Here is a 144,179-nt window from a genome sequence, read left to right on the forward strand (position 1 = left end):
CATTATCGGCTGCATCACAAAAAGAGACAAACATTATATGCCTCTTGGTGGAAAAAAAACATATCTATGAAATATTCTTGCTGAAATATCAAGATTAAATCTGTCCAAATTGGGGCTTAATTGGTAAAGTCTTACCTCTGATGCCGTTGGCCTTTTTCTAACCAATCAGAAGCAGGCAGTATTGCATTATGGTCACAGCAGTGTTTCTCAAACTCTAGTAACACAGACTCCTTTTTTTTTTTTTTTTTGCGGTACGCGGGCCTCTCACTGTTGTGGCCTCTCCTGTTGCGGAGCACAGGCTCCGGACGTGCAGGCTTAGCGGCCATGGCTCATGGGCCCAGCCGCTCCACGGCATGTGGGATCTTCCCAGACCGGGGCACGAACCCGTGTCCCCTGCATCGGCAGGCGGACTCTCAACCACTGCGCCACTAGGGAAGCCCTACACAGACTCCTTTTAAAGGAAAGACTTCTCATAGTGGTGATTGAAATTATTCTTATTATATTTACTTACTGTAGACATACAACTAGATGTGAACGTTTGATGTTCGTAGCTCCTATACAACTGTGAAACCATATACATTTACAAGTCAAATACAGACAAAACTACCAAATGAATAAAATTCAAATGGGCAACACTGATTTAATGTGAGGGAAGATGTTTTGCTGAAATGAAGTTGCTCCTTGCAAAGGAGCGTGGTACTGATGGCTGTTTCCGGTTTCAGCACTGTAAGCAGTTGGTTGACACAATTCTCCCACCATTTTTCTCTAAAAACTCTCCAGGAGGTTCTCCCTCATGCAGCGTGATGTGATTTCACTTGTTCTTTCCTTGTTAATGATGTGGTGCCAAGGTGAGCAGCGTAAACACAGACTGAAATGGTTGTCCTCACGGTTGTGACTAGGATTCGGTTAAAAGGTAATTATCTACATCAGTGGCGATCAATCCAGCCTTCACTTTGGAATGGACATTAAGATATAATTAAAGATTCTCTCCGGGTGGGGCGTTAGTATTTCTTAAAATCTTTCTAGGTGATTCTAATGTGCAGCCCGTACTAAGAACTACTGATTTCAATGATCTAGAAAATGCTTATACAGTTGGCCCTGCCTGATCTGTGAGTTCCATATCTGCGGATTCAAGTAACAGTGGATGGAAAATATTCGGAAAAAAAAAAATTCCAGAATCCCCCTCGGATACTGAGGGACAACTGTACTTATTCTTCTTTAGAGTATAATCCAAAAGAAGCACCTAATTCAGTCATTCTTATGGAGAATATGAGGTCCTCTGAGAAGATGGCAGTGAACCCCCAGGGGTTTGAGAAATTTTGTTTGGAGTTTGATTCCCAGGCCTAGTTGTGTGGCCTTGGGCAACTTAAGGGCTCTGAGGGTTAGTTTCTCATTATAAAAAGAAACAAATAGTAGCATCTAGCTCACACGATGTTTGTGAGAATTAGATGACGTAATAACTATACAAAGTGCTAAACACAATGCCTGGTTCCTGGTGAGTACTTACTAAACGTTAGCTCTCATTAACTATTATGTTGACAACCACCTGGAAGCTACTAAAACATTTGCTGGGCAGATGCAAGCCACAAGAAGGAAAGGTGTTGGGGGAAGAGGGCGCTGGGAGAACTTTGCAAGGAAGGGTATTTGGCGGCCTTTGATAGATGAGGCATAAAAGGCAATGATGGTAGGGGTGGGGGTGGGATGGACTCAATAAGGGTGTGGGCCTGTCAGTCTGGGCTGTGGGTGACAGCTGACTAGCTTGAAGCCCAGACCGGCAGCACAAAGAAAAGGGATGAGAATAAAGCACAGAGTCACCCTGAGATGACAATCCACGTGAAGAAATGATGAAGCAAGGAGACGAAGATGAGGCCGGTCTCGCAAACAGAATCCTGGGAGCGGACGTGGCCACCTGCAGACTCTGAGCAGCCACTCGCCTCAAGGAGCACAGATAAGTGCCATCATTCTAGGCCCTGCTGGGTAAAGCGGGACTGGGTAGAGTGGGTGTTAAGACATTAATAAATCATTAGATTTCTTCTGAATTGTTGCTTGTGCATTTCTGTGAAAAAGACTCTACTTTCTTTCCCTAGAAAGGCTGCCCAGTGGAATCTAAGCAGTTGATGACCTTGGGCTCTGGTTTGGAGCGTGACAGAAGGTGCCTCTACTGTTGACCCTGTAATCAGATTGGTGGCAGGATGTCTTGTAAGCCTATGTGTGGACAAAGCCAGCTACTTCCTGTTTTAATACTATCAAAAATTTTGATTTTATTATTCTTTAAGGGAGCTAATAAACTTAGCAAATAAGTTATTTTTTTTAACTATACAGAGAAAACCCCAAAATATTCTTATGTAATAATTGGCAAGTTCTTAGGCCTGAAAGACTGTTCTTCCCAAATGATTATGTCAGGCATAATATTTTAGTAAAATAGTAATTTCAAAGTTATCTTTACAGAGGTGCTGCTTACCTGGACTCCCCCTGCCCCCCTTTTCCAGGTTTATCATTGTTTATTATTTCCTTTCATATAATTTCCCCGGATTGTGTTTTCTTACTTGCCTGGTGATTTCAAGCTTTATGGATTTGTTTTTATAGTTCAGTTTTTAAAGAGGTGTCTTTGTAACAGCGTTGAACATTCAGTAGGCTGATGCTGTGGTGTTTCAGCTTCTAAATTTTAAACTCAAGGGACTTTTTTAAAGTGGATACAAAAACTTCCTAAAAGCTTTCATGGTGACAACACTGGGCCTTTAGGGCTAAGCTCTAAGTATGAGAAAACAAAGAGTTACATTGTAACTCACTTGGTTAATCTAATTTATTCACATATTTAACCACAGTCAGCATGTAGTTGTTTTCCTCAAGGAGGCCCACTTTCCAAAACACAATTTTCAAAATGTCTTCTTTCCCCACAAAGCTCCTTGTGTTTAGTTAACCCTTTTTATGCTTGCCAGCGTTTCTCTCCTATAGTTACTCGCCAGTCTAGCAGGAGCCTGGTTGAGAACGGACTCTAAGTCTATTTTCATGACATGCTCTCTGAGCTACCAATAAATCCCAAAGCGCTCCTGTTAAACACAGTACAGGATCCTGCTTGTTTATATGGCTGCCTTCTAATTTAGGAAGCCACAAAAGACACTGAAACCAAGGGATGCAGGACAAATCGCCCTTTGAGTGAGGAGTCCCGTGTTTCTTTCCTGGAGAACACAGTAAGAAGACACAGAGTACTGCTTCTCAGTTATCTGATGACTTCTTTTGGAAAACATTAATCTTGGAAATCAGTACAGGGGTTATTAACTACCACTTTCATTACTGTGGGAATTAGTGGGTTTAGGAATTTAGGTCAGTGTCATGAGTAATAAAAGGAGTTCACCTATCTAAAACTGTCTCCTCCTCAGCCCTCTGTGAGTTTCATTTCCAGTCCTGGAGAAAGCTTCTATTTACTTCTCCCCCAACCCCCAGCAGTTTTAAGCCCTCCTATTGTTTCTCCGCTTAGAAACCCATGTGTTAACACAGTTATCAGAAACTTGCTCTCCAAATAGGATGCTAATTACCCTGACTGGTACCTGTGTCCAACTCCAGCCTTTTAGTTTACAAAATTCCTTTAAAAATGTGGAATTTTTGTTCCTGCCTAACTAGCAAAGTGATCTACTTTCCCTTCAGAATAGTATTTGTGTGTGGGATGAGGTTGTTGTGGGCAAGATGTTTTTTCCCCCAATTTCCAGTATTTCAGAACCCATTTCCACCTCTTTTACTGGTGTAACAAATAGGCTTTTTCATTGTGGGCCTTAGTTTCTAAGCTCTTGAAAATTCTGTTGGATTAAGTGTAGTGTCATCAATATAAAGTCATATTTTTATATGTTGCTACATATAAAACTTTGGGATTCAACTGGCTTCTTTCTAGACATTGGGACAACACACAATGTCTAGACAAGCACAACACAGCTTCTGACCATAAGACACTTTAAACTGGGTTAAAAACTCTTTTTAGGGGCTTCCCTGGTGGCGCAGTGGTTGAGAGTCCACCTGCCGATGCAGGGGACATGGGTTCGTGCCCCGGTCCGGGAAGACCCACATGCCGCGGAGCGGCTAGGCCCGTGAGCCATGGCTGCTGAGCCTGCGCGTCCGGAGCCTGTGCTCTGCAACGGGAGAGGCCACAACAGTGAGAGGCCCGTGTACCGCAAAAAACAAAAAACAAACAAACAAAAAAAAACCCCCAAAAAACAAGAAAAAACTTTTTAAAAAACTGTCAAGTTATCATGTTTCTTGGGCATTTTTACTTTGCACTCAACAGCAAGAAAAATGTCTAAGAAATAAAGGATCAGTAAAAATGCTTACACCAAACAATTAAATCAAAGGGTAGTTTATTAAAAAAGAATCAAAACAGAAACTCTAAGTACCAGTGTGTACATTGTACACATTGAAATGACTCACAAGAGTGGAGTTTTTTTCATAGACATTATCATACCACCTTGCTGTTCATTAAAGATGTTCAACAGAAGTCTGACTCCAACGTGCATACAAGGATTGCCATCTTAAACAGACCTTACTTCAAACATGCAACAACGCCACTGGTAATAAAGCTTTGGAATGGGTGCTCATTCTATCATTTCACTACAAATAAGATAGAAAGCAAGGTAAGTTGAGAATTTATTCTAAAATAGAATGGAAGCTGTCATTGTCTACACCAGCACTCCTCACTCCTCTGCTGCCATTTTTAGCAAGTACTCCTTGTCGATCTTGAAGAGTCTCCATCCCTCTTCGCTGGACAGATCAGAAGCACCTCTTCTTTTGTAGAAGTTGATAGATGGTTCATTCCACTCTGCTACCAAGAAGTGCATGCTGCTGCAGCGACACTTCATCGCAACCTGTTACGCAGGAGAGGAAAACACAAACTCAGTGACATTTCACCTGCTTTCCAAGACCCAATTTTGATTCAGGTGTTAAAATAATCCAGTAACCCTTACAAATTTGGAAACCAAACACCAAGACATACCTGGCTTAGATTCTTCAGAATTTCTGATCCTATGCCAAAGCCTAAAAAAGAAAGAGAAGTACCATTTAAAAGGTCATTTTAAGGACTTCAAGCCCTGATTTCTCTTTAGAGCAGCCCCCCTGAACTCAATCATACCTCTATAATCACTCATCACGAAGAAGTCCTCAAGATACAACAGTTTGCCAATCCATGGGTCATAGGTAAAATAGTACATGGCAAAACCAACAATGCTGTGTCCTGTAATAAGAGTATCACATGAGTTATGGATGAAAAACAATCCGTCAAAGTTGTAGCTGCAAAATCAGAAGTCTATCATAAGTTTTTAAATAACATACATGCATGTATTACAGAAATAAGTAGCCAGTGGGCCAGACTGTCTCCTGACTTTTATGCTAGTGCAATCCAGGCCACTGTTGGATGATCTCACTGTTCTTAGAACATGTATTTGCAAAAAGCACACATTAGAGCTAGCTGAAACCAGGCTAAAACTGTGGACTGGCCACTCTGCAATCTGCTGGATCTCACACTCAGGAAGTGAAAATGCTTTCATTACTTGCCAGAACGAAAGTGCTATGGTCTTAAAACTAAACACACACATTATTCACATCCTACTGATATACTGGTATCTTGACTTGGGAATAAGTCAGGTTTACACGGCAGTTCAGAATAGTTAAGTATTTGTAGTTTAGAAACTCTGCTTCCTTAAGATCAGGACATCAGGCCAAAAGAGCAACGTTTAATTTCAGAACTTGCCTTCCAATTCACACATTTTCCATTTGCTCTCCCCAATGTTTAAGCCGGAAGAAGTAGAGGTACCCAGGTGTGATGTAACATCCATATACCTCTGGAAAGTACCTCATCCCTTATGTTTTCTGCTCATTTTTTCTAGTATGAGGAAATGACCTCAGAAAAAACCTTAAGCACCCCCCACCGCCCCTGCCCAACAACTTCCCTCTTTAGCTCCGTCTTCTGCCCAAGGACCAGAAAGGAAAAAACAACGACAAAGAAAAAACAAAGAAAAAAAGGAAAAAAGCATCTGACTCCTTCTTTATGGGTGTCTGTAATTCCAATTGGAGGCAAAGGTTTCAAATTAAACTTTCTAGCCATTTTATAGTCCTTTGCAAACAGGAAGTGAGTACAATGGAGCTTCTGATCTACCGTGTTTTAAGTGTGTGATAATAGGGCCTTACCTCATTTATCATGATCATCTACTTTATTGTGTAAAGGATCTTTTAGTTACCTCCCCGCCCATCCATGTACACGGAAGGGCCATGTACATGGCGAAGCTAGAGACTGTAACCTGAAGATTGGGACAAATTAAAGAAAAAAATGTAATTTAACACAAATACAAAAACGGTTACGTTAGGGTCAAACAAGAACCATTTATGAAACTGAATTACAACAAACGACTTTATACCTAACTTTTCCGGGTCTCCACAGCACTGATACTTAAACAGCTCTTCTAACCCGCCCTATTATTAAGTGCAGCAATCTATTTTTTTTTCTCAGTAGTTTGAACACTGGCTGGCTAGTATTTCTGGCCAACTTCTCAGTAAGTAACTTCAGCCTGTGTTGTCAGTGCTTCTACAGAGCAGCCACTACGTCTTCCAGAACACTCGGTCTCTCCGGCTTCTGGAAGGAGAGGGCGATTACCTTCTGGAGTCATGTGCTCCTTGGGCACTTCTGCGACCAGGCAGTGGTAGAAGGGGTGCTCTCCAAAACCATCTTCTAGCAGATCTGCAAGAAGAGGCAGCAGGGACAGTGTTGGCCTCGATGAAGGTGGCAGGCACGGGACGCTCGTCCCCCGCCCCGCCACTGATGCGTTACCTTTTTCAGTTAATATTACTTGCTCTTCCATGTATTCGTATTTAGCCAATTCCTGGGTTGATGTACACAAGAGAAAAGAAGAGAAGCAGAAAATTAAGTGAGACTCCGGCCCGGCCAGCTCGGGGGAATGGGGTGGGCTGGGCGGGGATTCATACCCTGAGTCTCGCCCGGAGCGGCGCGGCCGGGCCGGGGCTGGGGGAGGCAGGCGGAGAGAGGGGGACCTACCGGGGACCAGGACCCCACCGCCCGCCGCAGGAAGAGCCCATGCCTCCCGCTACCTTGATCAGCCGCAGAATGTCACTGCAGTCGGCGGCGGTGGCCGGGCGGATCACGAATTTAGCCATTTTCTTCTTTTGCTTTTCTTCCCTTTGCGGACCAAGCCCCTGTACTTGAACAGTAAGAGGAGGTGGTTCCTCATTCGTCTCCCGGGAGCGTCCTCTTCCCAGTCAGGATGGCACCATGACCCGACGAAACCTCGGCGAACAAAACACGAACACCAGCTAACTGAGGCAGCAACCACTCATTTCGGCCGCCCGGCTCCGCTTTTTAGCGCGAAGAAGCCCCGCCCCGGGACGTGAGGCGGAGGCACCTTGTCCAATGAGGCGCCTCGTCCAATGAGGCCGCGGTGCCTCGTCCAATGAGGCCGCGACCGCCCCCCCCCTCTTCCGGGCACCGCCCTCTCTTCCGGCCGCCCGTGTGAACCCGGCCCGCGCGGGCGGGGGCGCGGGCGGTGAGGCGCCAGGTGCGGCTCTCTAGCGGCGCCCTCTAGCGGCGCCTGGCGGAGCCTTCCCGAAAGCCCGACCTCGGAGCCTAAGCGTGCCCTAGTAACCTTCGCAAAAAGGAAGAGAGGGGTTCCCCTTTTGGCCCTGGCCCAGTGACTTTGCTGTTTCTTCCTTGGAGAGACCTGGCTTTGGGCGATGGGGGGATAAGGGGATTAGAGCAGTGGCTCTCATAGGGTGGTCTGAGGGGCCCTGTGGGTCCGAAGATCCTTTCAAAACTAGTTTCATAGTAATGGTAGGATTTCGTTTCCCTTTCTTAACTCTCGCTGAAATTTTCCAGAGAACTGATGTGTGATGACGTCATCGCTCTCATGACTAAAGGAATGTGTGCTTGTATTGTGTTTTCTAGAATTTCCTAAGGTAAGCTACTTCAATTTCTCAATGATTTTTTCCCCCCTCTGCTGGTAATTTTTAGAGTTAACAGAATATTTTCTTTCTTAACTTTTCCCCTTATTTTTTCTTAAATTTCTGACCTTCCTTGTGGAAACACTTTCCTTCTGCCTGAGGTACACTCCTTCATACTTCCATTTAGTGAAGGTCTGCTCTTGTAAAATTTTTGTTTTGCTTGTCTAAATATGTCTTTAAATTCATCTTAAAGTTCTTGAAGGATTTATTTCACTGTTAGCGAGTTTGAGTTTGGAAGTTCTTTTTCGTTCAGCATATTGATGATATCTGACTATCTTCTGGCTTGCATTGCTGTTGAAAATTGTTATATTCCCTCCTTGCTCATTCCCTGTGCTTCTCTCCTATCCCCTTTAAAACTTTTTATTTCGAACCAATTACAAGTTTACAGATGTGTGATGACATCATTGCTCTGGTGACTAAAGGAATGTGTGCTTGTGTGTTCTCATGTTTTCTAGAATTTTTGAAGGCAAGCTTTTTGGATTTTTCAATTATTTTTAAATGTCCTGAGAGTAAAATGTTTGAGAACAGTTGGATTAGAGTATAGCTCTTCCTGGATTATACCCAATGGGACAAGTACTCAAGCCTCTTGCAGATAGAGGGTTTTTCTGTTTTTTTTTTTTTTTTTGGCTTTTTACAAACCACCTTTCCAGACAGGTCCTCTGAGGGCCCTGCTTTGGCTGCCCTGCCTGGGTTCTGGAATGAGTCAAAGAGAAAGCATAAAAGGAGCCTGCCGTGTTTTCAGTCTATAGGGTGGATTATCACCAAATGACTCCCCCGACATTCAACAAGTGATTCTCTGCTTTGCTCGCAATATCCTGTATGTAGAAAAGAAAGCAAAAGTAGCTCCTCTGTTACCCTTCCCACCCTCTGGGGATATCATACGTAGTGAGTCATTGGGAGAATTTATGAAATGTGTTTCTCAAAGATCTTTAAAAATAGCATTGATTCTTGTCTGCCTAAAGCCACTTCAGGTAGTGTCTTTCCTGACACCACTGCACACAGATGACCATACATAGGCCCTTCCTGCCTCTGCTTTGTTCTGTTTTGTGGGAGGACTCAGGAGAGCTTGTTACCGAGTTACCGCTAACAGTTAAGTAAGAACTAGGTGACTAAGCACTAATAATAGCTGCCTCCTTGAAGCAAAAACAAGGTCGTTTTCAATGTGGGCTGCTTAGGTTTTTAGAATAATGATTGTTTCATTAAAACACACTATAATTTTTTTCTATTTATTCTGTTTTTCCAGTTTAAGTTTCATGCTCTTATGCTTCACTTTGTCATTATGACAAGGAGAGCCCATTCTGAAAAACAGGCAGCTAAAAAAAGCTCATTGTGATTGCGTTTTTTGCACATGTAAAAGCTTAGAACCCTAAGAAATGTGAATTTTCTTTATGAATCAAGTTAGGTTTTATATTGTCAGGAATAGATAGATGCCATGGAGGACCAACATTACCCCCTGTTGATACTGGAATTTAAATTTAAAACTGCATAAAAAGGGGTTAACTCGCTAGCATTTGGAAAACTTTTATTTGGCTAATGAGTCAACAAAATCAATAACTATTTATTGACTCTTATGCTAGGTACTTGGGGGTTATAAAGGAGGACTAAGTTTTGAAACGAGCCCTCAGGGCATACAGTTTACTTTGCAGATATGTTTGTAGTTTACTACAACAGAATTTAATCTTTGTGAGAAATATAATTCCTATAACTGAAGAGGTCTGAGTAGGGGGAGAGTAGGAGGAAAGGAAACAGACAAGGGACATCGTGGGTGTTTTACATTCATTGACTTGTTTAATATCAACTGTCTTGTGAAATAGCTAATGTTAGCTCAATGTTTGCAACAGAGAAAACCAGAGGCTCAGAGGGCTACAAAATTGCAACAGCCAGGAAGTGGTAGAGCTAGGAAAGAAGGAATTCTGTTGATTTCCCTGCCAAAGTGAAACTGTCCAACTTGCCCTATTAAACTATTATGGAAGGTGTCATAGTTTTTTTTTTTCTGTTTATAAAAATAATGCATATTGATTAAGAAAATATAAGTGCAGAAATACAAAAAGGGGGCTTCCCTGGTGGCGCAGTGGTTAAGAATCCGCCTGCCAATGCAGGGGACACGGGTTCGAGCCCTGGCCCGGGAAGATCCCACATGCTGCAGAGCAACTAAGCCCGTGTGCCACAACTACTGAGCCTGAGCTCTAGAGCCCGTGAGCCACAACTACTGAGCCCACATGCCACAACTACTGAAGCCTGCACGCCTAGAGCCCGTGCTCCGCAGCAAGAGAAGCCACGACAGTGAGAAGCCTGCACACTGCAACGAAGAGTGGCCCCCACTCACTGCAACTACAGAAAGCCCATGTACAGCAACGAAGACCCAACACAGCCAAAAATAAATAAATAGATAAATTTATATATAAAAAAAGAAATACAAAAAGTTAATAAAAATAATCCCTATTAGTAGGTTGAATTCCTTCCAGTCTTTTTTTCTATGTACATATACATAAAGGGCTGATATTCAGTTGGTATATACAGTGTAGTGGATTAAAATAACCACAAATTCATTGCAGCTCCTCCCATCAAGAGGTAGAATCTAGGACTTCGCTGGTGGTGCAGTGGTTAAGAATCTGCCTGCCAGTGCAGGGGACACGGGTTCGAGCCCTGGTCCGGGAAGATCCCACATGCCATGGAGCAACTAAGCCTGTGCAGCACAACTACTGAGCCTGCGCTCTAGAGCCCTTGAGCCACAACTACTGAGCCCGTGTGCCACAACTACTGAAGCTCAGGCACCTGGAGCCTGTGCTCGGCAACAAGAGAAGCCACCACAATGAGAAGCCCGCGCACTGCAATGAAGAGTAGGCCCCGCTTGCCGCAACTAGAGTAAGCCCGCACGCAGCAAGGAAGACCCAACGCAGCCAAAAAACAAATAGATAAATGAATAAATAGATAAATAAATAAATGAATAAACAAACACACAAATAAATAAGAGGTCCCCACTCCTTGAATTTGGACTGGCCTTGTGACTTGCCTTGACCAATAGAATACAGTAAAAGTGGTGATGTACAACTCCTAAGCAAGACCTCAAGAGATCTTAAAGCTTCTGTTCACACCCTCTTGGAACATTGCTGCTGCCATATGAAGAAGCTTGAGCTAGCTTCCTTGAGGATGAAAGACCTCATGAGGAGATGCGTAAGTGAGGCCAGATGCGTAAGCGATGCCACCTTGGACCATTCAGTCCCAATTGAGCTGTCAAATGATTGCAGCCACACAAGTGACCTTAGGCAAGACCAGCAGAAGAACCCCCTCACTGATCCCAGTCCATGTTATCAACCCACAGCATCATGAGTGAATAGAATTGTTGTTTTAAGCCACTAAAAGTTAGGGTTCTTTGTTACACAACAAAGGCTAACGGAAATCAGACGGCCATTTAGGTTGTTTACACCTGGCTTCCATTCTGATTGGTTGTAGTGTCCATTCCGACTGGTCTGTGCTTTGCAATACTCATTTAAAAATATTTTAGGGGCTTCCCTGGTGGCGCAGTGGTTGGGAGTCCGCCTGCCGATGCAGGGGACACGGGTTCGTGCCCCGGTCCGGGAAGATCCCACATGCCGCGGAGCGGCTGGGCCCGTGAGCCATGGCTGCTGAGCCTGCGCGTCCGGAGCCTGTGCTCCACAACGGGAGAGGCCACGACAGTGAGAGGCCCGCGTACCGAGAAAAAAAAAATTTAAAAATCACCTGAGTGCGTTGTGCGTATGTAATAACAAAAACTTGGTATCATGTATCTATAATGTCTATCCTGCAGCATAGTGTAGTGGCTTCTTATCTACTACAGCTTTGGACTTAGATACTCCCCATCTGTGTGATTGTGTCAATACTTAACCTTGTTAAGTCACCATTTCTAAATCTGTAATTAGTAAATAATAATAGTACCCTTCATATGGTTAATTGTTGTGAGTATTAAATGAAGTAATACATATAAAGTACCCAGTGGGAATTCCCTAGTGGTCCAGTGGTTAGGACTCTGCGCTCTCACTGCTGAGGGCCTGGGTTCAATCCCTGGTTGGGGAACTAAGATCCCACAAGCCTCACAGTGTGGCAAAAAAAAATACCCAGCATAGCACCTGGCATAATTGTTAGCATTATTACTATTAATAGTATGGAGTATTTCCCCGTGTCACTGGGTATATTTAAATTAAAAAATATATATAATGGTTCCTTAGAGTTCCATTGTGAAATTTATTTTACTATTCTGTTGTTGAAGATGCAGGGCTTTTTCCCAATGATAAATAATACTTTGTTTTGTTAATAAATTTATTTATTTATTTATTTTTGGCTGTGTTGGGTCTTCGTTGCTGCGTGCGGGCTTTCTCTACTTGTGGCAAGCGGGGGCTACTCTTTGTTGTGGTGCGTGGGCTTCTCATTGCGGTGGCTTCTGTTATTGTGGAGCACAGGCTCTAGGCACACGGGCTTTGGTAGTTATGGCTCGTGGGCTCAGTAGTTGTGGCGCACGGACTTAGTTGCTCCACAGCATGTGGGATCTTCCCAGTCCAGGGATTGAACCCGTGTCCCCTGCATTGACGGGTGGATTCTTAACCACTGCACCACCAGGGAAGTCCCTAATACTTTGACAAACATCTTTTTACCCAAATTTTAGCCCAGGTTTCTGATTGTTTCCTTAGGTAGATTCCTAGAAGTGAAATTACAAGGTGAGGAGAGATGTAATTTTGTTGATCTGGAGCTAGAGAAACACTCTAAAACTTCAGGTTCTCACTACATGAAAGTGTAATTTGAGATGACTCTCTAGATGTGCTTGCTCTAGCTTGAATTATCTAAAGTTTGATAACATCTGGGTTCCACAGTTGTCATAGAAGTTGAGTCTTTCTCAGAGAGTGGTTTTCTTGCTACATATCACAGATGGGTGATAACCTGTGAGAATGATCAATAAATAAATACAACCACCTCCAAGAAAACACCTTGTTTTGGGCCAAGATTTCCTTTTTTTAAAAATTTATTTTTTATTGAAGTATAGTTGAATTATGGGCCAAGATATTCTTTTCTTTTCTTTTCTTTCTTTTTCCTTACCTTACCTTACTTTACCTTACCTTACCTTACATTTCTTTTTGAGAAATTATAATTTAGGACGTGGAAAGCTGTTTCATCTTTGGGGTAGACCATCAAAAGTGTAAGACTTCTATTTATAAATGTAAAGTATTATATGACTTTAGGCCGCAATTAAAAGAGCCGGGTCAGCAATAAGTGAGGTGTTAATCAGGCCTCTTGTTTGCAAGTGATTGCCACATCTTACTCTTCCGCCATCTTGAAGGTCTCCATAGTCTTTATTTTAAGGTCTATTTTGTCTGATATGAGAATTGCTACTCCAGCTTTCTTTTGATTTCCATTTGCATGGAATATGTTTTTCTATCCCCTCACTTTCAGTCTGTATGTGTCCCTGGGTCTGAAGTGGGTCTCTTGTAGACAGCATATATACAGGTCTTGTTTTTGTATCCATTCAGCCAGTCTGTGTCTTTTGGATGGGGCATTTAATCCATTTACATTCAAGGTAATTATCGATATGTATGTTCCTATTCCCATTTTCTTAATTGTTTTAGGTTTGTTATTGTAGGTCTTTTCCTTCTCTTGTATTTCCTGCCTAGAGAAGTTCCTTTAGCAGTTGTTGTAAAGCTGGTTTGGTGGTGCTGAATTCTCTTAGCTTTTGCTTGTCTGTAAAGGTTTTAATTTCTCCATCGAATCTGAATGAGATCCTTGCTGGGTAGAGTAATCTTGGTTGTAGGTTTTTCTCCTTCATCACTTTAACTATGTCCTGCTTGTCCCTTCTGGCTTGCAGAGTTTCTGCTGAAAGATCAGCTGTTAACCTTATGGGGATTCCCTTGTGTGTTATTTGTTGTTTTTCCCTTGCTGCTTTTAATATGTTTTCTTTGTATTTAATTTTTGACAGTTTTGATTAATATGTGTCTTGGCCTGTTTCTCCTTGGATTTATCCTGTATGAGACTCTCTGTGCTTCCTGGACTTGATTAACTGTTTCCTTTCCCATATTAGGGAAGTTTTCAACTATAATCTCTTCAAATATTTTCTCAATCACTTTTTCTCTTCTTCTTCTGGGACCCCTATAATTCGAATGTTGGTGCGTTTAGTGTTGTCCCAGAGGTGTCTGAGACTGTCCTCAGTTCTTCTCATTCTTTTTTCTTTATTCTTCTCTGCAGTAGTTATTTCCACTATTTTATCTTCCAGGTCACTTATCCGTTCTTCTGTCTCAGTTATTCTGCTATTGATCCCTTCTAGAGAATTTTTAATTTCATTTATTGTGTTGTTCATCATTGCTTGTTTGCTCTTTAGTTCTTCTAGGTCCTTGTTAAACTTTTCTTATACTTCCTCCTTTCAACTTCCAAGATTTTGGATCATCTTTACTATCATTATTCTGAATTCTTTTTCAGGTTCACTGCCTATTTCCTCTTCATTTGTTAGGTCTGGTGGGTTTTTATCTTGCTCCTTCATCTGCTGTGTGTTTTTCTGTCTTCTCATTTTGCTTATCTTACTGTGTTTGGGGTCTCCTTTTTGCAGGCTGCAGGCTCATAGTTCCCGTTGTTTTTGGTGTCTGTCCCCAGTGGCTAAAGTTGGTTCAGTGGGTTGTGTAGGCTTCCTGGTGGAGGGGACTAGTGCCTGTGTTCTGGTGGATGAGGCTGGATCTTGACTTTCTGGTGGGCAGGTCCACGTCTGCTGGTGTGTTTTGGTGTGTCTGTGGCCTTATTATGATGTTAGGCAGCCTCTCTGCTCATGGGTGGGCTTGTGTTCCTGTCTTGCTCATTGTTTGGCATGGGATGTCCAGCACTGTAGCTTGATGGCCTTTGAGTGGATCTGGGTCTTAGCATTGAGACAGAGATCTCTGGGAGAGCTCTCGCTGCTTGATATTACGTGGAGCTGGGAGGTCTCTGGTGGACCAATGTCCTGAGCTTGGCTCTCCCACCTCAGAGGCACAGGCCTGGCACCCAGCCGGAGCACCAAGACCCTGTCAGCCACACGGCTGCTAGTGTTGGGGGGTCTCCTGTGTAGGCAGGGGGTGGCTGTGGCTCACCGTGGGGACAAGGTCACTGGCAGCAGAAGTTCTGGGAAGTGCTGCTTGGCGTGAGCCTTCCCAGAGTCTGCCATTAGCCCCACCAAAGAGCGGGGTAGGCTCCAGCTGTGTGATTTTGGACAAGGTTCTTGCATCTCAGTGTGCTTACCTTTCAAATGAAGTTAATAAGAATAATTTCCTCCTCCTGAGGTTGTGAATATTAAATGCTGCTGTAAAGCCCTTTGTAAAGTACTTAGAATACAGCACTTACCCTCTAAATGTTTATTCCTTTCTGTCTACTTGATAAAATAAAGACTGTAACAATTTTTGGATTAGGAAGAATAATTGTGAATGGTCCAATGCAGAGAGAGAAGGATTTGTCCCTAAATCAGTTTTCTTCCTGCCGTTACACAGGGATCATTCTCTTATTCATTGACCTTTGTCATGAAGCTTCACCTTCCTCATGAATAATAAATGTGCAATGATTCTGTTAACATCTGCCAACCAATGAGGGAACATTGCTCTAATGATCATAGAATCAGGAATCATCACAGAGGCTGGGTAATCAGTATTGTAATCCCTATTGTACTCTGCCTGGAGTTTTTCATCTGCCTAGCCAGACATCATGTGGACAAGGTCAAATCCAGAACACATTATGCAGGATAAATTATTTACAATCCTGTCTCTAAAAGTGGACCTCATCTGTGACCTAATTAACACTCCACCTCTAAACCACATGTGGAGATCTTTTTTAAAGAGGTAGGCTTGGTGAAAACAGGAGAAAATATTGAAAAAGCATTAGGCAGAACGTATTGATTCACACAACTTTTTTTTCCCTTCTCCTTTTTACAGATATTTTAAGGTTATACCAAATAGAGGGAAGTTATGCAGTTACAGTGCTTAGAATCTGGGCAAGACAGCAGATAGAACAATGTCCCAAACTTTCTTTCAGTATCTAGTCTCTGAATCCATGGTTTAAAACAAAAAGCTGTTAAAGAGCTGTGAATAGTGGTTAAGTACTCTTCATTTACCTTCAGCATTCTATAACAATGAAGCTCAGTTTACAATTTTATAATTCTCTTACTCAGCTTCCAGAATGTTCCACATTTGTTGAAAACTACAAACAAACATATCCAAGAATCCCAGTGAATGCCAAGCAGCATAAACACAAAGAAAACCACATCAAGGCACTGCGGAATCAAATTTCTCAAAACTAGTGATGCAGAGAAAATCTTAAGTTAAGACTAATCACTGCTTTCTCATCAAAAACTATGCAAACCAGAAGATGGTGGAACAACATCTCTAAAGCATGGGAAGAATGCTTTCAACCCAGAATTTTATATCCAGTGAAAATGTCCTTCAAAGATGAAGGCAAAATGAAGACATTTCAGATAAGCGAAAGCCAAGAGCATTCATCACTAGTGAACTTGTACCACAAGGAATGCTAAAAGAAGTTCTTCAGGTTAAAGGAAAATGATACCAGATGGACACAAGAATCTATGCAAAGGAATGAAGAGTACCAGAAATGGTAAATGTGTGCGTCATATAAAAGACATTTTTCTTGTTCTTAATGTCTTTATTTTATTTTTATTTTTTAAACATCTTTATTGGAGTATAGTTGCTTTACAATGGTGTGTTAGTTTCTGCTTTATAACAAAGTGAATCAGTTATACATATACATATGTTCCCATATCTCTTCCCTCTTGTGTCTCCCTCCCTCCTACCCTCCCTATCCCACCCCTCTAGGTGGTCACAAAGCACCGAGCTGATCTCCCTGTGCTATGCGGCTGCTTCTCACTAGCTAGCTATTTTACGTTTGGTAGTGTATATATGTCCATACCACTCTCTCATTTTGTCACAGCTTACCCTTCCCTCCCATATCCTCAAGTCCATTCTCTAGTAGGTCTGTGTCTTTGTTCCTGTCTTGCCCCTAGGTTCTTCAGGACCTTTTTTGTTTTTTTTAGATTCCGTATATATGTCTTAGGGTACGGTATTTGTTTTTCTCTTTCTGACTTACTTCACTCTGTATGACAGACTCTAGGTCCATCCATCTCACTACAAATAACTCAATTTCGTTTCTTTTTATGGCTGAGTAATATTCCATTGTATATATGTGCCACATCTTCTTTATCCATTCATCTGTCGATGGACAATTAGGTTGCTTCCATGTCCTGGCTATTGTAAATAGAGCTGCAATGAACATTTTGTACATGACTCTTTTTGAACTATGGTTTTCTCAGGGTATATGCCCAGTTGTGGGATTGCTGGGTCATATGGTAGTTCTATTTTTGGTTTTTTAAGGAACCTCCATACTGTTTTCCATAGTGGCTGTATCAATTTACATTCCCACCAACAGTGCAAGAGGGTTCCCTTTTCTCCACACCCTCTCCAGCATTTATTGTTTATAGATTTTTTGATGATGGCCATTCTGCCAGGTGTGATATGATACCTCATTGTAGTTTTGATTTGCATTTCTCTAATGATTAATGATGTCGAGCATCCTTTCATGTGTTTGTTGGCAATCTGTATATCTTCTTTGGAGAAGTGTCTGTTTAGGTCTTCTGCCCATTTTTGGATTGGGTTGTTTGTTTCTTTGATATTGAGCTGCATGAGCTGCTTGTAAATTTTGGAGATTAATCCTTTGTCAGTTGCTTCATTTGCAAATATTTTCTCCCATTCTGAGGGTTGTCTTTTGGTCTTGTTTATAGTTTCCTTTGCTGTGCAAAACTTTTAAGTTTCATTAGGTCCCATTTGTTTATTTTTGTTTTTATTTCCATCTCTCTAGGAGGTGGGTCAGAAAGGATCTTGCTGTGATGTATGTCATAGAGTGTTCTGCCTATGTTTTCCTCTAAGAGTTTGATAGTGTCTGGCCTTACATTTAGGTCTTTAATCCATTTTGAGTTTATTTTTGTGTATGGTGTTAGGGAGTGTTCTAATTTCATACTTTTACATGTAGCTGTCCAGTTTTCCCAGCACCACTTATTGAAGAGGCTGTCTTTTCTCCACTGTATATTCTTGCCTCCTTTATCAAAGATAAGGTGACCATATGTGCGTGGGTTTATCTCTGGGCTTTCTATCCTGTTCCATTGATCTATTTTTCTGTTTTTTTGCCAGTACCATACTGTCTTGATTACTGTAGCTTTGTAGTATAGTCTGAAGTCAGGGAGCCTGATTCCTCCAGCTCCGTTTTTCGTTCTCAAGATTGCTTTGGCTATTCGGGGTCTTTTGTGTTTCCATACAGATTGTGAAATTTTTTGTACTAGTTCTGTGAAAAATGCCAGTGGTAGTTTGATAGGGATTGCATTGAATCTGTAGATTGCTTTGTGTAGTAGAGTCATTTTCACAATGTTGATTCTTCCAATCCAAGAACATGGTATATCTCTCCATCTATTTGTATCATCTTTTAATGTCTTTAAAAGATACTTAACTACTTAAAGTAAGAGAAACAACAGTATATTATGGGATTTATAACATTTGTAGAAGTAGAATGTATGAGCACAAGAGCACAAAGAATGGGAGAGATGGGATGGACGTATATTGTTATATGATTCTTACATTATATGTTAAATGCTATAACCTTTAAAGTAAACTGTGATAAGTTAAAGTTATATATTGTAAAGCTCAGAGCAACGACTAAATTTCTTAAAAAGGAATAACTAATAAGTCAATAGAGGAGATAAAATGGGTTCATAAAAAATAATCCAAGGGAAGAGAGGAAAAGAGGAAAAAAGGAATAAAGAACAGATGGGACAAACAGGAAGTGTGGGACTGCTGTTGTTTCTGATATCTTATACCTATCAGGTAAGAAATCACAAAAGGAGTAGGGAGGGGAAATAAAGCAATTTGTTCAAATTGTATATTTGAACACTAAGGACTGTTTTTTTCTCCTAAAGGTAACTTAAATTTGGAATCCTTTAAAAATATGAACGATAGGTCTTCGCTTGCTTTTAAGGACAAGGAGTATATTTGTTAAGTTGAAGGAGAGTGAAAATGAAAATGGGAAAGAATATTAATAAACCACTTAACTAAGAAATGAAAAAAAAAAGAAATCACCAAAGGAAACACCTAAAACATTTTATATTTACCTCTCAAAAATGGAATGAGGGCTTCCCTGGTGGAGCAGTGGTTGAGAGTCTGCCTGCCGATGCAGGGGACACGGGTTCGTGCCCCGGTCTGGGAGGATCCCGCATGCCGCCGAGTGGCTGGGCCCGTGAGCCATGGCCACTGAGCCTGCGCGTCTGGAGCCTGTGCTCCGTAACAGGAGAGGCCACAGCAGTGAGAGGCCCGCGTACCGCAAAAAAAAAAAAAAAAAAAGGAATGAAATAAAGAATAAATAAGCATGATATCCAGATTCCCACAAATGGAATTCAGTAGCTTTTGTTGATAACATCAACTATATTCTGATTCATTCAGCATTGAAATCAGTTTCTGTTTATCATGATAAAAGAGATTATTTTGGTTCAGAAGTGCCAGCAACCTGGCACAACTTGGATACATTTGAAAGAAGGAACAGATCAGGCAAAGGAGTGTTGGGAAAAGGAGACCTGAGGTGCTCAGTGCTGTCACATTGGGTAGTGGCATTAGAAATCAGTGAGATTAGGATAGGCTCTGAAAGTGAAATTTAAAATCGAGCAGAGATATTCAAATTGTATCCTAGGCCAGTTAATATTTGACTATAAACTGACTGACTGTATTAACATACCTAAAGAGAAAAGGTATATCTTATAACAACCTTAATCATTGTATCAGTTAGGAATGCTTTTGACTACAACTAACAGAATAACCTACTTACAGTAGCTAAAGCCATGAAAACTTAAAAAACTCAATTAGAAGACTGGAGGTAGCCAGTTTCCGGGCTAGTTCAGCAATTAACCATGTTACAGAGGAACTGGGCTTTTGAAACTCTTCCACTCTGCCAATTATTCTCAACTCATCTCTTGAACATAAAAGGGCTGCAGTAGCTCCGAGCATCGTTTCCTCACATCTGCATCCTAAACAGGGAGGAAAGGTCAGGAGCTAATATCTTTCTCTGGCTGAGGCTCTGTCTTTTTATCTGGAAAGGAACATCTTTACTAGAATACTCCAGAAGTCTTCCCTTTATGTCTTATTGGACAGTACTGGGTAATACGGCTACCCATGGCTGCAAGGGAGGCTGGGACAGTGAGTATTTGGCACAGGGGAACAGAGATGCTATGTTTGGCCAAGATGAATTGTGATTCGTTCTTTGAGGTTGAGCACGTTGCTGCCCTGAACAAAATTGGAATGCTGTTAGCAAGGAATTAGAAGGGAATAGCTGTAGTCTAGGCAACTAAATGTATCTACTAGGATCAGTCCTGGAAGCATAGGAAAAGAATCCCAGACGCCAAAATTGGCGCCTCCTGCTCTGGCACTGTAGTGGAATCAGAATACCCTGATGCAAGAACTCCAGTAGCTGAATCTTGAGATCAGTCTTTGCATATTGTGGAGATGGATACTTACGTTTCTCCTTATTCATTCATTTAATAGATTTTTATTGAATCAGGTGTTTTTATAGACGCTGGAATTTTAGCAGTGGAAAAATCAGACAAAAATGTCCTCATGGCGCTTACATTCTAGTGAATGTGTCTTAGCTGAATGCAACTGATTCCTTGCTTATCAGTAAATTTTCTGATTATGACCGGGTTTCTCATGCCCCCCAAGCAGTCTCACATCTAATTATGAATTAAGAAATTGATATTCTTATTTCATGTATCAGTCTCTTGGTTGATGTGAGTCTTCCTAAGGACATAGATTCACCTTTAGTGAAGTGACAACTCAAGTTTCTGACTTGCACATCTCAGGGCTAGTACCTGAACCATGGTAAATTCAACAAGGCATTTCAACCCTGTGAGCCATTGTGGAAGACAGAGAGCTACACAGCTTTCTCCAGTTAATAATCCAATAGTGCATGTTTTCCCTATTTGGAATGTTTAGGCTTATTCATATGTGTGAAAGGGATACAAGAAGGAAATATTAAATTATAAACATTGAAATCTATCAAAAAAAAAAAGTCCTGACCTTGAAACCGTGATTTGTGCAATGTATTATGAATGAATTGGATTCAGATTCATCCTCAGGGGCTTCCCTAGTGGTGCAGTGGTTGAGAATCCGCCTGCCAATGCAGGGGATACCGGTTCACGCCCTGGTCCGGGAAGATCCCACATGCCGCGGAGCAACTAAGCCTGTGCGCCATAACTACTGAGCCTGTGTTCTAGAGCCCACGAGCCACAACTACTGAGCCCACGTGCCATAACCACTGAAGCCTGTGCACTTAAAGCCCATGCTCTGTAACAAGAGAAGCCACTGCAGTGAGAAGCCCATGTGCAGCTACGAAGACCCAACACAGACAAAAAAAAAAAAATCATCCTCAGAGGATTCAAGGTTAAAAAAATTTCCTATTCATGGACATTTAGATTGTTTCCTTTTTTCCCTACCTGCCATTTCAAACAATGCTATTATGAACATTCTTGTATATGTCCTTGAGTACAGGAGCAGTAATTTATAGGGTACTTGCCAAGGACTGGAATGCTGGGTCAAAGCATATAATATTTGGATTCAACTTTATGAAATAGAGCCAAATTGTTCTCCAAAGTGATTCTGCCATTCACAACTTCTACCAGCAGTGAATGAGAGTTCTTAGCGCTCTCCATCCTCACCAATAGTTGGTAATTTCACTTCATGGTTTTTGCTTATCTGATGGGTATAAAATGGTATCTTATTGTGGTTTGAATTTTATTAATGTGATATTGATCTTTTCATATGTTTATTGGCCATATATTTTTTCTTCTATTGAATTGCCAATTCAAGCAAGTTCAGAATTTTTATATTTTCATGGTGAATTTTTTCTATTCTCACGTTTGTGCCTCTTTATTTTTATAGTGGTTTTTTATTTAAAGTACATTTTTATGAAATAAATACAGCTAATACAGCTTTTTTTTGGTAAGTATTTACCAGATATGTCTTTTCTCCCAATCTTGACTTTAACGTTACTGTATTATACCAAGAACAGGCAAGTAGGAATGGTCCACCCCAGTTACAGAAAATAAGGGCCCTGTAGCCCCAGTACCAGGTTGCATCTGGTTTTGAATTTCATGCTTGTTTCTGTCCCCTTATCACTTACTGTTTCCATGGTGGACAGGACCAACGGGTGGATAAGAATGATATGTATGTAAGGATCTAGCCAATAAATGAGACAGACTCAGATCCACCTGAAAGGATCAAATTAAATAGTAATAAGTTCTGAATCTATTTTTGCCAAAACACAGTGGAAAGGAAAGAAGTAGAAATAGAGTTTCCTTATTTACTGGCTTGAGATAGAAAAGAGTCCTAGATTAGGAAAATTAACATTCAGATATAGGATTCTGAAATGACAAATTTCAAAACATTTTGTTTACAGTATGTTGGGGAGCCATTTGAGGATAACACATCCATTAAGTTAGAACCATGTGTCATTACTGTATAATTTAGTAAAGTAAAAATTAGATGTAGAATACATTTGTCCACATGGGGAAACAAACCAGAAAGGGAGAAATATTGGCTGAAGGCTTAGAAAATGCTGAATATGTACATGAGAGGGGAACTTGAGGATTATGATTTGAGGCCTTGTGATCATCTAGTTTTCGAGATGCCTTCTCATTTCCCAGTTCGGTTCCTCTGACTGTGCAGAATCCCCTGATTCCAACAGCGATTGCTGTTATACATGGCTGGGATCATGAGTCTACTTCCCCAGATCTACCCGCATCATCAATTTTTCAGGGCAAGTCTGGGGTATAAGCCTATGCCCTCTGGTGAAGGACACCATTGACTGCACGTCTGGTAATAGCTATTTGGGAAGTTCTTGCTAGCCATTCTGATTTTTGGGAAAGTTACTTAATGCCTGTAAACCCTTATTTTTCCTTATCTGTAAAATGGGAATAATGGGAATACCGATCTCCTATGGTTGTTGTGAGGATTAAACAAGATAATTGAGCAATAAGTTCTCAACAAATAATATTATCCTTACTGCTATTCCCTCTTTGTTCAACAAATATTTATTATAGATTTTCAACGTGTTAGGCACTGAGGTAAGTACTCAATACATGGTCGCTATCATACTGCTATTTAGCCATTTCATCAATCCATATTATTATATAATTACAGGGTATCAGGCACTGTGCCAAGTTTAGGAGCCAGTAAATAAAGACAGAACCTTCAAGACTCTGGATAAGCTTTTCTGGTTCTACCAATGGGAATCCTCTTCTCCCTTATGAATTCTTTGGAATTCTTCAATGATATCTTCTCTGCAGTGAAAGAGATCACTGTCAGATGCCTTCCTACAATGTGCCAGGTTCTGGCTGACTATAGGATGGAAGAGGGGTATAAAGGATGTGAAAAGCCTTTGCTCCACATAGGCAAGTGGCAGATAACCTGCTCCTGATGGGGCTTTTGCTTTTGCTTCTCCTTTCCTTTCCTTTTCCTATCCCTATCCCTATCCCTTTCCCTTTCCTTTCCCAGAACCTAGTGTACTAGGGAAAAAGTTCTGCCGAAGTACCAGGGGAAAAACTCTACTGTAACAGGAGAAAAGAATATAGACACAGAGCAACACAGACCAGAAGAAAGTAGTGGACTTGCCTTTTTACAGCCCACAGGGGAAACGCAGCCCTTCAGACTTCTTCCACTCCATAGCCTTCAGCTGGGTGTCAGTCATCCAGTTCCTTCTGGATGAGACAGGCCAGGGGTTAGAAAAGGATTGAGGATTTCCTTGGGCTTGAATCCTGCAAGTAAGTAGAAGAGGGGAGAAAAGAAAGAGGCCCTTGCCATGGTTACAAAAAATCAGACCTTTCCCACTGCCAACATTCATGTGCTTTCAGGCGTTGTAATGTTACAAAGAGTTGCTGTCTCTTTCCCTACTAAATGCCTACTTCTGTTAATCAAGCTTTCCTAGAAGGTGCCAGACCCCAAGAATAGGGATGAGAGAGGGAGGGGAAAAAACAATCCTTTATGGCAATAAGAAAAAAAGTTATTTTTAATTTAAAAACATCTCAAAGAGTTTAGATGAATGCATGGATAATAGATTGGTTAAATTAAATTTAGGATGCTGGGAGGCTAGCTTTTGAGGTTGACATTTACATGGTTCTCCCATATAATAAATCATCCTTTTTTTGTTTTTACTCTGATGGACTCAATCTTTAATTGGATGGATTGTGAATATGATCTGTAAAGTGGACCCTTTTGTTTTTATGTTATGCTCTTGTGGAAGGTTCTTTAAATGCAATGCAGCTGGTTTTTGAAGGCTGGGTTAGGACTAAACCAGCCTTTGAAGGTGGGAGCATTGCTTACCATTCCTCTCCTTCCATTACTGCTTGAGAGCTGGTTTCCATCATCCAATCAGTTAAATCTTAACTAAATATTGAGAATTAACTTTGTGCTCAGACTCGAAATTTAAATGATGACTCCTGCCTTCAAGAAGCTTACAATATCATTGGAGTTCCGTGATGGACACTTTAAATAATTAAAGAAATAATACAAAGCAAAGTATAATTAAGTGATAAGTTGTCAGATACAGACTTAGTGAAATAGAAATGTAGAGAAAGTAAAAGTTAGTGATTACAGGAGTCAGGAAATCCTCTTAGAAGAAGTTGGACTTCAGTTGGGCTCTGCGAATCCAGGAAGGGAGGAAAGTACTCAATGAAGAGAGTACGACATGAACAGACCAGAGAAAGAAACCAGAAAGTTCAGAGCCTTAGCTTCCTCATCTGGGAAATGAGTCAGGAAGCCAGACATGAGCCCCTCTGTGGCAGAGACTGTCGTTTTCAGTTTCGTGGCTCCAGCATCAAAGCAGAGTTTCTCTCATAGAGTAGGCATTTGATACGTGTGTCTTGACTTGAACAAACATGACGTATGAAGGGGATGGTTTGGAGATTTGTCTACCCAGGGCCAAAGTTCATGTTAGCAAGCAATGAATCTCCCTCAGGAGTCTGGGGCTTGGCTCTGAACCATCCTGAGAGAGTCACATTACTTCTCCCTGGGCGTGGAACTAAGTCCTCTGAGAATACAGCGAAAGGATGTCTTGCTTATGCAACTCATTTCCTCTGAGGACACATAGCCCTGGTTGCCTCCAGCATAAGTTTCACCTGGGTTGGGGATGATGGTGACATTGGTAGGTTACTCAGGGAACTTGCTTGCCAGGAAATGAGCAGTTGGGCCATCGGTACATTGATACCTGGCCACCTTCCATGGATGCCTTTAATTAAAATGACATTTTATTTTTTTTAACGATTTATTTATTAGTATTATTTTATTATTTGATTTTATTTTTGGCTGCGTTGGGTCTTAGTTGTGGCGTGTGGGCTCTTCGTTGTGGCGCGTGGGCTTCTCTCTAGTTGCGGCATGCAGGTTTTCTCTCTCTAGTTGTGGTGCGCGGGCTCCAGGGCGAGTGGGCTCTGTAGTTTGTGGCACACGGGCTCTCTCGTTGAGGTGCACGAGCTCAGTAGTTGTGGCACGTGGGCTTCATTGCCCCGTGGCATGTGGGATCTTAGTTCCCTGACCAGGGATCGGGTCCACGTCCCCTGCATTGGAAGGCGGATTCTTTACCACTGCACCACCAGGAAGTCCCTAAAATGACATATTTTAATTAGCCAGGTATGTGTGATAATGTGAGACAGAAGAACGAACAAACACGTTCCCATTTAATTATTTGGGAAGCGTTCTTAGCCTATTTATAAAAAGTGTATTTATGAAACTGGAAAATTCAATTTAGGTTTTTTAGTCTCTTTTTCTCTAAGGGAAGAACTCTCAAATGTCACCTTCTCTTGTGGCTCTACAGGCCACTATCCTGTCTCCTCACCAAGACTCCTCCAGCACTGCATACCAGCAGAATGCATTATTTATATTGCTTCCTCTGAGATCTTATGGCACATTATTCACTGGAGCAGTTATCACAGTGCGTTTGACCACATTTCTGTTTTTTCCTCTCTGGGTGGTGGATTCCTAGAGGTCAGGAACTCTCTCTGTTTGATCTTTGTAGCCTTAGCACCCAGCAAAGCACCTGGCATATAGTAGGTGCTTAATAAATGGATTAAATTAATATATTGGCTCTATTGATTTTAATAAATTTATTTATTATATTTATTTTTGACTGTGTTGGGTCTTCGTTGATGTGCTCGGGGTTTCTCTAGTTGCGATGAGTGGGGGCTACACTTCGTTGTGGTGCGTGGGCTTCTCATTGCGGTGGCCTCTTGCTGCAGAGCACAGGCTCTAGGCGCGTGGGCTTCAGTAGTTGTGGCACGCGGGCTCAGTAGTTGTGGCGCACGGGCTTAGTTGCTTCGCGGCATATGGGATCTTCCCGGACCAGGGCTAAAACCCGTGTCTCCTGCATTGGCAGGCGGATTCTTAACCACTGCGCCACCAGGGAAGCCCTCTATTGATTATTTTTTAAGAATTTAAGATAGAATTCATCAGAAAAATTCCTCCTATTCATTATCTTGACTTTATCTGAGACTGTAAGAGCCTCTTGGCCAAGTAAAAGCTATCCCCAGAACTGGTTTGCAGGGGATTCTAAAATGATTTCTCTCCAAGAGCCTCCAGGAAAGAAAACAGCCCTGCCAACACACCTTGATTGTAGCCCACTGAGTTGTGTGTTAGACATCTGACATCCAGAACTGTAAGATAATCAATCTGTGTTGTTTTAACCCACTAAGTTTGTGGTAGTTTGTTACAGCAGCAATAGGAAGCTAATATAGTGGGTGAGGAAAATACTGTCCAAATCACATTGTTCAGGAATAATTCACTCTTGCTGTATCAGGAGTATTTTGCATATTCCTCAGTTAACGTCATATTATATTGATTTGTTTCCGTGTTCTCGCTCTCGTAGGCTGTGTGCCTCTCCTGGTGCAAGACTGTGCTTTTTTTCATATCCGTATTCTTAGTCCCTCAAACGTCATTGAATCTCTGTGTGTTTCTATGGTGACGAAGGATGAAGTGGGGAGGCACGTGGGGCGGAGACCTGTTGATGGTGGCGTCAGCATTAGGGAGGGAAAGTGCGAGAACTGGCGGTGACCGGATGGGCTGACGATAGTTCTCAGTGGTGTGGGCTGGCGGGGCTGGAAGGCAGAGAATCTGCAGGTTCACTGCGGGCATGACGAGGAAGCGCTCAAAGCAGCTTGATTTCCATGGGGCTCTCGGTCCGGGAATGATTGAACAGACTTCTGAGTCTCCCGCATACGCCTCATCAGTAGTGAACCCCTCTCTGATTCTGTCCTACCCACTCCCTCACCCAGAGTGTTTCTCAACGCTTATAGTCCCATACAGGAAGGCACAGACTTCAGTTAGAATTGGAGCAGCTCCAATCACTAAATATTCAATTTGGGCTTCCTGCGAGTGACACTGTTTCCGTAGTTTCCCAACACTAGATTTCAGTACGTTGAGGGGCCCTGAATGTGCCCTTTAATAGCAAAACCAAACTCTGGCAGGCTTGGCCTGAGACATTTATTCTAGTACATTAAAGCAGATTGCTCTCAGTGTGTGTGTGTGTGTGTGTGTGTGTGTGTGTGTGGTTAAAATTAAATACAAAATGGAGACTGGACTTGAGAATTCCCTGAGCAGACAAAACCATTTAAGCCAGTAAGCTCAACTAAATCTAGCTTATTTCATGAACATAAATGAAACTTAACCTAGGTTATTTCTTGTAAATACCTCTGACAGTCATAAAAAAGAAACCTTAAGTCATGGTCTTTAAAATGGTATGAGGTAATCACTTTTAACCAATCCCCTGCCATCTAGAACCCCCCATTGTAATAACCAGTCATTGTAAACGTTAATAACTTTCTCATTTTCACTTTTTTTTCCTCTCATTTTCACTTTATAAGCCTTGCTGTAGTTTAATGCCTGTGACCTTCATATCCATCTTTGACTCTGGAAGCTCCCAGTTCCTGTTTTTATATACACAACAAACTCTTACTAAATACTATTTATTGATTTGGTGGTTTTGATTATGTTATTTCTGGATTTTTGACAGTTTTCTGACATCAGAAGTGGTATCCAAAGAAGACCCTCAACAACTCTGAGGCCAGTGAGCAACCACGTGCTGGTACCCACTGGGCCCATTGAGCTCACCACTTTCTTGCCAACCTTGCAGTCAGCCTGAATGTTGCTCTCTTTGCATGTTGAGCTCTCGGAATTTATTGTGCATACCCGTATTCTGTTTGTTGAAGCTTCTTGGTAAGTCACCCTTCTGTCTGAAAGGGGAGAAACTTGTGATTCCCTGGGATTTAGGCAATGGTAGGATTACTGAGCTCCTCACAGATTGTTTCAGGGAATCTAGAGGAAGAGATAGGTTCCACCTCATCTAAATCTCATTCTCCTCCTCCCTTAAAAACTCTTGCTTCTTGTATGTATACCTACTATGGACCAGGATCTTGTGCCTTTCTGGCAAAATGGATGAACTTTACAAAGGATAATTTGGAATTGTAGTGGCCACTTCGGGGAAATTTTAACTTAGATAAGATAGTCCACTTTACGGAGTGCCCTTGAAAAGAGGATTGCAAACCTCTCAGAGACGATGGAAGATACTCTTTGATTGGTATGCAGAAGTTTCTAAGAGACAAAATGACTCTAAAAATAGCTTTTCTAAAAGAATCCTTACAGTGCGCGTGTGCGTGTGCGCGCGCACACACACACACACACACACGCACAAAATCTTCATTAAAAAACTTTGGCCATCTGAGCAGGTAACCTTAAATTAGTCTGTCGGCCAGAAAAACAATTTGGATCCAGATTCTTTTGAGTTTTGTATTATTATACCTGAGATATGGCTAAAATTAAAAACTATAAGACCTTTGTCTCTGTCTACATGTTTATGTATATCCATATATGTATGTATATTATATATACATATATGATATTTTTTTGGCCGCCCCGTGCAGCTTGTGGGATCTTAGTTCCCCAGCCAGGGGTTGGACCCGGGCCCTTGGCAGTAAAAGCCCCGAGTCATAACTACTGGACCGCCAGGGAATTCCCATGTATATATGATATTTTATTTATTTATTTTTTTTTGTGGTACACGGGCCTCTCACTGTTGTGGCCTCTCCTGTTGTGGAGCACAGGCTCCCGACGCGCAGGCTCAGTGGCCATGGCTCACGGGCCCAGCCGCTCCGCGATATGTGGGATCTTCCCAGACCGGTGCACGAACCCGTGTCCTCTGCATCGGCAGGCAGACTCTCAACCACTGTGCCACCAGGGAAGCCCTACATGATATTTTTTTAATAGATCTTTATTGGAGTATAATTACTTCACAATACCGTGTTAGTTTCTGTTGCACAACAAAGCAAATCAGCCATATGCATACACATGTCCCCATATCCCCCCCTCTTGAGCCTCCCTCCCATCCTCCCTCTCCCACCCCTCTAGGTCATGGCGAAGCACCGAGCCGATCTCCCTGTGCTATGCTGCTGCTTCCCACCAGCCAACTATTTTACATTCAGTAGTGTATATACGTTGATGCTACTCTCACTTCGCCCCAGCTTCGCCCTCCCACCCCATGTCGTCAAGTCCATTTTCTATGTCTGTCACTTTATTCCTGCCCTGCAACTAGGTTCATCAGTACCATTTTTGTTTTTAGATTCCATATATATGTGTTAGCATATGGTATTTGTTTTCCTCTTTCTGACTTACTTCACTCTGTATGACAGACTCCAGGTCCATCCCCTCACTACAAATAACTCAATTTCATTTCTTTTTATGGCTGAGTAATATTCCATTGTATATATGTGCCATATCTTCTTTATCCATTCATCTGTTGATGGACATTTAGGTTGGCTCCATGGCCTGGCTATTGTAAATAGTGCTGCAATGAACACTGTGGTACATGTCTCTTTTTGAATTATGGTTTTCTCAGGGTATGTGCCCAGTAGTGGGATTGCTGGGTCATATGGTAGTTCTATTTTTAGTTTTTTAAGGAACCTCCATACTGTTTTCCATAGTGGTTGTATCCTACCAACAGTGCAGGAGGATTCCCTTTACACCACACCCTTTCCAGCATTTATTGTTTCTAGATATTTTGATAATGGCCATTCTGACTGGCGTGAGTTGATGCCTCATTGTAGTTTTGACTTGCATTTCTCTAGTAATTAGTGATGTGGAGCATCTTTTCATGTGCCTCTTGGCCATCTGTATGTCATCCTTGGTGAGATGTCTATTTAGGTCTTCTGACCATTTTTTAAATGAATTGTTTGTTTTTTTGATATTGAGCTAGCTCCATGAGCTGTTTGTATATTTTGGAGATTAATCCTTTGTCTGTTGTTTCATTTGCAAATAGTTTCTCCCATTGTGAGGGTTGTGTTTTTGTCTTGTCTATGGTTTCCTTTGCTATGCAAAAGCTTTTAAGGTTAATTAAGTCCCATTTGTTTATTTTTGTTTTTATTTCCATTACTTTAGGAGGTGGGTCGAAAAAGATCTTGCTGTGGTTTATGTCAAAGAGTGTTTTTCCTATGTTTTCCTCTAAGAGTTTTATAGTGTCTGGTCTTACATTTAAGTCTTTAATCCATTTGGAGCTTATTTTTGTGTATGATGTTAGGTAGTGTTCTAATTTCATTCTTTTATATGTAGCTGTCCAGTTTTCCCAGCACCACTTATTGAAGAGGCTGTCTTTCCTCCATTGTATGTTCTTGCCTCCTTTGTCATAAATTAGGTGACCATAGGTGCGTGGGTTTATCTCTGGGCATTCTATCTTGTACCATTGATCTATATTTCTGTTTTTGTGCCTGTACCATACTGTCTTGATTACTGTAGCTTTGTGGTATAGTTTGAAGTCAGGGAGCCTGATTCCTCCAACTCCGTTTTTCTTTCTCAGGATTGCTTTGGCTATTCGGGGTCTTTTGTGTTTTCATACAAATTGTAAAATTTTTTATTCTAATTCTGTGAAGAATGTCATTGGTAGTTTGGTATGGATTGTGTTGAATCTGTAGATTGCTTTGGGTAGTATAGTCATTTTCACAATATTGATTCTTCCAATCCAAGAACATGGTATATTTCTCCATCTGTTTATGTCATCTTTGACTTCTTTCATCAGTGTTTTATAGTTTTCTTAGTACAAGTCTTTTGCCTCCTTAAGCAGGTTTATTCCTAGGTATTTTATTCTTTTTGTTGTAATGGTTAATGGGAGTGTTTCCTTAATTTCTCTTTCTGATTTTTCGTTGTTGGTGTATAGGAGTGCCTGAGATTTCTGTGCATTAATTTTGTATCCTGCAACCTTACCAAATTCACTGATTAGTTCTAGTAGTTTTCTGGTGGTATCTTTAGGATTTTCTATGTATAGTATCATGTCATTGGCAAACAGTGACAGTTTTACTTCTTCTTTTCCAATTTGCATTCCTTTTATTTCTTTTTCTTCTCTGATTGCTGTGGCTAGGACTTCCAAAACTGTGTTGAAAAGAGTGGTGAGTGTGGACATCCTTGTCTTGTTCCTGATCTTAATGGAAATGCTTTCAGTTTTTCACCATTGAGAATGACGTTTGCTGTGGGTTTGTCATATATTTCCTTTGTTATGTTGAGGTAGGTTCCCTCTATACCCATTTTCTGGAGAGTTTTTTTCATAAATGGGTGTTGGATTTTGTCAAAAGCCTTTTCTGCATCTATTGAGATGATCATATGGTTTTTATTCCTTAATTTGTTAATGTGGTGTATCACATTGATTTGCATATATTGAAGAATGCTTGCATCCCTAGGATAAATCCCACTTGATCATGGTGTGTGATCCTTTTAATGTGCTGTTGGATTCTGTTTGCTAGTATTTTGTTGAGGATTTTTGCATCTATGTTCATCAGTGATATTGGTCTGTAATTTTCTTGTTTTGTGATATCATTTACTGGTTTTGGTATCAGGGTGATGGTGGCTTCATGGAATGAATTGCTCCCTCTGCAATTTTTTGGAAGATTTTGAGAATGATTGGTGTTAGCTCTTCTCTAAATGTTTGATAGAATTTGCCTGTGAAGCCATCTCGTCCTAGACTTTTGTTTGTTGGAAGATTTTAAATTACAGTTTCAATTTCATTACTTGTGATAGGCCTGTTTATATTTTCTAATTCTTCCCGGTTCAGTCTTGGAAAATTGTACCTTTCCAAGAATTTGTCCATTTCTTTGTGGTTGTCCACTTTATTGGCATATAGTTGCTTGTAGTAGTATCTTATAATCCTTTGTATTTCTGCAGTGTCAGTTGTGATTTCTCCTTTTTCATTTCTAATTTTATTGATTTGCGTCCTCTCCCTTTTTTTCTTGATGAGTCTGGCTAAGGGTTTATCAATTTTGTTTATCTGATCAAAGAACCAGCTTTTAGTTTTATTGATCTTTGCTATTGTTTTATTTGTTTCTATTTCATTTATTTCTGCTCTGATCTTTATGATTTCTTTCCTTCTACTGACTTTGGGTTTTCTTTGTTCTTCTTTCTCTAGTTGTTTTAAGTGTAGGGTTAGATTGTTTATTTGAGATTTTTCTTGTTTCTTGAGGTGAGATTGTATTGCTATAAACTTCCCTCTTAGGACTGCTTTTGCTGCATCACATAGGTTTTGGGTCGTTGTGTTTTCATTGTCATTTGTTTCTATGTTTTTTTTATTTCTTCTTTGATTTCTTCAGTGATCTCTTGGTTATTTAGTAGTGCACTGTTTAGCCTCCGTGTATTTGTGTTTTTTACAGTTTTTTCATGTAATTGATTTCCAATCTAATAGCGTTGTGGTCAGAAAAGATGCTTGATATGATTTCAATATTCTTAAATTTTCCAAGACTTGATTTTTGACCCAAAATGTGATCTATCCTGGAGAATGTTCCATGTGCACTTGAGAAGAAAGTGTATTCTGCCACTTTTGGGTGGAATGTTCTATAAATATCAGTTAGATCTATCTGGTCTATTGTATCATTTAAAGCTTGTGCTTCCTTATTTATTTTTCGTTTGGATGATCTGTCCATTGGTGTAAGTGGTGTGTTAAGGTACCCTACTATTACTGTGTTACTGTTGATTTCTCCTTTCCTGGTTGTTAGCATTTGCCTTATGTATTGAGGTGCTCCTATGTTGGGTGCATAAACAATTATAATTGTTATATCTTCTTCTTGGATTGATCCTTTGATCATTATATAGTGTCCCTCCTTGTCTCTTGTAGCAAACTTTATTTTAAAGTCTATTTTATCTGATATGAGTATTGCTACTCCAGGTTTCTTTTGATTTCCATTTGCATGGAATATCTTTTTCCATCCCTTCATGTTCAGTTTGTATGTGTCCCTAGGTCTGAAGTGGGTCTCTTGGAGACAGCATATATATGGGTCTTGTTTTTGTATCCATTCAGCCAGTCTCTGTCTTTTCATTGGGGCATTTAATCCATTTACATTCAAGGTTATTATCGATACGTATGTTCCTATTACCATTTTCTTAGTTGTTTTGGGTTGGTTTTTGTGGGTCTTTCTCTTCTCTTGTGTTTCCCTCTTTGAGAAGTTTCTTTAGCATTTGCGGTAAAGCTGGTTTGGTGGTGCTGAATTCTCTTAGCTTTTGCTTGTCTGAAAAGCTTTTGACTTCTCCGTCAAATCTGAATGAGATCCTTTCTGGCTAGAGTAATCTTGGTTGTAGGTTTTTCTCTTTCATCACTTTAAGTATATCCTGCCACTCCCTTCTGGCCTGTAGAGTTTCCACTGAAAAACCCGCTGATAACTTATGGGGATTCCTTTGTATGTTATTTTTTGTTTTTCCCTTGCTGCTTTTAATATTTTTTCTTTGAGTTTAATTTTTATTAGTTTGATTAATATGTGTCTTGGTGTGTTTTTCCTAGGGTTTATCCTATATGGGACTCTCTGTGCTTCCTGGACCTGAATGACTATTTTCTCTCCCATGTTAGGGAAGTTTTCAGCTATAATCTCTTCAAATATTTTCTCAGGCCCTTTCTTTTTCTCCTCTTCTTTTGGGACCCCTATAATTCGAATGTTGGTACATTTATTGTTGTCCCAGAGGTCTCTGAAATTGTCTTCAATTCTTTTCATTCTTTTTTCTTTAGTCTGCTCCTTGGCAGTTATTTCCACCATTTTGTCTTCCAGCTCACTTATTGTTCTTCTGCCTCAGTTTTTGATTCCTTCTAGTGTATTTTTCATTTCAGTCATTACGTTGTTCATCTCTGTTTGTTTGTTCTTCTAGATCTGTGTTAAACATTTCTTGTATTTTCTCAATCTGTGCCTCCATTCTATTTCTGAGATTCTGGATGATCTTTACTATCATTACTCTGAATTCTTTTTCAGGTAGATTGCCTATTTCCTCTTCATTTATTTGGTCTTGTAGGTTTTTACCTTGCTCCTTCATCTGTGATATTTTTTTTTGCCGTGTCTCTCTCTTTTTTTTTTTATGAGTGGGATTGTGTTCCTGTCTTACTGGTTGTTTGGCCTGAGGTTTCCAACCCTGGGGTTTGTAGGCTATTGGGTAGAGATGGGTCTTGGTGCTGAGATGAGGAACTCTGTGAGACCTCATTCCAATGAATATTCCCTAGGGTCTGAGGTTCTCTGTTAGTCCAGTGGTTTGGACTCGGAGCTCCCACCGCAGGAGCTTAGGCCCAATTCTGGGCTCATGAACCAAGATCCCGCAAGCCATCTGGAGCGGCAGAAAAAGCAAAAAAACAAAAAAAACCCCAATAACAAAGTGAAATATAAAATTAGACTAGGAAACTAACAGATATGTTATGAAGAATATAAAAGTAAAAATATAGATGAATCAACAACCGGAAAGAACTACAGTACCAGTAGTTTTACTAGTAGTACAGAACTACTAGTAAAAAAGAGGAGGAGGGGGGAAAAAAAAGGTGGGGGAAGGCCTTGGCTGTGGAGGGCAGGGCCTAAGCAAGGGTGAGGTTTGGGCGGTGGGCAGGGGCAATGCTCAGGACCCACAGGGCTGGAAAAGGCCTTGGGGGCTGTGGGGATTGGGGCTTAGGATCAAGGAACAGAAGGGGCCCAGGTGTGCCCCCCCAACCCCTGGTCTCAGAAGGCAGGGGACCTCACCTAGGAGCCCAGCAGGCTCCCTGGGCTCGAGTGGGTGGGGTAAACGCCCTCCTGTCCTGCTTCTCTGGTCTGGGAGGGCCCCTACCGCCTGCTTCTCCTGATCTCCCTGGCCTCAGGGGCACTGATTCTGTCTGGCTTCCACTTCTCCTCCCTGCTCAGTACCTCTACGTCCTACTGGTTCACTTTAGGGTTCCTCCTGTCTCCTTGCGGGTCTCCCCACCAGCGGCCGGCAGGCGCCCTAGTTGTGGGGAGACGCTAACTCTACATCTTCCCACACTGCCATCTTGACTCTGCCCCTGATATTTTAAAAAGAATTCTACTTAGTTGGCTTAAAGAGAAATAAGTGCATGTATAAATTAAATATTCCTAAAACTCTCAGAAATGGAAACCCTAATCCAACTGTTTTCAAGTTCACATGATCAGGATAATCTTTGTTAAATAAAAGTTAGTTTAAGTTTGTTGGTTTAATAAAAACAGCCTTGTCTTTGGAATTGTCAATATTAAATGTAATACAAACATATAGCTTTTTCTACCTTGGTTTATTTGTCAAATAGGCTCATGCTATCTCTATGTTACAAAATAACTTAAGGGCTTCCCTGGTGGCGCAGTGGTTGAGAGTCCGCCTGCCGATGCAGGGGACACGGGTTCGTGCCCTGGTTGGGGAAGATCCCACATGCCGGAGCGGCTGGGCCCGTGAGCCATGGCCACTGAGCCTGCACATACGGAGCCTGTGCCCTGCAACGGGAGAGGCCACAACAGTGAGAGACCCGCGTACCGCAAAACAAAAACAAACAAACAAACAAAAAACAAAAAACAATAACTTAAGATGATGGCTAGCTGTTTGATGGCTAATCTAAGCATAATTGTTAAAAACAAGTAAGTTAAATAAATGTAAATAAAATAAAAGTTTATACTAAGCTAAGCTAAATAATGAACATTTATTGTCTAGATCATTTCCAAATAAGATAATTTACTGAGACATTGATCACTAAACATAAATTTAAATTTATTTATTTTTCTTAATTTTTACAGAGACAAAGATATTTGGGTCTATTAATAAATATGTCGGGCTTCCCTGGTGGCGCAGTGGTTGAGAGTCCGCCTGCCGATGCAGGGGACGTGGGTTTGTGCCCCGGTCTGGGAGGATCCCACATGCCGCGGAGCGGCTGGGCCCGTGAGCCATGGCCGCTGAGCCTGCGCGTCTGGAGCCTGTGCTCCACAACGGGAGAGGCCACAGCAGTGAGAGGCCCGCGTACCGCAAAAAAAAAAAAAATAAAAAAAAATAAAAATAAATAAATAAATAAATAAATAAATAAATAAATATGTCTTTTGCCACATTAAAACCACATTAAATATTGTACTATGAAAAACGTGTTTCTAAAAAATATAAGTTTTTATCATTATGTATTTATAAATTTGCTAATTTACCATAGGGTGCTAATATATGATAGATAGTTCACTACTTCCTGCTTTGTAATTTTCATATGTAAAAATAGAGCTACTAGAAACAATAAAGAGTGAAGGAAAACAACTTTGTATACAAAGAAAGGGAAGAAAATTGGATTTAAAAAAATATCAGTACAGATTTATTTCATTTCTTCATAAAAAACAACTCCATAAAATATTTGAATAAAAAAGGAACAAACAGTTTTCAGGAAGTGTTTGCATATTTTTTCTACATACTTTCTTCTCCCTTCAGATTCCAAAAACAGAGTAGAACTGAGACATTCTTAATTTTGTCACAGCTACATAGCCTTTAATTCTGTCAACAGAACTTCTATTCATTCTCCATAAAGCCCCTGAATATCTAGCATTAGGAAATTAATGAACTCATTGATCTAAACCCGAGGATACAAACCCCTAACAAGTGCCAAAGCACTCATTCATTATGAGACTGGCTCTTCTGTTTCCTTGCTAAGGATGTAGAGGTGTGTTCTACATCCTGAAAATAATAGACTGAGTTTACATGGCATGGATACGAGCAATAGTTACTGCACAAGTGAACAGGACACAAAACCACCTGAGCTGGTTGTTTAGTGTATTTTAGGGAGAGGAGCTGATGTCTGGTTTTCTCTTTCCCTCTAACTCTTCTCTTTGACAACCAACAGCACATGAACATTATTTGTTAGACTATTCTGCCCTGCAGTTTTGTACTTTGATTCAAAGAAATGAAAACTGACATTGCTCTCCCTCACATTGATTGGAAGAAATCAATATAATAGTGAAAATATTGCTGATTCTAGGGATATGGAACATCAAAGTGATCCTTATTATGAGGTTTGAACTTGTAATTTAAAAAAATTGTAGTTGATTTACAATAAAATGTATTTTCATATGAGGAGTATGCAAGGAATATAGGATGTGTTTTTGTTAAGGAGAAAGAGAGTAATGTGTAAAATAAAATGACTGTTTTTTTTTTCAGAAGAAGAAAGGAAAAAGAGGAAGGCAAAACCTTAATGAATATAGAAAGATGCAAAAGGTTTGTGGAAGAGAAATTTTATGTTGTGAGGTCACAGCTGGCTAAAATTGAATAGATTTATTTACAAGGATTTTTAAAATGAGCCCAGTAATGTACTGATACAAAACTAGAGTTTAATTTTCTCTCTGTTAAAATCACAAAATTTCTTAGATTATGGGTCTGTTCTTAATAAAATATTATAAAAGGTTTTTCTTTACCTTTAATGTAATCTGCCTAGGAAACAAGGATTCCGTGTCATGGGAAATATTTCCTGTGTTCCACATTGTCTTTATCAGATCTTTAATTAGGAAAACTGAGTTTTTTCAATTTTAAGAGCTAAGGTTTTTTACAACTATATAACTTCCTATATTTGCCTTTGAAATCTTTCAGTTATCACTTTGGTGAACAGATAACTAAGTGTTATGTCATAGTGACTTACACTCCTAATTGATCAAGGGTTTCAAATCTTTTGACATTTTTAACAAACTTCCCCAAATCAAATTCTGAATGAAGTCTTTTTGACCTCAAACTAACTTTGGAATTTTCCAGAGGGCCCCTGGAAGTTCTGAAAAAATTTGCTCTTTCTCCTTATAAAAGAGAAATCTCAGTTTATTTAGGCTTATTTGATATTAAATTGCATGGCAAACATTGTCAAATAAAAAGTAATGTTTGACCTTCTTAGATTATATTTACATATATATATTATATGTATAATAATTATATATATTATATATATGTATATATACATACATGTATATATATGTATATGTATAATAATATGTATATTTACATATACAGTATATATTATTAATATGTGTTCTAGAAATTATATGAAATTCCTAAAATCCTGATATGTCCTTGTATAATGTTATCAGTCAAAATTCCAGTGATTATTTTATAATATTGTATGTCACAAAATAATAATTTGGGCATCATTTTTTGGTGAATTCTCACTAGATCTTTAACCATGGATGTTTTTAAGTCTTTTGTCACAGTTATTGTTTTACTCTTGATTCCTCTCTGAAAGCACTTGTAATCATCTACAGGCAAAATGCTTCATCTTCAAAGAGATTTATGGAAAAGATATTAACAAGTACTCTAGAATACAAGTTTCTGATAACTTTAAGATCATAACACTGAACTGGGTAAGAATTTCTAAGACTCTACTGGAAAAGTGATTGATTCATAAAGCTACTAACCCAAGATGAAGCAAAACAAAAATTAATTACAGGAGACTGAATGAACTGATGAAGATGATTATAACTTTTATGACTTCATTTTAAATATTGCTGGTTGTTTAATGTTTTGTTTTCCAGATTTAAAGGACTCCTTTTGCTCCTCTCTTTTAAGCTATTGATATTTATAACTTGACAGCAATTTGAGAAAGTATACTTTTGTAAACAAAAGTTGAAACATTTATCTTTTTCTCCCTACCTAATCCCTCCAGAATTCAGAAACTCTTAATAAATACTCTTCTTTTCATGACAATATATGTATTTATATAAACTCAATAAGAATTTGTTCTTCTTGTAGCAGGACACAAGTAAACAAGTCCTTAGCTTGGCTTCTTAGCCTAAAGAGACTTTAAAGGTCTAATCTGAAATTCTTTATTACCAGGCAATTTTAAAGAACTAAAGTTGACTTTATGGAGCCAGTAAAGCCCCTTGGATATTACCAAGGCTTTGACCAAAATGTCATGTTTGAGAATCTGCATAGAATTACTATTCTTACTACATTTATGTAAATAATCTATCCAAGTTTAATAAGATGACTTATAAACAAATTAGTTTCACTATAAGTATTTTGATAAAAGTGGGATGACTATGGAAAAAATCGTTTCACTAGAAAACTATGGTTATCATGGTATCTCTCCTACCAGGTAAGTATAGAAAAGTATGGTGTATTCTTTATCAAATTCTAGTCCTGTTAATTGTCTTTGAGGTTTCGTTATCTACTTGTAAACTTCAGAGAAATCACCACAATAGATCATGTATGGACAACCTTCATGCTTGTTGCTGTAAAGGCTGGCTGCTCAAGAAAGTTCAGTAGGATACCTGATGACATCAAAGACAGTTAAGCTGCAAACCAGGAAAATCCACAGATTGAAACTGCCATCCTTATTCCACTCCCTAAAGATGCTTCGAATTCAAATCTAGAAATGTTCTCAATTGGCTGCTCTCCAAACTCAGAAACTGAATTTATAATTTGCTCGAACTGTTAACCCTTGTTTTTCTTTTATTTCCATAGAAATGCGTCTTATTAAATTACCTTATTGCTCACATCATATAGAGGCCTAACTTAGGTGGAGGCACACCTGCAGTACCACCTCCTGAACTAAAATATCCTCATGTTCATCCTGTCCTAGGTAATCATGAGGATATATGATTGCTAATACATCGTGTTGTGAGTATGTTAAAAAATATATATATTTTATATATATAAAATATGTGTATATATAGGTAAAGCCTGAATTTGATTACAGCCCATTCGAGTTATCTAGTTGGTTAGATCTTAGCTTCTGGGATTCTCTGCCCTTGAGAATTTTTAAAATTCTTGGCTACTATTCTGATTATAGTCATCATGTTAACCTTTCTAGTGCATTGTATCCTCCCAAGGGTTTTAAATGCCTTTTGCTAGCCTCTCATACACCAAATGATAGCCATCAGGATTAGACAACCTGAAGAACTCAGTGATCTAACTTCCCATGTCTATGATGATGATGCAGCTGTTGGTAACAGCAACTACATGACCCTCCATCCTGTTGACTCAACTATTGGAAACAATGAACGTGTGATTCTTTAGCCTGGCTGTATCAACAGTGGTTACCAAGAGTAAGGCTAAACTAGTTGGCCACACCCTTAGCTTGCTGAGATAATGACCAGAAAGGGGGGAATTGCTAAACATAACAAAAGGGAGACCAAACCTGAGGCTTCCCTGGGCAGACAAAACCATGCAAGCCACGGAAGCAAAACTAAGTTTAGATTATTTCATGAACATAAGCAAAACTTAGGTTATTTCTTTTTTTTTTTTTGCGGTATGCGGGCCTCTCACCGTTGTGGCTTCTCCCGCTGTGGAGCACAGGCTCCGGACGCGCAGGCTCAGCGGCCATGGCTCATGGGCCCAGCCGCTCCGCAGCATGTGGGATCTTCCCGGACCGGGGCACGAACCCGTGTCCCCTGCATCGGCAGGCGGACTCTCAACCACTGCACCACCAGGGAAGCCCCCTTAGGTTATTTCTTATAAATGCCTCTGACAGTCATAATAAAACTTAAGTCATCTTCCTAAAAATGGTATAAGAGAATCACTTTTAACCAATCTCCTGCCATCTGGAACCCCCATTGTAATAATGAGTCATTGTAAACGTTAATAACTTTCTCATTTTCACTTTATAAACTATCCTTTAATTTCATGCCCATGAGCTTCATATCAATCTTTGAATTTGGAAGCTCCCAGTTTGAGAGCTAAATACTATTTATTGATTTGGTGGTTTTAGTTGTGCTATTTTTGACGGTATCTATATATCTATATCTATGTCTTTATCTATACCTATACCTCCTCAGGGAGATATATATATCTCCTCAGGGAATTTTTACAGTAACTGCTAGGGCCAGGGTGAGGGAGATGCAAGAGCCTGAGCAATACATGGGGAATAACTGTGGGTTATAGTAGGAACTGGAGTCAAGGAAAAAATGGCCACTTTGAAGAGCCTTTTTCTGAGTAAAACAAGAATCTTTCTTCTCTCCAGGCTTGGTTTTTTCATCTCCACAGACGAGGCCAGACAGAAGCCATATGTGGTGTCCTGTGCAGTGTGCTAATGAGTTACCTATATAAACAGAACAAAGCAGTCTAGCAATCCCATAAAGATCACATATAACGATAAACCAGCTAGAATAATGCCACTGTTTCTGAAGATAAAGTCAACTAATACTAATGGCACCATCCTGTCTTTGTGTGGCCCCGTCTCCAAATAGCACAAGATACAAATTTATACCCGAAAACGTGTTATGTAAATTCAAACAACCAGCATGATTTTAATGTCTATAAAATATACAAATCCTCATCGTAAAGTCAGTTTCGAAAGCTTGCGGGCACTCTGAAGCATGTGCTTCTGCAGAGATAGTGAAGTATGTTTATAGCTTTGTTCCCTCTATGGCTATGCATCCTGGTGCAGCTGTAATTGTATCAGAGGTACTTGTTGATTTTCCTTGGGCTGAGGAATGGCAGGGTTGGCTCCTATGCTGGCCCAGCTGAATGGGCTGCCTTGGGGTCTGAGGGGAGGCTCTATTTCCCAGCTAGGATGGTAGCAGTTGGGGTGGTGTGAAAAAAATGATGGAAAGTGGGTGGGCAAGAGAATGGAGAGAAATAGGATGCAGAGGGAGGAACGAATGGAAGAGAACTGAATTTGTTGGAGAAAGTGAATGAAGTGGGAAGGAGGGTGGCCGTGACAAGGTGAAGAATGATCAGAAGATTAGGCGTGGGTAGGAGAGTTGCCCACTGAAATTTTACCTTTTAAGTCCTATTTTATTGAAAGAGACATCTTTATTGAAGAGGACACCCTGAGATGAAGATGTCCTATCCTAAAGAAACCCTCTGATCCCATGTCACTAATAGTATGACATGTTTTACATGTTTGCCATTTTTAAGCAAGAGGAAATTGTTAGAGGAAAAAGAGCATTGCTAAAGATATAAAACCTTTCAACACTTGGATTTGATGAGCAGTCATAAAGGTGGAGCTGAGGAAAGGTAAGGAAAGTGATAAAAAATTACCACTGTTTTGAAATTTCCTAGCCTGGGTTTTACTTCTGTTGGAACAAGTGGATATAATACTAAGCATTTTCATGTAACAGCTCACTAGTCTTTCAGGTTTAGGGGGAAAATCACCTTTCCATTGTTTCCTCCTCCCCCTCACAACTTTATTTTGTATAATCTCTAGCCTGGGAAATAAGCTATTTTTTAAAAAGTGGTTTCTCTATCCTAATGAAATAATAGCATGAATCAATTTGTTTGAAAGTTGATGACAGTTTTCCAACAACATTTTCTACCTGAATTAGATATCCAAAAATATCTATGGTTTAGCAGCCCAAGGATGCTTACTAGATACTTTTCACTCTTAATACTAGGTTGAACTGATAACGTATTGTTAGGTTTTGTTATTTGTTATGATTCTTCTGCTTGTAATAATAATGACATTGATAATGTCTTATGTATCTGTCAGTGTATGATGAGGTGTCTTTGATTTTAATGATACCATTTCTGTTACCCTGAGACCATTTCAGAATAGAACTAACGGAGAATAACAACAAACAGGTGGGGTGGACAATCTGTTATTCAGGACAGTGATTCTTACCACCATACAACTGTTGCATGTTTCCTGGCCTGATTTTGTGACCATTTTCCCTTCTATCCCTGCTGTCCAAAATTTGGTATAGCATATACCACATTTACAACCCCACTACCACCACACACATAGAAATCAGGGTTGCTAAGCTGTTTTAAGAATTTTACTCATGCTGCCAACTGAGATAATTGTAGACATGTGGTTGAATGCTGGGCTGGCTGGGTTTTAGCAGGGGTTCCCTGAGGTTAGAACTAAGGTAAGTGGGCTAAGTGATGAGATCATTTTTTTTTCTCTTTAAATAACATCTGGGAATTCCCTGGTGGTGCAGTGGTTAAGAATAGCCTGCCAATGCAGGGGACACGGGTTCAAGCCCTGGTCTGGGAAGATCCCACGTGCTGCAGAGCAACTAAGCCCGTGCGTCACAACTACTGAACCTGCGCTCTAGAGTCCGCGAGCCACAACTACTGAAGCCCATGCACCTAGAGCCCGTGCTCCGCAACAAGAGAAGCCACCGCAATGAGAAGTCCGCGCACCGCAATGACGAAGAGTAGCCCCTGCTCGCTGCAACTAGAGAAATCCGGCGTGCAGCAACGAAGACCCAACACAGCCAAAAAGAAAATATAAAATAAATAAATAACATCTGCAGTGGGACATCTGTGGGGTTGGTTGCTCTGTACTCCTTTTCTAAGGAGTGCTGCATATTCCCCTCTGAGAGGCTACTTATGGAAATAGCCATACTAGTAGATGGTGACCTGTCCATGGGCCTGGGTAAGGAGGTTCCTGGTAAGTCAAATGGGCCAATCACATCACCTTGCCCTGCTGCCACAGTTGACCAGTCCAGGGGTGTGTACCTGATCCCACCTGGGCCAATGAATCTCTTTTCAGGACTTTTTGTATTTGGGATACAGATTTTCGGTTCAGTCTCCAAGAATGTGGATGTGTCTGCGATTGTAAAATGTGAAGTTCAGGAGATGCTTTGGCCATGTGGAGGAAGCCATTATTCAGAGAAAAAAGAATGAAGGCAGTATGCAAAGTATAGCAAAGATAAATGATGGAGAAGAGGCATCTTCATGGCACTGAGTCCCTGGTTCTAGCTGTTCCAGCCAACATTGACACTGTTTATACCCTGATTATACACTGATGAGAATGTGTCTGGCTGGAAGGTGACTTGATTGCATAAAATTACAAGCTACCCCTACGTATCATTACACCAGCTATGTAACCTAAAAAATTCTCTTGAACTTAATTTTTTTCCCTGAACCTACTATTGCCTCAACCGAAAGTTCAAGTAAAAACCAACCAAAAAGTGTAATTTGATAAAATATTTATTGCACTGTGTTAGGTGTGGTAGAGTATAAGGAAGTATTATTACCAAACCAAACCTGGGTCTGCTCACCTGACTCATGGTAAAGCCAATTTACTGACACTGGGTTGTGGTGAAGGAAAGTATAGTGTTTATTGCAAGGCACCCAAAGTGGGGTCAAGCAACGAGATAGGGCAGCTCGTGCTCAAAAGGCCCGAACTCCCTGATGGCTTTCAGGGAAGGGCTTTTAAAGGCCACATTATAGGTGAGGATTGTAGGGGGCCTGATCATCTTGTGGACATTCTTCTGATTGGTTGGCGGTGAGGTAACAGGGTGGTATTTTGGGAGTTAAACGTCATCAACCTTCTGGTTCCAGCTGGTCTGGGGTCTACGTGCTTATGGGCAGCATGCAGTAAACTTCTTCCACCTGGTGTGAGTTTCAGTGTCTGCCAAACAAATCAAGGACGTGGCTCAGGATATTGTCTATAGCTCTTGAGGAGGAGCTAAAGGTCCTTGACTTTGCTTTATGGCTAAATTATTATTATTTTGTCTTGCTTGACTGTTTTTCCTTTGTTTCTCTATCTTCTCACTTCTCTGAGTAAATTTGCTTCATAGAACTTGGGGAAGGCCTAGGAGGCTAAAGCTTTTCTATAAACGAGAGGCAGGAGATATGGTGGGGGAGGGGGGAATCTGTACCTGGGAAGGCCCTGTGGGGTACTGCTCGGTTTCCGGTTTCCGTATAGCCTCCACAAAACAAAACAAAACCGTCCCTGATAAGGTATGGACAACATGAATTAAAAGGCAGGCGAGATCCCTGCAGGCCAAAAGGACAGTCTTCTGGATGTGGGCCTGATAAAAGCAGGGAAAGTTAGGTGCAGAGGAAAGAGGAAGCCAAAGACCGTGCTCCATTTGTAATTCATAAAGTGATTTTTTTAAAAAGACAGCTTAATTAAAATTGACAAACTTTTAGTAAGCATGGAGTATCAAAAAACATACGGTATCAACCCTGCCTTTTAGGAAATTACCATCTTCAAGGACAGAGCAAGACGGGCATGTATTCTGGAAAGATCCCCCCTCATTACCTTATTTTATTTCCTCCTTAGACCACTTTATCACGTTTGAAACGATATAATTTGCCAACTTGCTTGCTGACTTGTTTTCCTTCCCTATAAGGTAAGCCCCCTAAGGGCAGGGAGTTTTGTCTGTTTTGTTGCATTTCCAGAATCTACAGCGTCTTGCGCACTGCAAACAGCTGAATAAGAATTCGTTGAATGAAATGGAGAATCAGATCCTAGGGTAAAAATCATCTTAACTTTTTGGCCTTGAATCTCTCTGGGCGGGCCAAGATCTCCAACCGTCAAACACTAGGGGACAGACCGAGATTAGGAGAGGAACAATTTTTTTCCCCTTCGAGTAAAGGTTTTCAACCATTGCTTACGTTAGCATCATCTGGGGCGCCTTTAGACATCCTGAAGACCAGGCTGCACCCCTAATTCAGAATCTCCATAGGGTGAGGCCCAGGCATCGGTATTTTGGAAAGCTGCCCAGAAGATTCCAACGTGCAGCTAAAGGCCAACTGGGAGCCGGGGCTTGGGGGTGAAGGTCGCGCAGCCTTCAGCGAAGCGGGATAACGGAGACAAGCTCCAAGGACATGGCTGCATCTAGCCTCTAGGCACACCCCAGTGGTGCCGCCTGATGCATTTAATCAACAATGGAGGAGAGAGACTAACTCCAGCTTCTCGCCAAAGAGTGGGCCTTCAAGCGCAGCGTGGCCCCGCCCCCGGGCAACGAGGCCCCGCCCCCGCCCGCGGCCGCGCTGCAAGGGTGGGGTCCTGGGGAGCTAGGTCCAGTCAGGCGCCCGTGAACGCTCTCCCTCTCCCGCCTTCCATTGCCTCAACTTCCCTCTGCCAACCGGCGCGCGGGGCTCGGGTCTGCGGTCACGTGCACGGCGGCGGGCAAGCGCCATGAGGCGGGCGGCACTGCGGTAGGTAGCCAGGGGCCTGGCGGGGCGCGGACCGGAGGGCGCCCACGCCCGCCCTCCGCGCCGCTTGCTGGAGCGGGCTGCGAAGGGCGGAACTAGTGCCGGGGATTTTGGGCAGAAAATAGGGCCGGGTGGGGAAGGGCGGTCGCCTACCGCGACCCCGCCGGCCTAGGGTGGGGCCCCGCGCCCCCCACCCCCCACCTTCGCGTGTTCCGGCCCGGAGTTTGATGTTAAAAGCGAAGAGGCACTTTAAGGGAGGAAGTTGGGCGTTCCCTGAAATTCCTATCTCTTTGCTCATCAGAGGGGTGGTTTGGAGTTAGCCCCTTGTCAGAAAGCTAGTACTTAGGGCTGCACGTTGCGTTTCCGGCCCTCTGCCCTCCTTTGCAGAGCGTTTTAAAGGTTGAGTGCTTGACTGACTTGGACTCGACTTAAGTGTGTTGTAATGTGGGTAGAGATTGCAGGGCATCTTTTGGGCTTTCAGGACCTCAGGACTGTGTGACCAGGGCCCCTGGTGCTGATTGCACTTTACTTTTACTGAGCAGCAAGGCCGGTAAGGCTAGGTGGGGGAGTGGCTTTGATTGGGCCCCTTTGACAAGGAGGATGCCTTTCTGCGTAAGTCATCATCCCAGCTTGTCCAGTTAAAGTGTAGGGCTTTAGACTCCAGGGCATGTCTGGCTCTCCCCCAACCCCCTTCACCGGAGCACTCCGGCTGTTCCAAGTTCTTTCTGCCTGGTTGGGTCCCAGGGGGCTCACCCCTGTTGCAACTTCTGAATTCATCCCGCTATAGGTATGCCAGCCCCCCTGGTGTGGCCCACAGTGGTTCCAAGTGACAGTGATCCCCAGCAGTTCTCTTGGGGGCCCTGGATCTCTTTCACTGTCCCTGTGGACCTTGCTCTCAGTTGAAATAGGTTCTCTGTGTCTCTCTCTCTCATTCTCTTATTTACTTTGTTATACCATTTGAAGATGGATTGAAGGTCATTACAAGAAGAGCCACAGTTGGCTTTAGCCTGCATTGGACATGATGTGACAGGCCTTCTTACAAGCTCCAGGGTTTGGTTCATGTGTCTTCTCCCAGGAAACCTTCCTTGGTCTCTCCTCCCCCCCAGTTTGGAAGTCCTCTGTCTTTGCTCTGAACTCCTTATAAACCTGTGGCTCGTTTCCTTTGAGTCCTGTTGAACCTTAAGCAGGTACTCCATTAGTGTCTAGAGAGAGAAAGAGTACATAAATGAATACAGACTGTCTGACATGATTAGGTTACTTGACTGGTGGGCAATCTTTGTACTTCTTTTTTCCCCCAACTCACAAAAGAGCCATCTGAATTTGTTTAGTCTCTAAATTGAGGCATTTCCCCAGAGTGGAGGGCATATGAGTGGCATTGCCTGTTTTTGTACTGAAAACTCTTGCCGGACACCCACCCTAAGCTTGGAACCCAGAACAGCTAAGACACTTACGTTCACACCTTCATGCGACTTTTGTGACTCCCTTGGCTAGCCATGGAGAGGTTGGGCTCCTTGGTCTCCTTTTATTGGAAAGGTTGAATCATGGAGTCCTAGGGCCTGACTGTAGAGGCCTCTTGACAGTTTCTTCTAAAGGCCTAGGGATTTGCTGTAGGTAAAACTCCTGAGGGCTTCTCAGGGAATAAGCCATTTACCCTGAGGTACTGAGGTGTTAAGCAGTGATTGGACCATTCCCCTGCTCCCTCCACCTCAGTGTTGCATAGATAAAGGGAAGTAGCCTGAGATTGTGAGAAGAGCAGTTTCCTTACATGTATGGTGTGTATGAGGTGGGGAGCGATTAGAAGAGCTGGGCTCTACCCAGTGTGCCAGTTGACTAGCAGGGAAAAAGTCATCTAATTCCTTCGGGCCTCAAGTTTTTTCAGGAGGTTGGTCTGAATCACAATTTTTAAATCTAGGGGCCCATGGGGGTGTCAAAAGGGAGTGGTCTGTGAACCATCTGAAATAGTATATACTATTTTGTGTATCAATAAAAATGTATTCCCCCCCCAACAACTATTAGGCACGAGGGTCCACAGGTTTCATCTGATTATCAGTAGGGATTATATCAAATTGTAGTGAAAAGTTACAATAAGCTGAATGTTCACAAGAGAATAGAAATTTATTATACCAGTATATGATTAGTATAATCAACGATTTTATTTTTTTAATATATATATTTTTAAAATAAATTTATGTATTTATTTATTTATTTTTGGCTGCGTTGGGTCTTCGTTGCTGTGCGCTGGTTTTCTCTAGTTGCGGCGAGCAAGGGATACTCTTCGTTGCGGTGCGTGGGCTTCTCATTGCGGTGGCTTCTCTTGTTGCGGAGCACCGGCTTTAGGCGCGTGGGCTTCAGTGATTGTGGCTCGCGGGCCCAGTAGTTGCGGCTCGCGGGCTTCAGTAGTTGTGGCATGCAGGCTCTAGAGCACAGGCTCAGTAGTTGTGGCGCATGGGCTTAGCTGCTCCGTGGCATGTGGGATCTTCCCGGACCAGGGCTCGAACCCGTGTCCCCTGCATTGGCAGGCGGATTCCCAACCACTGTACCACCACGGAAGCCCTAATCAATGATTTTTTAAAAAGCACTCACATTAGGCCTTCGCTGTGTTACAGAGATATGTTTTCAAATTTATTATGGCAGTATGCAACCAACAGGGCTGCAGGACCACAGTTTTCCAAATAATTTGGCCCAAGTGTTTCTCTGTATTCATCAGCCCCCTCTTTACTATCTCCGTTTGAGTCTCCATTCAGAGATGGTCCATTATAGTGCCTGGCTTATTTCCAAATTTCTGGTCATTTTTGACTTTTAGGGGAGACTTTGGAGAAGCATGCCTTTCTGGAATAGAGTTTTTTAAGTATTTTCTTTTGGCTGCGTTGAGTCTTCATTGCTGCACACAGGCTTTCTTTAGTTGCTGTGAGAGGGGGCTACTCTGCGGTGGGATCTTCCCGGACCAGGGCTCAAACCCGTGTCACCTGCATTGGCAGGCGGATTCTTAACCAGTGTGCCACCAGGGGAGTCCCCATGGTCAGGCTCTTAACCTCTGTATACTACACTGCTTTTCACTCAGGCAGGATGGGATGGTTTTCATCACTTTTCAGAAAATGCTGCTTCTTAAGGAACAAAACAGAAATGCTTGTATATATGTGTATTTACCCAAATATGTGAGATCAGTTTTACAGCTCCAGTTAGTTTGTGATGAGTATTCACAGTATTTAGCCATTCAGAGTCAGATCTTATTTCTTATATTGAGATCATCTACTGCTAATTAATGTATCGTGGGCATGATTTTTTTTGCTCTTTCAGCTAATAGTAGCAATGGAAGATTTTAGCTTTTTCCAGTGTGCTTTTTAAAACCTGATATATTCAGTTGCAGAACGATAGTTTCTGAGATGGCAGAAGGAAGGACCACATGCTCTTGTTTCCTTCAGTGAGGGATTTGAACCTACAGAAAATACATAAAATGAAATAGTGAAAAAGAAAAAAGTTTAACTCATGTTCTGAGAAAATGCAAATTAGAAGGTCAAGAACAAGAAGACTGAAATATTAATTCACATATAAAAGTACATAAATTGAAAATTCATTGTGAAAAAATAAACCACAACTATGTAAGATAGAGGCTTGTTAGCTGTGTGATTGGAGAATAAACACAAAACCCAAACCCCAAACGCTTTAGGAAGCATTCCAGGCTTAGTGAACCAGCAGGGATTGTATCAGGGCCAGTGTGATGAGTGGCTGGCTAAGGAGTTGAATTAGCCAGTGAGCATATGCTGCTATTTTTGTGTTCTCTGCAGTTAGAGTAGTTGACTTGGTGAAAGGACCAGGATTTGTTCTAGTAGGACAAGTATCAAAACTACATGTAGATTTTACCAAATATTTTTACTCAGAGGCTCTTCCTGTATGCTGTAATTCAGAAAAGAAATCTATAATAAATTTGGGCTCTAAAGAAAATTTAAAATATGCTTTTTAAAAATAGGTTAGTCATCATTGGACCTGGCATTAGGTAGTAAGAATTTACTAGTCACTTGAGCTAGAATGAGTAAGAGTATCTGGGGTTCTCTACCTTTACAATGCCTTGCCTTCTTCCACTGTGCTCTCAGCAGATCAATTTGTCAGTCCCTGATACTATACGTGTGTTATCCCTGATAGGATAGTGTGTGGTTAGGAGTCGACAGTTAAGCAATAGTGAGCCAAAATCAAGTTAAACAACTTATTTTGGGAGAACAGTTTCGGCATATTGGGGTAAATAGCTTTGACTTTAATCCATTGGGGAGTAGGAAATTTCTGCCTAGGTCCAATAAATACTCTCTTTGAGTAACCCTGGAAAGGGTTAATTCTGTTTTCAAAGTTGATTGACTTATAATTGGGTTTAGCTTATTTATTGAGGAAGTATGGTATGACAATAACAAAATAAATGTTCATAATTAGTTTACTCAGCTGTTTACCAACTTGATTTTGGGCTTCTGAAGCTAATAAGAATAAATCCATTAAACCTGGTTGATATCTTTTATTTATTTTGTAGATCATTACCTAATTGGTCTCTGCTCTCAAGAAATGTTTACTCTTATTGGAGAGATGATTTACGGAGTAGCCTCATATGCAAATATACATACACTTGAGAAACATGTACAGACCCTATAAGACAGTATTTACTAAGGGTGTGGGGTGGCTGAGTGCTCTGGAGGAGGCACAGATCTTTGGGGTTGCCAGGGAAGAAGTCATGGAACCTTCTCGAAGCGTGTTTCATCTTGTTTTGTAGGCTTTGTACCCTGAGCAAAGGGCTGCTTGCTCCCAGCAGAGGACTGACTCAAGGATCTCAGAATCCCGAGAAACAGAGAGTCTTCCACATTCATGAAGGCAAGCATGGGTGTTTACCTTCTAGGCCTATGTGGGGGGAAAACCCTGCTTTATTTACGAAGCACGTAGATAGACAGTTTAGGGCAAATGAGGCATACTAAAGGTAGATCTTTCATAAACTTCTCACTTAGAAAATGACCAGGATAGCTTGGGGTAGAAATCACATACAGTACTTGAGCTTTGGTTCCTGGGAGCCTTGGGGACTGAGCTCTTTTAGTTAAATGATTTCTGTTTCCTTTGTGTAGGTACTGAAGTGGAAGGCATGGAAAAAAGAGAGCTAATGCATAAGCAAGAGACAGGCCTTTCAGTTGTACCAACTAAACGCTCCTAGGCTATAATTTTGTTAGAGGGACCCTGTTAATTGAAGTTAATTTCAGTAACTAATCCATATGCAAACTATGGATGTCTTTGTCAATGTAGGAATATTCATTATAATGAAAACTGGGACTTGTTTAAAGGATCCCAATAAATATATATGCATATATATAATTTAAAATTCTGCTTTGTTTCTTGGCCCTCAACACCTGCCTTTCTTCTTACACTGAATATAAACTAGTAATAATCATTTTATGTCACTGAGCATCAGTAGTCTGTGTACTACTTGGGATACTTTCTGTCCATTCTTTTATTCAAGGAACTCAGGAGGAAAAAAAAATCAGAAATAAGACTAATTTACTAATGGATATTTTTGGTTCAGTACTACGCTATGATTTCATTGTAATTAGAGTTTGCACCTAATTTATGGTATATAACAATTGTGGGTGTTTTTGTTTTTTTTTCCTTTGGCCGTGGCTTGCAGGATCTTAGCTCCTTGACCAGGGATTGAACCCTGGCCCTGGCAGTGACAGTGCCAAGTCCTAACCACTGGACCAACAGGGAATTCCCTATAACAATTGATAGAAAAATTAACAATTGATAGAAAAATCAACCACTTTTTCATGAAAATTAAGATGTATGTTCATCTAACCATATTTGGTTTTGATCAGATATTTAGTTGTTGAAGGACCAAGGATTGCTATAGTTAATTTTCTGTAACCAGAATATGTATTTTAAAACGATAGAAAAAAACACATGAACTCAAAACATTATTTAAAATCCTATAGATTTATTTTTTAGTATTGACTTACTACTGCTTATCTAATTTATTTCCCCTTTATCCATATAGCATGTTCACCAATACATGTGAATCACGGTGTGTGTGGTAATCAGTATCAATTTTTTTATAAGTGCTTAAATTTTTTTTCGCACTAATTCATTCTTGCACTTTGGGGCAATGGGCATTAACTAAACTTAAATTGCTTTTTTTTGCCTTTCCTTTCTTGCTTCATTTTTCTTGCCTCAACTTTTCTAACATTTAGGGTAGTATACATATATGAGAAATCAATTAGAGTGAGACTCAAATTTTGATATTAGTCTTAGTCTCACCGCCTATAAGAAGATAGGCAGGGATTCTGTTCATAATATCTCCATCGTAAAGGGACTTCTACCAACACTGATACAGCCCCAGCAGATGAATAATTGGAGTTATCCTCTTTTGCTTATTTGTATAAATCCCAGTGATTGACACAAGGATATTCTTTTCTGCACTAAGGAGACAATAATTGTTTCAAGTTTTTGGGAAGCAGAGGCCTGATCCCTTCCCTGAGCTGTTTGTTTTGTGGCATTAAATGGAAATTCATGGATCTTTGAAGCTTTTGAGTGCATGAATCGCTTTTCGTAGTCTTTGAGCTGGTTGCCATAATCCGTTTCTTACTTTCTTTGTTTCATGGAATGACCTCTTTATTTTTGTTTCAGTTCGAGATAAGTTGCGGGAGATAGTAGGAGCATCCACAAACTGGAGGTATGTGCTCTGTGTTTATTCGTTCTTCTATCCCTAAGTGGTGTGCTAGCCTGTGTTTAGGCTCAGTTGATGGTCCCACTGTAGGAATGGGGGGAACCCTTTGTTCAGAAATGGGTTGAGAGGTTTTTTTACTTGGGGGAGAAGATCAACATTCCAACATACTCATCAGTTGATGCTTTGTTGTCATAAAATCATGTAATTTACACGTACTCTGCATTTTTCAAAGTGCATTCAGGAGTATTACCTCACTGATTCTCAGTGAAACTTGTGACGTGCTTATGACATATGTTCCTCTTCCTTTTTTGCACATGATGAGATTGAAACTCAGACATTGAGTGATTGAGTACCAGGTTTGGGACTTGAACCCAAGTTCCTGGTTTTTCTATTTCATGCACCCTGACTACTGCTTCTTGTCAGGTCACAATTAACCAGGCCTCCCATACAATCTTTCTCTTTTCTCTAAGTATTTCCCTGCTTTAAAATAGGATAATATCCCTCTTGGTGCATAGAAGTTTGAGGCTAAAATGAGATAAAAAGAAAAAGCACAATAACAATAATAATCTATTTGGTATAAAAATTATCTAATGACTTCTTTTTATCTCTTTATATGAAAAATTTCAATTTTCTGAAAAGTAGAAGAAATGAATACCTTTGTTCCCACTATCTGAATTGGATACTTATGAACGTTTTTCCAGATTTGCCAATATACATATACTGGCTAAACTATAAAGGTATCGTGACGCTTCAGCTCCAGTTATATTCCAATACCTCTCTAATAAATAAATATATTTTCCTATGTAACAAAATCAGCAGTCGTGCATCTCCAACAAATAAGATATTCTCTTACATAATGAAATTGACAGTAACTCCCTAATAGCATATTATTTACCCATATTCAGAATTCCTCAATTATTCCCCACATATCTTTTATAGCTTTTTTAAAAAAAATCAAGATCCGGTAAACAACTGCATATTGCATTTCGTGGTTATGACTCTTTAGTCTCCCCTAATCTAGAATAATAGTTATCCCTCCCTCTTTTTTTTTTCCCCCATGAGCTTGATTTTAAAGAGGCCAAGCCATGTGTCTTGTTGAATGTTCCACGTTCTGGATTTACCTGGTGCCATTTAACTTGTTCGTCAGTTCCCTCCCTATATTTTTGTAGGCTATGCTTTTCTGGCAATAATACTTCATAAGTAAAGCTTAGAAAGAGTGATATTATCAACATTTTAGTTCCCTATCCCCTTGTCTGTCTCTTTTCTTCCACCTTAATCGTCTCTTCTTTTTCTTCCCTGTCTCCTTTTCATGTTCTCTTCCTCTTTACCTTTTGCTCTGCCTTCCAAACTTCTTTTGGATAGACTCCATTTTTCCTCCTCTGTCTCTCTTTCCTGAAATTGAAGGCAGAGAGAGAGAGAGCTGGGGCACAGAGGATACGAGACTTGTCAAGGTGAGAAATGGGAATATGGAGTTCAGTGCCTATGTTGTTCTTTAGCGCACATATATATATACGTACATATATTTACACTCTATTATGTCATTTCTGTATTTTTAATTTCATTTCAAAGATTCTATTCTTTGAATACACTTTTTTTTTTTTTTGCGGTACACGGGCCTCTCACTGTTGCGGCCTCTCCCGCTGCGGAGCACAGGCTCCGGACGCGCAGGCTCAGCGGCCATGGCTCACGGGCCCAGCCGCTCCGCGGCATGTGGGATCTTCCCGGACCGGGGCACGAACCCGTTTCCCCTGCATCGGCAGGCGGACTCTCAACCACTGCGCCACCAGGGAAGCCCTGAATGCACTTTTTGATGAGGGTGAATATATAGTTCATTTGGATATATCTATGTCACTTCTAAGTGTATTTTTCTTATCTACTAGCCTGAGAAATTTTTGATTTCACCAAGTGGCAGGTAGGAAGGGAGGGAAGGAAAAGGAGATGAGGTAGGTCCGGACCTACTGTTTCCTCTTTTGATGGTGTCTGACTGACCTGTATGTCACTGGAGTTGGGTGATAGCACTGTCCTATGTTTTATGAAGCTTGTGTCTTTTCTTCTCAGAGACCATGTGAAAGCAATGGAGGAAAGAAAATTACTTCATAGTTTTTTGGCTGCGTCACAGAAAGGCCTGCCACCTAGGAGAATGAAAGACAGTTACATTGAAGTTCTCTTACCTTTGGGCAGTCAGCCTGAATTAAGAGAGAAATATTTGACTGTTCAAAACACTGTAAGGTAACATGGCACTATTTCTGTTTGTGTCGTTTGTTTTTATTTTATTTCCTTTCTTTATTACAACTTTGAGATATAATTCACACATCATACTGTTCACTTATTTAAAGTGTGTGATTCTCTGGTTTTTCGTATATTTAGAGAGTTGTGCTACCATCACCATAATCAATTTTGGTAGATATTTATCACCCCATAGTGTTTTTTTTTTATGATTTTCATTTCATCACAGTTTTCTTTATTTCACAGGTTTGGCAGGATTCTTGAGGATCTTGACAGCTTAGGAGGTACTGATATTTTAGTATTTTTAAACTGGTACTTACAGTAATACATTGAATCCTCTGGCTGGAAAGGGTCTTTTTTTTTTTTAACATCTTTATTGGCGTGTAATTGCTTTACAATGGTGTGTTAGTTTCTGCTTTATAACAAAGTGAATCAGCTATACGTATACAGATATCCCTATATCCCTTCCCTCTTGCATCTCCCTCCCACCCTCCGTATCCCACCCCTTTAGGTGGACACAAAGCACCGAGCTGATCTCCCTGTGCTATGCGGCTGCTTCTCACTAGCTATTTTACATTTGGTAGTGTATGTCCGTGCCACTCTCTCACTTCATCCCAGTTTCCCTGGAAAGGGTCTTTTTTTCTTTAACTTGCACAGATGAAGATATTCTAAACGAGCAGAAAAAGAAGGGCATCTGCTACTTCTGAATTGTCATAATTATTTAATTAAATTTACCGAAAAGTTGCAGAGTACAAAGAGTTGTTCTCCCCTGAATCATGTGAGAGTATGTTGCTGACACGATGCACATCACCCCCAAATATTTTCATGTGTATTTCCTACAAACAAGGACATTCTCCTTCATAACCACAATATAACCCTCAAAATCAGTAAATTAACACTGATATTTAGACAGTCTAATCCTCAGACCCCATTCAGCTTTGGCCAGAGGTCCTTTATAGCAGAAGGATCCAGTTCTGGATCCAGTTCTGAATCACATGTTGCAATTAGTTGTTGTGTCAGGGATAGTTCCTCAGTCTTTCCCTGACTTTAATGACCTTGATACTTTTGAAGGTTATGGACCAGTTCTTTTGTGGAATTTCTCTCAATTCGGGTATGTTTGATGCTTCCCCAAAGTTAGATTTGGGATGTGCATCTTTGGCAGGAGTGTCCACAGAAGGGATGCTGTGTTTTTATTGCATCTTAGCAGGTAGTGCATAATTCTAATTTGTCCCATTACTGTGATGTTGACTTTGATTCCTTGATGAAGGTGGTGTCTGCCAGGGTTCTTTGCTGTAAAGTTACTCTTTTCCCCTTTGTAATTAATAAGTACCTTGTAGGGAGGTACTTTGAGACCTTGTAAATATCCAATTCTTCATTAGACTTTTCTCAATTACTTTAAAATCAGTATGGACTCAGGGATTCCTATTTTACTGAATGGATTATAATATATTTCTATCATCTGTTTTGATGCTCAACTTGTCCCAGGACTGCCCTTCATTCTTCACGCTGGCTTCTGTGGATTTTTTTGGCTGTGTCCCCATCATTCTTTGAGCACTTCCTCACTTTGTGGTGCAACATTTCTAGGCTCATTTGTACTTTCCCTGCCCCAGTCCTGGAATCAGCCAAATCTCTGAGGAGCCCTGATTCTTTTTAATGGAGAATGATATTTAGAAACCAAGATCTGGGTGCTTGGGATTGTCATTGTTGCTGGGGTATCACTATTCCTGTGTGCTTTCAGTGGATGAGCTGGGGAATATATGCACGTACATGTACATTTACATCTATACCTGCCTGTATGTGTATTCCTTCCTTCCTTCCTCTCTCCCTCCCTCCCTTCCTTCCTCCCTCCCTGTCTCTTCCCTCCTTACCTATCTGTCTACCTGTCTGTCTGTCTGTCTATCTATCTGTCTATCTATCGGAACCCTGGGTTCATACTGATAGTTCCAATTCTAATTCAACCACAGGTTCATTCTTAATTCCTCCCTTTTCATATTTGTAATTCCCTTCTCCAGCTGGCTCCATTATCTGTAGTACATTTACTTATTTGATCAGTTCCCCCGTATGTAGCCAATTTCATATTGCTGCCATCGCGAAACCCTCATGAACGCTCTCCTCACCTCAGTGGGATTCTGCTCCATCCCAGGTCCCCCTCCTCCTTGTGCTCGGGCTGCGGCATGCTGGGCCATTGCTCTCATTGCCTCCCTGCATATCTTCCTGACCCCTCTTGGGCTTCAGCACCCGACTCTGGGCTGTCTGTCTTGCTTGCTCCTACGTAATGGCTTTTGGACTGAAATGTTGGGAAAGGGTTTAAAAAAAGGCTCTAATAATCTTTAAAATAGAGACACAAATCCATTGTTAGGCTTACGGCTAGCTGTATTTTTCTTCAGATTAAATAAACCTGCTTTAAAATTCTTATTGGCCTTTTAAAAAAGAATCACTCACACACACACACACACACTCACTCACTCACTCACTCACTCACTTGACTTCGGTTTACTTAGGTGTCCCTAAATATACAAACTCCCCTGCCACTACCCTGTTTTTCTTCATCACCTCCTGTTGATGGCCAGTCCCTTTCACCTGTTCACTTGATTCTATTCCTTCCGTTTCTTCAAGGAACTTGCCTTATCACGTACCCTGAAGATATCTCCCTCGTATCTCAAGCCTTTTCTCAACCTCACTTTTCCCTTAACTTCTAAACATATTCAAGGCTCTGCATCTTCCAGTGAAAAATAGGTAAAGTGTCCTTCCCTTATAACACTCTCCAGTTTTCTTTCTCTCTCACTTTAGAGCTACCTTTGTGTTCTGGCTTCTGCTCCTCCATGCCATTGAGCTAATTGTGCCAAACTCTTTGAAGCTCCTAATGATGTCAAACTCACCCTTGGGCCTTGGTGACATTTCCTCCTGCCTCTCAGGCTGCTACTTCCCAGTCTCCTTTGTAGATTCCTCTTTCTCTGTTGATCCTTTAAATGTCGCTTATCTTCAGGGTTTTGTCTGCTGCCCTTTTTGTTGTTGGTATCTGCACTTTCTCTATAAATAATCTTCAATCCCAGTGCTTCAGTTGCTCTCAGTATGTGGAATACTTCAGAAGCTACATTTCCTGGCGTGCTTTGTGAGTTGCAGACCAGTTTGTCCTCCTGCCTACTGGCCATCTTCATTTGGATGTGCCGTGGACTTCTCAAATTCAGCATGTTGAAAACAGTCCATTCTGCTCTTCCTGTGCTGTATTCTGTTTCTCAGTGAATGGTACACCATCTTCACTCATGCAAGTTAGAAACCTGAGTTAATTCAGGTCTTGTCAAGCCTGCCTTCTTCTTAGCTCTTGGACCTTTTCTCTTGCTTTCACTTCCACTAATGCTTTGGAAGGTCAAACACTTAGGATTTCTTCTCTGGGTACCACAAGTTTTTTGAATGGAGTTTCTTGCCTTTCGCCCCTCATCCCCCCACTACATTCTTTAGCAGGTGCATGGATGAAAGGGTTTGTTATTGCTCAACGAGTATTTATTGAGCACAGACCCTGTCCTGAGGGTTGATGATAAACAATTTGTTTTTAATAAATTTATTTATTCTTTTATTTTTGGCTGCGTTGGGTCTTCGTTGCTGCGCACGGGCTTCCTCTAGTTGCGGCGAGCAGGGGCTACTCTTTGTTGAGGTGTGCGGGCTTCCCATTGGGGTGGCTTGTCTTTGTTGAGGAGCATGGGCTCTAGGTGTGTGGACTTCAGTAGTTGTGGCACGCAGGCTCAGTAGTTGTGGCTCATAGGCTCTAGAGCACAGGCTCAGTAGTTGTGGCGCACAGGCTTAGTTGCTCCGTGGCATGTGGGATCTTCCCAGACCAGGGCTCGAACCCGTGTCCCCTGCTTTGGCAGGAGGATGCTTAACCACTATGCTACCAGGGAAGTCCCGATGATACAAATTTGAATGAATCATAGGGCAAGCAGGGAGACCACTATAAAGAAGTACAGTACAGTTTTAAATGAGTTGATATTTGTGAGGTACATAGAACCATGCTTTGCACCTTTAAATGCTTGTTAAAATATGGAAAGTACACAGATAACCACAGGGTGGTGTAGGAGCTGAGGGTGATTTAGGGAAGGAGGGAGAACTCTGAGGCAAATAATAGCTTCATGATTAGGAAGGAGTGAAGAGGAAAACAGGTAGCTGAGCCCTTGTGATTTGTTTCTCTTTTTTGAAGATGTCTGATGCTGTCAGACTCATGTGCTGGGGTCTTTTTCTGATTTAGGCACTGTGTCTCTGTTGAGTGGTAATAAGCCACCTGGCGGGCCTGGGCTTTGGGCTTCAGTTTCCTCACCAAATCTAAAATTGAACAGTCAGAGTAGAGGATTCCCAGATCTCTTCAATGTATAAAAAAGTCTTTGGTTCTAGGAAAAGACCACTAGTGGAATATGGAGGATTGGGTCTTCAAAACCAGATAAGACTTTATTTTTTATTTTATTTTATTTTATTTTTTACATCTTTATTGGAGTATAATTGCTTTACAATGTGTGCCAGTTTCTGCTTCACAACAAAGTGAATCAGCTATACATATACATATGTTCCCATATCGCTTCCCTCTTGCGTCTCCCTCCCCCCCACCCCCCCATCCCACCCCTCTAGGTGGTCACAAAGCACAGAGCTGATCTCCCTGTGCTATGCGGCTGCTTCCCACTAGCTATCTACCTTACATTTGGTAGTGTATATAAGTAAGTCAGAAAGGGTTGTTATTTTATATCTGCAGTTCTGAGCCATGGATGCTAATTGAAATCACCTGAGTAGCTTTAAAAACTGATGCCTGGATTCGACTTCTGCAGATTCTGATTTAAATGGTCTATATAGTTCAGCTTCGACATCAGGATTTTGTATCAGGTTCCTGTTTTTCATCTTTGTTCTCACATACCAATTCTTTTTTAAAAAATTAATTAATTAATTTTAACATCTTTATTGGAGTATAATTGCTTTACAATGGTGTGTTAGTTTCTGCTTTATAACAAAGTGAATCAGTTATACATATACATATGTTCCCATATCTCTTCCCTCTTGCGTCTCCCTCCCTCCCACCCTCCCTATCCCACCCCTCTAGGTGGTCACAAAGCACCGAGCTGATCTCCCTGTGCTATGCGGCTGCTTCCCACTAGCTATCCATTCCACGCTTCGTAGTGTATATATGTCCATGCCACCCTCCCGCCCTGTCACAGCTTACCCTTCCCCCTCCCCATATCCCCAAGTCCATTCCCCAGCAGGTCCCTGTCTGATTTCAGGGAGTAAATTGCGAATGTTAAAAAATAATTTTGCTTTTCCTTTATTTGGTTCTCTTCTGTTTTCCTACAGTTCTTATTTGCTACATGCACAACAAAATTCATTCAGCTAAGATGTCTCCTTTATCGATAGTTACAGCCCTGGTGGACAGGATTGGTAAGTGATATTATTTTCTAGACATACTTAGAATTTTTAGTAATTATAAAATATTATTGAGATTAGAGGAAATGTTTTCCTTTTATGGGGGAATTTTTATGTATATATGTGCATATGAAAATGTCTAGATTGCAATATACCAAGATATTTATTATAATTATCTTTGGGTAGAAGAGTTTTACATGATTCCAGTTTTATTTTTTATACTCTTTGCATTGTCTAATTTTTCAAAAATTATTTTTGAAAAATTATTGTTAGTTTTGAAGACAAAAAGGAAATATAGTGAAATTTGCCAGAATTTCAAATGAAATTGTCCATTTACAGTATAGAACATTTGGAGTATGGTTTGGGCTCAGGTTGATTTTTCTGTTTTGTAGATATGTGTAAGAAGAGCTTAAGCCCAGAACAGGACATCAAGTTCAGTGGCCATGTTAGTTGGGTTGGGAAGACGTCCATGGAAGTGAAGATGCATATGTTCCAGGTGTGTCTGTGCCCGAAGACTGCCCCCTTGTTCCAATACAACCAGCTGGTCTCAGTGAAAGAAAAGCTTATTCACCTGTCTATCCATAGACAGATATATAGTTCACCCATTTATAGAAAAACAATTCAAGTTCACGTCATACAGATGGTGTGTTAATATCCTCCTCCTGGACATAGACTGACACGTAATTTGGTGTTTATGCTTACTGTTTATTACTTTGAAATCATATACAGCTCCATGTTAAGGTACTTGTTTCTAGTTTTGCCCCAGAGAATTTCCCTACAGTCTGAGTTCTGTTAAGCATGAATCGGATTGGTGACTGTTAGTTTCCTAGGGCTGCTGTAGCAAAGTACCACAAACCATGTGGCTTAAAACAACATAAATTAATTGTCTTAACAATTGAGAGGCTAGAAATCCAAAATCAAGGTCTCAGTAGGACCATGCTCTATCTAAAACCCGTAGGGGAGAAGCCTTCCGTGCTTTCTTCCTAGCTTCTAGTGGTTTGCTGGCCCTTTGGCATACCTTGGCTTGTAGTTGTAACACTTCAATCTCTTCCTTCTTCATCACATAGCATTTTTCTCTTGTGTGTCTGTGTCTCTTCTCTTCTCTTCTTTTATTTATTTATTGGCTGCGTTGGGTCTTTGTTGCTGCATGTGGGCTTTCTCTAGTTGGGGCGAGCGGGGGGCTATTCTTTGTTGCAGTGCGTGGGCTTCTCATTGTGGTGGCTTCTCTTGTTGCAGAGCATGGGCTGTAGGCGTGTGGGCTTCAGTAGTTGCAGCATGTGGGCTCAGTAGATGCGGCATGCGGACCCCTAGAGTGCACGGGCTTCAGTAGTTATGGAGCGTGGGCTCAGTAGTTGCAGCACATGGGCTCAGTAGCTGTGGCTTGTGGGCTCTAGAGTACAGACTCAGTAGTTGTGGCACACGGGCTTAGTTGCTCTGCGGCATGTGGGATCTTCCCGGACCAGGAATCGAAACTGTCCCTTGCATTGGCAGGCAGATTCTTAACCACTGTGCCACCAGGTGAGTCCTCTTCTCTTCTTATAAGGACATCAGTGATACTGGATTAAGGGCCCACCTACTCCTGTGTGACCTCATCTTACCTGATTACATCTGCAGCAACCCTATGTCCAAATAAAGTCACGTGCACAGGTACTGAGGGTTAGGACGTCAACATATCTTGTTGGGGGAAACAGTTCAACCCATAACAGTCACTGAGATTACTACAGCAGTTAGGAACAGCCTCTCTAATGAGCATAACTCAGAATAGCTATTATAAAGAAATGAAGAAATTTGTCAAGAAAAAGTACCTCAAAGAGGGTCATAGTACAGAAATCAAATAATTCAGAGTATGTTGAAGATTTCATTGTGAAAACTTACTTAAGGGTGACTTACTCAGTTATGTCAGGGTATTCAGTGGATCTGTCATTCAGATACGTGAAATTATGAAGCATTTCACGTTTTGGAAAAAGTCTGAAGGTTGCTCTGCAGTAATTAAAGTTGTTTGTCAAAATAGGTAAGTAGTTTTTTATTTGATGCTGTATGTAAACAGTTGAATTTTTTAACTTCCATGTTGCTGTAACTGACGGTAATACTGCTTTTAAAGCAAATATCGTAAAGTTGTTGGGGATGCTCCTCTGATTTGTTCGCACCCTTTTTTAATCTTCATGGTTGATGCACGGTGGATTCCTGGAATAAGACCTTCTTTCTAAGGAATCTTGGACAAATACGTTGAAAAAGAGATACAGGAATTATTGGGAGGAGAGAGCCAGTGAAAATCAGTGCCAGAGAAGTACAGACTTTTGTTTTAAATTTGCATTTCTCATTGGCCATTTTGATTAATAACTCACGGCTTGAGTGATCCTTTATTCCAGAGAGGCAGCTTGGCAATAGGTACCCTGCCTCTGGTTTGGCTGAAATGTAAGTTCAAATCCCAGCTCTGCTGCTTATTAGCCATGTGACTGTGGGCAAATTTCTTGCCTTCTGTGAGATGCTGTTTTGTTATCACAGTAACCACTAATCAAATGTTGGCCATTATATTACTTTATCGTCATTACTATGGAGGTGGTCCCGCTTGACCGTCAGACCTGCCTTTTGGGGTTCCTGTTAGAGCTCTCTTCCGAGTGTGCTCTCGCTACCTCAAGTCCAGTGTGTTCCAAACTGAGTGCATCAGCTTCCTTTCCAATCCTGACCCTCCTCAGGTTTCCCCTTTGCCACCCTCCGATTTCTCCCAGCTCCAAACCTTTGTGAAAGCTTTAATTTTTTTTCCCTTTCCCGTGCAGCCTTTTGCCAAGTCTTGCGAATTCATCACCCACAGCTACTCACCAGAGTCCTTTCTTTCCCTTCCCTTTGACCTCTGTGTTTCATTCAAGCCCTCACTGCCTCTTGTGTGAGTACTTTAGCTATCTTTTAATTACTCTGCCTGCCTCTTGTCTGTTCTCTCTGTGTTAATTTTACACATCTCTTCCAGATAGGTCTTCCGAAGCCGATCTTCAATCACATCTCTTCCCTTCTCAAAACCCTTCCGTGACCATTATCTGTGGATCAAAGTCTAAATTGCTTTGACTAGTTAGGATCTAAGGTGCTCCATAAACTAGCACCAACCTACCTTTGCAGCTATATTCCCTCCAACTTACCGTTCACACACCTTTTTGGAGCGCACAGCTGGAGACCTTGAGCATCCTAAGAGTAGAGAGTTGTTCACCTTGCATCCCCGATGCTCAGCACTAGTGTTCATTGTAATACACTGGAACGTAAACAGTAGGTGAGCGGATGAGCATCCTCGGGCACACTTTTCCTTTTGCCGGGATTCCTTGGGCTCTGGCTCTGCATATCCATATTCCACCTGTGCTTCTGTGTCACTTCATGCTCGAAACCTTCCCTGATCTTTTCAGCTCATAGTACCTGTTCCTTCCCCACGCCTCCTTCCCTCTGACCTTCTCTCCTGGGACCTGCTGTCCTCTGCCTTGCAGAGCTGTGTATGAACGTCTTTTCTCTTCCACTCGACTATGTGCGCCTCAACAACAGGATCTGGGTGTGAGTCACCTCGCCCACTTCCTGACGGCATTCATTTAACGTTGACTTAGCAGTGATTTATGGAGTGCCCCGTCTGTGCTTGGTGTACAACAGTGAGCAAAACAGGAAGTTCCATTCTCTTGGAGTTCACACTCTAGTAGTGCTCAGTAGTTAGCTGCCTCAGTTCATTTGTCGGCAGTTGGCAGCCATCGATCCGGTATCTGCTGTCTGCCAGCCTTTGTGTCAATTGCTGGGAAACGAATGAGAATAAAAATGGTCGTTGTCCTCAAGGAGCTCTTGGTGCAGTCGGGAGACAGGCACATAAATAAATGATTATGATATAGTAAATTATTACGCACTATTTCTGGACAGGGACAGTATTGGCATTGTATGTGGGAAAATTCTTTGCAGGACCGTTCCCTGCCTTGTGAGCTGTTTAGCTCTTTGGTTACCCCTCGCTGCGCTAGTAGTGTCCCCCAGCTCATGGGACAGCCATCACTAGCGTTGCACATTTCCAGATGCCCTCCGGGGGATGACATCTTCCTCGCTTATGTTGAGAACCGCTGTCAGGAGAGGACTTTGTTTCCACTTAGGTGGCAAACAAAGGAGGGAGTGATGAACTCTGCCTGGGGAGTAGGGCTGGGGCCGGGGAGGGGAGGAGTGTCTTGAGGAATCCGGCCCTGAGGAAGGCATCTGGCAGAGGCCTGGAGGGGAGGCGGTCAGGTGACAAAATGGGACATTTCAGGACCTCCAAGTTGTCAGCTGTGGCTAGAGAAAGGAGTGCAGGCATGCCGGGAGTGTTTGGTGAACAACTAGAGTGGAATCTGGGCTCCGTGGTGGAGGCTTTACATAGAATGCCAGCAGGCGTAGACCAGACGCTGGGATAAAGGAAGACCTCTTGCAAGGTTTGAATAGGACAGGGACATAGTAAGATTGGTGAGACTCTTCTGCAAGTCGAGGGGGAAGGCTCATAACGGCCTGAACAGGTAGTGGTGATGAGGGCTAGTGGTCGCTTTGTTGAGGATGGAACCACCTGTACCCTCAGGTTACGATATGACTTGATGATATGACTCTCCTGGAAGTACAGACTTCTAGGGAAAAAAAAAAATACCTTAAACTCTCAATGGCCTCTGCATTGTAAATATTTAGCTTAATCCACAGAATTCTCATTGATCTTACCCTTTCTTGGAAGCCCCTGTGCCAGGCTAAGGAAACAAACACATCCTGGTAGTTGGCACACTCAAGTTCCCTGAAAATACAAATGTCTGGGAGAGCGATGGGAGGTCCGCCTGGCTGTGTGTGCCTTTGGGAGGACAGGTAGGCCTGGAGAAAGCCAGCGTTCTGCAAGATGCGGGACGCTTAAATGATGGTGATGCACAAGGTCCCCCCGTGACCCTTGCCCTTGGGTCCCAGTCACTCACAGCTCCAAGGCCCATAGTTTGTGCCCATCCCAGCACTTCTCACACTGTGCACTGTTTGGGTTTTTGGGTATCTCTCTCCTCCGCTAGACCACAGACTCTTCACTCTTGCTGCCTTTTCCCCCCTAGAGCCCAGTTGTGTGCCTGGCATCTCAGCAGATGGTGGTTAGTGAAAGCACTCGTCCTGTTTTGCTAATTTCAGCCTTTCCCAAAGGCTGTGATATCAGTTAGGATTGTAGTAGGTCTTCCCAGTAAATGCATTTCTTACATCTGCATTTTCTTTCCTTTGTTCTCTAGTTACACGACAATGAATTTTCCCCTGTTTTGGATGCGACATTTGTAATGGTGGCTCGTGATTCTGAAAACAAAGGGTAATTGCAGTTTTGTTCCTAATTCTTTATTTTGAAAAATATCAAAGATACGTAAAATTGAAGAGAAGACTTTAATAAATTTCTAGGATACCATCACCTAGACTTAAGAGTTTTAAAATTTTGCCATATTTGCTTCTTCTGTTTTTTTAAAAGTATATTATTTTCTTTATAATATTTTAAAGCAAATCCCAGACATAATGACATTTCACCTCTAAATACTTCAGTGTAGGGCACTGCTTTAAAAATGAGGCTATTTCCTTAAATAACTACATTACCATTCGCACACCTAACAAAAATAATAGTAAGTCCTTAATATATTCTAATAGTTCATATTCACTTTTTCCGACATATCTTTAACGACCTATTCAAATCAGGATCCAAACAAGGTCCACATATTACATTTGATTTGTATATCTCTTAAGTCTGTTTTTTTTGTTAACAGCTTTATTGAGATATAATTCACATACCATACAGTTCACCCATTGAAAGTGTACAATTTAATGGCTTTTAGTATATTCATAGAATTGTGCAGTCTCATCAGTCTGTTTTAATCTGGAATGGTTGTGTGTCCCCACTGTCCCCTTATCCTTTCATATCATTAACTGGTTGAAAGCCCAGATTGATTGTTCTTTAGAGTGTCCCACTTTCTGGATTTGTCTCATTGCTTCCTTGTGGTATTTTTTTTTTAACTTGTTTCACTCTCCCTAGTATTTTCTGTAAATTGAAGTTAGGTCTAAACCTTGATTAGATTTGAGTTCAGCGTATTTGGTGAGAGCGCTTCGTAGGTGATGATGTCTCTGTATCTCATATTGTATCATGTCAGGAGGTATAGATTGTCCCACTCATAGTAATGCTGAGATTAGTGTGTGGGTTCAAGTAGCGACACACTTTAATTTTTGCCTTGTGTAGTTCAATTTATCCTCTTGTGATCAGCAATAATCTACAGGTGTAGTACAGTACAAGGTGTATCCAATGTATCCAATCTTATGAATAGCTAGTTTCCCGTCAGTCTTCCTCCAGTGCTTTTAATGTCCTTTGCTGATCATTGCTTTTATTATTTTCATTAGGGGATGTAAAATGATTCTCAAATTCTGTCATTTCTTTCTATATTTATTAGCTGGAGATCTGTAAAGAAGAGTTTTCCCTTATCAGCTAGGGCAATTTGGATTGTAAAGGAAAGTTAGGATCAGTGTTTCATTCTTGCTTTTATTTACACATTTACTAGCTAGTGATGACATAGTTTTTCTGCTATTTTGCTTTTTAAAAAAGTATCATTGTATGTTCATGGATTTTAATATAGTAAATATGTTTTAATACATTGCAGCCATTGTTCTTCCTGTTTCTCAGAGTGAACATCTTTGGTCAGTGGGAACTCCTTTAAGCTGACTGCTGTGATAAGCTATTTTGACATTTCCTAGTTAGTCTTTGATAACTTCCTGCTCTCTGGTACAATGAGATGTCTTGGACTCATTCTGTACATTTCCTGCCCCAGGGCTGGAATCAGCCAGTTTTCCAAGGAGTCCTCAGGTTCCTTTTAGTGGGAAACTGGTATTTAGACACCAAAATCTGGGTACTAGAACTATACGTTGTTACTAGTTTGTCATGTTTCTAGGCCTTTTCAGTAGACAGGGCTTGGATGTATGTTAAAAAGCAAACAAAAAACCTCATAAATTTGTACTGTCATTTCCAAGTCCAGTTTAACTGTACAGACTTTAACACTTTATCATTTTTCTCTTACATTGGATTCTTGGTTCCCTAATGCCAGTTACACAAGGCATTCAGACTGGGAAAAACTGTTTAATTATGTGTGTGGGAGTTGGGTAGGGGGGGAACGTTTCAGGATTGCTGTTTGTACAGACGGAGTCTAGAGGCCTATGGGAAGTCTAATTTGTTTTAGGAACTTGAGTTAGGAGTCTGCAATGAGAAATCTCTTCTGCTGCATGGAAAGCTGACTTGGAAACCCGACTTAAGATCTAAAAACCCCTTGGTGACTCTGATCTGAGCAAAGAATCCACCCATCTTCTCTAGCTCCTCTCACCAGCTCCAGCTGACCTGCCGCTCCTAGGGGCTGCCCTGGGGCTCCTTTTCCAGCACTGAGGGCGTTACTTAAAGCTTCTCTCCCAGCTGATGCATTCTAATTTTCCAAGCTGCCATTTCTGTACTTTTGTGGGTTTTTTTGTTTTTTGTTTTTTTGCAGTATGCGGGCCTCTCACTGTTGTGGCCTCTCCCGTTGTGGAGCACAGGCTCCGGACGCGCAGGCTCAGCGGCCATGGCCCACGGGCCCAGGCGCTCCGCGACATGTGGGATCTTCCCGTACCGGGGCACGAACCCGTGTCCCCTGCATCGGCAGGCGGACTCTCAACCACTGCGCCACCAGGGAAGCCCCCATTTCTGTACTTTCATTTCCGTTTTTCTTTCATCCAACCTTTGGATTCTACCACAGTGAAGTACTATCCCTTTCTCAGTGTTTTATTTTGGAAAATTTCACATCTACAGAAATGTAGAAAGAATAATGCAATGAGCACCCATATGCCCTTCACCTAAATTCTCGAATTAACATTTTACCACATTTGCCTTACTCTTGTCCTTTCTCGATAAATACAAACATATATACTTTTTCCCCTGGAATTGTTTCAAAGTAAGTTTGAGACTACTTTACCCTAATTCAGCATGTATCTCCTAAGAATAAGGCCATTCTCCTACATAACCTCAGTGCCTTTATTATATCCAAGAAATTTAACGGTGATACAATTATATTATCTAATATATGATTCATATTCAAACTTTGCCAATTGTCCCTAAAATATTCTTTATAACCTTTTCCCCCGAGTCAGGGTCTGATTAAGGACCATATATTATATGCGGTAATCATGTTTCTTTAAATAATTCCCCTTAAAATAATCCCCCTGCTGCTTTCTGTCTTTTAAGACGTTGACTTCTTACAATTTTTTATTGAAGTATAGTTGATTTACAATGTTGTGTTAGTTTCAGGTGTACAGCAAAGTGATAGTTATATATCTCTATCTCTATCTCTATCTATATTGTTTTTCAGATTCTTTTCCCATATAGGTTATTACAAAATATCGAGTATAGTTCGTTGTGTTATACAGTAGGTCCTCGTTGGTTATTTATTTTATATATAGCAGAGTGTATATTTTAATCCCAAACTCCCAATTTATCCCCCCCCCGCAGTTTTCCCTGTGGTAACCAGAAGTTTGTATTCTATGTCTGTGAGTCTATTTCTGTTTTGTAAATAAGTTCATTTGTATCATTTTTTTTAGATTCCACATATAAGTGATATCATATGATATTTGTCCTTCTCTGTCTGGCTTACTTTACTTAGTATGATAATCTCTAGTTGCATCTATGTTGCTGCAAATGGCATTATTTCATTCTTTTTATGGCCGAATAATATTCCATTTTGTATATATACCACATCTTCGTTATCCATTCATCTGTCGATGGACTCTTAGGTTGCTTCCATGTCTTGATTATTGTAAATAGTGCTGCAGTGAACATTGGGGTGCATGTATCTTTTCAAATTATGGTTTTCTCCAGATATATGCCGAGTAGTGGGATTGCTGGATAATATGGTAGCTCTATTTTTAGTTTTTTAAGGAACTCCCATACTGTTTTGCATAGTGGCTGTACCAATTTACATTCCCACCAACAGTATAGGAGGGTTCCCTTTTCTCCACACCCTCTCCAGTATTTATTATTATTATTATTATTTTAAAATATTTATTTATTATTTACTTATCTTGGCTGCACCAGGTCTTAGTTGCGGCATACGTGATCTTTAGTTGTGGCATGCAGACTTCTTAGTTGCGGCATGCATGTGGGCTCTAGTTCCCCGACCAGGGATCGAACCTGGGCCCCCTGCATTGGGAGCTTGGAGTCTTACCCACTGGCCACTAGGGAAGTCCCTCCAGCATTTATTATTTGTAGACTTTTTGATGATGGCCATTCTGACTGGTGTGAGGTGATATCTCATTGTAGTTTTGATTTGCATTTCTCTAATAATTAGTGATGTGGAGCATCTTTTCATGTGCCTTTTGGCCATCTGTATGTCTTCTTTGGAGAAATGTCTATTTAGATCTTCTGCCCATTTTTTATCGGGTTGTTTGTTTTTTTGATATTGAGCTGTATGAGCTGTTTGTATATTTTGGAGATTAATGCCTTGTTAGTTGCACCGTTTGCAAATATTTTCTCACATTCTGAGGGTTATCTTTTCATTTTGTTTATGGTTTCCCTTGCTGTACAAAAGCTTCTAAGTTTAATTAGGTCCCATTTGTTTATTTTTGTGTTTATTTCCATTACTCTAGGAGACAGATCCAAAAAGATATTGCTGTCAAATATCTTACTCTTTATGTCAAAGAGTATCCTGCCTATGTTTTCCTCTAGGAGTTTTATAGTATTTGGTCTTACGTTTAGGTCTTTAATCCACTTTGAGTTTATTTTTGTGTATGGTGTTAGAGAATGTTCTAATTTCATTTTTTTACATGTAGCTGTCCAGTTTTCCCAGCACCACTTATTGAAGAGACTGTCTTTTCTCCATGTATATTCTTTGCCTCCTTTGTAATAGGTTAATTGACCGTAAGTGCATGGGTTTATTTTTGGGTCTTTTATCCTGTTCCATTGATCTATATTTCTGTTTTTGTGCCAGTACCATACTGTTTTGATGACTAGTTTTGTAGTATAGTCTGAAGTCAGGGAGCCTGATTCCTCCAGCTCTGTTTTTCTTTCTAGCCAAATTGCTAGATTGCTTTGGCTATTTGGGATCTTTTGTGTTTCCATACAAGTTTAAGAATTTTTTGTTCCAGTTTTGTGAAAAATGCCATTGGTAGTTTGATAGGGATTGAATTGAATTTGTAGATTGCCTTGGGAAGGCACTGACATTTTTGAAGAGTCCAGGCCGGTTGTCTTACAGAATGTTCTACAACCTATATTTTACTGTTTCCTCATAATTAGAATCAGGTGAAACATTTTGGCAAGTGGCCATATCCTTTTACAACGTGAACTTTCTAGTGTGTATATAAGTCTGTAACCAGAAGAGTCCCCTAATTGTTCAGAGTTCTTATGTGAAGCAGTCAGTAAGTGTTACCCAAAATGAACACCTTCAGTTTTTATTAGGTAATGGCATGTCTTAAAATTTTTCTTTTCTTTTCTTCTCTTTAGGCCGGCATTTGTAAATCCACTCACCCTTGAAAGCCCAGAGGAAGAAGAGATCTTTAGACAAGGAGAATGTATATTAATTTGTTCATAATAAGATACAATTTAAAAAGCACATTAACTGTACTGCAGAGGAGATTATTTAAGAGTATGTATGGACTCCTCATACCAGTAAAGTATCCACAGAGTCCATACTTTGAACTTTTTTTTTTTTTTTTTTTTTTGCGGTACGCGGGCCTCTCACTGCTGTGGCCTCTCCCGCTGCGGAGCACAGGCTCCGGACGCGCAGGCCCAGCAGGCATGGCTCACGGGCCTAGACGCTCCACGGCATGTGGGATCTTCCCAGACCGGGTCACGAACCCACGTCCCCTGCATCGGCAGACGGACTCTCAACCACTGCGCCACCAGGGAAGCCCTGAACGGTTTTTATTGATGATACAATATTAAGTGAAGTAATTTGTTTTCTCACATTTAATGAAATGGGAAATGTATCTTAATGAGATAACTGCTGGTTGGGGCTGTAGGTCAAGGTGATTATAAGTGGTCTCACACTGAGCAGACATGATTTCCATCTGAAAGCAAAAAATCACTGAAAGTGTTATGTAGCCTCAGCAGCCTTCTCTGGGATAGATGTGCAATTTCCAGTGGGCTTTTCGAAATCTGGAAATACTGCGTTTATAGGGTCCGAGGCAGCCCCGGTCGGCAGCCCAGTGCTGTAGTGTGGCCCTCCTGATCATAGCTCCTTATTGTCTCCTGTTCCAGTGAACAAGGGGACAAGGGTCACCTTCAGCTCCATGTCATTACTGAAAATGGCTCCCACTGCTGAGGAGAGGACAACCATACATGAGATGTTTCTTAACACGCTGGATCCAAAGTAAGTTAGGACGGTGAGATTCCTGGTTGGGAAAGCATCTAAACCTTGGCCTTCTCACGAGCTACACTTGCTTGAACATATTGGGCATTGTTTGCAAATATTTTGCTTTTCAGCAGCAAAACCATGGCATTGACAGGGTTTACTCGATCTCCATTTGTACAGGACTGTAAGTTTTCGAAGTCGAGTTTTGCCTCCTAATGCAGTGTGGATGGAGAATTCAAAACTGAAGAGCTTGGATATTTGCCACCCTCAGGTATTGGAATTTAGTGAAAAATCTTCTAAACAGGATAACTTGGACTCATGACACTCATCTAAGAGTTGACACGCCTTCAAACTGACCTCTGTTCTGTGGCATTGTGAATTCCTTTGTTCTACAGATTCGGATCGTCACAGGGCTTGTATTTATTAATATTTATTTTATGTCCTGTAGGAGCGGAACATTTTCAATCGAATCTTTGGTGGTTTCCTTATGAGGAAAGCATATGAACTTGGATGGGCTACTGCTTGTAACTTCGGGTGAGTTGGATTTCAGGTAGTCTTAACTCCTGAGAAGCCGTTTATACTGCCTCACTCAGTGAAACATTTTGGACCCGCCTGGATGTGTTTGGGAATATATTGTGTTTTTAAATAAATGCTACACTTGTACCAGGTGGGTTTGACCTTTATTTTAGAAGGCTCTCGCTCTGATGTTGTCCCTTAGTACATTAAATGCCTGCTGAGAAAAAGGGGTGATGATACGCAGAAGGGAAAAGATGATTTAGATACTGATCTGGTCACAGTGCCATCTCTTACCATCTGGTATGGTTATTCCCTCCTTCTCTAGGTTTATTCTTTGACCATTTAAAGTTTGCTTCAGCTGATTGTCAGGAAAAAACTAGAGATCATCTGAATTTTGCAGTTGACCACAAGTACTGTGTTTTCCCAACAGTGGTTCCCGACCATTTATAGTCGCCGTGGATGATATCATGTTTCAGAAACCTGTTGAGGTTGGATCATTGCTGTTTCTTTCTTCGCAGGTAGGTGTGTGATGAGAGATGAAATACAATTTTTATTATTTGGGCCTAGAAGAGAGGTTTTTATATTCTAAAGCCACCGTTTCTCTTATGACTGCTTTCTTCCCCCTTCCTAATGCAATTAACTAACTATCGTGTCCATAATCGCTTAGGTTTGCTTTACTCAGGGAAATTACATTCAAGTCAGAGTACACAGTGAGGTGGCCTCTCTACAGGATAAAGAGCATATGACCACCAATGTCTTTCATTTCACGTTCATGTCGGAAAAAGAAGTGCCCTTGGTTTTCCCCAGAACATATGGAGGTAAGTGGCAAATGAGTGCTTGTCCCTAATGAGGGGAACTTTTAAAGACATTTCTCTCCTTTTAAATTGTTGTAGGAAGTACTCTGATGCCCATCAGCCCTAGAGCATGTCTTTAGGGGATTGTGCTTTTGAGATTCTGCAGCCCTGAAGGCCAGGATGCCTCATGGCGTTCAGGTGGCCATTGCTGGTCTGCCTGCCTGGCTGTTGTCTGAAGGGCCAGTGTCAGCTGCAGGCAGCCACTGGTGGTCAGGACCGTTCCAGCCAAAGGGCCAGAGTCGAGGCACTCTCTGGCCCAGCAGCACATGCCTGGTGCCGGTTTTGAATTTTCATTGCTGTCCCAGTGTTCCCAAGTAGTTTTGTGTTTGTATAGTGATTTTCTTAGGTGCTGCACGTGTCTCCAGAGCTCTCTCTCTTATGTTCCAGAGTCCATGTTGTATTTAGATGGGCAGAGGCATTTCAGCTCCATGAGTGCACCAGTGACCTTGAAAAAGGACCACCTCATCGAGCCCTAGGAAGACCGCGTTTGTTGAAGACCAGTGCCCCACAGTGACACGGTGCCTGATGAAGGCCTGAGCAAGTATATCGCTCTTAGTGTTTATTCTCATCCTCCATAGAGAAGGAGGATGTATTCAGCTTTTAGGTTGATCAGAAAAGTAGAATGAGAGAATGGCTGGGTGGGGCAGAGGGGGAAAGAATTATTGAATAATAAATACTTTCAAGACAATTTAAATTGTGAACCTACCACGTTTCCTCCTGTCTACTCAGGAAATGAGGGCTGAATGCCTTTTTATGTGACTGGACACATTCTTTTCTTACACATATTGCAACCATCAATCTACATGGTTTCCTGCCAGGGCATTTGGAGGGCATTCTTTAAACCTGACCTTTACTGCAATTCCCCTGTATTATTTAAATCCCATCAACCCTATGTGATTCCTTTGTATTTTTGCCTCCTTCTATTTCCCAGCTTTTGTTGTTAGCAGAGGGTAGATGAAAAGTTGTAGTAAAGGGATTCAACAAAAGACACAGCATTTGTAAGGATTTGTGGGAAGCTTTAGATCTGAAACATACCAAGGAAACACAGAAGACCCCAAATAGCCAAAGCAATCTTGAGAAAGAAAAATGGAGCTGGAGGAATCAGGCTCCCCGACTTCAAACTATACTACAAAGCTACAGTGATCAAGATGGTATGGTACTGGCACAAAAACAGAAATGTAGATCAATGGAACAGGATAGAAAGCCCAGAGATAAACCCACGCACATATGGTCACCTAATTTATGACAAAGGAGGCAAGAATATACAATGGAGAAAAGACAGCCTCTTCAATGAGTGGTGCTGGGAAAACTGGACAGCTACATGTAAAAGAATGAAATTAGAGCACTTCCTAACACCACCATACACAAAAACTCCAAATGGATTAAAGACCTAAATGTAAGAGCAGACACTATAAAACTCTTAGAGGAAAACATAGGAAAAACACTCTGATGTAAACAACAGCAAGTTCTTTTTTGACCCACCTCCTACAGTAATGAAAATAAAAACAAAAATAAACAAATGGGACCTAATGAAACTTAAAGCTTTTGCACAGCAAAGGAAACCATAAACAAGACGAGAAGACAACCCTCAGAATGGGAGAAAATATTTGCAAATGAAACAATGGACAAAGGATTAATCTCCAAAATACACAAACAGCTCATGGAGCTCAATATCAAAAAAACAACGCAATTAAAAAATGGGTGGAAGACCTAAATAGACATTTCAGCAAAGAAGACATACAGATGGCGAAGCGGCACATGAAAAGATGCTCCACATCGCTAATTATTAGAGAAATGCAAATCAAAACTACAATGAGGTATCACCTCACACTGGTCAGAATGCCCATTATCAAAAAATCTAGAAACAGTAAATGCTGGAGAGAGTGTGGTGAAAAAGGAACCCTCCTGCACTGTTGGTGGGAATGTAAATTGATACAGTCACTATGGAGAACAGTATGGAGTTTCCTTAAAAAACTAAAAATAGAACTACCATACGACCCAAGCAATCCCACTACTGGGCATATACCCTGAGAAAACCATAATTCAAAAAGAGTCATGTGCCAAAATGTTCATTGCAGCTCTATTTACAATAGCCAGGACATGGAAGCAACCTAAGTGTCCATCATCAGATGAATGGATAAAGAAGATGCGGCACATATATACAATGGAATATTACTCAGCCATAAAAAGAAACAAAATTGAGTTATTTGGGCTCCCCTGGTGGCGCAGTGGTTGGGAGTCCGCCTGCCAATGCAGGGGACGTGGGTTCGTGCCCCGGTCCGGGAGGATCCCACATGCCGCGGAGCGGCTGGGCCCGTGAGCCATGGCCGCTGAGCCTGCGCGTCCGGAGCCTGTGCTCCGCAACGGGAGAGGCCACAACAGTGAGAGGCCCGCATACCGCAAAAAAAAAAAAATTGAGTTATTTGTAGTGAGGTGGATGGACCTAGAGATTGTCATACAGAATGAAGTAAGTCAGACAGAGAAAAACAAATACTGTATGCTAACGCATATATATGGAATCTAAAAACAAAAATGGTACTGATGAACCTAGTGGCAAGACAGGAATAAAGATGCTTTATAGAGAATGGACTTGAGGACACTGGCGGGTGGGGGGAAGGGGAAGCTGGGGTGTAGTGAGAGTAGCATTGACACATATACACTAAATAGATAGCTAGTGGGAAGCAGCCGCATAGCACAGGGAGACCAGCTTGGTGCTTTGTGACCACCTAGAGGGGTGGGATAGGGAGGGTGAGAGGGAGGCTCAAGAGGGAGGGGATATGGGGATATATGTATGCATGTGGCTGATTCACTTTGCTGTACAACAGAGAGTAACAGCACTGTGAAGCAATTATACTCCAATAAAGATGTATCAAAAAAAAAAAGGAACCATGCCAAGAGGAGGTCTTCACAGATGGTGAATACAGGAGACACAGGACCAAGTGTTCATTCCTCCATTCACCTGACAGCTCTTCAGCACACTCTGCTAGGGGCTGGGCAGCATATATCTGATTAACAAACATGAACAGTAATAATAATTACAGATGCTTATGCTCACAGAGCACTTGCCACTTGCTAGATAGGCACTCTCTTAAGCACTTGACGTGTTTACTTCTTCCACCAACACTATGAGGTAGGTTCTGTAACCCGCTTGTAGGGTTTGGCCACTCAGGAATCTGAAGCATAGAGAGGTTGATAATTTGCTCAGACTCCCCCAGCTAGTAGATGGTGGTGCTGGGATTCACACTACCTGGTTCCGAAGTAACGGTAAAGCTGGGAATGTATTGATAGTAAGGGAGGTCGTACCCAATGTCACAGTGCCACCTAGGAACCCAAAGGGACATATTCCGACGAGTCTGCAGCCAAGACCCAGTTTCTCCTTTGATGGGATGGGAAGTTGATCAAGTTCAGAAGAGAGAGAAACCAGGCTGCACAGAGGGAAAGAATTCATCTCTGAAAAGGTCCTCCCAGGAAAGAAACAGTCTTGAGTGTGGGTTCTAAACACAAAGCGGTCACAAACTTGGCTCTGCGTCAGAATCGGCTGGAGTGCTTTAAAAAAAATTTGTATTAATTTAATGTTTATTGAAATCACAGTTAATATGAATGAGCACTTCTGGCATAAATAGTCATGGGAACAAACAACTACTCTGGAGGCGTGCAGTTGGACTCATGGCACCCAGCGTGTGCTGCACCGTAAGCTTGCTAGCATCAGTCTTCGCCCCCCTCGCTGTACTTACTACCATCCTAAGCTTCACCTGGCCCTTCAGTACAGCATTTTGCAGATCTGCCTGTAACCCGGTGAGGTCCCTGAGCTGCCTCGCAGGAAGGGATGGCCCTGGGGAGTTGTGTGAACGTGTTAAGCGGAGTTCAGTTAAGAGACCTACTGCATGGTGGTGTATAGATTGTACGTTATGCATTTAACCACTTAGTGCTGTACACGGAAGCTTTTGCAAGAACTTTTCTCGCTGTTGTAAGAAATGTTGCAGTAAATATCCTAAAGCTAAAACATTTAATCATTAAACTATTTCCTTTGGAAAATTATTGATAAGTGATCTGTAGGTCAAAATCGTATGCACACATTCAAGGCTTTGAATAGTTCACGTATCCCTCCAGAGCAGTTGTACACATGCACTTAACTCATTAGCAATTTCCCTGAACTTGGCTGAATTTTATCCTTTACTTTTTTTAAAAAATTTATTTTATTTATTTTTGTCTGTGTTGGGTGTTTGTTGCTGTGTGCAGGCTTTTTCTGGTTGCGGTGAGCGGGGGCTAATCTTCGTTGCACTGCGCGGGCTTCTCATCGCACTGGCTTCTCTTGTTGCAGAGCACAGCCGGGCTCTAGGCACGTGGGCTTCAGTAGTTTTGGCACGCGGGCTCGGTAGTTGTGGCTCGTGGGCTCTAGAGCGCAGGCTCAGTAGTTGTGGCGCACGGGCTTGGTTGCTCTGCGTCATGTGGGATCTTCCTGGACCAGGGCTTGGACCTGTGTCACCTGCATTGGCAGGCGGATTCTTAACCACTGCACCACCAAGGAAGCCCTTATCCTTTACTTTTTAAAACATCTTTGCCATTTTAGTAGGTGAAAAATGACATTCATTAATTGCCTTTCTTTGAATTCTATTGAGACTGAACTCTTAAAAAATTGCTTATTGTCTTTTTAGTTAAATTACTTGTTCAATTAATGTTGAATATCAGATTTTTAAATCAAAATATGTTTTCTACCTGTAAAAGTTTTTATAAGAGCTAGAGATTTTTTTATTTTTAATACAGGACTTTAAGAAGATGAGATGAAGGAAACTCCAAGGGATATACAGTAGGTTGTCGATGTTTAGTGTTTTGTTCCTCTTCTTTAAGGAGTAGTGGGCTTTTAACCAGTACCAGCACTGCTACTTGTCTAGCACAGAACCTCCTAATGTGGGTTGGACATAGTTTTGTATTGAATAGTCCATGCTGAGATACCCCATTTTACATCAGGCATTTATTACCAAGTTCTTAGTTTTTGCTTAGGTAGTTCTTCATTGGGCAGTCTTCGAGGATGGTGTCTTTATTTTTGGTTTCTTTAGAAGAGTTCACTTCACGCTAGTATGCTCTGCACTGTGTTCCGTGTGCCCGTGTGGTCCTGTGGCTCCATTTCTCGTGGTAGCCCGAGTATTCTGCATGTCTACGTGTTCCCTTTGCTACTGGCATTCTCTATACCGTCTGCTCTTTCTCCTCTCTGTGAATAGAGCCAGTAGCTTGAGTCCTGAAAAACTGAAGTTTGCCTTCCACCCCCGCCCCAGGGAGTTCAACATTTTATTTTTCAATATATTTGGGCAGAGAAAAAGGCCTTTCATCTTTCAAAAGACACATTTGATTCTGTGGGGTGGCTGGGCTCATCTGGGAGGTTCTTCTGCTCTGTGTGGCATTGGCTGGGGTCACTCAGGCAACTGTGCTCACCTGGGAGCTCGTCAGGGGCTAGACCATCTGGCACATCAGCTGGGGAGGCTGGAACGGATGGGGGCCAGCCAGGCCTCTCTTAAGAGGCTAGTTGGACTTCTTAAATGGTGGTGCGGGGGCTCCATGAGCAAACAGCCAGATTCCCAGCTCCTAACTACGTCATCCTCCTGCTTCTCAAAGCCATTTTTGTGCAGAGTGATCAATGGTGTCATGGAAGTTCACAAAGATGATCACTGGGGAGAGGCGACTGGTTGGATGATTGAAAGGCCGCTGGTAAGAAAAAACAGTTTCAAAAAGCAGTGGTATCTAGGGCTGGATGGCAAGGGGCTGAGTAATTCCAAGCATCCAACTCTCTTTCCTGGGTGAAGTCCTTGGACACTGGTGAGATGCTCCTTCATAAACATTTTATATGTTTATATTATAAACAACTTAATACAATATATGATTTTATAAAATGTCTTAAACATCTTATTGACAAGTAACATTAGGAGATACTGCATCGGATACCTCTCCTCTGGTATTTTATAATGAGTATTAACTTACAAAAAACTGAAAAGTAGGGCCATTAGAACACCTGTTTAAGTTTTTATGTCAGCTTTTGTGAAACTTATTTGATCATGGACTTTGTTGTTGTTAATACCTATGAATAAATGGAACACACTAGGAGTTTTAGTAACTTTTACAGAGCCGGGATTATACTCTGGATTCTATTGTCTAAGGGGTAAATCGTTATGCCCTCTTTTGCTATGAAGAATCAAGTATTAGTATTGTTTCTTAAAAACAAATTTAGGGCAGCATTTTAGATCTCACTGACTTTCCTGCTTTCCAGGGTTGGCAGTCTTGCTTTTCAACAGGAGCATAATTTCTTGCTGTCACTGCTGATGTTTTATAAAATGTTAACTTGTAACAATGCGTTTAACTTTACAACAAATTCTGAATAGTAATTTTTTAGCATTATGCTCCTTTATAGATTACAAGAGGGAGGTGAAAGGAAGTGCATCAGGAAGATGGTGGAGGTTAGTTCATAAGATATTTGCCTCCATTTTGATACAGAGAATATAAGTTTGTGTTATTCTGTTTCTGTATAAGAACCTCAAGCTCAAATTCAGTGCTTTATGCTTTAATATGAAAACATTTGGAAGTAATTACTGATTCTTTATTTGGTAATATAGAACCCCATGGCAACTTGTATGTTAGTGCAGTGTAGGAAAAAATCAGTCACAGTATATAATCATCATAAAATAAGAAATTTTATATATGGCTAACACATATTGGATTCTTAGCACTGTGCTAATGACATCAAAATGTATTTTCTAATTTAATCCTTAGAATCAGCCTTTGAGGTCAATACCATTATTACCCACTTTTTCAGATGAGGAAAGTGAGACTTAGAGAGGGAAAGTAACTTCCCACAGCCCACCTTGTAACTGTATATAGGTGGGGTTAGGTGGGGTAGGCCTAGACTAGGTCTAGAATCTTGGCCCTTTGCCACATTTCATATATATTTTCTCAACCAGTGTGATAAAGGGTTAACTTGTGAGATAAACACACGCACACACATACACAGACACATACATGAGAATACAATCTGGTCTCAACCATAAGAGACAAGGATGGCTGAAATATTTTGGGCATTTGTTTTCATTTGCTCTTAGAGAAAAACTTTTGCTGCAGTTGTGATTGACTCTCTAAATTGACTTGTGAATGTTTTCTGTCCCTCCCTGGGCAACAAATAATGAACTACTTTAAAATAGATAACAAGAAAGAGGAATTAAAAATAGGGATTCGGCAAGTTCAAAAACGGATTTAAGGGCTTCCCTGGTGGCGCAGTGGTTGAGAGTCCGCCTGCTGATGCAGGGGACACGGGTTCGTGCCCCGGCCCGGGAGGATCCCACATGCCACGGAGCGGCTGGGCCCGTGAGCCATGGCCGCTGAGCCTGCGCATCCAGAGCCTGTGCTCCACAACGGGAGAGGCCACAACAGTGAGAGGCCCGCGTACCGCAAAAAACCAAAAAAACCAAAAAAAACGGATTTAAGGACCCCTGACCAGTCACGTTGCTTCTAGTAAAACTGTTGTATCGTGGGATTATTTTGATCTAAGGGGATCAATCTGAGGTGGATTTGGGGTCATTTGGTCCAGCAGGTGGGTTTTGGGCAGGCAGTGTGACGTGGGAGGAGTGCTGCTGGCTCGAATTCTGGCTCTTAGGCACCTCTGAGGTCTCAACTATGTCTGCAGCCAGCTAGTTCAGGGCATAGGGTAGAGGATTCATCTCTTTGGGTTCTGTTTCCTTCTCCGTAAAAGGAGAGGCAGCTTTCTCATTCCAGAGTTTCCTGATTTAGACCTATTTCCCTTCACTTGATTTGCTGTTTGGTTAGAGAAATATTTTAATGACTATATTGCACATAATTTAAAAAATCAAGTTCCAGTTAAGATGTGTATGCTAAGAAAAAAAAGGATCTTCAGAATAGAACAGGACCTTCTCAAAACCATTCAGTAAGCCAGAGGCATTGATAAAAGTAATACCTCAGAGGAAGGATTGTAGTAACAAAAGAAAGGGTAGGATATTTTTGGGTTTTTTTGTCACAGAAATTGTGTACCTTTAATAGAGGGAATAGTATGGCTAAAACAAATGAACTGTACCATAATGGAAGGAAAATTACATGACAGGGTATTGATATGCCAGGCATTTACTGTATCCTGATTTTGTTTATACACACACACACATATAAATTTAAATTTATATTTTATATGTATGTATTTGTTAAAAAAAAAGTGACCCATTAGTAGGCCATGAAATTTAGTGGGTTGTGGCCAACATGACAAAAATAAAAGAATGCATCACCCATAGTAAGTATTGTGTAACTTGTTATGCACGTGCATGGTGCACGTGCACATTTAGGGTGTGCTAGGTCACAGTGTAAAATATACATCTAAATGGGTCACGGTCATTAATGGAAGGGGTTCTCTCAGTACACATTAAATAACATGCTTCTTTGAGTTGTACTTAGTTTTGATTGGTCTGAATTTAGAAGTTTTTTTTCCATTTTTTCCTCTAAATTAGATTGGTTTAAAAACAAAAATCGTTTGAGTTAGTTGATGCCCTTTTAGTTTATTCTGACAGGGTGCCTCAGGACAAGGGGATTTCGGTGTGCTGGGAGCCATCTCATGGGCTTTGGGTTACAGTGCAACATAACTCCCTTTGATAGAAAACTTGCAAATCCTTTTTCTGATGTCCTGGCTGAGCTGCACAAATGGCCAGAACTTGAAGTTAACAAACCCAGGCCTGCAGATTCAATTCTTACCTTCTATCCTTGGCCACACACTGGACCCCTGAATCTAGCCAATCAACTCTATAGTGTGTGCCATCTCCCAGTAGATGATCATGAGAGAGGAAGACCAGTCAACGCTTCGTCTCTTGAGGCTGGGTCACAAGCACTGCCTTTTCATTTATTTTTTTATTTTAAATTTATTTTAGTTTTGGCTGCATTGGGTCTTCACTGCTGTGTGCGGGCTTTCTCTAGTTGCGGAGAGCTGGGGGGCTACTTTTTGTTGCCGTGCACGGGCTTCTCACTGCAGTGGCTTCTCTTGTTGTGGAGCACGGGGTCGGTAGTTGAGGCACGTGGGCTCAGTAGTTGTGGCTCACGGGCTCTAGAGCACAGGCTCAGTAGTTGTGGCGCATAGGCTTAGTTGCTCCACAGCATGTGGGATCTTCCCGGACCAGGGCTCGAACCCATGTCCCCTGCATTGGCAGGCGGATTCTTAACCACTGTGCCACCAGGGAAGCCCCAAGCACTGCCTTTTTGTATAAGGACAGTACACTGGCAGGAGATACAGCCTTCAGTGGACGAATAGCAAATGGGCTTATTCCTCCCCTCCTGTGACACATTCCATCATCCCTATATTTCCTTGTTATTGCTCATGCTGGCCTTGGAGCCAACACAGGTGTCAGCATTTTTAGCATTTATTCACTGTATTGCTCTTTTTACATGCTGATTTTGGGAAACTGGGCTTCTTGAGGGAACGGATTGTGTCCTATCTTTTTATCTGTATTGCGTAGCAAAGTACATTGCATGTGTGCAGGCCGTTAATAACTTCCATATGAATGAATGTATGATTCAGGTGAATTTGGGCGTTTGACTTTTTTGTTAATTTAAAAAATTTAAGCTTAAGGCTCAGGAAGGTGGATCTTTAAAAATTTTTTTTTAGGATTTTACTTGTGTACAGCATTATGCCCAAATTGTGTTATTACGTTAATAATGGAATTGCTAAAAGTTGCTTTGCTGTCTAAGACTAAATATACAGTAGCTATGATATTTTATTTCCTTTTAAAAGCTAAGTAAAAAATTTAATGATTTTATAGACGTGTGTGTGTATGTATATGCATGTATACACAAACATTAATATTTATACACACCCGCACACACAGTGGCATGGAGACCTTTATGGACATATTTACCTGAAATACACATTTCTTCACATTCTTATGTTAAGAATTCTACTCAAAGATATTTCAGTGACATAACATCAGAATCCATGGGTAACAAAATACAAGGATGCATTCCATGGTATCATATGGGGGGGTTAGGGTATAAAAATATCATTAATAAAATAGTGGTTAATGTATTTAAGAACAAAATATAAAACCTGGAAGTCTACTGACATAGAAAGTTTAGGGTGTAGGATTAAATGTGCCCTTGGCTATAGAAGAAATGATGGGGGTGGGGAATGATTCCTTGCATGAGATTCTGGGGACTAAGAAATCCCCGAAAGAGCAGTCCACTCTGATCATTGTAAAGGTCAGAACACTGGCTAGGCTTAATTGGGAAATATTCAACAGAAGGTCAGAAATTTGAGGGAGAAGCAGGGAATCACAGATGCTATTCATATATACGTAAGTGCACCGAAAAGACATTGCCTAGTGTGTTTCATAGAGACTTCGGGCCACCTCTTGACCTATTATTTTGGATAAGCTTCTACTGTCACGTCATGGTCTGTCCTCCTCTTGCACAGGTAGCTACTAAACTATACTGGTCTCCTTTGCATAATCTGTTGGCAACTGTCCCTAGAGAAGGGTTTCTCAACCTCACTACTATTGACAACTTGGACCAGATAATTGTGTTGTATGTTCTGTGCATTGTAGGACGTCTAGCAGCATCCTTGACATGTACCCACTAGATGCCAGTAGCATTCCCATAGTTGACAACCAAAAACATCTCCAGACATTACTATGTCCCTTGGGAAAATTGTGCCCAGTTGAGAACCACTGCTGTAGATTACGGTAGGTCAGCATGTTTGGGAGTTGTCTCTTGTAGCTCATCCTGGTCAGGCCTGGGCCCATCCTCTCCAGCAGAGCAGGGGACTGTGCTTTTGGAACACTCTTTCTCGCCTTCTGTAAATGGCCACATGAGATCATCTTTAGGGTATACTTTTGGGCCTGTGGACTTTCAGAAGTCAGCTGTTTGAAGGGATAAAAGGCACTGAGGAGTGCATTTATAGGCTATTAACATTACCCAGTTAATATGAAAAGTGGTGAATCAGGATGTATTTTCACTTATTTGTAGGTACCTGGAAATTATACTATTAGGACCTGCTTGTAATCAAATACTAAGCTCTTTGAGGGCAGAAATTTGTCTTCGGTCACTGATATATGCCAGGTGTTTAGAGTAGGTGATCAATAGTTCCTGAAAGTTGAATGAAAACATTAATGACTGGCTTTTTTGAATGGATCCAAAAATAGCTGTCTTCCTTGTAAACATACCTAAAATGAACATGAGGCTAGAAAAGCTCCAAAGAATGGAAACTATTAATCAAGAAGATAAAGCTTATTCCATGAGTAAAAAAATTGGAAAGAGGAAACCTGAGAATAAGATTCCAATTGTATTGCAAGTATTGATTGACAGGATTATCACAAACCTGTCTGAACACCAAAGTAGTAGCAGTCTTCAACTTTACTAATAGTTGGCTTCTAAAATGTTGACTGTAAGGTAGCACTTAGAACATACTTTGCTATGGCAAAGGGTTATAAATGGCAGTTGAATTCCTGTGTCCACGTCTGAATGCCTGTCACTAATCCCCTGCCATTTATGACAGAACGCAGAGCGTCAGCCAGGAGGCCAGGGACATCCCCAACTCTAGGACGGCCTCCCCTGGGGCGAGGGGCTTTTTGCGAGTGTTGAGAGGGGATTAGCGTGGCAGACAGGACGAGGCAGATGCTCTCGGGTCCCAGTTCCCTTAAACTACATGGCATGTATATAACTATAGTAAAGCCATTGCCATGCTGGGGTGACGAAGTACCACTGGAGTTCAGCTGTATATGTGCTCATTTGTGAACAGCTGGCTACATATACTTAGGGATTCAACTTCTGTTAAACTAAATACCTTTTTTTTGGCTGCAACACGTGGCTTGCAGGATCTTAGTTCCCCGACCAGGGACTGAACCCGGGCCGTGGCAGTGAAAGCCCGGAATCCTAAACACCAGGCCACCAAGGAACTCCCATTGTTAATATAAACATGTAAGTTGTTACTTATAAATTTAGTACAAGCTGTAAATGTAAATTTAGAAAAAAGGAGTAACCAAGGGGCTTTATGTTGTATACAGAGAGTCTGGGGTTCACCGTCCCTACCAGACTCTATAGAAGGTGACTGTGCTCACAACCTATTCTTTCCTGCCACCCTCAAAGGTACAGAGAGGTGAGCCACAGTGGAGGGGTAACAGCCCCAAAACTAGAAATTAGCCTGTCTGGGTTCAAAGACTGAGTCTACCTTTGCTAGCTAGCTGTTTCCTTATCTGTAAAATAAAGAATTCAAAGAGTTCCTGTGAGAATTAAGTGAAATAATACACCTAACCTCCTAACACAATGCCTGGTAGATGGCATGTACTCCATGTTAGTTAGTTATTACTCTTGTTACGAGTTGGAGTCAGTCTGACATTTTTGTATTTTGGAAAGATAGAGAATAACTGCCTACCTTTTGGCATCAGTGTCTACCAAACACTAAATATCTTTGGACCCTGACATGGATTTTTATATTATTCAAGAAATTACTACTGCAACACAATGTGGTAACAAAACAGTGAACTTTACTGAGAAGTTTCAAACATCATGACCTGAGGAAGTATTTTTCAGTTCAGTTTATCAAAATACTTCAACTTTCCGGCTGGATCTGGGATTATCTGTTAAAGAAAAAAAGCAAATTATTCATTTTAAAAGCCAAAGTATATCAACAGTAGGCTGACATTAGTTGCGTATCTCTTGACTAAAGATAAAGATTATTTTGTGTACCAAATTATATCATATATATTTAGGAAAAACCGGATTTGTCCTGCTAATCTCAGCTCTCCCAGAAGGCAGATAGTTTGCTAGTAAATTAACATCTGTACTCAAGCACCTCAAATTTACTTACAGCTCTTCTCTTTGCCACCAGGCTTTCATGGCATCTTCAGGTATGGTGTAAAATCAAACATGTTAAGAGAGCATGGCTACAGATGTTAATGTATTTTTAAAATTATCTGCTGATGAAGTGATGATATGCTACAACCTGAAAAGGGGGCAGTGGGTTCAAATGGATTGCTTGGAGGTCCAGAACTGTAACCTTTTAATCTCAAACCGCAAAGTAAAAGAAGTACTCTAAAAACAACGCGAGTACCTATTTAGTGAATGGACAAATACTCTGAAAGAAAAAGTGTTCCCTCCTAGAGCGTTACAGCCTTAGAAACCACCTAGGTTTCTAATTTCTCACATTAACTGTTACTTGCTAGTTACAGGTAAAGTACATTTATCCCTATATAAAAAAAATAACCTTGTACTTTATTGTAATCAGCTTATGATAGTTCTATATGCATTTTCTTCAGCATAAAATAAATGTTACCTAATTTCAGGCATCACTCCAGGAGTATTTTGTCTTTGCCAATATATAATCTCTCTGCATTCCAATTCAATTCAAGAGTACTTATGGCATAACAACCGGGTGCCGACAGTATGCTGCACAGTGGGGGATCCAGTGGTAACCACCGAAGTCCCCGCCTTGGAGGCTCGTACAAGCACGTGGGGAAGATGTACGTGTACATAACTGCTTTTGATGCAACACACTTTTGTGAGGCTGAGATGGCATCAGGGAAGGCCTCAGAGTGGAAGTAGCATTTAAGTTAGTCTTGAAAGAAGAATTTGGGGAATTTAGGGAAGGGGAGAGAGGTACTCCAGGCTACAGAAAGAAAGACCTGAGCAAAGGCACAAAAGCGTGACAGAGTAGGGCTTAGTTTGGGGAAAGATGAGTCACGTGATTTGGTGGGAGCATAGCATGTGTGCATGTGTGTGTGCGTGTGTGAATCATGGGATGATGACCAGGGAGAGGCAGTGAAACGAGAGAATGCAGAAGCTTGAAGGCTGTGCCCGAGCATGAGGACTTTGTACTGCAGAGCCACTAAGAGGTTCCGGTCTGCAGAATGACATGTGTTGGAGAGGAGAGAAACTGAGGTCGGGGAGACAAATCAGGAGGCCTGTGCAATAGAGATGAAAAATTCATCTGTCTTCAAAGAAACGCCACCACCAAACCTTTTCTGATCCTACACCCCCCTCTCTAGCTGTTTTCTTTCCTTCTTTCCTTCTTGCCCTATCCTCAAACCACCTGCTGCCCTCCCTGTGGTCACGAGGGACTCCACATTGCTCAGTCAACTCATGGGACTCCAACCCTCAGTGCACTGGGACACTGGCGTCCTCTCCCATTCCCACAGCTCAGCGTTCTGCCCGCGCCAACCCTTTCTGCTCCCCCGCCACGCTGAGCCGCTACCGGCCTCAGGGCCTCTGCCCCTGATGCTCTTTCTGCACGGCTCCATGCACGACTGGCTCCCTTTCTTCACTCACGTTTCAGCTCAAATATCATCTGAAAAGTCTTTCCTGACCACTTTATCCCCATCCCAGGCACTGTCTCACCAACTCCCATCAACCTGTTTCTAAAAGCATTGGCCACAACTGAAATTAGAACGTAACTTTGAGGGCTGGGACATTGGCTATGGTGTTCACTAGTAAGTATCATCTGGCTATCATCCAAGTTCGAATAGTTGCCATATAGCAGGTGCTCAAGGAATGTCTGTTGAATGAATGCCCATAAAAACAGAGTAGAATGGTGGTTGCCAGGGGCTGGGGCTGGGGGAAATGGGGAGACGCTGGTCAAACGGTATAAACCTTCAGTTTTAGGATGAATAAGTTCTGGGGACCTGATGCACAGCACGGTTGACTATAGTTAATACTGTTGGTATTCCTGAAATTTGCTAGAAGAGTAGATCTTAAGCCTTCTCACCCCACACAAAAAAGGCTAACTGTGAGATGATGGATTTGTTAATTAATCTGATTGTTTTCAACTATAATCTCTTCAAATATTTTCTCAGACCCTTTCTTTTCCTCTTCTTCTTCTGGGACCCCTATAATTCAAATGTTGATGTGTTTAATGTTGTCCCAGAAGTCTCTGAGACTGTCCTCAGTTCTTTTCATTCTTTCTTCTTCTCTGCAGCAGTTATTTCCACGCTTTTATCTTCCAGGTCACTTATCTGTTCTCCTGCCTCATTTATTCTGTTATTGATCCCTTCTAGAGAATTTTTAATTTCATTTATTGTGTTGCTTCATCATTGTTTGTTTGCTCTTTAGTTCTTCTAGGTCCTTGTTAAACGTTTCTTGTATTTTCTCCATTCGATTTCCAAGATTTTGGATCATCTTTACTATCATTACTCTGAATTCTTTCTCAGGTAGACTGCCTATTTCCTCTTCATTTGTTTGGTCTGGTGGGTTTTTACCTTGCTCCTTCATCTGCTGTGTGTTTCTTTGTCTTCTCATTTTGCTTAACTTAATGTGTTTCGGGTCTCCTCTTCGCAGGCTGCAGGTTCGTAGTTCCCGTTGTTTTTGGTGTCTGCCCCCATTAAGCCAGATTTTCTTAAAAGCTTTTAATATACACTGAAGGTTTTGCTTGTGCCTGTCTTCTTTGCCCTGAATTGATTCTACCACGTCTCCACTGTCCCCCTCCCCTTTTTTAATGGTATCTTTCTCTGTATACTTGGCTTTAAAATTCACAGCGTCAGGCCCCATATTCTGCTTTCCCAGTTGCAGCTACTCTCCGTACAGTCCAAAGAATGTCTGTAGTCTTATGAGTTCTGCCTAGCAATGTTTACTTCATTTACAAAATCAAGGGAGTTCTTTTACAAGGAAAGATTATCCTAGGGTTGGCTTTTTTGTTTTTGTTTTTTTTTTTGCCCCAGCCATCCTCTTAACAGAAAAATCAATTTGACTTACTGTTTCACTACCAGGTTTCCATCCTGCAGGGCAGACTGAAAGAAACAAAAATTGTCAAAAGACAGTTTAAAAACAGAGTTCAGTTCTCTTTAGCAGCTCTTGTGTTTTCTTTTTCCAAATGAAACTGAAAATAGAGCCTATATTAATGAGAACATTGCTACAGGACAGTTGACTTCTGTTAGCTTACTGGCTTGCAGCCAGAAATTTTAGTCATGGAGCTTATCAGCAGGCAGTTAATCTATTTTCACTTTTGTCAATTATGTTTAGTTACATTTACAATAGAAGAAACCAAATTGAGTGTTCCTCTAATACAGTTGGAAAGTTTGGGAATCTGGTAAACTGAAAGGTCTTGGTACAGCAAAAATTCCTTGAATGTACATTCCCTTAAGCTTATCTGCTATGTCCTGCAGTATTTTGTACTGATGCCATGGTTCACTGTTTGTCAAAAAAGACTTTAACATTATTTGGAAGGTAGGATTTCCCCTTGATTTAGAGTGCACCCTGACTCAGGCACTGAGTTACACGTTTGAAAGGAATATATAACATGTGTTCTATTTTAAGAAGATCTGACCTCTTCCATTTGGCTACTACAAAAACTTGAAGTGAAAGGATGAAATGACAGGTTACCGGTGTGATACTGAATAACCTTAAGGATTTCTGAATTACTTTGAGGAAAAAAAGCTAAATCAAATAATGTAAACATGCAAATAAAACCTACGTTACTAGATACTGCCAGATTGGCTGGTGCATTTTAAGTTTATAGAAACATAATTTGGAAAATTACAGTAGCAGAAACTTCTCTGAGCTTAACCAAAAGGACTATGAAAATAATATTTTGTCCATCGTATTCAGTAAGTAGAAAATATTAGTGATATTTTGTTAAAAGCACTTTAAATTATAATTTGATCTGCTTAAAAGACCTAATAATCTGAAAACAATCAGAAGACTTTGGAACCATGAAAATTACTTGTAAGATAAGAAACCAAACTAATTATGCTAGTATCGCTCAAACTAAAAAATCAAGAGGCTATGATGGTTAGAAGGGAAGGGCACCTTCTCCATGTTTGTCGGTGTACTGGAATGCTTGAACCAAACGCAGTGTCTCATCCACAGATCTACCCACAGGAAGGTCATTCAGAGTAATCTGTCTTAGGATTCCTTTGTCATCAATAATGAAGAGACCTCTGTAAAACATAAGAATGGTAAAAGTGAGGACATTTGTTCTCAGTCAAGAAGAAAAATATTAGTTAACATGAATCCCTGTACCGCTCACACAGAAGGATGTTATACAGAACCAAAAACTCACTACTTACCTACTTGACTGGTATGCACATGCACACACCCCCATACCCACACTTATCTACTGTATATTTTGGGATTATCACTGTTAAACGGTAGCTTTAATAATTTGTTTTTGTCTATGAAATGTACTGTAGTATTATCAGTTGAATCTTGACGTGTACTAGGTTTGGGATTGTACTGTAAATGAAATGATTAAACTATCTAGCAAAGCCTTCCTTTGGGTGAAGGAGTGATCCATGTTTCTTATCACTGGCTGTTTAGAATGTCTTTGTATTTCCTTTTTCAGGGGTGGAAAAAGATAAAGTCACCAATATGAAGTTGCCTTTCCTTCTGAATCTTTCTATATGTGATTCACTACTAAGGCCTGGGGAATAATGAGATAGTTCGACCTTAAAGACCTGCTATTGAGATCGGGGTGGCACTTTAAGAGTTAAAGTATACTAGAGATAAAAATTGTCAAAGGATTTTACTATCTATTTATTTCAGTCAATATGGATTTCAACCCAATACTTACTTTGGATTAGAAAAGGATCTCGGGTACTAGGGCTAATTGCTTGTGTACAAGTATTAAAATAATGATGATATATATATATTTAGTAGAAATACATGGCATTACATATCTGTTACATGAAATCTTATTCCATAATCATGTTAAACATTACTGAAGTGTTCCTCCTCATTCTACAACACCTTTTTTGAATGAGCAACTCAACGTCTGAACTAACTAGGGCTCAATCTCCTTAGACCAGATCAACTTGGCCAAACTCAGGCAAAATTGTTAATTACTACTCATATGGGTATCCTTTCATGTACTACTTTTACAGTTGAAAATTCTCATCAAAGGTGATCAAGTCTGTTCTGAAGTAAGTGACCCTGATGGGAAATTTTGACCTTGCCTCTGTAAGGCACATCATACCAACACACACCACACAAAAACAAATCTGCCTTTTCTTTGGTAGCAAATTGTAGCTTCTGTTTTCTGTTCTGATTGTGTGAACTGCTTCTTTGGTAGACTATGAGACTAAGGCATTTGCCATACTTGGTGTAATATGTATATATGTCTCTTCCACAGAACAGAGACAGGTCATTCTTACAAAAAGTATGAAATTAAAATGGCAACAGACATCTCAATAACAGCCCCAGAAGCTAAAGGTATCAGGGCAATGCTTTCAAATGTCCACAGGAAAATGCCTTTCAATCTAGAATTCTACACCCAGCCACATTATTAATCAAGCATGAGAGCAGAATAAAAACATTTTCAGACACAGAAGGCCCTCAAGCATTTTACCTTCCAATGACCTTGTATTAGGAAGCTATGAGGATGTGCTTCACCATAACAAAGGATTACATAAAGAAGGCAGGCAGGCATGGGAGCCAGAAAATTGGGTATCTAATAGAGAAGAGGTGAAGGAACGTCCCAGGATGCTGGTGCATAAAGTGCTAGGACAACAGCTATGTAGCAGGCCTAGCGAGCCATCAGTCTGACTGGAAGCAGGAGGATGGAGGAAAAAAACTGACAGAGGAAAAATGCAGTACTTAGAGGGGTTACAATCCAGGTGTGGAATTTAGGAATAATTAGTGATGGATATATAGAAAACTAAGGGAATGAAAGAAATGAAGTAGTTTATTAGCTACAAGAAAATAAAAATATCTGCCACAGGGGAAGGTAATCTTCAGCACACTACACTTAAAAGTTTAGCAGTGAATAATATTTATATAAACACTGAATATTGACTTAATCCAAAATTGTGACACATTATACTGGGAAAATTAATTTGGGGATGATGTAAGAAAGATAAAGTCCTATTTACCATGAAAAATAATAGCAAAATTGATATATCCAGGAGATGTATTATATAAGATACTATTTAGAAATATGGAGTCAAATAATGCAAGCAGTAGCTAAAGGGCTGAAAGTAGCTTCCTCCATGAAGCAGGGCTAAGAGTAAGGAGAGGACTGTTTAAGAAAATGTGACTTTTAAAAACTATGTGCATATATTACTTTGATGAAAATAAAAAATTAAAAAAACAAACTTGGTTCAAATCACATAAAATAGCTAATATTAGATAATTTTACTTGGTTAATGTTCAAATAATTCTAAATTTTAAAAGTGCCTCAATCTTTTTAGTGGCATATTTACTCTTCGGGAGTTAACTTAGTAATAAACTCTAGGCAGAAACCATTACAGACTTGGCAAGTACCAAAAAAAAAAAAAAAGAGAGAAAGGAACTTGGTAGTGACACATGATACAATATGGATGAACCTTTTTTGAAAACACTGTGCTAAGTGAAAGAGGCTAGTCATGAAAGAGCAGATACTGTAGGATTCCATTTCTATGAAATGTCCAGAATAGGCAACTCGAAAGACATAAAGTAGATTAGTGGTTGTGTAGGGCTAGGGGAGGGGGACTGGGTGAAACGGGGAGTGACTCCTAATGGGGATGGGATTTCTTTTTGGAGCAATGAAAATGTTCTGAAATTGATTGTGGTGATGGTTGCACAACTCTGTGAATATGCTAAAAACCACTGAATTGTATGCTTTAAATGGGTGAGTTGTATGGTATGTGAATTATATCTCAATAAAGCTGTTATATGAAACCCACAGGATTATAAAATACTGACACCTTCACATAAAACATTAAAAAAACTTAGCACTGCAAAGCAAATCAACAATATATAAGAAAATTAAAACTGTTTCAAGCTGAAGTTGCCCTTTTTTTCAAAGAATTCTATCAGTATTTATTAACTCAAGTAACTCAATGAGGGTTGTTGGGTAAAATATTTCCTTAATTTTTCCTACTCCAAAGACACAGGTTTGTTAAATAAATACTATGATACTTGTATTTAGAAAAACCATTACTAGAGTCAGTTTGGAAAAGAGGAGAAAGAAATGGACAAACCATTTGGGGACCTGGGTTCATGTCTGGGCTCTGCAATTAACTGTAGTAACTTTGGCTAAGTCCATGGAACTCTGAATCTGCTTTTTATGTAAAATGACAGGGTTGGTCAAAGACCTCTAAATAATCTTCTGGCTCTAACAGTCTGTGACACTCACATAGCTTAAGTTGGGCACATACCAATTATTTTTAACGGTATCTACAACATTTTTGCAAACAGAGCAAATATTTCTTGATCAAACCTTGTATCTTCTAACTCCATTTCAAGGAGGATTACAAATATATTCATATTTGTCATAATGTAAAACCACTGAAAGGTACCTAAGAGTGTGGCCCGAGTCTTCCAGATATACGCCATAGTCCTTTGAGATCTGATGGTTCAAATCTGAAAGAAGTGGAATGCTTATCAGCCCAAGTCCTCCTTGTCTTCGAGGGGTATTAATCCTGTAACAGAAAATTTACCTTTCAGGGTTAAGTAAATGGCATATATTAAAACAGCACTCTTTCTTTGCATATGCACACAAACACACAACACACACATTCTCTAACAAAGACAGGCTAATATACATTCTATTTTTCTTGCCTCTCCCTTCCCTTAACAATATATTCATATCCTTTAAACACTAAATATGGAGATATACATTCACATTTTTAATGTACAGACATAATATATGTTACTAATCTCTACTGACAGTCATTTAAACTGATTCCATTTTTTTTTGCTTTTATAAACACTGCTGGAAAATCCTGATAATTCTCAACTTTGTATACTTGTCTGATTAATTCCTAGAAGTGGAATTATGGATCAAAGGATATGCACTGTCATAAGCATAACCTTAGAATTGTGATTGCAAGACAAAGCCTTGTGAGATAAGCACGATACAACTGGATGGCATTTTAATATTCTGAGAGACAAGAAATGCCAAGTCCACTTGAAGCAGCAAGGAAGTCAGCTGTAATCTCAGACTCATCAGTCTTCAGATTTAAGTATTCTGCAACTTGAAACTGGAGGATGTGGGTTGGGGCCCTCATGGTAGGACACTGACGTAGCCGTTAGGAAACAGGGAACTGTGGCTCCAGATGTTGGCAGCCCCAGTTCTGACATCCAAGTAGAAATCTCTGGTTGATATGAAACCTATCCAGCTGAGAATGTATCCCCCAAAATTCCTTGGGAAAGCAATCCCAAATTATTTGGGATGACATAACTTTCTCCTTAGTGGATTTGTGTTTTAATCCTGCAAAGATTTAGAATTACTATAGAAATGATGAAGCAAATTCAAACCATAGTTTTAATATTTTTATATTAAGAAATAATCAGTATATATTTGTATACTAAATTATAATGTTTAAGAGATTTGGCATGTTAAAATAACAGATTCACTTTATGATTCCAATTCAAAATGTGTAATCTGAAATTTTAGTTTATAACTAGTAAAGAAACATTTTAAAAGGACTTAAGACACACCTATTTATTTATTAGATTTGCAAGAATTAAGTTCTTGGGAAAGTTTGTCTGAAAACAGATGCTTAAATATATTAAATATATAACTGCATCTTAAAATACTTAAGAGAATCAATTACTTAAGGAAATTAAATTAAATTTAAATTGTAGCTCCTGAACCAATTAAACTTTTACTTACATATACGCACATACATATATGTGTGTATGTATAATTTACAATTATAATTTATATACATTTACAGTTATATATACAAATATATTCATGTATATATATTTATATACATAATTGTAAATGGAGAAAAACCTGTTTTGACTTTGTTACTTTAACGAATTGAATGTTAAATTTTAAAAGCAAAATAATTCTGCACAATCTTTATTGTGCAAAAATTTTGTGAACAAAATTATGGATGCTATTAAAAACTCACATTAGGGACTTCCCTGGTGGCGCAGTGGGTAAGAATCCTCCTGCCAATGCAGGGGACATGGGTTCGAGCCCTGGTCCGGGAAGATCCCACATGCCACAGAGCAACTAAGCCCGTGTTCCACAACTACTGAGCCTGAGCTCTAGAGCCCATGAGCCACAGCTACTGAGCCTGCGTGCTGAAGCCCGCGAGCCTACAGCCCATGCTCCGCAACAAGAGATGCCACCGCAGTGAGAAGCCTGCGTACCACAACGAAGAGTAGCCCCCGCTCGCTGCAACCAGAGAAAGCCCGTGCTCAGCAACGAAGACCCAACGCAGCCAAAAATAAATAAATAAATTTATAAAACAAAACTCACATCAACATGAACATTTCAATGTTTGAAACATGTTGCCTAACTGCTCTCCAGAAATGCTGAATCAACTGTGTTTGTGTAAGTACCATTTCTTCACACCTTTATCAACATTGGATGAAATTCTTAAATATTTGAACTCTTGGCCAGACAGAGGAAAAAAATGTCATCTCTTGTCATTTTATTGTAAATTCTCTGCAATTAATTAGGCAGAGCATCTTTTCATGTTTAATGAATTTTTAAAAATTATTTAAAGCATTAATTTAAAAAATCATTGCTTCTTAAAAAGTAATGATAAAAGCTATTTTGAGTTTGACTTAATACTAGACAACTGGGTAACAGAGAGACATAGTATTTTAGATTTTATTTCTCCAGATTAAGGTTACCCAATTTATGATAATAAAGTAATCATACAATTCAGTGGTTTTTGCTATGGATATTACATCTTTTGAATTTAACTTTTTTTTCCCCAAATTTGAAATGTCCTATAAAATCCTTAAGCATTTTTACTGTACCTTCGTTGAACTAGCAGCTCTCAGATAAATTTATTCCTGAACTGTCTGATAAATAACTATATTCCCGTCACACAAGTATCATGCACTAACTGACTGTGCCACTGGAGCTCCTCTATATTCCTGTCATGTTAAGAGTTGTCTGCCCATAATTTAAGAGTATGTCCATTTTTTTCCCTACAAATATTAAGTTTAAGATACTGACCAGGCCAAATGGGTAAACTGTGAATCAACAGAGCATGCTACCACTTCAGTGTTTATCGATCTGAATTCCTCAATTCTATCACCAAAGGCGATGATTTCAGTTGGACACACAAAAGTGCTGAAAGTTAAAAAAAAAATTATTCTCTAAATACACATATACTTAGTTTCAAATGATTTTGTTTTTATAAACACCTTTAGTATATAAAAACACACATTAAGAACAATTTTATATATGAAGCTTCTCAAGATGGGAGTAGTCTAAAAAAATGGTTATTTGATCAAATCTCATTTAATTTAAAAAGTACAGAGTTCCCAATTACATCTTGATAAACTTTACTTTTATAACTTAATGGATCAGTGGTCAACCAATGTTCTCTTCTCCCTTATGGCAGCATCCCCCATTTTATTAGCTTTTATTCAATAATACTTTATATAGTGCTTTATAGCTTTCAAAGGATCAATACAAATTTTACATTGTTTCACTATTTTTTTTTAACCTTCCTATGCCAACCCTATGAGCTAGATGCATCTATCTCTATTTTGGAGATGAGGAAATACTCTCTCACCCCCCTCCCTTTCTTGATAAGGTCCTCTTCTACTTACTACCTCGTCTCCCAGTCCTGTTGTCAGAAGGGCACATTTAGAGAATATTACCTTAGGGTAGTATTTTTCAAGCAGTGATAGGGACTCCTTAAGCCAATTTATTGAGTTCCAACCAACATTTTAAAAAAGTGAAATAGACAGTATGATCACACATATATCACACACAGTAAGGGTAAGTTATAAAGCATATATATTTATATATAAGTGCATATATATGTGTGTATTCAGGAGTGATATTAAAAATATTTAACCACCTTAACTCAAGGTTGGCTTTAGCTCTCTCTGGAGGTTTCTGAAAGGGACTAGGTGGGAGGGGCAACTTGGGGAGGGCGTTGGTATGGAAGTTGTTCAGTATTTTAAGGAGCACGACTATACCGGTGCATACAGACTAAATATTACCTTGTATGTATAAGTGTATTGGGCGGCAATGAAAAATATATTTCCTACCATGTGTCATCGTCAAGAAAGTTTGAAAAACAGACTTACAGGACAAGTTCCTACCACAGCCCAACACAGGCTTTTCAAATGTTTCAGTTGTTCGAGTGGAGGACTGCCATATGCAAGCAGACAATTCTAATCCAGGTTATGTCCCTGGAAACCTGGCCTATGAATGTATTTTTAATATTTTCCAAAAGGTAGGAATGATCGGCCCCTGCCCTCTTTCCTATTATTCCAAGAAATGCTACCTAGAGACACACTGGCCTAACTTAAAGTTTAGGCAGAAAACTGAAATTCTGCAGAATCTTGGCAGAATTCTGACTTTCCTCCTTGCAGACTGTGGCAAATGTCCCAGGATTCTTCCTTCTCTAACCAGGCCCAGTCCGGCAGGCATTACACAGAAACAACAGAAAGAAGCTCTCTCAGCTCCTTGCCCCAGAAGACCACTGCTAACATCATGCTCTAATTAGATATATCTTATTCATTATGGAGTTTTAAATAACACTGGAGAAACAGCATATTTGTCTATGTTACACTAATTTCAAAATTCAGGTTTAGCATCAAATATATTTAATATATGTGTTGCTTTTCAGTTTTACAGCATGAATTTAGAAGGCCTATCATTTTATATATATTAAAATTTCTACTTCTGGTTTCTATTTGAAGTTAAGTTATATAATACATTTTAGCTAGTCAAGCCATAGTACAAGTTGATTAGAAAGAAGCAAGTTCTTACTAATTTAAAATATTACATATTATGCAGATTCATGATTTGTTTTAGCCTCAATGTACAAATTTTTATGAGAATTCGATTTGGATTTAGAGTAGGGGTCAGCAAACTTCAGTTCACAGTCCAAATCTGGCCTATCTTATTTTTTGTAAATAAACTTTCAACGGAGCACAACACTCATTCAGTATTGTCTATGACTGTTTTGTGCTTCAAAGGCAAAACTGAGTAGTTGCAATGAAGATCACTTCGAGACTAAAATATTTACTATCTGGCCCTGTACAGAAAAACTTTGCTGACCTCTGGCCTAGAGACAACCTAAAGATATGAGCTTAAGTATATCCTCCCTGCAAGTTTAAAATATATTTACTTAGTTCTAGATTACTCCTCATGTAAAAACGACCTTAATATACAGTGGCAAAGACAGAAGAATCTTCTATTTACTTTTGTAACCAAAAAATATATTCAAACAAAAAAGATAAAAGTTGGGATAACTCTCTTTGGTATCTTTTCGCTTTCATGGAATTTGAAAAACACTCAAAGTTAAATCCTCAATGTGACTAAAGTTCCAAGAGTATTTACTTTGAGTCAACTTTCTATCTACAAAAGTGCTCACTGCCAGAGTTAAAGAGAACTACCCCCATAACCATAATTTATATTAATAGGTATTATTTCTTAAGCATATCCAGTATTTTCAGGAAAATGTTCAAATCACAGAAAAGCAACAGATGTAGCAAAGAATAAAAATAGTAAAACCATAGTTAAATGGCATCACCAGAGAAAAAGGCATATAAATATTCAAGTTAACAGAGAAACAGATTTGTGGCATAAGTCTTGCAATTAAATGCTTTCTAAAATATTCTCAGTCCATTTTCTTGCCTTAGTAAGTATAGCTTAATGAATATAAATGTGGCTTTCCTCTAATGATTACATTTTGATAACACAATCATGTAGATATAAGTACTGGGATCAATGGTTTATGATTCTGAAATATATTCAAGATGTTACCTTCTTGAAAAAACTCATCTCAATTTTCCCTTTAAGAACAAGTGCTAAATAAAATAATTTCTAACTATTTGATGTTGTTGAATAATGACTGATAATGACTGAGGTTTTACTAGCTGCTATGTACATGTATTACTTACAAATCAAGAGGGTAGAAGAAAAAAACCAGGTATTTCCCACGATAATCAGTTAACTTCAGCTCCTTAAATTCTCCATTTATCACAGCTGTTCCTTCCCAATAAGGTGCTGGCTTGGAAACTAAGAAAGAAAAATATATGATGTTCTTTTCTATTTACAATAGCCCAGAGATGGAAACAACCTAAGTGCCCATCATCGGATGAATGGATAAAGATGTGGCACATATATACAATGGAATATTACTCAGCCGTAAAAAGAACCGAAATTGAGCTATTTGTAATGAGGTGGATAGACCTAGAGTCTGTCCTACACAGTGAAGTAAGTCAGAAAGAGAAAGACAAATACCGTATGCTAACACATATATATGGAATCTAAGAAAAAAAATGTCATGAAGAACCTAGGGGTAAGACAGGAATAAAGACACAGACCTACTAGAGAATGGACTTGAGGATATGGGGAGGAGGAAGGGAAGGGTGAGCTGGGATGAAGTGAGAGAGAGGCTTGGACATATATACACTACCAAACGTAAAATAGATTAGCTAGTGGGAAGCAGCCGCATAGCATAGGGAGATCAGCTGGGTGCTTTGTGACCGCCTGGAGGGGTGGGATAGGGAGGGTGGGAGGGAGGGAGACGCAAGAGGGAAGAGATATGGGAACATGTGTATATGTATAACTGAGTCACTTTGTTGTAAAGCGGAAACTAACACACCATTGTAAAGCAATTATACTCCAATAAAGATGTTAAAAAAAAAAAAAGACCTGCTTACATTTTCCCTCTACCTTGATGCTTTGGCAGATCGCCTCAGAGCTTTTTCCCCCAGCTGCACGTATGAGCTCTTGTGGTCTACACAGATCATTTATTGGGCCTTTATCATTAATGCCTAAGTATAAGTAGGTTTTTTTGGCATTAGTTTTTCTCTCTATTCAGGTGGCAAACTTCCTAAAGTGGGCAAGGATCCTGAGTTTTAAAATCACCCCCACCTTCTACTATGTGCCTTATTTGTTGTGTATACAGAATAGAAACTAGTTTTTTGATTGATTGCAAGAAGGGATTAAAAATACCCTGAACATTTCACACAAACATTCATGTTCTCTGAGTCTAGCTTGAACCCTGCTTAAACTGAAGTGTTAGGTGTTTATTCCTACCCCATATGTACAGTGCTACTCAAAGAGTAGCCTGCAGACGCCTGGTGGGGCATGATCTGTTGGCTAGCAGTCCCTGCCCAGATAAGGAGTTGCATCATAATGTAAACAGACTATGTCACTAAGCACACTGTAGAGTTCAGCTGACTTTTTTTTTGTTTTTTATTTTTTGTTTTTAGATTTATAAGAATAATCTTTTATTTCATCATTGAGAAATATTTTCTATTTTGCAAGGTAATTTATAAAGAGGCCAAGTTTCTAGATCTAAAGAGGTTATTTTCCTAAGGATGTATTTCAGGAAATACCAGAGGATTGCCTGCTTTCATTTTACTGTAGTTGAAAACATATTTTTAGTAAAATGGAGTAAAAAACAACCTCCCCCCCCCCAAAAAAAATATGTAACACGTGATTCCTTATCTTGAGCCAGAAATATCTTGATATGATTTGGTAAAGGCTAGGAGGGAGAATTAGATAGCAGAAGGATACACAACTATATATGCTTTATATACATTACTTAAAATGCTACTCAAGTGTGAGTTTATAATTGTAACAATGTGTTACAGGGACTTCCCTGGTGGTCCAGTGGTTAAGACTCCCTAGTTGGGGAACTAAGATCCCACACGCCCTGTGGTGTGGTGTGGCCAAATAAATAAAATCAAATAAAATAAATATTCTATAATAAATTAACTATAATTAAAAAAATGTGTTACAATGATAGTCCTTAATGATTTTAGCATATTGGGAAAACCAATAAAACTGAAAAATTCTGTTCTGAAAATCTTGATTTTGGAAATTTTGGGTTCTTTTTTCTTTTTTAAACACTGATAGAATACTTTACTGTTATTATCTGGCTTAGCAAATTGGGTAAGATTTGTTAAATGATAACACAATGTTGGCAAGGTGGTGGAAAGGCAGGCCCTCATATCCTGGATATGGTTTGCTTGCTTGCTTTTTTTTTTTTTTCCTTGGGAAATTTTGGGTTCTTGATTTAAGAACTGTAGTGTTAGTTCAAAAAAAAACTGTCATCAGTTTATAGAGCAAAAAGAATGCAGTATGCTAAGATCTATAAATGGAATTCCCAAAGCAAACCTTTGCATGTATTAAAAAACAAACAAAAATTGTCCCGAATATAAATCATATAATTAATAAAGCAAATGCAGAGCAGTATAAAGAAGAATAAATCCCCTCTCCCCATAACCCCCATAATTTAACTACTGTTAACATTTTGATGTCTTTCCTTCCAGTCTTTTTTAAACACATAAATTTGGATCACGTTGTGCCCCACTTTTTTTTTTTTTTCCGGTACGCGGGCCTCTCACTGTTGTGGACTCTCCCGTTGCGGACACGCTCCGGACGCGCAGGCTCAGCGGCCATGGCTCACGGGCCCAGCCGCTCCGTGGCATGTGGGATCTTCCCGGACCGGGGCACGAACCCGTGTCCCCTGCATCGGCAGGCAGACTCTCAATCGCTGCACCACCAGGGAAGCCCTGTGCCCCACTTTTTAAAAAAGGGAGCAGTAGATCATGAAGTTTTTCATGTTACTAAAAATTATTTGAAAGTCTGAACTTAATAATGCCATAACATTCCATTTTATGAGTGAAAAGTCCTTGTAATTTTAATTCTAGATGAGCCTACACATGAGAGAAATATAGCAAATACCTAAAACTTGAAAAGGTTTGCTGGTAGAGGGAAATCTATTATTACTACTATTTTTGCTTCCGTGTGCAGACTTGGATGGGATTTGTTATGAAAAATATATGTAATGCCAGTAAACACTTAACTGGCTGACATATTTCAAAATATCTTCCCAGGCAAGTAAAACCAATGGGACTTGGAAATACGATTTTAGAAGTGCAACACTAGCTTTTTTTAAAACAAAAATCTAAAGGTAACTTTCAGTAGGAAAGAACTGCAGATGTTTAAGGAGGCGAAACAGTTTTTCTCATTTATCACTCCCACTCCATCCTAAGCCATAACAACATGCAATTTAACACTGGGGATTCATAATTGTGAAGCACTACTTTTTTTCACTGAACCTGGGCAAGGAGCATTCTGTAACTGTACCACAAAAGCCAAATACACATCTTCAGAATGCCAAATGGTCAGTAGGAAAAGCAAGTTGCTTAAAAGCGAGTAAGGGGGCTTCCCTGGTGGCGCGGTGGTTGGGAGTCCGCCTGCCGATGCAGGGGACGCGGGTTTGTGCCCCGGTCCCGGAGGATCCCACGTGCCGCGGAGCAGCTGGGCCCGTGAGCCGTGGCCGCTGAGCCTGCGCGTCCGGAGCCTGTGCTCCAGAGCGGGAGAGGCCACCACGGGGAGAGGCCCGCGTACCGCAAAAAAAAAAAAAAAAAGCGAGTAAGGGACAGTCTTTATCCTTTAGCCCCTAGCCACTTTTTTGGGGCTAATCTTAACATCCAGATGCAGCAGGCCACAACTTTCTCAGTATCTACTTAGTCTGATGTGTCCTTCCTGAAAGTGGCCATTAGTTGTGTACACTGGACAGAAATGCAAATAATCAAAAGCCAAATTGGCAGGACACAAATTTGCCACGAGGTTTATCATCAACCCAAATGCATTACTTCTAACCTCCCTTTTCCCATTTCCGTACAAAGAGCCTCCAAAGTACACCCTGTAACAAGTTCCTCATTTCTGAGAAACACAAAGGATACCCATTAACTACACAGGTCTTTGGGAAGGTGGCTTTTAATAGTCTTCTTTATAAGATGCAACAACAATCAAAGAAAAAAGAAAAATGAAACGTTTGCCCTGAGCATTCTGTTTAGCCACTTTTCTGTTCAATCAAACTGTCTGTGAATCATTATTCAACTTATCAATGCATTCTTCCCCGAAATCGCAGAACAGACGCGACGTGCTGCAGGCTCTTTGCGATGTCTGAGGAAGTGTTTCAGTTTGCACAACATCCTCGTCGCCTGCAAGCCCCGGACCAGTGCCATCCTCTTTCCCTCATCTGTGGCTTCGGGGGTAACCACTACTTCTTCCAAAATCTGATTAGTGGAACCCATCCCTTTCTTCCCACCTCGCACCCCCTTCCATCCCCCCCACCCCCCAAGGAGAGAGCCAGGCTCTCCCTGGGACCGAAGGCAGCCCAGGGGGTGCCGCCCAAGCCAGGCCCCCGGGTAGCCACCGTAACCAGGGTACACGTGTCTCCTGGCCCTCCCCACCTCCCGCCTCCCTCTGCCACCGGTCACCCCGCCTTGGCGGGGCACCACCTACTCTTGGCTTTGCTGAGGTGCAGGGAGTGGTCGGCGACCGAAACCCGGGACGCCTCCCCCGGGTACACTTGTCCACCCGCGTAGAAGTGGCACTCCTCTTCGCGGGTTCGGGGCCTCTCCTCCACCTCCAAGCCCCGCAGAGCTTTGGCCGGCAGCAGGAACAGCAGCAGCGGCAGCAGCAGTAGCTTTCGGCTCCGGCCAGGGGCCGAAGTCGTCGCGCGTAGCGGCGGCCGCCGCGCCTCCATGACCACGCGTGGGTAGTCGCACGTCCCTTGGCTCGAGAGCTACTTCTCCCGCCGCCAGGCAGTTACAATCCCGCGCCGGACGCCCGCGAGAGCCGAAGCGCGGCCGAGAGAAAGCTGCCCCGCCTCCTCACTCCCCCGGCCCCTCCCCGCTCCCCGTGTCCCTCGCTTCCCGGGCTCCCCCACCCCCACCCCGCCACGGGGCGTCAGCCCCGCCTGCTCCGCTCCTGCAGGCGTTTGCGCATGCGCCCTGGGGCGGGCCAACGCTGGGAGCTTAGCCTAACTCTGCAGAGTGTGGCATCGTCCGTGACTCCTGTCCTCCCGCCCTTGCGCTGGGCTAGACGTCCTTTCACGTCATCTCTTCCACAAAGCCTCTCCACCGCACACCATCCCCGCAAAAAAGTGAGACGAACTTTTCTGCCTCTGAACAGCTTTCACTTTATACTTCTAACAGTACTTGTTTCTTCCTTGAAGTGGTCTGTGTGAACAGCGCCATGACTCCCCGCCCCCCCCATCCCCGCCCTTCGTTGCAGCCCAAGTCTTGGGAGAATTTGGAGAAGAAAGGCCTAACCATTTACTCTCCTTCAGCAGGCAAGGCAAACAGGCAGTTTTGTGACTTAAGCTTGTCTTAAAGGTGTCTTTTTTTTTTAAACACTTGAAAAGTTCCCAGAAAACCAAACTTTGTTCCAGCACAGTATAGTTCCATCTTCAGATAATTACCCCATCACTTTACAGGGGTCTTCAGCAGCCTTTATGCCCCCAGGGTCCCTTCTGTCTTCCTGTGAGCTCTTGTCATCTTTCTGAATCCCACGAAAGCCATCCAACAGTTTTTGTTTCCTCTAGGCCGTCAGCTCCCTGGGGTCAAAATCAATGTGGAATTCATCTTTGTTTCCCAAGTCACCTAGCGCAAGGTTAGCGCCTGCCCTTGTAAGCCCTTGATTTTGTAAATAACACCTAATGTTCCCGACAGCCAGTCATAGTTTCAAGTTGCTTTCACATGTTTTATGCTTACTCCTTGTGACAACCCTTTCCAAACTCATCCCTCACCCTAGTTCTGCCCATTATAGGACCCGGAAGAGTTTGATGGGCTTGTGGCCCGAAGGCCCTTGGCTCCAGCCTCGTCTCTCCCGAGACTCTCCACCCCACAGGCGTTTGCGTCTGTGACCTGGGGCAGGCCCAGGATGCCCAGCGACGCCTAACTCAGTATAGCATTTTGTGACATCGATGGCAACAGGTCTCGTGCTCCCGCCCCTCTTCGCCTTCGCCCTCAGCAATGTTTTAGGGCCTCCTCATTCTTCCAGGCTCATTTCTTCCACATAACCTCGCCAGAGACTGGTCTCCCGCCATTGCTGCGATAGGCTTTCCGCCATTGCCAGTGACTGGTCGTGCAGTCACAGTACTGTTTTAGACCCTCTCATCCTTCCGCGCCCCCTTCTCCTACAGAGCCTCACTACCGCACACCATCCCCCCCAAACCACCCCCCTCCCCCTAAACCTGAAAGTAACCCTTCTGCCTCTGAATGGTTTGCATTTTATACTTTAACAGATACTTATTCTCCTTTTCCTGCAGTGAGCTTGGCGAACGGTGCCATGACTGGTTGTAGTCCTTTTAAGTACTGGGAAGACTTAGAGAAGAAAAGTGTAACCTGAAAAGCAATATCTTGAGACCATTTATTGTCTTCCAAAGGGAAAGAAGCTCAGGTAGGAAAGTCACAGTTTGGTGACTTCAGGCTGTCTCAAGATGTGTATTATTTTTTTTTAAATCAAGACTTGATAAGTTCCCACAAAACCCTTTCTCCCAGGCGTGATATTGTTCCATCTTCTGACAATTAGCCCATCACGCACCCATTTGCTAAGATGGCAGATGAGAACTGAGGGGAGAAATACAACACACACCAGAAAGACGGAAGCCATCGGCAGACTTTATGCCCCCAGGGTCCCTTCTATTTTCCTGTGAGCTCTTGTCATCTTTCTGAATCCCACAGAAGCCATCCTAACAGTTTCTTTCCTCTATTACACAGTCTGCTCCTTGGGGTCAAAATCGATGTCGAATTCATCTTTGTTTCCCAAAGCACCTGGCACAAGGTGAGCATTTGCTATTGTAAACACTTGATTTTGTAAATAACACCTAATGTTCCTGATAGCCTGTCATAGTTTCAGGTTGTTTTCACATATTATATCCTTATTCTTTGTGGCAACCCTTTGAGGCAGATAGGAAACCTGCCCTTTACAAACTCATCCCTCAGCCCAGTCCTGCCCATTACATGCTCTGCTTTTTGTTTCCTGACCTCTGTTTCCTGTGGGCAAAGGAGGAAGCCACCTCTCTTTTGCTGAGGGGTTAGGCAGGGGGTGGGGGAAGCACGTCCTTACCCATAGCATTGTCTGTCAATTCTTCACTTTCCATGGTCCTGTAGCTAGGAGTCCTCGGGTGAGGTGGCCCTCGCACCTCCCCTTCTTCTCCTTCTCTGGCCTCCAGTTCTAAGTGGAAGGGGAATGGGGCCCAGGGGATTCAGGACTCAGTCCCAGGGATTCGGCTCAGGCCTGTACCCCGAGGCCGTCTTCGGTGATCCATGTTGATCATTGGACAAGCAGCCACAAAGCCTCAGTGAATTCTAGGCCTGAGCTGGGTCTCTTAGTTTAGGAACTGGGAGAGGAAACTCGGGGAGAGTGTTCTTTCCCGACACCTCTGCCCTGGGCTGAGCTGAGGTGCCCCAGTTGGCAGCAAGGGCTGCATAGCAGATGGGCCCCAGTGAAGCTCCCAGGCACAAACTGCACTCCTCGCTGGGATCCCTTGGCCGCTGACACTCTGGGTGGCAGTTGCTCTGAATCCTTATGTCCAGTGATATTCCCCATGTGCCTGCCTCCCGCGGGTAGACGTTGTGCTTTCACAGTGGCAGTCACAGGGAGGCTCGGGGCAGGGCCCTTCCCCCAAGACACTCACCGTCCAGCTGGAGTCAGCTGCGCATATTAATAACACAAAACCATCAGACACGGGGAGGTGGTTCTGTGTATATAGAAACACATGAGGAGCTTAAAAACATTCGAGTGTATGGACCAAGCCCCAGAAATGATGATTTAAGTGATGTTTGCGGGGCAGGGTGGAGGCGGTCTCAAGCGTCTGTGGTTTCACAAATGATGTGTCTGGTTAAGAACCACCGCTGATAGAGGTTAAGAGCACAAGTTGTGGACTCTGCTGTTTCTAGGTTCCAATCTGAGCTCTGCCACCTATTGGCCTTATGGCCTGGGGAAGTTAATTTAACTTCTCTGAGCCTTAGTTTCATCTGCAGATGGGAGTCATTAATACCTTCCCCATGTTGTGAGACTGAAATGATATGAGTTTCATGATATAAGTGTGAAAGCTAACTTGGAGTGTGGGCCAGACTTAGGGACTCACTTCTAATGCATATGACGGGAGGAATGCTTTGTGACTTCTGACTCAAGGTCAGAAAAAAGATAGTATCTGTCTTTATTTACATTACTCATTCTGCTGGAAGACTTATTGTCCAAAAAGTTTTTTTGAGATAAAATTCACAAAACACGTAATTTATCATTTAAAAATATATAATAAATTCAGTGGTTGTTAGTATTGTCACAGTGTTGTGCTTTGTGCTTACCACTATCTAATTCCAGAACATTTCCATCACCCCAAAAAAGAAACCTCATTTCTGTTAGCGGTTAATTCCTCCTTTCCCCCAGCCCCTGGCTGTGACTAATCTATTTTTTGTCGTATAGATTTGCCTATTTTGGACATTTCATATAAATAGAATCATATAACATATGTCCTTTCATGTCTGGCTTCTTTTACTTAAGTATAATGTTTTCAGGGTTCATCTCTCTTGTAGCATGTATTGGTACTTCATTCCTTTTTCTTTCTTGTGATAAAATATACATAACATCAAACTTACTATTTTAACCATTTTTTAAATCTCTTTATTTATTTTCATTTATTTATTTTTTTTGGCTGCGGCATGCGGGATCTTATTTCCCCGACCAGGGAACGAACTCGTGCCCCTTGCACTGGGAGTGCAGAGTCTTAACCACTGGACCACTGGGAAGTCTGAAAGTCTGAAAGCATCTCTTTAAATGCACGTCAAATTAGGAGTTAACCTGGGGCTTCCCTGGTGGCACAGTGGTTGAGAGTCCGCCTGCTGGTGCAGGGGACACGGGTTCGTGCCCCGGTCCGGGAAGATCCCACATGCCGCGGAGCGGCTGTGCCCGTGAGCCATGGCCGCTGAGACTGCGCGTCCCGAGCCTGTGCTCCGCAACAGGAGAGGCCACAACAGTGAGAGGCCTGCGTACCGTGAAAAAAAAAAAGAGTTAACCTGCAAAATTTCAAAACAAATACAATCGTCCCTCAGTATCTGTGGGGGGTTGGTTCCAGGACCCTCCCCCAAATGCCAAAATCCAGGAATACTCAAGTCCTATAGTGGGCCCTGTAGCCACGGTTCCACACCATGTGGTACTGTAGCACATATTTATTTAATAAAAAATTTTTTTTAATTTTTAAAATTTTTTATTTTTTAAATGGATCTTTATTGGAGTATAATTGCTTCACAATACTGTGTTAGTTTCTGTTGTACACCAAAGTGAATCAGCCATATGCATACACATGTCCCCATATCCCCTCCCTCTTGAGCCTCCCTCCCACCCTCCCTATCCCACCCCTCTAGGTCATCGCAGAGCACTGAGCCGATCTCCCTGTGCTATGCTGCTGCTTCCCAGTAGCTATTTTACATTTGGTAGTGCATATATATCGATGCTACTATCACTTCACCCCAGCTTCCCCCTCCCACCCTCTGTCCTCAAGTCCATTCTCTATGTCTACATCTTTATTGCTGCCGTGCAACTAGGTTCATCAGTACTTTTTTTTCTTTTTTAGATTCCGTATATATGTGTTAGCATACAGTATTTGTTTTTCTCTTTCTGACTTCGCTCTGTATGACAGACTCTCTAGGTCCATCCACCTCACTAAAAATAACAATTTTTTTTAAACATCTTTATTGGAGTATAATTGCTTTACAGTATTGTGTTAGTTTCTGCTGTATAACAAAGTGAATCAGCTATACGTATACAGATATCCCCATATCCCCTCCCTCTTGCGTCTCCCTCCCACACTCCTTATCCTACCCCTCTAGGTGGTAACAAAGCACCGAGCTGCTCTCCCTGTTCCATATGGCTGCTTCCCACTAGCTATCTGTTTTACATTTGGTAGTGTATATATGCCCATGCCACTCTCTCATCTCATCCCAGCTTACCCTTCCCCCTTCCCTTGTCCTCAAGTCCATTCTCTACGTCTGCATCTTTATTCCTATCCTGCCCCATGTTCTTCAGAACCATTTTTTAAATTTAGATTCCATATATATGTGTTAGCATACGGTATTTGTTTTTCTCTTTCTGACTTACTTCACTCTGTATGACACACTCTAAGTCCATCCACCTCACTACAAATAACTCAATTTCATTTCTTTTTATGGCTGAGTAATATCCCATTGTATATATGTGCCACATCTTCTTTATCCATTCATCTGTCGATGGACATTTAGGTTGCTTCCATGTCCTGGCTATTGTAAACAGTGCTGCAATGAACATTGTGGTACATGACTGCTTTTGAATTATGGTTTTCTCAGGGTATGTGCCCAGTAGTGGGATTGCTGTGTCATATGGTAGTTCTATTGTTAGTTTTTTAAGGAACCTCCGTACTGTTTTCCATAGTGGTTATATCCCACCAACAGTGCAAGAGTGTTCCCTTTTCACAACACCCTTTCCAGCATTTATTGTTTGTAGATTTTTTGATATTGGCCATTCTGACTGGCGTGAGGTGATACCTCTTTGTAGTTTTGATTTGCATTTCTCTAGTAATTAGTGATGTTGAGCAGCTTTTCATGTGCCTCTTGGCCACCTGTATGTCTTCCTTGGTGAAATGTCTATTTAGGTCTTCCACCCATTTTTTAACTGGATTGTTTGTTTTTCTGATATTGAGCTAGCTCCATGAGCTGTTTGTATATTTTGGAGATTAATCCTTTGTCTGCTGTGTCATTTGCAAATATTTTCTCCCATTCTGAGGGTTGTCTTTTTGTCTTCTTTATGGTTTCCTTTGCTGTGCAAAAGCTTTTAAGTTTCATTAGGTCCCATTTGTTTATTTTTGTTTTTATTTCCATTTCTCTAGGAGGTGGGTCAAAAAGGATCTTGCTGTGATTTATGTCATGGAGTGTTCTGCCTATGCTTTCCTCTAAGAGTTTGATAGTGTCTGGCCTTACATTTGGGTCTTTAATCCATTTTCAGTTTATCTTTGTGTATAGTGTTAGTGAGTGTTCTAATCTCATTCTTTTACAAGTAGCTGTCCATTTTTCCCAGCACCACTTAGTGAAGAGGCTGTCTTTTCTCCATTGTATATTCTTGCCTCCTTTATCAAAAATAAGGTGACCATATGTGCGTGGGTTTATCTCTGGGCATTCTGTCCTGTACCATGGATATATATTTCTGTTTTTGTGCCAGTACCATACTGTCTTTTTGTTTTGGCTGCATTGGCTCTTCATTGCTGCGTGTGGGCTTTCTCTAGTTGTGGCGAGTGGGCGCTACTCTTGGTTGTGGTGTGTGTCCTTCTCATTGCGGTGGCTTCTCTCATTGTGGAGCACAGGCTCTAGGTGCGTGGGCTTCAGTAGTTGTGGCACACGAGCTCAGTAGTTGTGGCTTGTGGGCTCTAGAGCACAGGCTCAGTAGTTGTGGCGCACGGGCTTAGTTGCTCCGCGGCATGTGGGATCTTCCTAGACCAGGACTTGGACCCGTGTCCCCTGAATTGGCAGGCAGGTTATTAGCCACAGGTGAATGTGACTACTATAGATACCTCATATAAGTAGAATGATACAATATTTGTCCTTTTGTATCTGGGTTCTTTCACTTAAGTTTAATGGTTTCAAGGTTCATCCATGTTTTAGCATGTACTGGTACTCTATTCCTTTTTATGGCTGAATAATATTCCATTGTATGGATATACCAATTTTGTTTGCCCATTCATAAATTGATGGGAATTCAGGTTGTTTATACTTTTAGACTAATATGAATAATGGTGCTGTGAACATTCATTTACAAGTTTTTATGTGGACTTATGTTTTCAATTCTCTTGGGTATCTATCTAAGACTGGAATTGCTGGGCTATATGATAACTCTATGTTTAACTTTTTGAGGACCTGCCCAAGTGTTTTCCACAGCAGCTATCCTATTTTACATTTACACCAGCAGTGTATGAGGGGTCCAGTTTCTCCACATCTTCTTCAACACTTGTTATTGTCTGTTTTTTTGGTCATAGTCATGGGAAGGATGTGAAGTGATATCATTTTAATTAGCATTTAGCAAATGACTAATGACATTCAGCATCTTTTCATGTATATCATCTTTGGAGAACTGTTTATTTAAATCTTTTGTCCATTTTATAATTGGGTTGTTTTTCTTTCTGTTGTTGAGTTGTAAGAGTTCTTTATATATTTAGGATACTAAACCCTTACCAGATATATGATTTACAAATATTTTCTCCCATCTCTGGGTTTTTTTTCTTACTTACTTGATAGTGTCCTTTTAATTTTGATGAAGGTTTTTAATTTTGATGAATTCTAATTTATATTTTTTGCTTGCTTGTGCTTTGGTGTCATATTTAAGAAGCTATTGCCTAATCGAAGGTCATAAAGATATAATACGTTTCTTTCTACGAGTTTTATAGTTATAGCTTTTACATTTAGGTATTTGAGCCTTTTTAAGTTAATTTTTGTCTATGGTGTGAGGTACGGATCAGGAATACTTTTTGAGCACCTGCTGTGTGCCAGACACTGTCATTGGGGTGCAGCAGTAACAAAAGAGACACGTCCTACTATTATTGAGCTAAAATTCCAATGGCACTCACAGACATTAGTCCATGGTGACATAAATGTCTAAATGTAGATTTGACCACATACTGTTTCTGATCTAGAATGGGGTCCAGAGAATGTGAGGATTGTGGGGGAAGGGTGCACCCTCACATGGTTGACAAAGTTGCAGCCTGGCCTGGGGCTCTGTGGTATGAAGGGAATCCCTGTCTGACACTGTCATGGGGACATTCGCAGGTTCCATGAGGGACCTGAGTGCAGGCTCTGCCACATCCCTTGTCTTTCCTCTGAATAGCCGCTTAGACTCTCCCTCAGTCCCTAGGCTTTTGTGACCCACCCCTGTGTTGGGATCCTTCTGCTCCCCTGGGTGGCCCACCTGGCTGCTTTTCCTTTTATGACAGTTTCAGACCACTGTCTTTTGTGGGGTCCACATGTGTTCCCTGGAAACACAAATTTTTCTGCATTTGTGGGCAGTTCAGTTTAATCTCAGGCTGCCATTTTATTGTCCCTTCTGCCAGGGTCAGTTCCAGCCCCAGCCTCTAGAGTTCACTTGAGTGAGTCAGACGCTAGTTCCTGTGATACTCAACCTACAGGAGACACAAGCTTTCTGAAACTTTTGTCATTTGCTTGAGGTAGCAACATTTGTCCCTCTCTCATTCTAGGAGAAGTCATCCACAGAGTCATGAGGACACTCAGGCAGCCTCTGGAGAGGCCCACATGGGAAGCGACTGAGGCCTTCCATGAGCTACCAGCACCACCTTGCCAGCCTGGGACTGCACCACCTTGGAAGCGGATCTTCCAGCTCCAGTCAGTTCTGATGACTGCAGCCCTGGTGACATCTTGGCCACAGTCTCATGGGATGCCCTGGGACAGCCATTCCTGAATTTGAGACCCACACAACCTGTGAGTTTCATAATGTTTATTGTTATTTTATTTTACAGTTTTTATTGAGATATAATTCAATACATAAGATTTCAACATTTTAAAGTGTACAGTCCAGTATGTAATACAGTATTATTAACTATAGTTCATTGGTTTTTAGTATATGTGCAGTGTTGTGCAAACATTGCCACTAGCTCATTCCAGAGCATTTCCATCACTTCAGAAATGATACCCAGTACCTCTTATCAGTCACTTTCAGTTCCCCATTCTCCCTTCACCTGAAAAGCACTAATCTACTTTATGACTTTATGGATTTGCCTATAGTGGGCATTTCATATACATGGAATCATATAATATCTGTTACTTTGTGAATGGCTTCTTTCATGTAGTATAATGTTTTCAAGGTTCATGCATGTTGCAGCATGTATCAATCCTTCATTCCTTTTCATGGATGAATACTATTCCACTGTGTAACCATTTTGTTTATGGATTGATCAACTGATGGACATTTAGCTTGTTTCTACTTTTTGGCTATTATGAATTATGGTGCTGTGAACATTTGAGGGTAAATTTTTGTGTGAACATATGTTTTCAGTTCTCTTGGGTATATACCAAGGACTAGAATTCTTGGGTCTTATGGGAACTCTGTGTTTGAATTTTTAAGGACCTGCCAAAGTGTTTCCCACCACGGTTGCATCACTGCAGGCCAGCAATAGAAGAGGATTCCAGTTTTTCCAAATCCTTGCTAACACTTGTTATTGTCTGTGTTTTTGGTTATAGCCATCCTAGTGGATGTGGAGTGGTATCTCATTGTGGTTTTGACTTGCATTTCCTTAATGAGCATTGATATTCATGCACATTTTGGCCATTTGTATAACCTCTTGGGAGAAATGTTTATTCATGTGCTTGCATACGTTTTAATTAGGTTGTTTGTCTTTTTTTTTTTTTTTTTTGGCTACACTGCGTGGCATGTGTGATCTTGCTTCCCCAATCAAGGATTGAACCCACGCCCCCTGCAGTGGAAGCGTGGAGTCTTAACCACTGGACCACCAGGGAAGTCCTGGGTTGTTTGTCTTTTGACTGTAGAGTTTTGAGTTCTTTGTATATTCTGAATACTAAATTCTTTTCAAATATATGATGTGCAAATATTTTTTCCCATTTTATAGATTGTCTTTTCTCTTTCTTGATACTGTCCCTTGACACAAAATTTGTTTAGTTTTGGTGATTTCCAATTAAACTACTTTTTCTTTGGTTGCTTGTGCTGCTGGTGTCATACTTAAGAAACTATTGTGTAACACAAGGTCACAAAGATTTACAAATATTTTTTTTCTAAGTGATTTACAGTTTGTAAATGTAAGAAGTTGATTATGAAAAGGGGGGAAGGTGGATGTGATTGAGGCCAGGATTCTTTTTAGGTAGATATACTTTAGGAGAACATACAAATAGAAGATGAAAATGTGAAACTGGTTTTATTAGGACTCTTTCAGGTACCCTTATGAAAGGCTCCTTGTAGGATTGAGGCTCTGACCTGAGCCAGAGAAGTGCTGCATTCTTAGGTATATCTCTTGGCATAATGAGTGAGAATAGGAGAGAAGTGGGGAAAAGTAATGAAAAAGGGGAACACGACAGAGAAGGAGAGAAAAGAGGGGGCACAGGAGAATACTGGGAAGTTGTGCTCAGGTAAAGTGAGGTAAGCCATTGTCTCTTTATCCCATCCTTGTAGGAGTCGTCATGGACGGTGCATGGAGACCCCCCACATATGCAACTGTCTGTGTCATGAGTTTTGCCATCCTGCCAGTGATTTGTATATATGTTTATATAGGATGGATGTATCTATCCATCTGCCCCACTACTCCAGATGCGATCCCCAGGAAGAGAGGTGCTTGTGTGAGAGTAACATATACCTATGGTTGGCAAAGTTGTAATGAGGCTTTGGGGCTTTGTGATACAGAGGCAATTCTGAGCTCACACTCTCATGGGTACATTCTGAGCTTCCTAAAGGGACTCACTTGCAGACTCCTGTCACATCCAGTGCCTTTCCTCTGACTGGCCAATAAACTCCCTGTCAGACCCTGTTCTCTTGTGGCCCACACTTTTGTTGCGGTCATCTGCCTCTTTAGGTGTTCCATCTTGGTGCTTTCCTTTTAAAACAACCTGAGTACACTCACTTTCCCCAGGTTCTGTTGTCAACCATGGTAAATACAGACTTTTCTTCTGCATGTGGCGTTAAGTGCAGTATACTTTTATGCCATTCCTCTTATTGCATCTTTTGGCTGGACATTTTCAGCTGTAGATACTTGGCTTCATTTGCATGAATCAGACATTAGTTCTTGTGTCTTGCTAACTGCAGAAGACACGAGTCAAGTGTTTCTAAGCTCCTTTTCACTTGATTAAGGTCAGAGGGAAGCTATCTTTATTCTCATGACAGTGGAGAAAATGCCCACCACTGTCCCTTTCTCAGGGTCCACATGTCCACCTTGGAAGACAATCCTTCTACAGGGCAGCTGCATCTCTAGCTTCTGTTCCTATGAGATACCCATACTAGTATCTGTCTCCATTTACCTGAAGGGTCCATGGGTGCAGCTTCTGTCTGGGCATTAGACTTCCCCTAAATATATAGGCTTTTGTGGCCCTCTCTTCTGTTGAGGTTTTCTTTCTCTTTAGGCACTGGTCTTGGTGCTTTTGTTTTAAGACAAACTTAGTCCACTCATTTTAGCAGGGTTCACATGTCGACCATGGAAAACACAGTCCTTTCTTATGCAGGTGGTAAAAAAGCCACTGTGTTCTGTGCCAGCCTTTATATTATACCTTCTGATTTGGGCAGTTTCTGCCCCAGGTTCTCAACTTCGTTTGCATGAGTCACACTCTAGTCCCACTGTTCCTCTAACTCCAGGGGACCTACGTCAAGCTTTCTGAAGCTGTTTGTCATTTGCTTGAGGCGGGGGGAAGTAATCTTCATTCCTCCTTCGTGAGAGTGGAGAAAATGCCCACCAGTTTCGCTTCCTAAGGGTCCACGTGTCGACCTTGGAGAACCTTCCTTTCTGCTGCAGCTGGTGGAAGTGCAGTTCTGTCCCATGTCAGCCTCCTTCTGTCTTTCTGGGCAGGGGCCGCTCCAGCCCCAGCTACTTTTTCTACATGAGCCAGACACGAGGCTCTGTGTTGTTCTCGCTCCAGGGAGCAGAAGTGAAGGTTTCAGAAGCTCTTGCCCTTGGGTCAGCCATTGCAACCGCATCTCCACGAGGCAGTTTTCTCACTCACTCAGGGTCTGTCGAGACATGGGCATTTCTGCCCTTCTAACGCTTGAGTGCGGAGCTGCGGAATCGAAAACCACTTAGCTGCAGTCTAGTGGTGCCTCCTCCATGACGGGATATCCTACAACTTGCGTCGAGGTCATTTGCTCCCTTTTGTTGCCCTGTCATCAGCTTGGTGTGGAGGACAAGGGTCATGGGGAGCTGACAGTTTTGCCTCATTTCTTTTTTTTTTTGATGTCTTTGTAAGTATTAAAATGTCAAAATGTAAAAGTGACCTTTTGTATTTTTGGTGGGACAATAATTTGAGCCTTGGCCTTGGCCTTGCATGTCTCTGTGCATGAGATGCCAGACTTGGCACTGATGTGTGGCTGAGAAAAGTTATGATGCCCTTTTCCTAGGCAAGAGGCCACCCTGGACAGGTTACTGCCTAAGATAGATTCCACTGCATCTGGTAGCACATTCCACCTGTCAGTGGGTGAGAGGAGGATAGGGTCTCCCCACTAACGGATTGCCTGTTCCATGTTAGGAGAGATGATGCGTCTAGGGTCTGTGGTCCTCAGGATCCTATGGCTGGGTTAGTGGATGAGATAAGACTCTCTAATCTGGGTGTACAGCGAGAGGAGGTTAGGAGAAATCAAGGCGCCCCAGATCTGGTAGAGCAGTGCAGGCCAGGTTATGAGAGGTATAGCTCCCTGGGATCTGGTAGTGCACCCTTATATCCATGGTCGGTGAGGAGGGGAACATAAGGGTTCTCCCTCTGTCCAACCTCTTTCGAGGTGTGTGGGCCAGTTTAGGGTAAGGTAGGTTCTCTAGGATTGGATAGTGTCTGCTACCTGTTGAAAAAAGTTTGGAGGGTTAGGTAGGAAGAGGTAGGATTGGCATTACCTGTCTGTTTGGTGTCTAGTTATTGATAAAAGTATGTTTGTTGAGGCCCACAGAATGGCCAAACGTGTGTGCAAACCTGTGCTTACTAGTGCCAGTTGCACTTCCTGCCCCCCTTACCCCTTATTTCCTGGGCTCCCAGCCAAGGAGAGTTAGATGGTTTCCCGGAAGCTGGTGTTGTGGTGTCCGTGTAAAACACCTGTGGTTTCTGTTTGTGAGAAACAGGTTGAATGCATCTGAGAGAACTTGCAGTAAAAAGATAAAAACTTAAAAGTGATGTTGTCATTGAGAGGCCTGTGAGCCAGTTCGTTGTCTATACTATGTAACAATATGTCATTGGTATTGAAATGTGTTACATGTTTGAATTTTGAATGTTCATATGGTATCAGAAAAATTTGTCTGATATCCAAAGTTTTCACTGTATAATGATGTTGATTAGTGAGTTAAAGGTGTCATTTTCTATTGCCTTGCATACCCACCAGCAAGGGAGTCTTACGATCCCCAATAAAAGTCAGGGCCTCTCTGTCAACTACAGTACTTGAGCTAATGTAAATGGGCTCACACACTGAATCTTGCATGCAAAGAACCACTGTTGTCTTTCACAAACTAAAGAATTCTGTGTTTCTGAGAGAACACTTGTTGCTCCTACAAAACTGCTGCAGTAGTGGCCTGTTTGTCTTATAATCATAAAGAGGCGAGAATACCTGGGGCTTTCCCACTTGCTTTTCACAGATTGACTCTATGGGATTGTATTTTTATTTTATTATTATTATTATTTTTTATATTTCGGCTGTGCCGTGCAGTATGTGGGATCTTAGTTCCCCGACCAGGGATCGAACTTGTGCCCCCCGTGTTGGCAGTGTGGAGTCTTAACCACTGGACCGCCAGGGAAGTCCGACTCCATGGGATTTTAAACTCTCTTTTCCTGGAGGCTGATAAGGTCACAGTGCCCTCTTGGAAAAATACAGATGAGATCCCACAGGTTGACTAGCTAAGTATGGGACAGGACTTGGGGGGCAGTAGCAGATCTCACTGATAAGTTGTCTTGTGACAAGGGGCAGTCAGTCATGCAGAAATGTACTGAGGTATATAAGTAAAAAGTAGGAAAGAAGTCATATTAGGGATAGATTTGTACAAATGCCCAGTGAGACTGACTATATGTGTTTGGGCCCTTGGCGCCCCGCCAGTCATGCTGGAGGACAAGGAGTGGAGATTACCTGGTCATCTAATGACTGACCCCACGTTCAAAGTCAGTCTGGCCATGACATCCTTGCTAACGACAGGTGGAAGGTCAACTAGAAAACCTTGCTGAGGCTGATGCCCTTCAGGAGGATGTTTATCCAGTGCTTTCAGCATCACCTTTCTACCCATACCTTACTTCTTTCAACAAAAAGAGGTCCAGGGTGGAGTTCAAGGGCTCTCCGTCTGTAAGAGCGATTGGCAGCTTTATGCACTGGTTAAAGTGTGTTGGGGAATTGACTGTACCTTGGTTGCCAGATCATTCTGGCAATTTTGAACACTGGGAACTATGCTGTGTAGAAGCCCTGATGTCATGGTCAAGGTTTGCACTTACTGGATTTGGAAATAATTCTCAGACCGAAGAATAAGCTTATCTGAGTTTATAGGTGCGTCCTTTCTGACCAGTACACATGCCGGGTGTTGTAACTGGTATGGGTGAGTGTATTGTGGGAAGAATTGGGTTAAGTATGTGTAATTTTTCTCTTGATTATAAGGGATGTTCCCAATGGCAAAGTGCCACGATAGAACAGTGGTGCTGGGACAAGTAGACAGCCGGGAGCCCAGCAGGCTTCCTCAGCACAGCCATGAGGTATCAGTAAAGCAGTGTGTGACGCTAGGTTGTGAAGGTGGAGTTGGGTGAAAGGATGTCCTTATACTGATCATGGAACTCATGGAGGCAGAGGTGCTTAAAGATACTCTACCACCCTAAAATAGCCCTGAATTATCCATGAAAAAAGCTAAGAAAGTACTAGATGCCTCACTGTACCGTACAGCAGCCTCAGTGAGGAGCAGTCCTCCTTGCACCTAAACTTCCGGGTTTCGTAATGATCACAGGTTCTGTGCGCAGACTGAGGAGCCTGGCTTGTAATAGTGGGCATGCTAATGCTTTCTTCAAGTCCCAGTGCATCCATGGGATCAGGGCCTATTTACCTTCACTGGTTCTCAGGTCACAATATATGTTCAATGTGCTGCCTCACAAAGACCTAAAACTGATTTTTCTCCAGGCTGGGACATAGAAAAGATTGAAACCTCAGCCAGGTTGTCTTGGTAACTTTACATGGGTGACAATATTCTGAATCAAAAGGCTAAGGACAACATACCGTTTGTCTTAGGTAGGCAGTCCAATATCTGAGTAACCAGAGCTTGAAGATTAACCCTATAAGAGTCAGCAGCCAGGGACTGCCCTGGGGACACAGTGGTTAAGAATCCGCCTGCCAATGCAGGGGACGTGGGTTCGATCCCTGGTCCAGGAAGATCCCACATGCCACGGAGCAACTAAGCCCCTGCGCCACAACTACTGAGCCTGCACTCTAGAGCCCGCAAGCCACAACTACTCAGCCCATGTACCACAACTACTGAAGCCCGCGTGCCTAGAGCCCATGCTCTGCAACAAGAGAAGCCACCGCAATGATAAGCCTGCACGCCGCAACGAAGAGTAACCCCCACTCGCCACAACTGGAGAAAGCCTGCGTGCAGCAATGAAGACTCAACGCAACCAAAAATAAATAAATAAATTAATTAATTAATTTAAAAAAAAAAGAATTAGCAGCCAACCTCCCAAGCATAGTTCTTGGAAACCATGTGATCTGATGTCTACAAACAATCGATGAGTCTATTCAGTAAAAGCAAATGTCCTAAAAATTTCTAGAAGACCACATTTTGCACAGCTTATGATAAGCTTGCTCAGTCCTGGATGTGCTTTATACCTCACATAAGGATCCTGCTCAGCCCATGACATTATACATCTTAAAGTGCATCTAATTTGACCAGCAACCTGTCTCAGGACTCTCCAACAAGCTGTACAGAACATGATTCCATTCAGGCAAGTACTGTGCAGTACTTCTGAGGGAAAGTGTCTGTGACTGACATTTATCCCAAGTAGAGCCTGTGGCAAAAACATGTGGCCATTAGACAAGGGCACCCTCTGGGATTTGTTTGTGGCCCTTGCTGAAACTGCTACAATATCCCGCATTGAAAAACTGCTGCTTACCTGCTGTGGATGCCTCTGGGTATTGAGAGAGTAAAAAAGTAAGAGCAGAGCTTCCCTGGTGGCGCAGTGGTTGAGGGTCCGCCTGCCGATGCAGGGGACATGGGTTCGTGCCCTGGTCCGGGAAGATCCCACATGCCGCAGAGCGGCTAAGCCCGTGAGCCATGGCCGCTGAGCCTGCGCGTCTGGAGCCTATGCTCTGCAATGGGAGAGGCCACAACAGTAGAGGCCCGTGTACCGCAAAAAAAAAAAAAAAAAAAAGTAAGAGCAGGTGTTGTTACCCCCTGACTTTTCCCATACCATGGGGTGGCTCCCAAATGAGACCACCAACCAAGTGGGTGTTGCCTAGGAAATATCCACCTTATGTGAGGGTGGTAAATTTAGCAAAGAAGTAAACTAGGCATTAACGGTGTCACACAGGTACAAAAAGTCACTGTCTAGATATGGCTGTGTCAGATGCAGAGACTTTGCCAACATCTCACCTTCTGGTGGCAGTGGAGGAAATCTATGCAACGACTCTTAGTTGGACTGTGTATGTGACAGTATGTCAGCACTTCGGCCTTCTGGTAGCTTCAGTACACCCCGGTTTCTGAGGATGCCTGGATATGGTTCATGAAAACATCAGCAAAGTTAAAGGCAGATGGGTCGTAGTGGGCTGTGGAAGATTTACAACCTAACAAAAAACTGCTTGCATCTGTGCATGGGAAAGGCGATTCTACACAATGGATGGAGTGATGGGGTGCAGTGCTAGCCCTGGGCAACACCGCCCCAAGTTCACCTGGATATATTTTGACTAACTATGGGGCAAGAACCCATGGATTGACAGTGTTGGCTGGTGTTAGGCAGCATAATCACTGGATGATCAAATCTCAGCCCCTGTGGGGACAAAAATTATTATCATATTGCCCAAGATGCTCACCTCCTATTTCTGGCCCTTGTGCATACCCATGGATAACGACCCTTCAAGAATGAAAGTCAGTAGAATCAAGGAGCTCATCACCTGTGACGCCCGTGTTAAGACCATGGTCACTTGGATAGGCCATCGCACAGCGCATGGTAATCCATCTTCACCTGGACCACTAGACAAGATCTAGTGATTCTAGCACCTAAGGGCAAGGAATCCTGGAAATAAGTGCGAGTGCCAGCTGCATAGTTAAGTAGAGAGGGGATGTCTGGGTCCCATAGCCAGCAGTACCAGTATTGGTGCCCTAACCTCCTCTCGAGGGTACCCCTGGCCGTCGACGGAGTAGACAGCTTTTCAAGGAACAGCACTGATGTGCCTGTCCACGTAGCAAGTATGGGCAGTACTCAAGGACTCTTATTTGGACTTCTATATTTGTATTTGCCAACTTCAATCAGACAGTGGTGCCGCCTTCAGAGGGAAACGTACCCAGTGGTGGCCAGCTTCATGGGCTTTCACTGGGCTATTCATGCCCCATGTCATTCATTGTCAGCAGGTGCCATTGAAAGATTGCATGGATTCTTAGAGAAGAGACAGTGTAAGATAAGTGGACAACCAGTGCTTGGTTCCCAGTGCAGCACACACTTAAGAAAGCAAGTTTGTTCTTTAAATGTGGCATTTCCCCAGCTGGTACAGCCCATTTAAATAGAAGGTTTAATTATGAGGTTGAGAAGGTGGTGGAGGAGGCCCACAGAACGGGGGAGAAAATGCTTATCATGCTGGTGACTCCCTTCAAAATTCCTTTCCTTCTCCTTCCACCTCAACTTTTTATATCCCAGAGATGGGCAATGGGCTGATACCTCCATAAACAGCTTTGTTCAAGGTTCTGGCAAGGTAGCTGAGTTCACACTTTAAGAATGTGGGTTACTTGACATTTATGGTTTTGGCTTTTTGGAGCATCTGGCAAAGCTCTTATAATGCAGGGGCATTAACTTATCCGCTTTACCTATCCTCAGAAGTGGAGGGAAGTCAGTATTCTTTCATCCCATCGTTTTATAGGTGGGGTGCAGGAGGGCCCTGCCACATATGTGACTGCCTTTGGCTCTCTCTGCAGGCAATGCCTCCTTTTTGTTTTTAGAGAGAATTTCATTTTGAGTTATCTTCCTGCAGAATTCTCCTCCACCTTTCAAGAGGGAGATTTATACTAGGTAGCATTCTTGGAAAGCCTCTTTTGTATTAAGATTTGGCATTTGTTGGCTGTTGACTTTACTACAGCTTCAGGTATTGATTCAATCCCAACAACCAGTGTGTGTAGTCCTTCATTTTAGCGAAAAGTAGCTCCCTGTATATGTACTCCTTCAGTCATTTGGTTTGTGGTATGTTTGGCCTCCAGGACCCCGAGGTAGGAAGTTTGATCCCGACTTTGCATGTGGGGTGGTAGCAGTACATCAAAGGGCCTCATCTCCATGTTGATTTTAACCCGAGCTCCCATATGGACTGAGTGGTTAGTATCCCAGATGCTTTTGACATTTTACTTTTTGGGATTTTCGACTCCCTTTTCTGGATCCTGATGACATCACAGTGCCATATTGGAAAAATATAGATGACATCCTGTAGGTCAAAATGGGACAGGTTGATTTTGAAAAGGGAGGGAGAAGATTCTGGATGTACTGTATGTTCATTGGTGGACAGATCTAACTTAGGAAACCATTCATATAGAATAAGTGTGTGGACATGGATTCTAGTGGAATTCTCCTTGCCCAGCTACCCCTAGGAAAGTCTCCTTGAATTATTGGGGGCTTGTCTTCAGTTAGAGAATCACTGCATTCTTTGTAGCTATTACTCAGCATAATGAATGAGAACATGGGAGACTTGGGGAGAAGGAGAGAAAGCAGGAAAAGGGGAAGGAAGTGAGAAAAGGGGGGTGATGGGAGAAATTGAGTACCATGTGGCGTACAATATGCATGTAACCCAGTTTCCTTTCATCCTTCTCTGGATTGTCAGGGTGCATGCAGACCCTGCCACTTACGTGACTACTTCAGCTATGTCTTCTTTAGTAACCTTCTTGTTATTCTTGGAGAAGCATCTCCTCTGTGAATTTCTCTATCACCCTTCAAGCAGGGTTTTTTGCGTTAGTAAGTTTTCTCAGGGGGCCTCTTTTTCTCTCATATTTTCAAACCACTTCTGCCTTTTTATCTTCCATCTATTCCCCAGTTGACAAATTGCTCATTCTCACTGTCCCCGTCCCCCACCAATGCAATCCCCAGATAGAGAAGGGCTTACGGAGAAGAGCAAATCAAAGATCTGTAAATGGTGGAATTGCTGCTCACTCCCAGGTGCATGCTTCCTGTCCTTTCTCCAGGGGACATCCAGACCCACCCTCTTGGTTTTACTTGGGTGAGTCAGACACTAGTTCCTGTGTTTCTCAACCCCCATGGGCATCAGTTAGCTTTTCTGTAGCTTTTATCACCAGTTTGCAGCTAGGGGAAAACAATATTTGTCCCTCCCTCATAAGTGTGGAGAAACTGCTCACCATGTCGACAACTCTCTGTAACATTTCTTTTCTCCTTCTTCCACCTCAACTCTTTTATATCTCTGTGTTGGGTAATGGGCTAGTGCTGACAGAACCCATTTGAGTGCATTATTTTGTAAGCTGGCCAGCACCTCACTTTAGAATATGAAAGTATTTGACATTTATTGTCTTGGTCTTTGGAGTCTGTAATAGTTTGTAGGGCTGCCATAATAAAGTGCTACAAACTGGGTGGCTTAAACAATGGAAATTTATTGTATCATTTGAAGGCTGGAAGTCAAGACCAAGGTGTTGGCAAAGTTCATTCCTTCTGAGAGATGTGAGGGAAAGGGGTTTTCCAGGACTGAGTCCTTGGCTTGTAGATGGCTCTCTTCATGTTCACATGGTGTTCTCCCTGGGTATGTGCCTGTGTCCACATTTCTTCTTCTTAGAAGGACACATTGGATGAGGGCCAGCCTAATGGCCTCATTTTAACTTGGTTATCTCACTAATGACCCTATCTCCAAATCAGGTCTTATGTTGAGGCACTGGGGGGTTAGGGCTTCAACATGTGAGTTTTGGGGAGAACACAGTGTAACACATAAGTGGGCCTCTGTCAGATGTCTACCTGAGCGGGCATGTGTTCAACCTCCCGTTCAATGCAGGCTTTCAGGAATGTACCTGTTCTCTGACTGGGCACTAGACTCATTCTAGACCAGTGAAGGTTGTGACTCACCACTCTGTTTTGCTTCCCTCTTTTCCCCAAGGGATCCTCTTCAGTGCTTTCATTTTAATGCAGGCTCAGGTCATTCACCATTGCAGAGCTCACACGTGGACAGGAAAAGCACAGTCCTTTCTTGTGCATGTGGTGGAAGCGCAGTGCACTCCCAGGCCAGCGTTCTTACTGTATCTTCCGGCAGGTGCAGCTCTAGCCCCCGGTTCTTGACTTCATTGCATGAGCCAGATATTGTCTTATGGTTGTTTTGCAGACTCCACAGGACATAAGACAGACTTTCTGAAGCTCTTTGTCCTTTGCTTGAAGTAAGGGGGAAATAATCCCTGTTCCTCCTTCTTCGGAGTGAAAGGCTTACCACATTCCCTTTCTCAGGGTCTGTGCGTCCACATGGAGAACACAAAACTTAACTTCTGTGGGAGGTGGACAGGCACGTCACTCCCCAGCCAGATCTAAACACACAGCTGATCAAGACTCACACACGTTGTTGTAACCAGTACTGCTTGAGTGTGGGAAGAGTTGTGTTAAGTCTATGTAATTATTTTCTTGATTGTAGGGGTGTTCCCAATGGGGAAGTGCCACGATAGAACAGTGGTGCTGGGACAAGTGGACAACTGGGAGCCCAGCAGGCTGCCCCAACCCAGCCATGAGGTATCAGTAAAGCAGGGCAGAGTTCTGATTGGAAGGATGTATAAAAGAAGATCTCTACCTTGACCAAGGGACTAATGGAGGTGGATGTGCTTAAAGAAGCTGTACCACCTACAGTATCCCTAGGCAGCCAGATTAAGAATGAAGGGTACTTGATGCCTCACTGTAGATGAAGCTCTGTGTGGCAGCAGTCCTCCTGGCCTTTATAGTTCCGATATCATAACATTCTCGGACTCCACTGTGCATACTGAAGGGCCTTGTGTGCAGTGATGGACATGCTAATGCTTTTTTCAACTCCCATGGAACCTCTGTGATTAGAGTCTGCCTTCATGGGTCAGAGTATGTTATACGTTAATGTGGCAATGCGATGAGACCCGCAGTTTTCCACCAGCAGATAGGTCAGAAAGCACGGAAGGCTGAAACCTCATCACAGGTGTCCCGGTACCGTTACATGGATGACATTATTTAGATTGGAAGGGACAAGAGCAGCAGATGGTCTGCTTTAGAGAGTTGGTCCAACTTCTTAGTAATTGGCACTAGATTAACCAGTCACATATTAAGAAATAGCCACCCAAATAAGGAAATGATGCACTTTGGGGTTTTGTTTTCTCTTTCTAATATGTCATTGTTCACATTCATACATCAGTGAAATAATGGCTTATAGTCTATTAATGCCACTAAAGGCACTCAAAAATGTTCCTGAAATTGTCATTAATATAATGTCTAACATTGGCAGCTCAGTCTCTTTTTTTTTTTTCTTGCAGTACGCGGGCCTCTCACTACCGTGGCCTCTCCCGTTGCGGAGCACAGGCTCCGGACGTGCAGACTCAGTGGCCATGGCTCACGGGCCCAGCCGCTCCATGGCATATGGGATCCTCCCGGACCGGGGCACGAACCCGTGTCCCCTGCATCGGCAGGCGGACTCTCAACCACTGCGTCACCAGGGAAGCCCGGCAGCTCAGTCTCTTTGAGAATGTCAAGGTAACGTTGCCATTTGTGCTTTTGTTTTTGGTGCTAGTCTGACACCGCAACTGAGCACACTCCATTTGAAAGACTGTTGCTGGCTTGTTAGTGAGTAATGATGGACATCGAGAGAGCAACAAAGCAATAGCAGGGGTTTTTAAACCCTCGTATCCCTATCAAGGGATTGGTAACATGAGAAACGCATAAAGTTGTTAGAACCCAATGAGCCTTCATGTTTATGTGGAAGTGGCACACCAAGGAAAGAAGTTAACTGGGCATTAGTGGTGTCTCTTAGCTATAGGAAAATGTATCCAGTGACTCTCCAGGTATGGCTCTCTTAGATGTATGGATTTGAGTCATCAACTCAGGCTACTTGGTGGCTTTGGTATACCAAGTTTCTTGTGGGTGGTTGGGTCTAGTTTATGGACTTATCCACTAAATTAAAGTCTAGTGGTGAATGTGAGCCAATGTAGCTGCACAGTACCAAAGAAAAGCATTTACACCTGTACCTGCAATGGGAATTCTGCTCAATTAGTAGAGTTTGGGCTGTGGTGCTTGTCCTGGGGAATAAGCCCCCAAATGCATCGTGCTACATTTTTACCGACTCCTGGTAGAAGTTATGTCTTGGTAGTGTGGGCTGGTGGCTGGCAGCTGAAAGACTGGGTGATCAAGTTTTAGCCTTTGTTGGAGTGAACCTTATCAGCAGAATACTAAAGGTGCACATGAACCGTCTGTTCATGTGTTTTATGAACACCCGTGGATAAAGACCCTTTGAGGGAAATTCAGTGGAATCAACAAGCTCATCAGACATGTCCTGCCCAGGTTAGGACCAGTGCCAACTGCAGTGGTAATTCATCTGCAGTTTGGGACCTGGCCCAAAACAAGACCTAGAGATTTCATCACATGAGGCCATGGAATCATGGAAATGTGCAGAGTGCCAACTGTACAGTTGAGTAGAGGGGATCTCTGGGTCCCAGAGACAAAAATGCTAGAGCTGGTATTCTACTCTCTTTTCAAGTGTACCATTGGTCATAGGCAGCAGTAGATACCTTTTCTGAGTATCGTATTGCCAAACCCATTCTCAGGGCAGATTGGGGAATTTCTGTAATAGACTTAGACTTTGCTTCATTTTGGGATTCGTTGGCTGCATCCAATCAGGAAATGATGCCTGATTGTAGGGAGAAATACTCAGCATTTTGAGCTACTTGAGATGTTTGCTGGATCGGTGATGCTCTGTTGAATAGCCAGGTAGCAGGTACCACTGCAGGATGGCTTGGATTCTCATAGAAGAAACTGAAAAAGAGAAAGGGATGACTGCTGCTCAGTTTTCAGTGGAACACTTGCTTAAGAAACCTAGTTTGAGTTCTAAATGTGGCGGTTCCCCAGGAGGGAGCCTCCCTTTTACAAAGAATGTTTAATTATGTCTTTTATTTATTTATTATCGATTATTTTATTGCACTTAGATTTTCAGTCATAGTTAGAAAGAGAGTTTCTCAACAGGTTATTGGGGGAAATCATCCTTATTTTATCCTAGTAATTGTGTGATTTCAGTTTTTTTTACATTTATGTATCTGATACGTTTGCAGATTATTTTTATGCAGTTTCTCTTTCCCTGAATGGTTTGAGATGTCAGATTTTTTCTGTTTTTAGTTTCATATGTACTATCTCTTGACTTTCTGTTCTAGTTTACTGGTTTTCTGTCTATAAGCACTGCACTTGTAATTCTAGGGTAAAACACCTCAAAGCCTTCCTATCCGATTTTCTTTTTTTCATTAATCTTTATCAGAGTATAGTTGCTTTACAATGTTGTGTTAGTTTCTACTGTACAGCAAGATGAATCAGCTATACATATACATATATCCCCTCTTTTTTGGATTTCCTTCCCATTTAGGTTACCACAGTGCATTAAGTAGAGTTCCCTGTGCTATACAGTATGTTCTCATTAGTTATCTATTTTATACATAGTATCAATAGTATATACAAACTGCTCATGCAGCTCAATATCAAAAAAACAAACAACCCAATCCAAAAATGGGCAGAAGACCTAAATAGACATTTCTCCAAAGAAGATATACAGATGGCCAAGAAGCACATGAAAAGCTGCTCGACATCACTAATTATTAGAGAAATGCAAATCAAAACCACAGTGAGCTATCACCTCACACCAGTTAGAATGGGCATCATCAGAAAATCTACAAACAACAAATGCTGGAGAGGGTGTGGAGAAAAGGGAACCCTCTTGCACTGTTGGTGGGAATGTAAATTGATACAGCCACTATGGAGAACAATATGGAGGTTACTTAAGAAACTAAAAATAGAGCTACCATATGACCCAGCAATCCCACTACTGAGCATATACCGAGAAAACCATAATTCAAAAAGACACATGCACCCCAATATTTATTGCAACACTATTTACAATAGCCAGGCCATGGACGTAACCTAAATGTCCATCAACAGGTGAATGGATAAAGAAGATGTGGTACATGTATACAATGGAATATTACTCAGCCATAAAAAGGAACGAAACTGGGTCATTTGTAGAGATGTGAATGGACCTAGAGAGTGCCATACAGAGTGAAGTAAGACAGAAAGAGAAAAACAAATATCATATATTAATGCATATATGTGGAATCTAGAAAAATGGTATAGATGATCTTATTTGCAAAGCAGAAATAGAGACACAGACGTAGAGAACAAATGTATGGATACCAAGGGGGGAAGGGGGAGGTGGGAGGAATTGGGAGACTGGAATAGACATACAATTATGTCTTTTAGAAGCAGAGTAAGGAGGCCCAGAGTCATGATGGTGCAAAATATGCCTACCACATCGACAACTCTCATTGAAAATTTTATATTTCTTCCAACTAAACTATTTTATACCTTTACGTTTGGTCATGGGATAATGCCAGCAGAACCAGTTTTGATCAGTTTTTTGGCAAGATGCCCAGCACTTCACTTTAGAATATGGTTATATTGGGCATTTAATGTTTTGTCCTTTGGAGTCTGTGCCATATCTCTTACAGTAGAGGACATGTTGCTTTCTACATCCTGTTCAATACAGACTTGGGGACATGTCTGACTTGCACCTCCTTAACTTGCTACACCATTAATTGTAGGCACAATGAGTGCATTTCCTTTTGTACTTTACTTACTTTAGGTAAAGTGGTAGTGCCTGTGTATTGCTATATTCTCAGAATAACTGTGAAAGGGGAGTTTTATCTGCTCAGGACATGGGATGGCACCTGCATCTGATGTGAAACCTTCTCTTCCTCTTGCTTTTGGGGCCAGGTGATTTAGGTTCTGTTTATTGTCCTGGTGGCCTTGGGAGAGACATTAAATCTCTCTGTGCCTCAATTGCTTCACCTTTATATGGGAGATAGTTTAATACCTTCTCTATGTATTGAAGTGGAAATAAATGAGAAATACAAAATCTTAATACAGTTCATGCTTGGAAGCATGTGAAGTGGTAGCACCTCAGGGATCCTATCTCCATGTTGACCCAGGTTGCGCTCCCTATGATGTTGGCCATCTGGGCCCCAGCTTCTTAGAAAAAAATTTTTTTAGTTAATTTATTTATTTGGTTGTGCTGGGTCTTAGTTGTGGCAGGCAAACTCTTAGCTGCGGCATGCATGTGGGATCTAGTTCCCTGACCAGGGATCGAACCTGGGCCCCCTGCATTGGGTGCGTGGGGTGGCACATTCCCTGTGCCACCAGGGAAGTCCCTCTTGGAAGAATTTACTCTATGGTATTTTTAGCCACCTCACCTAGAGGCTGCTAAGTTGACAATGCCCTTTTGGAAAAATACTGGTGAGACCCTGTATATCAGTATAGGTCAAGTCTCTTGCAAAAAGGGAGGGAAGAGAGTCTGGAAGTTCTCCATGGCCATTCATAGGCAGATCTAATTTCAGAAACCAGACATATGGAAGATGAATATGTGGAAATGGGACTAGGATTCTCCTTGCCCAGCTCTACTTAGTCTCCTTCAGTGATTGGGGTCCTTCCTTCAGTCCAAGACCCACTGCATTATTTAGAGATATCACTCAGCATAATGAGTGAGAACAGGGGATACCTGGAGAAAACTAGACAGAAACAGAAAAGGGGAAAGAAAGGAGTAAAGAGAATGAATTTTGAGATATCCAGGAAGACAAGGGGGATTGTACAAGGGGGCAAGAGCATATGATAACCTCATTCAGTATTGGGTGCACGTCATGGTTTACATGAGGATCCAGCTCAGCCCGATACATATGATTACCTGACAAGCACTGGAGTTGACCAACATCCTGCATTAGAAACTACCCATCAGGCTGTACAGACCACCCTTCCCCTCGGGCCAGTCATCTATGCAGCATATTTTTAGGGAAATTGTCAGTGGCTGACATTTATGCAGAATGGAAATTGTGGCAAAAATATGTTCTACTAGGCAATGGCACTCTTAAGGGTTTGTTCATGGTCCTTGCCTGAATCTGCCACATGATGTACCCCATTTGAGAGACTATTGTTGGCTTGTTAGTGGGTGCTAGTGGACATCTAGAGAGTAACAAAACAAGAGCAAGGATTGTTACACACTGGCTCCCATTTCATGGCATTGGTCCCAAATGAGAATATCAACGAAATGGGCATTGTACAGGAAATGTCCATTTTATGTGAAAGTGGTATATTTAGGGAAGAAGCAAACTGAGCTCTAACGGTGTCTCAGAGGTGCAGGAAAAGATAGCCGGTCACTCTCCAGAGGTAGCTGTCTCAGATGCAGATATTGTGGCAGCACCTCAGCCTCCGGTGTCTTTGATACACCTAGGCTCCTGAAGATGCTGCGTCTAATTAATGGACTCATCAGCTAAGTTTAAGGCAGATGGGTTGTAGTGGGCTGCGGAAGCTGTCTAACCCCAAAGAAAAGTCGAGATGCGGGCTATGGTGCTTGCCCTGGAAAAATATCCCCCCAAATGCACCTTTTTACGTTTTGAATCACTCATGGGCAGTCATCTGTGAGTTTACAGTTTGGTCTGGTGTCTGACAGTGTGCCGACTGGATCATCATATCTCAGCTCCCCGGAAACAAAAATCATCTGCACATTACCCAAGATGCACACCTATTTTTGTGTTCTCCGTGGAGGTACATGGATAAGGACCCTTCCAAGATGAAAATCAGTAAGATCATCAAGCTCATCAGACCTGAACTGCCAAAGTTAGGATCATGGTCACCTGGATAGACCACCACACAGGGCATGGTAGTCCATCTTCAATTCAGAATCTGGCCCCAAAATAAGACGTAGTAATTCCAGCACATGAGACCAAGGTAGCCTGCTAAATGTGCCCCAAGTGACAGCCACACACAAGTACAAAAGAGATCTCCATATCTTATAGCCAGGAGAACTAGATGTGACACCCTAATCTCCTTTCCAGGGTCCCTCTGGCCACAGATGTAATAGATGCTTTTGCAAAGAATGGCACTGACATCCCCGCCTGCGTTACAAATGGAGCAACATGCAAGGACTCTTATTAGGACTGTATTTTATATTTTTATTCCCCTATCACATCCAAGCAGACAATGGTGTCACCTTCAGAGGAAAACAAACCCAGTAGTCGGCAGCTTCATGGGAATTTCACTGGATTTTTCAGGCCCCATATCGTTCCAGATTGCGTAGATTCTCTGAGATTAGACTGAGTAAGATAGATAGAAAACCAGTATTTTGGACCCAGTGGAGCACACAATTTAGAAAATAAATTTGGGCTCTAAATGTGGCATTTCCCCAGCTGGTACTTCCTATTTAAATAGAATGTTTAATTGCAAGGTTAGGCAAAGGGGAGGGAGGCCCAGAGTCAGGATTGGTAAGAAAATGTCTGCTAAACTGACAACTCCCTCCAAAATGCCTTTCCTCCTTCCAACTCAACTTTTTATATCCTAGAAGCCTGTGCAGTGGGCTAATGCCAGCTGAACCATTTTTGGTTTAATTTTTGGTAAGATACCTCAGAACCTTGCTGTGGAATATCAGGTACTTTGCGTTTATTGTTTTGGCCTTTGGAGTCGCTAGCAAAACTTTTATGTTTGAGAATGTGTCACTTAGATCATCCTATGAAGGCAGGCTTTCAGAGACATGTCAGAACCACAGTACCTTCACCCACTACACCCTTAATTGTAGGCACTTGAGTGCACTTCCTCATCCAGTTTACTTACCTCAAAAGTGGGAGAAAGCCAGTATCGCTTCATCCCCTCATTCTTTTATGGTCAGGGTACATGAAGACTCTGCCACATATGTGAGTATTTCAGTTCATTCTGGAATAAATGCCTCCTCATCGCTCTCGAAGAGAATTTCATAGGGATTATCTCCCGTCCAAACTTATCCGCCAGCTGTCATGTGGGGGTATTTAGATTCTCCTGGTATTCTCTGGGAGCCTCTTTTGTATCTGCAAAGGGCCCTGAAAAGACTTGGTTATTTGTTGGCTATTGATTTGATTCCAGCTTCAGGTATTAATTCAATCCTGGTGACCAATTTAGGAAATATGAATTCCCTGCCTTTGTACTCCTTCTGCCACTTGGATTGTGGTATTAGGTCTCCAAACACCAAAGTAGAAAGCGTGATCCGAACTTTTGTGAGTGCTGGTGGTGGTACCTCAGGGAGCCCCATCTCCTTGTTTTACCCATATGGCATGAGCTATTAGCGACTCAGTTTCCTTTGACAGATTTACTCCATGTGACTTTTAATCCCCTTTATCTGGAGACTGATAAGGTTACACTGCCCTTTTAAAAGAATATAGGTGAGAACCTGAAGGTCAAAATAGGACAAGTTGCCAGTGAAAGGAAGGGAAGAGACACTGGATGTGCTCCATAGTCATTCTTGGGCCCATCTGACGTAGGAAACCATATGTATGGGAGAAGAGTATGTGGAAATGGATTCTACTAGTCGTCTTCTTTCCCAAATAACCCTGTGAAAGTTTCTTTTAATGATTGGGGTCCTGTCTTCAGTCAGAGAATCACAGCTTTTTTGGGTATATATCACTCAGCAAAATGAATGAGAACACAAGAGACGTGGGGAACAGTAGAGAATAAGGAAAGGAGAAAGTGATAAAATGGTGATGATTTGGGAGTAATCTAGGAACCCGTCTGTGGGTGTAACCAGCAATGTGGATGTAACCAGTGTCCCTTTATCCTGGTGTTCTGCGACTTGTCAGAGTACGTGCAGACCTCATCATATATATAACTGCCTTTAGGTCTCTGGGTTAGTAGCCTCCTTGTTTTTGTGGAGGATCATTTCTCGTCCAAACTTAACCCCATCCTTCAAACAGGGGACTTTATACAAGTGGGTTTTCTCAAGGGACTACTTTTTTCATATTTTAAAAGACAAATTTAAAAATACAAAACCTCAACTTCCTTTTTGTCTGGCAGTTGAGGGAGCCCTGCTAGTTGTGCTGGGTTTGAAGAACAGAGGTGTTTAGGGTAGCACTCAGTATCCTGCCTCTGATATGAATCAGGAGCTTTATGCAGTGGTCAAGGCTTGAAGGCATCCAAGATTGCCAAAGCTTTCAGCTGTACGGAAACTGGGGCGCTAACCACTGTGCCTCATAAGTTCCCATCTGCATGGTTAAGATTTTCTTTGGACTGCATGTGGAGATAATTCTCATGTTGGAATGAGGACTGACATGTTTATGGATGGGCCCTTCCAGGAGGTGAGTTTTCTGGAGGTTCATGAGTATAATTTTAAAAGTACATCATTTCATTGCTTACCTGTATCCCAACCTCCATGCAGGGGTCTTTAAACCAGGGAGTTTTTTCAGAGAGTGTCTTTTCTTTTGTGATTTCAAAGGTCCCTTAAAAATAATAGAAGTATATGTTTTCGGGAAGAAAATTAAGGCACAGTGTGTCTTAATCTCCTACCTTGTGTTATCAAATAGTGCAAACATGCATGGCTCTCCTGCAGTCCTCACTATGACTTCTGTGTTGTTATAAAACTTTAGAGCATAGTCAGATTCGAATTTGGTCACTATTTCTTCTTTTTTTTTTTTTTTTTTTGCGGTACGCGGGCCTCTCACTGCTGTGGCCTCTCCCGTGGCGGAGCACAGGCTCTGGACGCGCAGGCCCAGCGGCCACGGCTCATGGGCCCAGCCGCTCCGTGGCATGTGGGATCTTCCCGGACCGGGGCATGAACCCATGTCCCCTGCATCGGCAGGTGGACTCCCAACCACTGCGCCACCAGGGAAGCCCCCTGGTAAGTACTCTTGATGGGATCCCCAGAAAGAGAAGTGAACATGGAGAACAACATATCCTCACATGGTATGTCACATTGTAATGAGGCTTTAGGGCTCTGTGATGTGGAGGAAATCCTCAGCTAATGCACTTATGGGCACATTAGAGTTTCTTAAAGCGACCTCAGATTGCCTGTTGGAGTCATCTGCCTCTCTGTGTGCTCCTACTCACTGCTTTCTTTTAAAAGGAATCAGTACACTCACTTTCATGGGGTTCTCATGTCAACCATGAAAAATACAGACCTTTTTTCTGTATGTGGTGGAAGTGCAGTTCACTTTCCGTCAACTCTCTTGTTGTATATTTTGGCCTGGCATTTTCAACCTTAGATCCTTGACTTCATTTGCATGAGTCCGGCATTACTTCCTGTATCTCCAGTCAAGCTTGTGTTAATCTTGGGAAACACAGTTGATGCTTCTGCAGGACAACTCTATCCCCAGCTTCTCTTCCCACTTGACTGGATTTTCTTCTATGAAGAAAATCTAAAATAATTGACAAAAAAGCTCCTGGAACTAATAAGAGTTTATAGCAAGATTATAGCAATGTCAAAAGTCTGATACAGGGCTTCCCTGGTGGCGCAGTGGTTGAGAGTCCACTTGCTGATGCAGGGGACACGGGTTCGTGCCCCGGTCCGGGAAGATCCTACATGCCACGGAGTGGCTGGGCCCGTGAGCCATGGCCGCTGGGCCTGCGCGTCCATAGCCTGTGCTCCGCAACGGGAGAGGCCACAGCAGTGAGAGGCCCGCGTATTGCAAAAAAAAAAAAAAAAAAAGGCTGATACAACCTCACTTCAACACTTACTATAAAGATACAATAATAAAAGTAATGTGGTATTGGCCAAAGAATAGGCAGATAGATCAATGGAATGTAACAAGAGAACTCAGAATTAGACTCACATAAATATAGTGAACTGTTCTTTGACAAAGGGGCAAAGGCAATATAATGGAGCAAAGATGGTCTTTTCAATAAATGGTGCTGGAAAAACTGGACATTCACATGCAAAAAATAAATCTAGATACAGACCTTATATACCTCAGAAAAATTAACTCAAAATGGATCACAGACCTAAATGTAAAACTCCTAGAATAAAACAGAAGAAAACCTAAATGACCTTGGGTATGATGGTGACTTTTTAGGTATAACACCGAAGGCATGATCCCTGAAAGAAATAATTGGTAAGCTGGACTTCAATAAAATTAGAAACTCCTGCTCTGTGAAAGACATTGTCAAGAGAATGAGGATATAAGTCACAGAATGGGAGAAAATATTTGTGAAAGACACATTGGATAAAAGACTACTATCCAAAATATACAAAAGTTCTTAAAACTCAATCATAAGAAAATGAACAGCCCTATTAAAAACTTGGTAAAAGATCTGAAAAGATACTTCACCAGGGAAGATTTACAGATAGCAAGTGAGCATTTGAAAAGATGTTCAGTATCACATACCATTAGGGAGCTGCAAATTAAAACAACGGTGAGATAATACTGCACATATATTAGAATGGCCAAAATCTGGAACACTAACAACACCAAATGCTGACGAGGATATGGAGCAATAGGAACTCTCATTCACTGATGGTGGGAATGTAAAATGGTACAGCCACTTTGGACAGGTTGGTAGTTTCTTACAAAACTAAATATACTCATCATACAGTCTAGCAGTTGCGCTCCTTGGTATTTACCCAAAGCTGTTGAAAACTTATGTTCACACAAAGACATGCACATGGTATTTATAGCAGTTTTTTTCATAATTGTCAAATTGGGAAGAAATCAAGATGTCCTTCAGTAGGTGAATGGGAAAACTGTGGTATATTCAGACAATGGATTATTATTCGGTGCTTAACAGAAATGAGCTATCATGCCATGAATATTACTTTCACCTAGTAATAACTAGGTGAAAGAAGCCAATCTGAAAAGGCCACATACTGTATTATTCCAACTCTATGACATTCTGGAAAAGGCAAAACTATGGAGACAGTAAAAGAATCAGCGGTTGCCAGGATTTAGTGGAGAGGAAGATATGAATAGGCAGAGTACACGGGATTTTGGGGGTAGTGACACTATTTTGTTTGATACTATTATGGCATACAAATGTCATTATACATTTGTTGACACTCATAGTATGTACAGTACCAAGAGTGAGTCCTGATGTAAAATACAGTCTTTGGGTGATAATGATACGTCAATGTAGGTTCGTTGATTGTAACACAGGTACCACTCTGGTGGAAAATGTTGATAGTGGCGGAGGTTGTGCATGGGGGCACGGGGGTAGATGGGAATTCTCTGTACTTTCCACTTAGTTTTTCTGTGAACCTACACTTCTAGAAGTGATTGGCTTAAGAACTTCTAGAAAACCACGTTTTGCAAAGCATATGGTAAGCTTGTTCAGCTTGGATGCACTTATATATAACACGTGAATCCAGCTCATCCCATTACATAAGACTACTTGAAAGGCATCCACATTGACCAAGAACATGACCTAGAAACATTCCAACAAGCTGTTCAGACCACATTTCCACTTGGGTAAATCACCCATGAAGCACGTTTGGAGTGAAATTGTCGCTGCCTGACATTTTTGCAAACTGGAACCAGTGTCAAAATGATGTATCCACTAGGCATTGGCACCTTTTGAGGTTTGTTTTGATTCTTGCCTGAAACTACCACCTGATCTACCCCATTTGAAAGACTTTCAGGCTTATTAGTCGTGTTAGTGGACATCAAGAGAATAACAAAGCAAGAGCAGATGTTGTAGTTACGACTTCCCTTCATGGGATATATCCCAAATGAAAACATGAACAGAGTGGGTATTCTCCAAGAAACATCCACTTTTAAGTGGAAGTGGTGTATCCAGTGAAGAAATAAACCAGGCATTAATGGTGTTTCAGAGGAAAAGGAAATTGTGTAGTGTTACCATCTAGATTTGGCTGTCTGATGTGCAGGGGCTCTGCCAGCATCTCTGGCAGCTCTATTACAACCAAGTTTATGAGGATGCCTGGCTCTGGTTTAGTTAAGTTAAAGGCAGATGTCTTGCAGTTGTCTGCAGTAGCTTACAACCCTGGTAAAAACTACATCTGTGAATGGAAAAGGGCATTCTGCTCAATAGGTGGAGATACGGGCTGTGCGTTTTATTCTGGAAAAATAACCCCCAAAATGCCCTTTGTTACATTTGATTGACTCCTAGCCAGGGGCCCTTGGGTTGACAGTATGGACTGACTCCTAGCAGGGCAATGACTAGATGATCAAGTCTCAGCCTCTCTGGAGACAAACTTTATCAACACATTGTGAAAGACACCTCCTTTATGTGTCCCTTGTGCATACCCAGGGATAAGGGTCATTTGTGGATGAAAACTCAGTGAAATCAACAAGCGCATAGCATCAGTACCTGCACTGCCCAGGTTAGGACCATGGTCACCTGGATAGACTGTGCATCAAGGCATAGTTATCCATCTACACCTTGGGACCTGGTCCAAAACCAAGACTCACTGACTCCAGCATATCAGGCCAAGGAGCCTGGAAATGTGTGCAGAGTGTCAGCTGCCTAGTGGAGTGTGTGTGTGTGGGGGTTATCTCTGCTTCCCAAAGTCAGAAGTGCCAGAACTGGTATAGGTGATGTACAATATTATATAAGTTTCAGTTGTAATACAACATAGTGATTCATAATTTTTACAAGTTAGACTCCATTTATAATTATAAAATATTGGCTATATTCCCCATGTTGTACAATATATCCTTATAGCTTATTTTATACCTAATAGTTTGTACCTCTTATTCCCCTGCCTCTATGTTGCTCCTCCCCCCTTCCCTGTCCCTACTGGTAACCACTAGTTTGTTCCCTATATCTGTGAGTCTGCCTCCTTTTTGTTATATTCACTAGTTTGTTGTATTTTTTAGATTCCAAATATAAGTGATACCATACAGTACTGGTCTTTCTCTGTCTGACTTATTTCACTTAGCATAATGCCCTCCAAGTCCATCCATGTTGCTGCAAATGGCAAAATTTCATTCGTTTTTATGGCTGAGTAGTATTCCATTGTATATATATACCATATCTTCTTTATTCTTTTATCTGTTGATGGTCACTTAGGTTGCTTCCATATCTTGGCAATTGTAAATAATGCTGCTATGAGCATTGCGGTGCACGTATTTTTTTGAATTAGGGTTTTTGTTTTTTTTCCAGATATACACTCAGGAATGGAATTGTTGGGTTATGTGGTAGTTCTATTTTCAGTTTTTTGAGAAACCTCCATACTCTCTTTCACAGTGGCTGCACCAATTTACATTCCCACCAACAGTGTACAAGGGTTTCCTTTTCTCCATATCCTTGTCAACATTTGTTCTTTTTTGTTTTGTTTTGTTTTTTGCGGTACGCGGGCCTCTCACTGTTGTGGCCTCTCCTGTTGCGGAGCACAGCCTCCGGACGTGCAGGCTCCGCAGCCATGGCTCACGGGCCCAGCCGCTCCATGGCATGTGGGATCCTCCCGGACCGGGACACGAACCCGTGTCCCTTGCATCGGCAGGCGGACTCTCAACCACTGCGCCACCAGGGAAGCCCTGTTTTCTTTTTGATGATAGACATTCTGACAAGTGTGAGGTGGTATCTCGTTGTGGTTTTAATTTGCATTTCTCTTATGATTAGTGATTTTGAGCAACTTTATGTGCCTATTTGCCATCTTTATGTCTCCTTTAAAAAAAAGTCTATTCAGGGCTTCTGCCCACTTTTTAATGTTTGATTTTTTGATGTTGAGTTGTATGAGCTATTTATATATGTTGGACGTTAACCGCTTATTGGTCATATCATTTGCAAATGTTTTCTCCCATTCAGTAAGTTGTCTTTTCGTTTTGTTGATGGTTTCCTTTGCTGTGCCAAAGCTTTTAAGTTTAATTAGGTCCCATTTGTTTATTTTTACTTTTATTTCTTTTATTTTGGGAGACAGATCAAAGAAATATATTGCTATGATTTACAATATATCAAAGAGTGTTTTCTTCAGGAGTTTTACAGTTTCAAGTCTTACGTTTAGGTCCTTAATCCATTTAGAGATTGTTTTTGTATATGGTGTTAGAGAATGTTTTGATTTCATTCTTTTACATGTAGCTGCCCAGTTTTCCCAGCACCACTTACTGAAGAGACTGTCTTTTCCCCATTGTATATTCTTTCCTCCTTTGTTGTAGATTAATTGACCATAAGTGTGTGGGTTTATTTCTGGGCTCTCTATTCTGTTCAATTTATTTATGTGTCTGTTTTTGTGCCAGTACCATACTGTTTTGATTACTTTAGCTTTGTAGTATAGTCTCAAGTCAGGAAGAGTGATTTTCCTCCAGCTCTCCTCTTCTTTCTCAAGATTGTTTTGGCTATTCAGGGTCCAATTTTTTTTTAATGTGGTAAAATACGTAATGTAAAATTTACCGTCCTAATCATTTTTAACTGTAGTATTTGGTGGTGTTAAGTACATTCACATTGTTGTGCTGCCAACGCCACTATCCATCTTCAGAACACTTTTTATCTTATAAAACTGAAACTCTTTACCCATTAAACAAGATCACCCCATAGTCCCCTCCCCCAAGCCCCTGGAAACCACCATTCTACTTTCTGTTTCTATGATTTTGACTACTCTAAGTACCTCATATAAATGGAATCAGACAATATTTGTATTTTTGTGACTGGATTATGTCACTTAGCGTAATGTCCTCAAGGTTCATTCATGTTGTAGCATAAGTCAGAATTTCCTTCTTTTAAAGGCTAATATTCCATTTTATGTATATACCACATTTTGCTTACTCATTGCAACCCACTTGGGTTGCTTTCACATTGTAGCTACTGTGAGTAATATTGCTACGAACATGGATTTACAGATATCTCTTTGAGACTCTGCTTTCAATTCTTTTGGGTATATATACCCAGGAGTGGAATTGCTGGATCTTATGCCAGTTCTATTTTTAATTCTTTGAGGAAATGCCATACTGTTTTCTGAAGTGACTGTCCCATTTTACATTCCCACCAACAGTTCACTAGGGGTCCAATGTCTCCACATCCTGGCCAACACTTGTTATTTTCTGTCATTTTTTTTTTGAGTAGCCATCTTAATGGGTATGTGGTGGCATCTCATTGTATTTTTCATTTGCGTTTCCCTAATGATTAGTGATGTTAAGCATCTTTCATGTGCTTATTAGTCATTTGTATACCTTCTTTGGAGAATTGCTTATTCAAGTCCTTTGTCCATTTTTTTTGTGGTACACGGGCCTCTCACTGCTGTGGCCTCTCCCGCTGTGGAGCACAGGCTCTGGACGCGCAGGCTCAGCGGTCATGGCTCACGGGCCCAGCCGCTCCGCGGCATGTGGGATCTTCCCGGACCAGGGCACGAACCTGCGTCCCCTGCATCGCAGGCCCTCAACCACTGCGCCACCAGGGAAGCCCTCCTTTGTCCAATTTTTAATTGGTGGTTGTTGTTGAGCCTACCCTATGATTTTTATGCTCCCCTGTTTTTCATCTTATTTCTCTGACTGTTGATTTTCTGACTTGTCTTTCTCTTCCCACCCTCTAAGATTTGGTGTCTTCCAAGGATCTGTCTTTTTTTAAAAAATAATCAATTAATTAATTAATTAATTAATGTATGGCTGTGTTGGGTCTTCATTGCTGTGCGTGCGCTTTCACTAGTTGCGGCGAGCGGGGGTTGCGCTTCATTGTGGTGAGCGGGCTTCTCATTGCAGTGGCTCCTCTTGTTGTGGAGCATGGGTTCTAGATTCGCAGGCTTCAGTAGTTGTGGCTCGCGAGCTCTAGAGCGCAGTCTCATTAGTGTGGCGCACAGGCTTAGTTGCTGTGCAGCATGTGGGATATTCCCGGACCAGGGATCAAACCTGTGTTCCCTGCATTGGCAGGTGGATTCTTAACCACTCTGCCACCAGGGAAGCCCCCAAGGATCTGTCTTTATACTCCTTGTCTCTGGTCCCTCCTTTGCCAAGTCTTGCCAGTGTGAAGATGGTATCTCCATCCATATTTCATCTCTCGATATCTCACGTTTGCTTCCAGCTCCCTGCTCTAACATCTCCACTTGTTCATTTTTCTCTTATGTGAAATTCTAGATGGGAACTCTAGAGTTGGTTGTTGGGCTGCTGTCTTGTGACACTGCCATCTTCCTTCACATGGTCAGGGATTGCTCACCACCACGTCCAGCCTGTAGGAGGGGAGGGAAAGGGAAGGGGCTAAGGTTTGTTGCAGGGGCCCTAGACATTTGCTCAGGTAAAACTTCTAATTATATAAATGAAAGTAAGTGTGAATGTTGATAACCACCAGAAGAAGGAGCCCACAGACATTGGCCTACTGCATCTTCTGTGGGTTCTGAGTCATGAAGGAAGACTCAACACACAAAGCACTGGTTGGAACAATGTTTTTCTCACAGAAAGGAGAAGAGACACAGCAAGATCAGCATCTGTAGTGTGTGCCAGTCTCTTGTGGCCATCAAGTCCCTCAGGATAACTGACACAGGATGATGGACTGCATGCACCCTTCTTGTGCTGCAGGCGGAGACCCCGTTCTCTTCCTGATGGCGGGTGGGGGTGTGAGGGTTGGGGAGCAAATGTACTGGTGGGGCAGGCAAGGTGCCACGTGTTGCACATGCCTAAGCAATACAAGGAAGTTTATGGTTTTCCCAGAACAGGGGAGAATCATTCAGGGGAAAAGTTGCTTCCTGGGAAGAATCTGGGGCCGCATGGCAGCTTAGCACCCCAGCTTCTATTTAGGGGAATGCTTTAGGGCCAGGGCACTTATTGGGCAATCTTGAGGTGGGGGGCAATGGGTCATGCAATGGTTATTTACACAATAGTATTCTAACCAAATTTGGAGTAGATTAGAGAATTATTAGAGCTGCTCCTTCTCTATTAGCTGTTGTCATGTCCTCAGGACAGATAAATCTGAAGGGTCATCTCATTCCAATAGTGTTCTTACTTGTGGTTCCTTTTCTTCTTTCTGTTGTCCTTGACTAATAACTTTAAACATCCCAGTTATTTTAATGGATATTTAAACTTTATGCTACTTGGGAAATTGTTAGTTCAGTTCAAAGCTATTCAGAGGTGGTGTCCATTGCATAGCACCACAGTGGATAGGGCTCTGGTCAAGGTGGCACCGAGGACATCTCTTGCAATTTTTTTCAGTATGTTTCCTGGGGATGGGAGCTTTGACATGGAGGAGGATCCAAATGAAGATACTTGTAGTGTTGGAGTGTAAATAATCCTTGTGAAAATATCCTTGTCTGGGAGTCTGTCTGGTCAGTACAAACCTTTGCCTGACTCCCGTGATGTAGTAAATGCCATGCAGCATTCTGTAGCCAGATTCAAGGGGGCCATGAGGACTGGGAAAATAAATCCTGATGCCAGAAATATGACTAAATGCTCATTTCACAATACATACACTCCTCTAATATAATGTTCTTCTTTTAGAATGCAAACTTGGAAAGGAAAGAAACCTTAGCTGAGAAAGTTCTCAGGCAGAGAATCATATGTGCCTTAGGCTCAGCTGTATGACTGTGACTACTGCGGGCACAGGAAGGGACACTGCTAAAGCCCTTCTGTACTCCAGAATAGCGGAAGCAGCGTGATCAGTGCTGTGGAACATAGTGTTTGCCACACATTTGTCCTCCCATCAGAGATGATATGGCACATTCATAATTTGGTTTTTCAGTTCTTGTATTCCACCAGGACTTCTTTGCCATGTTCAAGAAGAATGTAATTATCATGACCAGACGTATTTGATGTGCTCTACATGACATAAGCACCCTAAAGGAAAAGTCTGGCAATAAAATTACATGTTATGTAGAATAGGAGCAAGCTGGGACTGAGGATACAATACCGATTTGCATGAGAACCAAGTCTGAGCATAAACTTAGGTGGAGTATGATTCTTGACCCTTCCCTCTGATCAGTTTGTGAATGATTATCAAAATAGTTTTAATTTTATTTTAAATGGGAAAAAGTGCAATGATGTGTTTTCAGAAGTCTTTTCCTCTCTTTCTATTGATATATTGTCCCTTACACTTGTTCCTTGTATGTTAAGAATTTTGGATCAAATAGCAAGAAGTTTTACTTTTACAACCACAAATTGATGTAACCAAGAATCAGAGAAAAGTAATGAAGTAGAATGACTGTTAAAGTGAAAAATGTTTCTGTGCAAAACTTAGTAGCTCCACTAGATGGTAGCAGACAGTTACATTTTATACCTTTACAGTGATTGTGTTATTTATACAATGCTCAGTTTTCTAAAATTAGAAAGACAATTCTCAAAAAGGAAAATTCTATCTGAAATACTGCTTCCTTTGGAGAGGGTAGAGCACGGTTGAGTTCAAATCTATAAAAGAAAGTTCTGATAAAACTTCTGTTTCCTAATAAAGTAGTCTCTGTTCAAATGGCAGAAAACAACAGTTCCAGGCATGGTTCTTGGTGACTATGGACTCACACTGGATAAAATTTTGCAGAAAAATGTGACTCCTTTATGACTGTTTCTCCTAATGTTATACAATGTGTATGCTTAGAAATGACTTCTCTGGATTTCCATGGTGGGCCATAAAGTTGTTTGTGTTGAATAAAATTTGAAATTACAGAGAACACTTAGAGGAGGTAAATTTGACAATGGAATAAAAGTATAAATAAACATTTAAAAACAAGATTTTATCTGCTTTTGACCTATTTCCTACAGACTCTTCATTAGTTTTGCCAAGCAGAATCTCCTACCCGTAGTCTGTTATGGTGGTTCATGATTTAACTAAGGGAAACCTAATTGAAAATAGACACTTCACAGGAGGGATACAATTGAAGGAAGTAAATGAGTGGTATTCCATAATATGTGGGCACATTGAGAGACATTTGGGCTCTTTTCAGTTTTTGGCTCTAACAAAGAAAGCTGCTCTGAACATTAATGTACAGGTTTTTGCATGAGCATAAATTCCATTCCTCTGGGATAAATACCCAGGATTGCAATTACTGAGTCATATGGTCCTTACATGTTTAGTTTTAAAATAATCCATCAAATTGTTCCAGAGTGGCTGTACCATTTTATACTTCCACCAGCAACGTGTGAGTGGTCCAGTTTCTCCACATGCTTCTCAGCATATGGTTGTCATTATTTTATATTTTAGCCATTATGATAGGTATGTAGTGATATATATATTTTTTAAAATAGTGATTTCTTATTTTGTAATTTTTATGGCCTCTTGTTCTTGCTTAATCTTAATGTAATATATTTTTCAAGGGTAATTACTGCATTTTTTAACATCTTTATTGGCGTATAATTGCTTTACAATGGTGTGTTAGTTTCTGCTTTATAACAAAGTGAATCAGTTATGCATATACATATGTTCCCATATCTCTTCCCTCTTGCATCTCCCTCCCTCCCACCCTCCCTATCCCACCCCTCTAGGTGGTCAAAAAGCACCGAGATGATCTCCCTGTGCTATGCGGCTGCTTCCCACTAGCTATCTATTTTACGTTTGGTAGCGTATATGTGTCCATGCCACTCTCTCACTTTATCACAGCTTACCCTACCCCCTGACCATATCCTCAAGTCCATTCTCTAGTAGGTCTGTGTCT

At 41.5% G+C, this 144,179-nt stretch overlaps 3 protein-coding genes and 1 long non-coding RNA gene across 7 annotated transcripts; 2 read left to right on the forward strand and 2 right to left on the reverse strand.

The window, feature by feature from the left end:
- Window positions 1–4,329: 4,329 nt before the first annotated feature.
- SAT1 (spermidine/spermine N1-acetyltransferase 1) lies at window positions 4,330–7,340 on the reverse strand. Its single transcript, XM_030843819.3, has 6 exons — window positions 7,084–7,340; window positions 6,806–6,857; window positions 6,632–6,715; window positions 5,114–5,215; window positions 4,979–5,019; window positions 4,330–4,850 (listed from the first exon to the last, which is right to left on the reverse strand). The coding sequence occupies exons 1-6, from the start codon at window positions 7,147–7,149 to the stop codon at window positions 4,680–4,682; spliced, it is 516 nt and encodes a 171-aa protein (XP_030699679.1). The 5' UTR covers window positions 7,150–7,340; the 3' UTR covers window positions 4,330–4,679.
- A 273-nt stretch (window positions 7,341–7,613) lies between these two features.
- On the forward strand, window positions 7,614–38,949 carry LOC115845678 (uncharacterized). Its single transcript, XR_004036559.3, has 5 exons — window positions 7,614–7,944; window positions 16,133–16,572; window positions 28,057–28,259; window positions 37,479–37,535; window positions 38,561–38,949. It is a non-coding gene; the product is annotated as an uncharacterized lncRNA (long non-coding RNA).
- A 6,634-nt stretch (window positions 38,950–45,583) lies between these two features.
- On the forward strand, window positions 45,584–92,379 carry ACOT9 (acyl-CoA thioesterase 9). Of its 3 annotated transcripts, none has more exons than XM_070044743.1 (16): window positions 45,584–46,139; window positions 50,887–50,984; window positions 52,150–52,176; window positions 52,779–52,824; window positions 54,877–55,047; window positions 55,291–55,328; window positions 60,370–60,453; window positions 60,831–60,934; window positions 65,664–65,737; window positions 70,916–70,983; window positions 71,672–71,783; window positions 71,946–72,036; window positions 72,214–72,299; window positions 72,712–72,799; window positions 72,949–73,099; window positions 73,523–92,379. In XM_070044743.1, exons 1-16 carry the CDS (start codon window positions 46,120–46,122, stop codon window positions 73,609–73,611), a joined length of 1,347 nt encoding a protein of 448 aa, XP_069900844.1. In that variant the 5' UTR covers window positions 45,584–46,119; the 3' UTR covers window positions 73,612–92,379. The 3 variants fall into 3 exon arrangements, with proteins under 3 accessions (XP_069900844.1, XP_069900843.1, XP_030699677.1); XM_070044742.1 differs by having other exon boundaries at window positions 72,949–73,098; window positions 73,516–92,379; XM_030843817.2 differs by lacking the exon at window positions 52,150–52,176.
- PRDX4 (peroxiredoxin 4) lies at window positions 85,623–103,678 on the reverse strand. 2 transcript variants are annotated; one of them, XM_030843820.3, is made up of 7 exons: window positions 103,278–103,675; window positions 98,906–99,023; window positions 95,994–96,110; window positions 93,364–93,486; window positions 89,897–90,027; window positions 88,844–88,878; window positions 85,623–85,737 (listed from the first exon to the last, which is right to left on the reverse strand). In XM_030843820.3, the coding sequence occupies exons 1-7, from the start codon at window positions 103,519–103,521 to the stop codon at window positions 85,687–85,689; spliced, it is 819 nt and encodes a 272-aa protein (XP_030699680.1). In that variant the 5' UTR covers window positions 103,522–103,675; the 3' UTR covers window positions 85,623–85,686. The 2 variants fall into 2 exon arrangements, with proteins under 2 accessions (XP_030699680.1, XP_060148995.1); XM_060293012.2 differs by lacking the exon at window positions 85,623–85,737 and having other exon boundaries at window positions 85,751–88,878; window positions 103,278–103,678.
- Between the last annotated feature and the right edge of the window lie 40,501 nt (window positions 103,679–144,179).

Source organism: Globicephala melas, chromosome X (genome assembly GCF_963455315.2).
Source record: "Globicephala melas chromosome X, mGloMel1.2, whole genome shotgun sequence".
Classification (NCBI taxonomy): Eukaryota; Metazoa; Chordata; class Mammalia; order Artiodactyla; family Delphinidae; genus Globicephala; species Globicephala melas.

Excerpts from the sequence above, each read along its gene's own strand:
- PRDX4 (XM_060293012.2), bottom strand. The coding sequence starts at position 103,521 with ATGGAGGCGCGGCGGCCGCCGCTACGCGCGACGACTTCGGCCCCTGGC. Across the intron at positions 96,111-98,905 it reads TTCTTCTACCCTCTTGATTT|CACTTTTGTGTGTCCAACTG; the intron begins GTAAGTAATACA and ends TTTAACTTTCAG. Across the intron at positions 93,487-95,993 it reads CAGTTTACCCATTTGGCCTG|GATTAATACCCCTCGAAGAC; the intron begins GTCAGTATCTTA and ends TTTCTGTTACAG.
- ACOT9 (XM_070044742.1), top strand. The coding sequence starts at position 46,120 with ATGAGGCGGGCGGCACTGCG. Across the intron at positions 52,177-52,778 it reads ACCAATACATGTGAATCACG|TTCGAGATAAGTTGCGGGAG; the intron begins GTGTGTGTGGTA and ends TTTTTGTTTCAG. Across the intron at positions 71,784-71,945 it reads CTTAACACGCTGGATCCAAA|GACTGTAAGTTTTCGAAGTC; the intron begins GTAAGTTAGGAC and ends CCATTTGTACAG.
- SAT1 (XM_030843819.3), bottom strand. The coding sequence starts at position 7,149 with ATGGCTAAATTCGTGATCCGCCCGGCCACCGCCGCCGACTGCAGTGAC. Across the intron at positions 5,020-5,113 it reads CGTGATGAGTGATTATAGAG|GCTTTGGCATAGGATCAGAA; the intron begins GTATGATTGAGT and ends TTTCTTTTTTAG. Across the intron at positions 4,851-4,978 it reads TTCTGAAGAATCTAAGCCAG|GTTGCGATGAAGTGTCGCTG; the intron begins GTATGTCTTGGT and ends CCTGCGTAACAG.